The sequence below is a fragment of the Amblyomma americanum genome, chromosome 2 (genome assembly GCF_052857255.1).
Source record: "Amblyomma americanum isolate KBUSLIRL-KWMA chromosome 2, ASM5285725v1, whole genome shotgun sequence".
NCBI classification, from domain to species: Eukaryota; Metazoa; Arthropoda; class Arachnida; order Ixodida; family Ixodidae; genus Amblyomma; species Amblyomma americanum.
The window spans coordinates 143,367,331-143,489,226 of NC_135498.1; the positions used below are offsets into that span (position 1 = coordinate 143,367,331).

General features: G+C 46.8%; 1 protein-coding gene and 1 non-coding gene across 3 annotated transcripts; one reads left to right on the top strand and one right to left on the bottom strand.

The window, feature by feature from the left end:
* The first annotated feature begins 61,269 nt into the window (after positions 1-61,269).
* On the top strand, positions 61,270-121,625 carry LOC144119139 (uncharacterized). 2 transcript variants are annotated; one of them, XM_077651838.1, is made up of 18 exons: positions 61,270-61,453; positions 63,010-63,022; positions 64,935-65,071; positions 70,617-70,742; positions 72,739-72,852; positions 76,525-76,617; positions 77,250-77,348; positions 87,919-87,957; positions 93,413-93,511; positions 95,263-95,361; positions 97,472-97,528; positions 103,771-103,839; positions 107,561-107,593; positions 109,316-109,342; positions 110,437-110,487; positions 113,275-113,397; positions 119,647-120,447; positions 121,461-121,625. In XM_077651838.1, the coding sequence occupies exons 1-18, from the start codon at positions 61,423-61,425 to the stop codon at positions 121,604-121,606; spliced, it is 2,157 nt and encodes a 718-aa protein (XP_077507964.1). In that variant the 5' UTR covers positions 61,270-61,422; the 3' UTR covers positions 121,607-121,625. The 2 variants fall into 2 exon arrangements, with proteins under 2 accessions (XP_077507964.1, XP_077507965.1); XM_077651839.1 differs by having other exon boundaries at positions 107,561-107,578.
* LOC144122316 (U2 spliceosomal RNA) lies at positions 112,420-112,618 on the bottom strand. Its single transcript, XR_013312907.1, has one exon. It is a non-coding gene; the product is annotated as a U2 spliceosomal RNA (small nuclear RNA).
* Positions 121,626-121,896: the final 271 nt, after the last annotated feature.

Consider the following 121,896-nt stretch of genomic DNA (forward strand, 5'->3'; position numbering starts at 1 on the left):
CCATCACATTTTATGGCGCGTGGGGTGAGTAGATCAGTAATATTAACATCTCTCATCACCTTATAGCACCTTGCAATTTTCTTGCAATTAAAAATGAAAAAGTTTCCATCTAGTTTTGCGATATTTTCTGCTTGCGGCGAGCAGACGGCCCTGGCTGGTGAGATCCAGGAAGCGTGAGCATTACTAGAGAAACATTTTTTATTTTTTCTTTATTTGTAGCAATTGCGAAATTTACGTTCTGACGTTGTTAGACTATACTGTGCTAAGGCAGTGTGCTGCGTGTTCAAAGATTACTTCACGAAGGCAACTTTGCTGCAGTCGGAACTCGCCTCGCTCTAGGAGCCTTCATTTGTCCCGGAAGAGATATTCTCAGAGGGTGTATTTAAATCCACTCACATTCATAGGACCTTGAGGACAACCTAATTAAGTTTTGATTGCCAGTAATATTCTGACGGTGGACAAGTTGTGAATCTTTTGACGCCTATTCGGCAAGACACGCTCTCATTGTTGATAAATTTGAGCTAACGTCGAAACATTTTACCCACCTCTCCGATTCACAGCCGTCACGCAGGTGATGCCGTCATTTATCAGGAGCTCGCTTTGTTTAATATCTTTGCCGCACGGCACATGTTAAATTAGAAGCCCATGGCGCCGAAGGGTCCCCCCCCCCCCCCCCTCCGCCCCGCCCCTTTTTTTTCGGGAGCGGTCGTCTCCGTGGGAGGTAGAGGGGAGTTAACTGAGAGGCGCGAAGCCCGAGCTAATCCTTCCGGCTCTGGCGCCGAGTCGTCGCGGTGCACTGTCCGCCACCACGTGCAGATTGCTTGTCACTGCCGCCGCTCGCTGCTGGCGTCTCACCGTCTCGTCCCCTGCTGGGCTCTGCCCACTTGTATGTACGATGCCATTGCACTGCTGTTGATTCGAATTGGGCGAGAGCGAGTTTAGTAAAGCTCCGTCCAATTATCCATGGGTTTAAAACCCGCTGAAAACAAAGAGTTGGGAAGAGCGCGCCGAGTCTCTGCCTCGGCCGCTTTTAGACAGCTTTTTTTTTTCAACTGCCTTTGCCCACCTGTCTTGAACTTTGCTCCTGTCTTTAATAAATAAATTTTGTTGTTAAGTTGGAGTTGCTGCCCAACCGGCAACGTGTCGCCGGACGAGCGGACGATGACCCGAAGTGGTCTTCGTACCGCTAACCGCCGTGTATACGATCACCGGCCAACTCGCCATCGTCATTCATAGCTCAGGACGAGCAATCGACCAGCCCAATCCGGGCATCAGAGAAGGATTTCGGAAAGATTAACTGTTGTGTGACCAGGACTACGTAAATTTTAACTGCGCACTTTGAATGCCTTTTCATCGAAGGCACCTCGTTTCACTGAAGGAGCAAAACCTCAAAGGAGAAGCAACGCAGTCCAATAGCTAAACAGTCGTTGAAAGTTAATATCCGCCGGTGTGTAAGATGGATAAAGCGAAAGTTTTAAAATTAAAGTTGGGTGTTCAATTCTTTCCTTGACCTTAAACATTTATTTATTCTTATTCCCTTCTTAAAGTAAAAAAAGTGTCTCTCATAAGCAGCAGCAGTTTTTATTTCCTTAGCCGCCAGGTGCCTGCAACAATTTTACTGTTGTGAAATCTTAGCATCAAACAAAAACAATATTAACTGCTTAGATTTTTTTCTTTGCTTTTACTATTTCACTTTGGGAGGCGATGCGATCGCCGGTTCTAGAAGGCCGCAGCTTAGGGCTTTAAAGGTCTCATACCCGTGCTTTCCCTTGCATGGCCCTTATCGGCAAAGACGCAACACTTGTGCCGTGTAGCTGCACACCTAGAGCCTTTGGACATAACGACCTGATGCTCAAAGATCTACGCGATGCCTGCGCGACAGGTGTACAAGTTTCCGCGTTCCTTACGGGACAAAGGCGCACAATTTGTACCCATGGAAATGTTACCTTAGCATTGGGGAGCATAATCATTTTTGTTTTGTTCTATTCTAGAAAAATGTGATCTGACCCAAGTCCAGCATTTTTGGACGTCAACTTTAATTGTGAGGCGACTGTGGAATATTGTATGGTACTGTTAAAGAAATACTGAATGTGATGGTTCATTGTTCCCATGCATACCACTATCTTTCTTTTTAAGTTAGTCCATTCCTCCATTTCCGTAGTTAAGACTGCCTTCGAAAAGCAGTCGGGAAATTTTTTGCCGATAGCAAGAACGTTAATAGCAAAAAAAAAAGAAAATGCAAGCCTTCCGACAGAATATCTGCGCATATGCTGATTTTTACAGTTAAGTCTTACTATATATTAAAATACTGCGTTCATTAACAATTTCTCGTCGAAAAATGCGCTTGTACAAAATTTCTGAGTATGTCACCGGAGTGACGAAAATGAACAGTGGTGACCGCAAGAGCAACAAAATATGGCGTGTTATTTCTAGCTTTCATTACCTTACAAAAAATGTGTAGTCTATCAAAGCAACCTATTTGTCATCAGAAAGTGATAAGCCATAAATTCAGGGCAATTGGAATTTATCCTAATGTTATCTTTGAAATTTATTCTAGTAACTTAGTAGAGTAAGTTTATTGGTCTAGTTTATACTCCTTGATTAGGTTATCATGCATATTCTCTGCACTTTCATCCTTGAATTCATTGTCAGTGTGCTTATAATTGTTTTGCTTGCCACAATACATACCGACGCCTTTTTTCGGTATTTACGTGCGCCACTGAACAGTTTGCATGCAAGGTCATTCATGGCCCTCATGCAGCTACGTTTTACCCACGGCTGGTTAGTGTCGCGTATGTGAATTGTTTGTGCAAATGTAAAGAAATTCTAGCTTTCATTTAAGGGGCTAACATTTTTTTTTTGTTCAGGTCGATGCTTTGTAAATGAGTGGAACAAACTTGTCACGCGAACGCCATGTTATTGCTGCTCTTGCGGTGAAGCGTTTGCCCTTGAAAAATAAATCTATAACCATCACACGTCGTCTGGCCTTGGCATCAGGCAACTACATTCTTTGCGCATAAATTTTTCCATGACAAGACGTGCCAGAAAACAGTTTACGAGCAATCATTTTTTCTGTATTTGCTTCTTTTTTGCAAAGTATTATCAACTGCACTTTCCGGGCCGTTTCGCATATTTTAGGGGCCATCCACGCTCTTAGCGTTTTACTAAATGAGCGATGGACATTGATAATGAGCGCGACAGCCTTCACGGCGTTGCAACTCGAACCATTTCTGGGTCAAAAACTCGCATCGCATGACTTCGGGGCGCAGCGGAATCGCGTCGGATTGCATATCCGAACTCTCTCGCTTTTTAATGCTTCTGCCAACGCGGCTAGCTTCCTTGGGTTAATTTTCAGTTGAGCGCCCTCCTAAGTCTTCGGAAAGCAGCAACAAGGGAGTGTGCGCATAATATTGAAGGACTGAAAATGAATACCCCAGCGCTGCACGAGCTCATTGGCATGTATAGCGTGAAGCACAGGCGTTCATATTTGGAGCGCGTTGGTGTACGTGACCGTGCTGTCCAAGGCCTCAGCTTGGTTGTCGACTGGTGGTCTCAAGATATCGTATTGAAAGCCACTGCGGCAATTAGACATGCCGTGTTCCTAATCACTCACATTTGGGACTAGCTACGGCGTATTTTATAAGTCGCTGCTTACGCTGCGGTTAAAATCGAGATCTTTCCATTTATTCCTAATCCTTTATCCTTTCGTTGCGAGGGGCCGACGAGGGAGCAGATGTCAGGGAATAAGTAGCCTTACTGCGCATGCTAGGAGGGATTAAATCCTCGCCCGCTGCCTAGAACAAACTCGCCCTTGCGACTGCATGCGCTTTCTATGACTTGAAATCAGCGGGACTGTTGCCACCCGCTGTTCGCGATGTCTGTTGCCAAGCTGCGAAAGCTTTTGCAGCATTGTGCGCTATCAGGTACACCCTAGAAAGCAAAGTCGAGTTGAGCGGCCGAGGCAACGACACGGCGTTGAACTGCGTGCACTGGTTTCAGGGCTAGCATGTTAGTAAGCGAACAGAGAGTCAAGAGCAGAGGTCGAACTCTAGCTGCAGAGGAACACTCCCGCCCCCGCCCTCACTCTTTAGATCGAGACTTGTGCGCGCTTGGAAAAGCTGTCCCAAAATTATGCTTCGGAAGCACCGAAAATACCAACAAGGGACCGAGGCGACACAAGCTTTTAACGAAAGTGATGTTTAAATAAGGAAAAAGAGATCTATTTAAACCAATTTAAACAAGTTTTCATATGGAAATTTCATGAAAGTATGCTTCAAAGAAACAAAATAAACATACATGTTGCTGATTTGGTTTGGCTTATAAGGATTTAACCTCCCAAAGCGACTCAAGCTGTTATGTACGCCGTAGTGGCGGGCTTCGAAAATTTCGACTACCTGCGGTTCTGTAGCGGGCACTGACATCGCACAATACATGGGTCTCTAGAATTTCGCCTCCATCGAAATTCGGCCGCCGCGGCCGGGATCGAACCCGCGTCTTTCGGGTGAGCAGCCGAGAGCCATAACCAATGAGCCACCGCGGCGGCTCATAATGGTCGCGTTTTATCCGAGACAGCATCTTTGCATGATTAATTATAACTTAAACCAGGTTGTTCAAAAACCTACGCGCATTACAGCAAATACGAGTTCTCTTCTTGATCTGGTATTTATATCAGACCCTGTTAGTCAATTGGGCTTTTCGACAGATGTCTTTCCCGGAATATCAGACCATGAAGCGGTGCTCTTTAAAAGCGAATTGATGCGACCAGTAATTGTTCATCAGGAAGGAAAAGCGTTTCGCGACTTTAACAATGCTCAGGATGAAAGCGTTCTAGATCAGCTTGAACTGACGTATGAATCTTTTGCTAAAAAATACACTGATGGGCGTACAAGTGTGAACGACTTGTGGTTAGAATTCAAAAGTACGGTTCATCAATGTATCAACAAGTACGTGCCGCTTAAACATAAGAAGCTGAAAATGGCGTGTCCCTGGATAACACGCGAGATCATACAGTTAAAACGTCGCGTGAAGCGCTTATCAAGGTCAAGCAATAAAGTTGGTGGTGCTTTGCCGGCTCTTCGGGCTGAACTGCGTTCAAAAATAAAATCTTCACGGTACCACTTTTTTAATGTCAAGATGCACAATTTTCTAAAAACTGACCCCCAAAAGTTCTGGAGGCATCTGTCACAGAAAAAAGACCCGGTTAACAAACTTCTCCTTAACAGCACAGTTGTTACCGACTCCCTCTGCTTAGCGACTGCCTTCAATGAGCACTTTTCCTCTGTATTCCTGAGTAACAGCAACTCAGTCTCCGAATCTCGAACTAGCCATTTCAATCTGCCAGACCTAATTATTAACGAGGAGGGTATTGTTTCGGCTCTATTGCAGTTGAGCACAAAAAAATCCTCTGGACCAGACGATATTCCTAACGCTTTTCTGTACAGATATGCTGAGTGGTGCGCTAAATACCTTTTCATTATTTTTACTGAAAGTCTCAGGACAGGAGAAATTCCAAACGATTGGAAAACAGCAAAGGTGATACCCATTCACAAATCAGGAGACAAGCTTTGCGTGAAGAATTACAGGCCAATTTCTTTGTTATGTACGTCCAGTAAGGTGTTAGAACATTTTATTTTCAAGCACATAAGTTCATTCCTAGAGGGAAGCGGTTTTTTTATTGAAAGCCAGCACGGGTTTCGGCAAGGCTTGTCGACAGTGGCGCAGCTTATTCATATCACAAATGAAATTATGATGTCACTAGACAATAATGGACAGGTAGATTTAATTTTCATTGACTTCGAAAAAGCGTTTGACCGGGTATCGCATGGCAATCTTTTGTTAAAAATAAGGTGGTGTTTAAATAATCGGCAAGTAGTACAATGGTTAGATTCCTATCTTACACAGCGGCATCAGTTTGTTCAGATATCTGAATCTCACTCCACAAAAGCGCCGGTACTTTCAGGAGTTCCCCAGGGCTCAGTCCTTGGGCCGCTTCTCTTCCTTATTTATTTGAACGACCTGTCCTTCAACTCACACATACGCTGTCGGTTCTTCGCCGACGACTGTGTTATATACCATAGTATCACATCAGTCGAAGACCAGACACTCCTAGCCGAATACTTAACAGCAGTTTCCAGCTGGTGTTGTACTTGGCAAATGGGTATAAACAGTTCAAAATGCGGAAAAATGACAGTAACACGAAAGAAACAACCGCTCCAATGCACATACAAAATCAATGGCCTTCCGATCAACTCAGTGACTCAGGTGAAATATCTTGGGGTAACCATGACATCCAACCTGAACTGGAGCGTACACATTCAGTCCATTGTCTCAGCAGCGTCCAAAAAACTTCGATTATTAAAGCACCGCCTAAAGCATTGCACGAGCAAAACTAAACTGACAGCATACACATCACTTGTGCGTCCAGTGCTCGAATACGCCGACGCTGTATGGGATCCGCACACAAAAACGGATATAAAAAATCTTGAAGGCGTCCAGAGGAAAGCACTCCGGTTTATTTACCACGCTTATGGTCGGCAGGTCTCGGTGTCGGATTTGCTCAACAGATCTGGGCTTCCCACTCTTGAATCCCGTCGCAAGCAGCACCGACTAAAAATGTTGTTCAATATCATACACAATAAAACAAAACTGAATTTTCAGAGTTACATGCAATACAACACAACACGCCCCACCCGTAACAAACACGAAAGGACTATCTTGATGCCACGATGCCGAACAAAAGCATATTCTTGTTCCTTCTTTCCACGCACCATTTCCGAATGGAACCGACTGCCAAGCGATATCACCAACCTGGTATCTTCAGAATCCTTCTTGTCTGCTGTTTCGGCTCATGTATCGCAGTAGCGTGTCTAGTACACAGTGTATTTCGGTTTCCTTGTTTTTATTCTGTTCACTTAGACTGTTTGACGTCGGATGATTTGCCTGTACTGTTTTTTTTGCTTCCCGTTGGTCTTATTGAATTTTGTCCTCGTACTGTAATCGCCCTTTGTCGCTGTTATTTTGTTGTTACCACTTTGTAATTTTTTTTCCTTTGTGCACTCCTGCCCTGACCGCCAAAGGGCAGTCGGCAGTATTTATGAAATAAATAAATAAATAAAAAGGACGGATTGCTCACGCATGTCTGAGTAGCGTGACCGGCAAAGTAAACATCCTGTGATTTTGCTCGCCACTTTCCAGGATACTTGAACAGTGAAGGCATCTTTACAAAAAGCGGCGCACACCGTCACCTACGACAGGTATTTAGCAACGGAGAACTTTCCTATTCAGCAAAGTGGTCTTGTGCTGACGTTGTCATGCATTAGGAGTCTAGGCAATGTATGGTGCAGGCTTTCCCACGATACGCTGGAATTTGTATATGTTAGGCCAACATAGAATTAATGAAATTTGCCTTTATATTTTGCAATCATCAATGGACACAGCTTGCTTTTTGTCCAGCGTCTTTCGCACAGCATCACGCACGCTTGTCAATTCGATAGGAACCGTAAAAATGACATGAGCATCTCATCGCTTTGGGATATTCTTCAAGCGAAGGTACAATCTAGGTACACCCCCCTGTGAAAAGTGTACGGCCGGAGGGGTTTGCTCGTGAGGCCTGCTGCATGTTTCGTTATCCATCATCAGCGACCGTAAACTCTCGAAGGAAGAATGGCGTCGCGTCCTGAATCCTCCCACGCTTTGGACTGCTAGATGTGCTGGGGAGCCCCGCTAAAGAGCTTAGGAGCAAAGCCCTTGGGCTGTATACTTTTGAAGGGGGCTGCACATATAGGGTGAGAATCATTTCATGTCTTTCCTAGGTACACTCTTCTATGGCTTTCGTGAGCCAGCCACGATATTATTACAGTGTTTCCAGGTAAGTCATTAAGCGCTACTTTTCTTAGGCGAGCACCTAGACACATGGCAGGCGGCGGGGCCGCAACTAAGTTTTTAGAAATGCACACTCGTTACCTTGATTTAAAACGAAGGCAGTCTGCGCAGCACCACTTATGACCATATAACTCTCGGGTTCGCTGCACTTTCTCAATTGCCCCCTCCTCCTTCCTTCTCGCTTACTCACCACTCACGCCCAAGTTCCAACCATGTGCAATAAATGTTGTCACCATCGTACCTCTTTATGCTTAGTTTCAGATACTACATGCGGACTTCACTCAAAGGATTCGTATGTAGATCAGAAGGGGCGATATGCGAAATGCCTAAAAAAAGGAACAGCACTTGTAACAAATATCCATTTCCCAAGCTATGTTAAAGATCTACCAACACAAACTCTCAAGTTCTCAAGTAGGCCGCGGAGCCCCTAACAACAGGGATCCCCGTCTGCCACCGACTATCCAAGAGTCTAACACTCAAATTCACTACGCGTTTAACGCTGTGGAATCAGGCTGCAACCCTTTACAACGCGAAATGTCTGCCTACCGCTCTCAAACAGGCCGCAGTCCGCACCAAGCTGGGTCTCCGTCAGCCACCGAGTCGCGACCGAAGCGTACCGCCTCGTTCAGTCACCGCAACGCTATTCGTCTAGCTCTATCTTCTGTAGGGTGCATGAATTCCGTACATTTCGCGTCAATTTCTCACTTGAAACCAGTCACTGGCCGTCGACCCGTGAAGAGTCACCGCTTGCGGCCTTCCGCGCTGACGCTCAGAGGCCCAATCTGGCTCGCTGTAGCCGCTCCAAGCTGCATGATCTATGCAGTCGATAGCGTCGATCTGAGGCAGTGCCTTGAACTGCAGACTCCACTGGCTTGTGAGGGTAGTGGAACTTTTCATAAAGGCAACGTTCCACCTCAAATATATGTCCGTCATGATGAGGTACCTCACAGCTCATCAGAAAGTCCGTGAAAGTTCTCGAATTCCAAGTAACGGCTATTCTCTTCCGGCTTTTTCTAGCGTCCTCTTCAATTTTCTCTGCCACTGCCGGTATAAATGTGTAGCAACTTGCCAACTCCCTGCTTGTGCGGTGCAGTAGTTTGTAGCGCTTCTTATCTTGATTCATTTTTTGGCTCCCCATACGCTGGTCTTTGCCACTTTGGACGCCACAGCTGATAACTATCCAGACATGCAATTTGCTGGCCCTGGTACCAAAGTGCAAGGCCTGTATTTTATAGCAGAACAGCGAAGGAATGAACCAAGAAGAATATCGTTACAAATGGGGGCTCGTGGAATCAGTCTATTTCTTGCACGTTTTGTTTTTAGACTAAAGATATATGCCTTGGTTTATACAATGCTTATCGTAGAACAGTGGAGTTAACTGCATGTCTATTACTGTAAGGACGTCCTGTCGCCTCTACAGAGTTAAATAGTCCAAACGATAACTTTCTGCACCCGCCCATCTCTAGGCGCGCCTGTATCACATGAGCGCGAAAGCAACCAAGGGACGTTGTGTATGCTCAAGAAGTCATGTCTCCAAAATGCTGGAGGTACACGCTTTACTGCTTGGCCCGTTTCTTCTTTGAAAGTTTGTTATAGACGGCAAGTCCGTACGTGGAGAAAAGAGGAGATAATCAGTGATGGTACTGGCATTGTTGCTGGCCGTTAGACAAGAAAGAGGAGCTCTAGAGTAGTATGCAATGATTACTAGAATGGCCAAGTTAGCAGTTATGATACGTGGAAAGGAAGTAGAGTTAGGCAACAGTGTCGCAACGCGCAAGTCCGAGCGCAGAGAAAAATGTCAGCAAACAATTAAACACAAAAACAAGGTGAATGCGTGATTTGAAATGGCACCTAGGGAATGCCATGACTAATAAACGCGCCTCATTAGTGCTTGGTTTCACTTACAAGATGTCGGAGGAGAAGAAACAGTCTTTAATCGCCACGCAATGACACAACGAAATGTGCCTCCTCTTATCTTTCTATTAGCGGGAAACTGCGACCGAATGGTACAATCTGAAATTAGGATGGCCAAAAGCTCTATCTTGCCGTCGTAGCGTGACGAGCAAACACAAATTACGCTTCCTTTGCGCAGAAGGCCGCCATAGAATGCGCCTTTGTGCGCGCTCGCTGCATGCACCCCCTAATCCTCCGCCAGCGCGACCGCGCGAACTGTGGCGACACCGTGCCGGCGGGGGCCCTGTCGCCTTCCGCTATAGACAGCCGATGGCCCCGCACCCGTATCTGCCTCAGTTTTCTCTCTTTTCCTGGAACCTTTCTTGCCCGGCGCGATCCCGGCACAACAGAATCTAGCCGGAGGCAAGAGACACTCGAGGCAGCCTGCAGAACGATTAATTTCGTTCGAAACCGCTGAGGCGTGCAGCTGAAGGTATAGCCGCAGATTGCTTTACTGCCCGCAGCGGTTGGAGAATGCGTTAAAGTGGCGACGAGAAAGGATCACTACGCGCTGCACCGCGGGTACCGCATAGGCTAGAGGAGACTGGCTACGACTGCTCTTAGGGCGAAGCGCCTCTCCGCTTTCTTTGGTTTGGCTTAGCCTTTTGCTTCTCCCTGCGACTGGCGAGGAGGGTCTTGGAGTGGAGGCACGCAAGTCGGCGTGCCCCATGCGATAAGTCAACTCCGTTGGCTGCTCCCAGCTGCTATCGCAGACGCAAAGTACCCCCGCCCGGTCCGCTTCTGCCACGTAAAGAGCCTGGGATATTGAAAGCAGGAGCGCTGCGCTACGAAGATAAGAGAAGGCAGGGAAGCCGGTGGCCGAGGAGCTCTGCTGCTCCCGGTCAGTAACACCCACCTTTCACTGCCGACCGAGGCCCGTGACCGCCGCTGCGGCCGTCACGCCGCATGTTGTTGCAAGGTTGGTTCACTGGGAGCGCGCGGGATCTCCGGCATTTGCATATCCTGCTCCGGTCCATTCATCTCCTGTGCGTTCATGCGTAGTTCGCAAAACGACTACCGCACGAGGAAGCGCGAGTCAATGGCTGCAACGGCCGGAACTAATCCGTGTATTGGATCAGGCTGGCTAGGGTTCTGTCTCATCCCTTCGCCGTCTGCTCGGTAAGACGGCTGGCGTATACGCACGGCTATGCAGCTTAAAATGCATCGTGCTTCCGTGCTGGGAACTTCTTTATTTACGACTCCCGCATCTGACTGCAGATTAGGTCCTGGCAGGCACGCGTGTTCTCGAACAACCGTGCCCGGCCTTATGGAGAGAATCTAGAGTTCGAAAGCATCGTCTTCCAGTTCACTGCCGGCATTAATTACGAGCAGCAACTGTGGTTGCTACAATATCTACTTTTAAATGGGGCTTTTCGAAATATTTCACAGGCTGTATTACGCCTCGATTACAGGAGAGGTACTGAATGAGAACGCCCAGATTGAAAAGAGCTTCATTTTTATGATGATCAGGAGTGCGAAGGTGGTACTGCGCTGTCTTTTTCGCATGTGTTCCTCATCAGCTTTTTATTTGGTCTCTAAATTAGCGGAATCATTTAGCAAGTCCTACTGAAACTTCTGCACAAAAACTTCCAGGACGGTAACCACTGTGTAAAGCGACATTCAGCCGCAGCTGTTGACGCATTACTGTCTCTTCTTCTTCCACGGTAAGAACTTGGAAAGCGGTTTACTTGGGCAATTAGCCTCCGGGTCCTTATTTCTCCGCTCTCGGCACACCCCCTACTTCCTCGTTAACAACCGTCTGGATGGGTTCGGTCTCAACCACTCCTCGGTTACGCATTCCTCCGGTCTCCTCCTACTTATCGGTGGTTCCCATGGCAATAACTAACCGGTGATGCCCCTACTACTATTGCTACTACTACAACGACGCGAAATCCAGGGTCAGGAGCATACCAGCTGGCGCTGTAACAATTCGCACGAATTCGTGACTAAGAGCGATAGTGCTGATGGTGTACGGTTCGTATTGAACCGGCGCAACTCGTCCTCAGACCGCGCTTTCCGTTGAGGCATGGAAGACGTAGCGCTAGAAACGCGAGTGCCACCCCACTCGCCGCTGCTAAAAGTAGCCGCTGTCTACCCTTGTGGCGAGCCGTTGTCTGGCGTCTTACATGCACCACACCGCTCATGACACCTCTGGTAAGCAGCCTGTGGGGCTACTTCTCCGGGCAGTAGGCGCCTACAGAGTCCTTCAACGAACTAACCCGGGTGCTCCCGTGTGTTGTCATACCCAGCCATTCCGGACAAAAGGAGTTTTGAGCGGGAAAGCATTTATAAGCGCCATTTTTTCATATAATGTAGGATTTCACTACAACAATCTATATATGTGCAGATCACCTGACGGCAGCCTGGGATCTTTTATTACTAACGTTTTCGCTAACGTAAAACGCGTTCCCCATTGATTTTCTACGGTTTTCTCAACTGTTCGATGCGATCGATGGAAACACTTTAAAAGAAAGATTTGGCTACATATCAAAAGAACGAACCATTACCATAGAGAAACATACGTATGTTTCTCTATGCCATTAACTTCAATATTTTCGTGAACAAAAGCAGCGCAGCAATAGGGACAAGAAAGAAGAAGACGGGACAGGCGCTTATCCCGTCTACTTCTTTCTTGTCCCTGTTCCTGCGCTGTTTTTGTTCATATATGCACCAACTATCTCAACTCGCGGTGTTACGGAAGTTCAATATTTTCATAACAGTGTCCTACAGTTTTCCAATTTCAAAAATTTTGCCCGAGAATGCTGGACATGAGGCAGATTCATGGTACGGGATCGAAAAGAAGTAGATGGACTGAAGATTGGCTCTCAAGGTATGGCCTGTGGTTGCCTGGTTAGATTTATTTCTTAGACTTTTCTTAGCAGCAACCAGTTGATAGTTTATAACTTCACTAACAGAATATGACACTAAACGTAATTAGTGTAATATATTGCACCAGTTTCTTGATGCTCGGCAGGATTTTCTACCTAATTATTTTTTTCATTTATTTGCACGCAGGGACAATCGGCGTTGTAGAGAATAAACGGGGTTTCGTGGACTCTTAAATGGTGCCTTTTGACTACCAGTTTTGGCCTGTTGCGTTAAAGTATTCAACAAAGAGCACACATTGGAGTGAACATCTACAAAAAGGCATGGTACTATACGCCATCCAGTGCTCTCACACGGAATGAAAGACGAGCTCTGCTTTCCATCTTGCATCGGTTTTACCGTCCCCCTGATGCTGTCTTAACGCAACCGCCACGTGTGTCATGGCTCTGGTCCTTCAAGATAGTGACGACAGCTGTGTTACTATGGAGAACATCGGCTCACTGCTGCTTGGCAGGCTATAGGTGTCACAGCAGGAGGCAAAAATCGTGGGAAAGCAAAATTTCTTTCCAGTGTGCATAGCTCAACTTGCGCCCAAGATTGTCTCAAGCGTTTATCTTTGTTTTCAATTGGCTTCAATGATGTTTCATCAGCTACAAGGCGTGCGTGAGGCTCTTCAGAGGACTTCGTTGTTAATGTCTTCTTAGGCGATTCTTTTAAAAGCAACACCCATGTCCATTTGGTTCGGTGAACATTGCTTATATTGTTACGTGACGGCAAGTAGGTGAAAGCAGGACTACATAACATATGGCGATGGAACGATTTTAATGGCGGTGGGCCTAGCGCGAGCGCTCCGTGCCGTGCCACTGCCCACTTTGTGGTTTTCTAGTCCATGACAATATGCCCTGACAATTCATTCCGTTTTTTCCTGCCTGGGGTCGATCGAAGTTTTCGCAGTGTTGGGATGCCTTTGTTTTAGAGGGGACATCTAGGTTGGACTTCCGGAATGCTTGTAGTGCTTTCTCGATACAACAGAGCAAGTTTAGACATGCAAAGATGTGGTTCGAACCAAATCTAAGAAGAATTGAGTTGCTGTATGCTTCTGGTGGGACTAGCTTTGCTTATTCTGCCGGCAATTGCTCCACCGTAGGGTCACTGACCAATATTGTATTGGTCCGCTGTCACGATATACAATTCCACAATCAGGAAAAGTCTGGAAACTCTCAGTCACTGCTTGCAATTGCGAAGTGCCTGCAAGAAACACTTTTTAACAGGATCTGCCGCACAGAAAGCTCACAATGTGCGTGGTGGTCATGACGTCAATAAATTAAAATACCCAAAACATGACAGTTTTTGGACTCGATTGAAGAGGTAATTGACCTCCCTTGATAATGGGCTTTTCAGTCTGCAAAGGCTATTAGCTGAGACCTCCAAAAACGAAGAATCATTACGCTGAAATCTCGCTTTGAGAAAATCGGCATCCTTGGTTATTGCTAGATGTTTCTCAATTCCTAGAAGTTAGATCCACTGAGGTGTCCACTCCCGTCACGGGGCAGTCTACACAGTTTTTGCATTGCTTTGCTTTGGTGTGCTTGCATTGCTAGTTCATGACTGCATTGATTGCCTGGATCGATAACGCTTATAACTTTCATGCACTTGTGATTGTGACCTCATTGTTACCTCTTTTAATCCTTGCTCATTCTTTGTTGTTCATTTATGGTCTATATTTACTATTTACAGTGATGATGAGAGCTCATTGGATTTTGGCTTTTTTCCGTTTACTGCTAGCATTTCAGGCGTCTCCACTGTATTCTCTACGTTGTGTATTCTGCGTTGCAGCATTTTTATTAATCAGCGTGCACCAGCAGACATTTGATATCCGGCCACATGCGAAGAAGAGTGGCCGGCACCACTGTCACGCACCGACCTCTTCTTACACGTCCATAGAAATAAAAAAATAGCTCTTCGTGCATTTTACATGTATGTTCGGCAAAGCAGTGATTTGTGTCGTCCATGCACAGATTGGCCACATTTTAACGGTCGATATCCTCTTGACCGGTGCAGACACTGTCTAGATACTGCCACTTCTGTGCCCCCCCTTTATCGCTTCCCTTCAGAAGTGTTGACTTCTAAAACCTGTGATGGTCGTGAGATTCCTCCAGTCTATGACACCAGCTGTCTCCCGAGGTCTGCTCGTGCCTCGTCCAAAACTTCGCTGCAATGTCGAACCTGACAAACTGATGAGCTTGTGTTGCCGTTCGTTGCATGGCCCTTGAGTAGTGCGTTATTGTCAAATGCTCCCACGCACCTGCGAATAACACTTGGTTTCTGAGCGCGCACCTCTCACTCGTACCGAACCGTTCTTGCGCCAATTGAGTCCGCACCGAACAAGCACGACAGGGCAATTAATGCAGCTACGCTTTCCCAAATAGTCTCATTCCGATAAGATTCTCGCATTTGTCATGCGTGAAGTACTAAAAAAGCTCGCGGACTAATTTTGTCTGGAGCTACGCCAGCGCATCGACCATACCGCGCGCTCCTGCATTTTTCCCTGCGCGGAACTCTTGAGAGAATGAGAGGGGAAAGCGCCATTGCCAACTGCGCACCGCGCCACCTCCGCGCAGGTTGGACCGTTACACTCTCTTGGAACTTGTTCAAAGGCGCCGCTCAACACGGGAAGCAGCTCGTGCCACCTGGGCATTGATACGAAGTCCCCCCGAATGTTCTCAATTTATATTCGGCGCGTGCGGCGAGTTACGCAATTGCGTCTGACCGGCGGCCAACGGCAGCTGTACGACATACTCGTTCTCGACGGCCTTGGCGGTAAGACTTAGCTCCGACCACACTGACTGTATAGCCATTGTAAATCTGTACCTGAACGGTGCTTCGCTTCCTCTAAGTGGGCTTGGGTTCTGGAGGAGGTACTGCAAAGTATGGTCGCCCCATTAGAAGGAAATCAGAACACTTTTCCTGAATTTGTATGGTTGCTTCTGTACGTAGTGCGTGTACGGAAAGCCAACCTATTCACTGCAATGATCCTGCAAAAAGGCCTAAGGACTGGCACATGGTTGTCTGGTGTGTGATGAGAGCGCATCATTATTGTGAAGAAAAATAATCTATGTGAGCTCGGACGCATCTTAACACAGCGGCAGGAGTCAAAAGTTCTAGGCCTGCTGAGTATCTGGATCGCATTAATGCCGTTAGAACATAGCTGCACCAGTTTACCGCGCCGTAATATCTGGTTGCCGTCGTCACGTCGAGAACGCGTCGATTCTTTTTTCAGCTGCTGTCTCTCCATGCGTTTAGTGGCGAAAGGCAAGCAGTGCTCGTGAAATAGGTATATATTTAGTGTGAAGGCAAAAGCTTCGGTCTTCATAGACACACTTAGCCGAAACCTGCGGCACATGAGCCTTTCCTCTTCTGTAAACGAGATGCTTGGCAGCGACATACGTATGTGGTACTGCGTCAAACACCTTCAGGGGAGAGAGCTCACTGACGTCATTGTAATGTCACAATTGGTGTCCTGATCGGTGCTCACTCACCGAGAAAGAGAGGGTACAGATCATTTTCAGTCTCTATAACCTTGTCATCCGCAAGGGCCAGGTTTAAAAAAAAAAACGCCCTCTGCAAAGATCCATAAAGTGCTGCATTGTAGACGTACGTATTGGCCAGGCGACAAAATCTTTATTCAAGGTTTGACAAGGCCTTGTAATGCGAGCAATTTGGTAATTAGGATCATGATGATTAGAGAAGTAATCGTTAATTTTAGCTCAATTTTTTGAATATGGACACTGTGGAGCGTGGCGTAAAAGCACATTTCAATTTTCTTTCTCAAAGTAACTTCAGCGAGGTTAATTTTTTTAACCTAAAATTGAAGCCTCCGAAATTTAATAATTTTCACATGACTGCACACTCACACTTCATGATGTTAATAGCCTGAAACGAGCTCCTATTGAAAGAAACACGTTATTCACGACGCCACAATGAATAAACGGGCCATCGGGCACGGCAATGGTTCCGTGATGAGTGCGGACACTCCGTTTGCCAGAACAATGATGCTGCGGCAGATGTGCAACCAAACTGGCGCTGATTACTGCACAGCACATACAATTTCTTCCTTAAAGTCCAGCCCTCATAGCGTCTATTCCCGAAGCCAGTTGGAGCCGGCACATGATGCCAGCGCCGCGATAGCGGAGAGCAGCCGCTTCATCATCGGCGTGGAAGTGTGGAGGTTTTTACCAACCTTGTGCTTGGATACAATTACAAAACTAGTTCTCCGGAAGTGGGTACGGCCAGAATTCGGTAAAAAAGGAGACTAAGTAAAAGTAAGTGGACCACAACAACAGCATAAAAAATCATCACAAGCGCCTCCAGTACGTGGCTGGCGCATGCGCGATCAACTTCATCAGACCCCGCGTATTTATGATGCTCACCTGACATGTGCGGAATGCTAAAAAAACATTACTTCAGCAGCCCAAATTCTAAAGGATGACAGAGATTACCAACTATGCCCCCCCCCCCCCCCCCCCCGGTAGTTAGATCTTGAAGAACTATGCAACAACAGGGCCACAGTAAGCATCCTTCAACATTGATTTATTTGTCTAAGTCGGCTTTCTGCTCATAGAGACCTAGTAACTCCCATGTTTATCGGGCTTTAAGATTCGAAAATTTGTATTTTGATTGAAGTGCGCATTCTGTTGCGAATTAATTTAACCAAGTACACTTCATAACGCTGTGTTGCTGTTTCTGAAGGCACAGATGCCCTGATCAGATAGCATGGAGAAACCTCAACGAGGAAGAAAATTATTTGTGTACATGTACGGGAATACAGAGACTTGAGAAATGTTTTTCGATTAACGCGGACAACCTCAAGTTGTCTCATTATTATGAGTTCTCGCCTCCCTGAAAATGCCAGTAATAAGACATGTTGTACTTAAAGAACTTGTGCATACGAGATTCGTTTCACAAAAGAACTAGTGGATTTGTAGGTTGCAAAATTTGGCGATGTTATCCGCGAGGCAGCCTCTGTGAAAGTAAGACACCCAAAACTACATTGTAAACCCGTTTTAAGAGTCAATTTTGATGAAACAAGTTCCCAAGTCTTCGTGTAATGAGCTGTACTGTGCTTTTAACGCGATAGCGTTAAGGAGCTCGTGTAGCAGAAAAGCCGGTGTCGTCGGCGACGGCGGCGTTGGCCGTGATTGCAAAATGCTTCTCCTCTTCCTCCTCGCTATGTACCCCACTGCCCCAACAGATGGCGCGCGACGGCAGCGCCTCCCGCTCGTCTCGTTCGGTTGCAGTTGGGCCGTGCGGGCACGCAGGAATCACGCTGTTAGCGGCGAACAACGCAGCGCACATCCAAAGCGCTTTCACTACGAAGCTTGCGGCTTGCTTCCCGTTCGTTCGGCACGGAAGCTATGCTGGCGTTCGTGGCATCGGGTTTGTCGAGAACGATGTGCCGACGAACTACGACTGCAACTTGAGTTGTGCGCGTTCCGGCAAGGCGCCTGACAGCGCTTCTACGTGGTTTGCCGCTCCCTGCGTCCGTTTCACCGTACGTAGCAGAGCGACTTGTCTAACGGGCAAGGCGTCGTGCAGAACGGGCGATGGCGTTCCGTGGACTCCCTGGCAGTGCTGCAACACGCTGTCGCGTTCCACTCCTAAAGGCGAAGCTTAAGCGTCCTTCAATTTTTCTTTTCTTTTCACGGGAACATCCAATGGGGCTACACATTAGAAAACAAGGAGGACGACTGATAGTGCGCGAATCCGCCACTTTTTCCGCGCCTTCTTTACTCCTTGTGTGCATCTTCAATCATTGCACCCCTCAGCGATTCCCCTCTTTTATGGTCGGAAAGGTGGAAAAATTTCTCTCCATTCAGAAATGCTTGCCACTGATTAAATCTAGCCGCATGGAGGACCGGTTTTGTCGCTATCGTCTCCATCATGCGCCCTGCCTTGGAAACCTCCCAGGGCACCATAACAGAGAAGAAATTCTGTTAGTATCTGAAGCTGAACGTACTTCGGATCTCACAATCGGGTTATGTATTGTTGTTTAGCGAGAGTCGAATCCCTTGACTAGACACACATTGTCTTGCCTGCGTTTACAAGTATAGCTAAGCTAGCGTAGTTAGCAGTACCTCATGCGGTCATGAGGAAATCTGCGAGAGAAGATCTCCAAGTTCGCCAGCCGTGCTTTGGATTCATAATTGCGAATAAACAACTGTAAAGAGAATAGTTTTTACTAGAATTGTTTGCCATGCATTGTTGTTTTTCCACCACTGCCGCCATGCATCTTATTACATGAACCATCGGGCCTGAGAGTACGCTAAAGGACAGTTGGTTTGCCATTGGCTTTTGAATGTTTATTATATACACGCATGCCAGGACGACCTTGGAGAAGCATTCCTGCTCCATTTTCTGGTTTAGTCACAGTTTTTACGCGAACAGCAGGGAACACTTATGATTTACGTCATAAGAGAACATATGTTTTGGACCATGCTTTGTGAAGCTGTTAAAGCAAGCTAGAGATCGCACTACTCTGCTGGAAAGCTGGCTTCTTTGCTATTTCACTTTCTCGCGTCATATTACAGCATTTTTTCTTTGGTACACCTTGATATTACGAATAACCTTCATTATTTGTACAAGTTGCACTGAAACACCCCGCTTACAAAAGGTCGTTTCTCACACCCTCGAATGTATCTGCACTTCATTTCATGGCCTTTACTCCCATTGTTCTTACGTAGCACGCGGTTTCTCGTGCAACTAGAAAGCCACAGCTTGAACCCACTTCTTTTCAACACACATTCTTCAAACTGCAAGGGTCGTTACTACTGTAGCACTTGCATGCGGCGTGAAGTACAGCGCACACCCTTATAACGTCATCAGCACACTCTTTGACCTCTCGGCCCCATTTCCGAAGACTATCGGCAACCAATCAGCGAATAACGTTTTCCCACCCGGCGTCCGTGAGAGGCGCCTCCAGCCAGGAACGCTTCTTCACCCGAGGCGACTCTAAATCCTGAAGGGCGGTCGGTCAGAGATCACAATGGATAAATGACGTCGATTATCTCGCTGCAGGCTGCGAAACGGTACGCACTCGATTCGCTATGTAACTAACCTGCGCTCACGCTCGGTAAAGAGCGCTAGAAAGTTCCCCTTGTCTTGGAAGCATCACGGCCGCGTAAGGGACAGTGGGGCCAGCCAAGGCCACGGGCCGCGGCAACGACTCAATTCAAGCACCCTGTGTAACAAAGTTACTGGCCCCGGCAGGATCGGCCGGTGCGCTGTCTCCCTCAAGCAGCTTCCGCGGGGATGACGGTCATGCAGCAAGGCGGGCCTTGCGCGCTCCGGGTTGTGCGAGGCTGTGGGAACCGCACGTATTCATGCGAGCGCTCGCACAACGACGTCCGTATGCAGTCGCGGTGTCTTTATCGGCGACGCGTCTTCGCGCGGACTTGCTGCTCTTATTTCTTCACCTGCCCCGAAGGCGGACGCGTTTTGCCATGCTGGCAACACGCGCGAGATACGAGAGGTCTACGCACAGCCGCATTAACAATTCTATTTACATGGAAGAGCACGCCAGAGTGTTTCCGCCGGCTCAATGACCTTGGGTCTCCCGAGCTCAGGCACGATCCACGTCGGCGGTTCTTTCAAAACAAAGGACGTTCGATTGGTGCCAGAATCGATACCAGCGGTTGTCTTGCGGTACCCTTCTTAAGTGGATGCGCGGCCGCCCACTGCAAAAGGCAGATTGTGCCAACAGCCGAGCTGCTCGCCTGGCTTAAGGAATAAGCTTTGGTTTGCCGTCGTAAAGGTGTCCCTTAAGATTGCGGTGGCCACCCGTGAAACTTTTGAGAGCCTGAATTCACGACAATTTCACTGCCTTGGGATGCAAGCAAGGCTGTGCAGTTCATGGAGCCTTGAAGGTCATCGACTTCAACTTCCTCTCGGGAATACTTCATTCCAACAGCAGTGATGATTGGTGAAATGATGTCTATAAAGTGCGCTCGGATGCCTTGGTAGATAAATTAACGGCAAATTCTGCTAGCGCAACCATGTATCATACCAAGTATACTACAGGCCCTCCACGTAAGCGTTGTTTCGCCCGCAACAGTTGGTGCAAAACATAGGATGCCGCCTCACGCGCCTTCTTTTCCAACGATAACAAATGCAGAGGTGCCTACCACGAACGAGGGGATGAACATTTATTTTGAAACAAAATAGCAAAAAGGAGTACCACACAACCAGAAGCAAAAATAAAAAGGACAGTAGAATACGGGATGGCTATATAGGTTTGTGTCTGATTTATGCAAAAGATAAGAGACCACAGGTGTGGGAGATATACCAGGGCAGAAAGTAGCCTCGAAGCGCGGTCTCACTCAAGGCGTTTACTGTGCCCTCGGGCCGCGGCAGGGCGCCTTCGGCATCTCTAGCTGAACGTCCGTTCCAATATCTACGCACTTCTCGAATGCGGCTAGTATGACGCCGCAGTATATTCACGTTGGGCACGCATATCATCCTTGTAGAGGTTTCCGTTCGTCGAGCCGGGAATACCCCGTACCCCATTGCTCGCTTCGAACGTAAACATTCGTGCGTCTTTTAGCTCCCGATCATGGTGTTCTATTGGGGATGTTGCACACTTTGTTGTTGTTGGGTGTTCTATTGGTGATGTTGCACACTTTGTTGTTGTTGGGATACGTCCTGCTAGAGTATTATGTTCGTTTTCGAACGAAGCTGCCACCACCGAATCGGTCTGAGTACCGGATTTACGAAGACATATACAATGCTTGGGGAAAGCCATCAGTTTCCGTTTTTGCATCATCATCATTACAACGACCACAATCATTAGCCCAATACATCCACTGCAAAATAGCAGTATTAATAAACGATCTCGGGTTAATTCTGGCTTCCTAATTTCCTAATTTTATCAACCTATTTGACTCTCGTCCTGCGTCATTTACCTTCTTTTCTTGCTAATGTTACCGTAAAAGACACTCATTATTCTGCTCTCTGCATGACATGCACGCCTGTGCCATTTCTTCTAGTTGGTTGTCGGATGTCATCAGTAGCGTTGGTTTCCTAAGCCCACCTTTTCTCCCCTTATCTGTTGACATAACGCGTATCGATGCCCTTCCCATAGATCGCTGCGCCGTGCTCACTTTATTTTGAAGCCTTCTCGTTGGCCTTCTAGTATCTGCCAGTGGGGTAAGTAGTCACAAGGTACAGCTGGTATAACCATTCGTATTCAGAGATGCTGTGGTGCCGGCTAACCGTTCGGGGCCTTGAGTATCTGCGGAATGCATACCACCACATTTTCACTTTCCTCGCTATTCTCATCTCGTGGCCCTGATACCTTCCCTCTTACTGGTATCCGCTTAAAACTTGCAATCCTCTGCTCCCATGGCATTTTTTTTTCCTTACCAAGAGTGAAGGGTAATACTTTAGTTGCATTCATAGTGATTTTTAGACAGTGCTGTGCCTTAAGGGCAAAGTGCACAATAATGCGTAGCTAATAATCCCTTAAGCTACTTTCAGGGCCAATGTCATGAGCAAATAGGAGGTTACTAGTGTGCTTCATATTAATTTATCGCGAGATTGTTGGTATCACCATGTCGAAAAAAAGAATGTCTGTCGTCGGCAATCGTTTGAAGCCTCGCAGCCGATGCGGGCGGAACAACCGGCCGCTTCGGCAGCCTAGGTGGGCTACCTAGGTCACGTGACCTTGTGGCGCCATCACAGCGTGCCACTCGGATTGTGAGCAATCTGATCACCATGGCAGGTGGCAGTTAAGTTGGTTGGTTACTTGGGAAGAGCAACCTAGGTCTCACAAGCCCGACCGGTGGCAGCACCTACCATCGCAGGGTAGTGGCGCATAGCTTAACCGCCGCACCACAGCGCCAGGAGTGATATGAGTGCTCCTAGGGGTCTAAATAATAATATTAATAATAATAATATTGTCTATTTCTTGTACAGAAAAATAAATACAGGCCTGCCGTAGCCTCAAAAGGTTTGAGTGGCAGCTCCCAGTAGCAGGTGACACTACAGGCATATACTTTGAGAAAAACAGACACCGCAACAGAAACCATCAAGAGAAAGATAAAAAGTCACTTTGCAGAAAGCGAGAAACAAAAGAAAAATACACGCTATCAAAACTGAATACTAAATTTAAGAGCGTATCATAACAAGAAACGATTTCCTTTTATTGCTAGTGCGAACGAAAAATACCTGTCCAGGTGTTTGGTTAAGAATTAGTTGCACATAATACTTGCGAAGGCGCTTGCCATATTTAGCACGCCCTCTAGGAAACGTAAAGTGATCACGAGTGCGAAGATCACGAACGAGAGCATATGGTGTACAAAAATGTTTTGCCCAGGTATATTTAAAGAGAACAGTTTTGTTGAAGAGATGGGTAAAGTCTGCCTTAAGCAAAAATTGAAAAAACACAGGATTTTTGTTCTCGTGACAAAGCATGCATTGCCGATTTAAAGGCGGATTTCAGTATAGATGACCTTTTTCCAAAAGGCTGAGCAAAAGTGAAGGCCAGGTATACCAAATCGCAACGCACTGTAGGCAAAGGCGCACAGAATTTGTTTACGTACAATGGGCAAAGAATCTTAATAGAATGCAACAAACACGCTTTTTTACGTAGCTGAGAGCACACGAAAGAAAAATGGCTATTCAGAGACATGTCTGAGTGGAAGAATAGACACAACTATTTGACCGCTGAGACAGGCCTGACAGCAGAACATTTACAACGTACACAGTTTGGTCTGCGGATAAAAATTCGTAAATCATGAGAGATTGGCTTTGAATAATTCTGAAATTCTATCCAGGGAGTCTTTTCATTGTTAATTGTGATTAGGTTACTGTTGAACCATTCCATGAGTCCCTCGCAATCGTGTTGAACATATGATAATGCAGTCCCACAGAGTTTGTGTCTAGCATCCAGAAGCGTATAATCTGCGTACGAGAATACGCGGCAATGTTTGCAGGAATGACTCAAACCATGGACATAAAGATTAAACAATATAGGCGCAAGTATAGATTTTTGCGGAGCACCGGATCTTAGTTACAAATAACCTTTATATTTGCCCAGAACAACGCTTCGTGACCGGTTAAAAAGATAGCTAAAAAGAAAACGCAGAAAAGGTCCTCTAAAGTCATAATTATGAAATTTATCAGACAAAACGCCACGTTTTACGGAAGAGAATGCCTTGCAAACATCCACAAATAACGCAAAAGCAAATTAATTTTCTTTGGAGCTACTATTCAAAAGATAATAGTGGTCACCAAGCCCTTTCTGCGTTCCGCGATCCTTGATAAAAGCGGACTCATTACTGCAGAACAGGCCATGAGCCTAGAAAAAAAAAGGTCATTAGCAACGAAATCTGTTTTTCTAAAAAAGCGCAAGGGACGGTGAAATTGAGATGCGCGATAATTGTCGACTTTGTTTCTTACTCCATACTTATGCAGAGGGACAACCAGAGGCTTCTCCAAGTCGTTTGGTAGTTTTTGAGTGAAATAGTAATCGCGAGCAGAACATGGTTTATGCCCCAAAGTGTGTGCTTAATACTTCAAAGGAAATACCGTCACCGCCAGAAAACTTTCGCTTACTAAATACAGAAGGAACACAGCGATGGTCGTCTTCCGTTCAAGGCGGCAAAAATGCTGATTCAAGCACTTATTGCATGTTGTGAGCCAGTTGACTGCGCACTGGTGTAGCTACAGCCTGACCAGCGGCTGAAAAAAAAAAAAACATTGATCTCCTCTGCAATTGTAAGAATTAACGCGCCGAAGTTGCGGGAAATGGTTTCCGATGCGCTCCTAGGCACAAAGCCTCGTATGCGATTAACAAATTCCCACGACTTCTCTAGATACTTTTTCGATGCCACAAAACTTACTGGAAATATTGGCGCCTTTCTGATTTGAGCAATGCGTTTGCCCTATTGAGGGCTAGTGTCCTCAATTGAGCATTTTTAGGCAATTGCCTATACAGAGATGAAGCCAGTTCCCACTGCTAATTGTCGACAGAACTGCGTTAGTAATCCGTGCACAATCAACCTTTGTTTCATGATCACAATTTTTTTACAGGAAGTTGATAACTGCCTGATGATTTCAACAAACGAGTCGTAAAGAGAGTTTTTGGAAGTGTTAAGAATAGATCACAGTCGTACTTTTCCATGGCAGCGTCAAACCGTCGAGAACTTTGACTGTGCCAAAGTTAACTTCTTGTGCTGGCTTAAGGAAAAATATGGCAACCAACAAATATATGGTTTGACAATTCTTGTTCAACGATAAAAGAAATCGATTCATATTGTTCAAAGCGGATGTTGACGTTGTCAAGCCAAAAAAATAATACTGTATTTCCAAAAAGTTCAGCACGCGTATGAAGTCTGACTAGCTTTAATGCCGGCATCGGCAAAAAGTTTAAATATTCAACAATCAACTATTTTTCGTTTTTAAAACGTAGGTATTTGCGCCACCTACCATACAGATGCGACCATGCGGAAATTTAGCCTTGCTCAGGTTTTCGATGAAGAGGTTATGCTTCGTTTCGGTGGTCGATAAATTGCATAAAGGAGATGCAAAAAACGCCATAGTGAATGCAGGCAGCCAGTGATTCACCGGTAGTCAAAGCGACAGAAGTAGGTAACTGTGAATGCATAGTTAAGAATAAGAATTTCGAACATTAGCGCTATCGCCTCATACCACTAAGCAGGAGCTTATGTGCACCCTACAGTTTCTTAAAAATTTGGAGCTCTCCCTGTTCAAACCTACTTATTGCTTCTTGTAAACACGCTGTGAATAGCAGCATATATGCCGTGTCTCTCTGCCCAACACATACCCTGCGTGGCTGGCGTTTCATCTATTTTCCCGTGGAGAGCTATGGTTGCTGCTAGATATATTTTTTACCCTATTTACATACGCATACTTTACTCTCCGGTTATGCACTGCCTGCATGACTGCTCTTGTTTCGACATAATCGTATGCTAGCTCGTACTCTATGAAACCCATATACAGGGCGTCGAAGCTAAAAATGAAGATTAAAGGAAAACCGAAACTGTCCTCCGAATTTAAATTATGTGAATGTTGTTAATAGCTATGTAAAGTACTGGCTAGATTTTTGCCGTTACGCCTAGTGTATAATTAGCTGAGATAAATTAACTTTTTAAATATTTTCTTTGCTCAAGTCCGCATGGAAAATTTGTCAACTTCAAATAAAATGACCCGACCCAGGAGCTTCGGACGATGTAGCCTTAGCGTAGCCCTCTTTATTCGGCAGAAAGCAAAAGCCCGCGAGATTCAGAAAGATACCACGTGAAGGCGCGCTCCGTGTTCCCGAATGGTGCGATTAGAGCGTTCTCATCCGCTATTCATAGAAACGCCGCCTACGACAGTGCTTCGCGCTGCACTTGGTTCCGAGATGAGCAACTGGGTAGCTGTTCTTATCTCGGAAGGAACGCGCCGTCTTTAACCGCTATTTCCCCTCCGTGGGAAAGAGCCCCTTTATTCTCCCGCCGTTAAATGGAGGCCCGCGAAAAAATAAACGGGAATTCCGCGATCATTCGCCTGTCTCAAATATCGGCACTCTGATCCGCTTGCGCGAGACAGCATATCGTTTATACAATTCAGCCTTATTTTTACGCTGTGCCGCTGAGCTGGCGATTTTTAAATCGAGTAATTATTAGTGTTGAGGCGAATAAAATCGTAAAAAAATTTTCTCGTTTCCAATACATCAAGCATGCCCCACTCAAGCGAGCAGAAGGCTGCCAAGGTACACTATATGCGGCAGTGCAGAGGAAGACCTAGTGCAAGCAGAATAATGGGGAATTATTTGGCGCTGAAAGATACCGACAGACGTGGCGCTTAAAGAGGACTATTATTGATAGGGCCCAAACATACTTCGGTTTTCGTGGCAGCAAACCATCATGCTGCCGTGCTTGATTGGCTGCTGAGGGGGCGCTTCAGTGTTTTCAGTGGCGAGAAATGCGAAGAAAGCTGAAATGCACCCGTGTCACATCCCGCTGCTCCAAAAATTAGAGGGCAGAGACTTGCGTTGTCGGCTTGAGTTTGCGAACAGGATCTTGGCGAAGAAGGACGATATACCGGGCTTTGTGGGCAAGGTGTTGGGGACTCATTAGTCGTAGCATGCATATTACTGGGGCTATATGAATTCAAGCGGTGTGGCTCGATTCGGACAGAAGTCACTGTTATTACTGACTTAGTTCATTCTTTGTTTAGTAGTAAATGCTTCGACGACAGTATACACTGCTCTCGTTTTACCTACTTGGTTTATTACAAGAGACAAAAACAATCTAACTCTTCCTTAGCGAGAAAGCAAGACCTAAAAGACACGCGCTTTCGTTGGGGCCCCCCGCTTGTTCTGCCGTTTTCCCTTGCAACTACAAACGAAGGAGTTCTCTGCTCGTTTCGACCTTTCATCCCTTCTTCCAACCCCGGGTTGCCAGAGTCCCATCGGCCGAGGGAAAAGCCGCCGCCGGCCAGATGTGTGCGTTGGGTCTCACTAAGCATACAAACTATAACACACAAAAGAACACACAGGCCAAATATGAGAAGACTAAATTTCAAAAGACACGCCACTTTCGCCGATGCCACGACAGGTTTGCCGGTTACTGTGACGTAAGTCACCCCTAGTTCCTACTATGCTGTTCGGCCTACAAGGCGAGCACAAGGGTAGCGTCAGCTGCGCCTGTGACGGGACTGAAATTCCTGCATGGGTGAGCTCCCCAAACAACTTTCGCTGTAAAACAAAAAAGTACCCTTTCCTTGCTGACCGTTGCCTCTGCCATGAAGCTGAACAAAACAATGGGACCTTTCGCGATGCATCCTTTGCGGATGCCTTGCAGTTATCCAGTGCAGTGATTTTGATCCACATGGAGCGATCCAGACATGCCGGCCTCATGTAGGATTTGCAATGGCCGCTGTCAGAGGGGCACGGAAGAGGAGCCACTGCTGGAATTCTGAGGATGGGCAAGCCCGGTCGTTTCAGGTGTTCCCGAAGGTAGAGTCCTAGGACCTTTGCTTTTCCTCGTATACATTGACGATCGTCTTTCCAATATTTTCTCTACTATACGCTTTTTGCTGACGACTGTGTAATTCACCGCCCAATCACTAACTATACCGACGTTGGCATTCTTCAACAAGATCTTAACAGAATTGAAGCTTGGTGCAAACGTTGGTAAATGTCGACTAATATTTCAAAAACACGTTTGATTTCATTCCATCGTCGGCAGGTGAAAAACGCCTTCTAAATACGCTCTTTTTGGTTCGGAAGTGTCGTCCGTCTCTTCCTGTAAGTACCTGGGTATTACTGTAACGCAAAACCTAACCTGGTCATCTCATCATGAACATCGCTAAAAAGGCTAATCGCACCCTTGCAAAGCTTTCTTCTTTCCAATACCTCAAGCATGCCTCACTCAAGCGAGTGGGGCATGCTTTCAGCTTTGTTTGCATCGCTACCGAGGCTAATACGGCGCAATCTACGATTTGCCACCCCATCCATCAAATCATTAGCATACCTAACTTTTGTCCGTTCTAAACTAGAATACGCTTCAGCAATATTGGATCTCCACCAGTCTAACCTCTCTTTAACCTTAGAAAAAATACAAAATCGTGTTTTACGCTTTATTTATTCTGATCATTCATACTACACTAGTGTGTCTGCCTCAAAATCCAGAGCCTGCATCCCAGCCTTGAAACGCGGGGAAAAATTTCTCGATTGTGCCTCATTCATTTGTTTTATCATTCATCTTTAGGAGAATAAGTCATATCACCTGCTCATCGCCTCTCAAGCCGTATTAGTCACTATAAGGCCGTCTACGCCCCCACCGCAAGAAATACCGCTTATTCTCAAACTCTTTTCGTCACGTCGTCCCGGGTCTGGAATGATGTAGCACAGGACGCCGTACATCATATCAAAGCCATCCATTTTAAGAACACTATCAAGACCATTGTTGCTTAACCGCCATACCCTTTGAGGGATTAAATATTGAAATAAATAATAGATAGGAGAGTTCATTGAGTACATTCTCCTCTTTCCAGATGAAAAGAACAACCTTGCTGAGTTCCGTAATATGCTGCTGCAGGCATTCCTGCTTACTGCGACCAAAAGTTTTAGTAATTAGGATGAAGTACATGTTGGTCATGGTGGTCACCAACAGACGTCAACGACGTTTGGAGCAACGATGTACTTCCACCACTCCAAGAGCTGGAAGTGGCAGACTATCCTGCTTGGATTTCCTTCCTCTATAGATGATAATGGAAGGTTGTGAAGGTAGCTAAACGGAATTATGGTGTGATTTGTTAAATAAACAAAGTAGAGATACACCTACGCCATATGCTACTCGGCTCAACACTCAGGATAAGCAGTTCAGAGCCTGCCAGCTAGTCCGGCGGCAGCCAGGTGTCAGCGGAGAGGAATGCATCGAAAGCAGGCTCATTACAGAGATGTGGCACGTAGGCATCCCCGTGCGTAACACGCGTTCCTTTGCATTATAGCGAATTTCTCGCACGCGCGATTCTCCGTTTCAAAACGGAGAAATAAAAGCACAATCATATCCTGTTGAGTGCAGAGCCCCCGTCGCCTACGTGCTGCCGCGCAGGGCCGACGGGAGCTCGACGTGGCGCCAGGGCGATAACACTGCTTGGAAATATGCAAGAAGAGCGACGCGATCGCATAGCGAGAGAAGAAGACCAAAGGCGACCGACGTTCTCGTGTGGCACTCGGCATCCCTTCTCCTCCTGCGTGCGCGCACAGATCCATTTGTCTTCGTTCCTATCTCAACTCCTCACTCTCATATTTCTTCCCTCAGTGCGCCGGTGTATTTTTTTTCCGTTTGCAGAGACCCGTGCCCATGGTGTTTTGTGTCGCCAACGCACGGTGGCGCTTGCGTTAGGACCAAGGCCGGCCGGATTCAGACGGCGAGACTTGGGAAACGCCGAAGGCGCAACGCGGACGTTCCTGCGCGTCCTCTTCCGTCGAAGTCGAAGCCCCCCCGAGGCTCTTCTCTTGCATGGGCGGAATCTGGAACGGCAGCGCTGGCAGCGCTCGCCCCGGGGCGAGGATGGCAGCAGTCGGAGAGGAGAAGATTGCGATCAACAGTGGTGGGAGAACGGAACCCTGTCTGTTGTTTTCTTCATTTTCTGCTCGCTGCATCTACTGACAGTGCGCCGCTGCTGTGTGCGTCGCGAGGAGTGGATGGGGTAGGAGTATTCGCGGCGTCGCTGAAGGAGATAAGCGCCGCTACCACGTCGAAGGCCAATTTCTGCTTAAACGACGACGGCGAAACAATCCAAACAGAAACGGAGAAGCTCGCCGCCGCCGCTAGCGCAGGTTTATGCTCGTCGGACCAACCTGCGGCGGCAAGCTGCTGGACACACTTCCGGCACATGCATTCCTATGGGCGAGCGCTGTCAAAACCTGGTGCAGGCGAAGAAAATCCCCTTTCAATGTACAGGTAGAAGGAATACGAGAGGGAACACGGGAGAGCGTGGCCTCTGCGCTTCCAGAAGTGCCTGCATACGACGAGAACGGTCGGCACAGGGGCGTGCGCGGAAACAGCAGCCGGCCATGCTCTTTGGGTATACGTCGTCGCCGCCGATTCTCACCGCGTCTCGGCCACATCGGTGCGCGAAGTGCGGCAGGCGGCCACGCGATCTCAAGTTCCCTTTCATATTGCTTCTAGCTGTACGTCTCGGAACGAGTCCCATTACCTTTGAACGATTCCCTGAACGATACCCATTAATTCTGGACACCGCGGTTGCTCTACCTGGGGAAGGAAAAAAGCAGACGCTCACGCTAACATTTGACATCCTGATAGGCCAACGTAGAGCAGATTGGATTAGTGGCGGCGAAAGGTATTGCATCTACCATGGCTCGAGTAAGGCAGCTAATCGCTTGCCTTTCCGCGAGCAGTCTATCCACTGTGATACAATGTAGCCCAGGTTAAGTGAAGTTTCCAGCAGTTACTACATCAATCAACAAAGTTCTGGGCTCGGGAAAGTGATGAAGACCTGTGAAACAAGAATAATGAACTGGTCCTTCAACAAAAAAGCAATCCTAACTAATTCTTGGCAATGTGTTCCTAGTTTTGCTAGCCTCACAACAGCGAAAGGGTTTTCAAAGATGTGTTTTTGAGCACAAAATGTCTATCCCTGGAGAAAGCCTAGCGCCCCACAACCACTGGTTATTGAAAAATCGTAGCACGAACTCAGTTGTAAACAAAAAGATGTATTGTATGCAGACATCAATATTGAGTGCAACTATTAAGCTGAAGGAGAAACTGATAACAACTCCATCCAAATATTGATTTCAGCAAGACTGGTTCTCTAAATCTTTCTGGCTATGTCGGTGTTTGTTCAGCAGGAGAACCCGCACTCATCGCTTACAGAAACGGATTTCAAAAACATTCCCGCAATTTAATTCAATCTCGTGACGTTCTTACCGAAAAGGACGAATTGCCAACGTTTTGAAGTGAATGACGCGGTAGCCTAACCTCTGGTATCAACATTGTTGTCTATCTATTCAAGATACCATCAAATTATACTCACTGCTCCTTTAAATATTTAGAATGCTGTAAGGTGAGGTTTATTTGTAGAAGCTCCGGAACGGGAGCAGGTCCAACAGCAGTCCGAGAGCAGCCAGTCCAGCCAGGAGCGTGCGCCAGGCGATGTCTATGCGGCTTGCGCGTATGCCCGTCTTCTTCTTTATAATGGCCCCCGGTCAGAAGAGGAGCCATCCTGGCGACTAAGGGGCGGACAGGACAGCGGGGTTATAGTATGTCTTGAGGTGATGGACATGTGCAGTCTCGCTGCCGTGGCATCGGAGATGGGGAGACGGTGGGAGTGGCTCAGTTGACGGGTGAGTTGACAGCGTGACGGCGTGAGTTAACAGATGTTTTTTTTTTTTTCGAGATGCACTAGGGGCCTTGACAGTTAGCGACAAGTTTCCGGGAGAGGCCCGAGTCCGGGGAGGTGTCCAGAGCCAGACAAGAGAGCCGGGCGGGAAATGCGTGGCAGGTTATTCTTCTTGGCGGCGAGTTTTTTTTTAGGGATTTGGTAGCTGTGGTGAGCGACCGGGCGATCTGGCGGCAATCTTCGGCGTGCCTGGCTGCTTGGGCAACAGTGGGGCACTCAGATGTGTCAGGGTGGCAGGGGGAGTTCTGAACTGCATCGATGGGAACGGAGGGATGTCGACCATAAAAAAGGAAGAAAGGTGAAAACCGTGTTGGGTAGCGTAGCAGTATTGTACGCAAACATAACACCATAGGGGATAATCAGGTACCAGTTCGTTTGGTTCGAACCGATGTACTGTCGCCAGCAAATGTTTGCGGGACGTGGTTGTGCGGAAAAAAATTATTCCTGCGCACTCACGCAAGCCAGTTGCTTAAAACGTATGAAGATACTAGGCGCCTGTATGCTCCTTCTTCTGGTAACAGTATTAGGCTACTGGGTAGCGAGGTGGAGCTACAATGAATGTTTCTCCATGAAATCGCGCCCCGCCAACTTTTGCTTGTACATAGCCAGCATGTCAGCCAGAGTGCGGTTGAAGCGTTCAGTGAGGACGTTTGTCTGAGGGTGGTAAGCAGTGCAAGTCCGATGGATGATGTTGCAGTCTCGGAGCAGAGCTCTGATGAAGTCAGATAGGAAGACACGGCATCTGCCGCTGCCGGAATACGCGGCACCGTGTCTAAGGGTGAACCGCCGCAGAAGCAAGGATGCCAAATCCTGGGCTGTCGCAGCAGAGAGCAGATCGGTTTCAGCATTCCTCGCGAGGTGATCAACGGCAACAATAACCTATCTTTTGCCAGAAGCAGTATACGGGAGCGGCCATATAGATCAATGCCACGAGGTCGAAAGGGCGAGGCGGACCTGATAGCGGCTGAAACTCTCCAACAGTACTGTTAGTGGTGTCGTGCGGTGTTGGCAGTCGAGGCAATAGAGTACGTACTTCAAAACGCAGCTAAACATGCCACGACAGCCGTATCGAAGGCGGAGGCTCGTGCAAGTCTTGAAAAGGCCCGCGTGACCGCATTGTAAGTCGACGAGAAAACATCAGCGGATGTAGGACAGTAGGTGTTGAGGAATGACGAGGAGCCATTTTCGTCCATCAGAATGCTGATTACGGCAATAAAGCAGGTTGTCTCGGAATTTAAAACGTGAAGCTTGACGGCGCATTGCACGCGATGGTGTAACCACCGATGGGTCGGAGAGAAAGTCGAGAAGAACACGAATCCAGGGATCCTTGAGCTGTTCAGAAGGCAGGTCACTGATGCTGGAAGACGGCGCAGGGACTTGGATTTCGCAGAGGCTGGTAATTTCAGCTGGTAGCCGGGAACGAGACAAGGCACCGGCGTCCTGATGCTTGCTGTGCTATCGGTATAGGCGATGCGGATACCATGTTCTTGGAGGCGCAGCGCCCATCGTGCCAGACTGGAACGATCTTCAATGAAGAAAGCCAACAAAGGGCGTGATGATCCGTAACGAAGTCGAAAGGACGGCAGTACACGTAAGGGCGAAACTTGTCTAGGGCCCACACAACGGCGAGGCACTCCTTTTCAGTCACAGAGTAGTTGGACTCAGCCTTGCCAAGTGGGCGCCTGGCATAAGCAACGACAAATTCGTCGAATCCACATTTCCTCTGGGCGAGCATTCCACCGAGACCACTTCCACTGGCATCCGTGTGGACATCAGTCTGGGCCGCTAGGTCGAAATGGCGCAAGAAGGGTGGGGCCGTGAGGAAACGACGCAAGGTGTAGGCGTCGTCGCATGCGAATGTCCAAGCCGAAAAATCGACACTGTTGCTGAGCAGCTGTGTCAAACGGGCAGCAATTCAGGCAAGGCTGCGAAAGAAACGCATAAAATAAGAACAGAGCCCTTGGAAGCTCACAGGCCCGGGTTCGAACCCGACCGCGGCGGCCGCGTTTCGATGTTGGCGCAATGCAAAGTCGCGCATGTGCTGTGCGCTGTCAGTGCACATTAAAAATCCCCATGTGGTCGAAATTATTCCGAAGCCCTCCACTACAGCACCTTTTTCTTCCTTTCTTCTTTCACTCCTTCTTTTATCCCTTCCCTTATGGTGTGGTTCGGGTGTCTACCGAGGTATATCAGACAGGTTCTGCGTCATTTCCTTTCCTCAAAAACAAATTTTCATTTTTTTCCCTCAGAAGCTGCTGAGTTCCTTAGTGGTGGAACGTTTGGGAAATCCAGTCGCGGCACGATGTTTGGTGGGGTCAGGGCGAACGCCGTGTTTTGACACAAAGCGACCTAAAATTGTAAGTTCACGGGCAGCAAAGGTGCCTTTTTTTAAGTTCAGCAGCAGGCCGACGTTCGTGAGGCATGTCAAGACGTGCTTCAGGCGACATAGATGCGTCTCAATGTCGGGGAAAAGATTACTATATCGTCCAGGTAGCACAGGCACGTCTTCCACCACAGGCCATGCAAAACTGTATCATTCGCTCGCAAGTAGCAGGAGCGTTACATCAGCCGAAAGGCATGATGGTAAGCTCGTAGATGCGTCAAAGGTCACAAATGCTGTTTTGGCACGATATGCAGCTGCCACTGTGACTTACCAATAACCAGAGCGCAAATCAAGCGATGAAAAGCGCTCCGCGTCTTGTAGAAGGTCTAGTGCGTCATCAATACAAGGAAGAGGGTAGACGTCTTTGAGCGTGATCATAATGCGGCGGTAAGCGACGCAAAATTAAACGGAGCCACCCTTCTTCACGCGGACAACCGGAGAAGCCCATGGGCTGTTGGAAGGCTGAATAACTCCGGTTTTATGCGTGGTGTCCGCCTGTTCCTTAATAACTCGTAGTTCAGTGTCTGAAACACGATATGGGCGCTGTCGCAGAAGGGCATGGCCACCGCTGTCAGTGCGGCGCTCGGCAGTCGGCGTGCGGCGTGCGGCCCAAACGGATTGGTGGCGATCGAAGGAGGAGCGAAGCTCCTGAAGAAGAGCAATAAGCTGGGTTCGCTCAGTTCGAGAAAGAGTGGCGTCGATAGAGCGAAGGAATAGGTCGGTCGACAACGGGGCGGGCGCAGGAGTAAGCGAGCTGAGAGCATCCATGTCGGTCGGCGGCGATTCTGCGGCGGCGTCGTGGTGTAGAGCAGAGTCAAAGAGCTGCACGGTGCCGACGCATTCGCCACGGCGCAAAGCGAGGGGCTTCAAAATCGGCCCACAATTCGGCGAGACCGGAGGATATAGTGAGCAGGGCATAAGGCAGCGGCAGACAGTGGCGGCGCACAAAAGTATGATGCGGCGTGAAGAAGAGACTTGCATCGCGAACAGAGTCACAGGAGAGAGGCGCAATCACTGAAGAGCACGCAAGAATATCGGTACTGTCGGCGGCAAGAGGTTTGGCAGAAGCAGAGGCATCGCCAAGTTCAGACTCTGGCACGGGATTCGGCAGCGTTGAGAGCGCTACTTGAGCCCGAGCACAGTCGATGACAGCGTTGTGGAGCGATAGGAAGCCCGAGCCCGAGATGATGGAATGCAAACATGACAGCAGAACGATAAACTCGATCATGAATAAAATTTCGTGTATGTCTATTCGAGCAGTACGCGCTGCTAAGAGCTGCATGAGGTGCGCGCTTGCAGTTCGTAACGACAGGCCAGAAAGGGGCGTCTTCACTTTCCTCAAAGAGCGGGAAAGCGCTGCATCCATGAGAAAGGCCACAGCACCGGTGTCGACAAGCGCCATTACAGATACGCCTTCTACAAAAAATCTTTAAGTGAGCGGCAGACAAACGAGACCTTTCAAATTACGACGAGTGCCCATTTCTCGCCTCAGGAACTGTGGCACCTAGTTTTCCTATTGAGTTGTCGAAAGATGTCGTCGCAACGGATGGATGGAGCACCGACGTGGAGAAGGCGAACGGCGTCCGGAGAAGGCGGTGTGCTCAGGAGGCAGAGAACGGTTCAGGGACGGCTGAGCAGGAGGTGAGTACTGATGGTAGGACCAGTAACCGGAAACTTCAGGAGGCGGTCGTCAGATTTTCATGCATCGACGGCACAGCTACGCCAGGTGACTTGGCAAGCCGCAGAAGTAGCAGGTCGGGCTGTTTTCGGGAAAGGAGTTTCCCAGTTGAGAAGGTAGTCGAATATTATCATGCGTGCTCCAGAAGCTTCTCAGTTCAGTAGGCGGTGGAATGAAAGCTGCGAGCTTTCGAACGGGACCAGGAGGCGGAAAACAGGTAGGTGGTCGTGGTCTCGAAACAAAGTTCTGGGATTTGTTCAAGGATATCGTTGAACATCTCATTAACACTTTTGTACCATTAAGATCTTTGAAGTGCGATCGTGAATCACCTTGGTTTAATAATGTTTTAAAAAGACTCTCCAATAAAAAGAAGCGCTTGCTCCGCTCTGCGAAGTTGTTGAATTCTAAACAACGATGGGAGGCCTACTTTTCCGCAGCTGCAGAGTACAAAGGTGCGCTAAAAAACGCAAAGGACACATTTTTTAACCACACACTGCCTGCTATGCTGGTCAATAATCCAAAACAATTTTGGAATGTAGTTAACAAGAAAGACCCTTCCACAATACTACTTACTTCTTCTGATGGTGTTGCCTTTCCTCCATACGAATGTGCTTCAGTTCTAAACAATATATTTGCTGCGGCATTTTCTACCAACGTTTCTCTTGTTCATCGCGTGTGCCCTGTTTTTGATGCTCTTCCTATGGATCCAGTTATATTCGACACGTCAGGCATCCAGTGCATCATAGAAAATCTTAAGGTTTCCTCTTCCTGCGGTGTTGACAACATTAATTCGAAGTTTTTAATTAATACAAAGTACTATTGTTCCATAATTCTTACTAAATTGTTTGAGCAGTCTCTTGCAACAGGTTAATTTCCCAATGATTGGAAAGTTGGGAAGGTGATTCCACTGCATAAGTCCGGAAGTAAACATTCTCCTGACAACTTTAGACCTATATCACTCACTAGTATTCCGTGCAAGATCATGGAACACGTCATATATTCTCATCTCATCTCTTTTTTAGAATCTAACTCCTTTTTCAGCATTGCCCAGCATGGTTTTCGTAAGTCTTTTTCATGCGAAACTCAGCTAATATGTTTCACACATGACCTTCATTGCATCCTTGACCACGGGTCTCAGGCAGATTGCATATTTTTGGACTTCTCGAAAGCGTTTGACACTGTTTCACATGAGCTTCTCTTTCTTAAATTAAGCAATCTTAACATAGACCCTAATGTCCTTGCATGGCTACAATGCTTTCTTTCTAACCGTTCACAATTCGTAACAGCGAACAATATAAACTCTCATTCTTTGCCTGTCCGTTCCGGCGTGCCTCAGGGGTCAGTTCTTGGGCCCCTCCTTTTTCTCATCTATATAAATGACTTACCGGCTAACATTTCTTCTTCAATTAATCTTTTTGCCGATGATTGTGTTATTTACCGCGAAATTAAAGATGTTAATGATGTCTCTTGTCTTCAATCCGATATTAACAAGGTTCTTGACTGGTGTTTTACTTGGAACATGCAACTAAACATTAATAAGTGTAAACATGTACGCATTTCTCGTCTCTCTAATGCCCCTTCTTCTTATCACATTAACAACGTGTCTCTCGAAACCGTGTCATGTTATAAATATCTGGGTGTTTACGTTTCTTGTAACCTGTCTTGGAAAACTCACGTTGAATACATAATAAATAACGCTGATCGCATGCTTGGGTACCTTCGCAGAAATTTCTCACGTTCATCTACTTCAATAAAATTATTACTATATAAAACATTGGTTCGGTCCAAGTTAGAATATGCTGCATCTGTCTGGAGCGTGGCATCGATTCACTCGTTTCAGATTTGGAAGCTGTACAGAACCGCGCATGCCGTTTAATTCTTTCTAATTATCACCGAACAAGCAGTGTAACCGCCATGAAATCAAGTTTGTCCCTACCACTTCTTTCCCACCGCAGATCAATAGCCTCATTGTGTCTCTTTCATAAAATTTACCACAACAGCTTTCTCAATCCTAAGTTACTGTCTAGACCATGTTACATATCAGCACGCGTTGATCACCGTCATAAAGTTGGAATCCCATCTTGTCACACCAAATGTTTTCATGACTCATTCATACCCCGAACTTGTGTCAGCTGGAATCACCTTCCCCACGACATCGCAGGTATTTCCGATAACAATGCATTTCGTAAAGTCCTTAATGTTTCTTTCTGAGTATGTGTCGTTTATTACTGTATAAAAATTGCCTTTTTACTGTCTACGCACTGTTTTAATATATCCCCACTGCATTCTAATCTTATTGCCTTCCTGTGTTTTCACTTTTTATGTATTCCTGGATTATTTTTGTTTTCCCTCCTTGTTGTTGCTGTTTAGGCTGAATTTTTATGTATTCCCACTCCCCTCTGTAATGCCTTCGGGCCCTGAGGGTACAATAAATAAATAAATAAATAAATAAATAAATAAATAAATAAATAAATAAATAAATATGTCAGCAGGGCCGTGACAGGTGTGAGGGGCTTGCGGAAGAGCCTTAGCGACCTGTTCTTGAAAAATCTGCTGCGCATTCAGAGCCAGTTGTGGTGATGGCTCTGGACGGCGTGAAATAAGTTAGAGATGCTCAGCAACTTCTTCACGGATTACGCTCTTTATGTGCGACAGGAGCAATGACTGGTCTCCCGCATCGATCAAGCCAGCAAGCGATTCGACGGGCGTGGTGTGTCCGCGAGTCAGAGCCCTCTGCGTGCGTAGTTCGTCAAAGCTCTGATATAAGGTGACGACTTCTGCGGCAGTGCGCAGGCCTCGCACTATCAACATCTGAAATGCGTCGTTATCGATGCCCTCGAGAATATGCCCGATCTTATCGGCTTCGGACATCTGAGCGTTCACTCTCTTGCCAGGCCGACGACATCCTCGATGTTAACTCGTAAATTATCACCGACCTGCTGAGGCCGCGCACGCAAGCGTTTTTCGGCGCGGGGTTTTCTGACAGCCGGACGGCCGACGACTTCTGAAAAGCTTGCATTCAGATAAAAAATCACACTGTTCAGTTTGGTTTCCGCTTCTCATATGTTGTACGAGTATACGCTCACCCGCTCATAGAATGTGAGCGAATCCTCGACATCATGGTCGTCAGTTGCGCTGGAGATGGCGGGGTCTCCCTGGCGGAGTGAACCAGCACAGACGACGACCTCTTGTATGGCCTGGTGGTTGGCGTCTGAAGGCACAGCGGTAGGGAATAGCGTTCGGCTGCGGAGTTCCAGGGTGAGAAGATATTTTACCCGCCAGCTCCACCAAATGCGAGGTAAGGTTTATTTGGAGAAGCTTTGATACGGGAGCAAGTACAACAGCAGTCCGAGGGCAGCTAGTCCAGCCAGGAGCGTGCACCAGGCGATGGCCATGCGACTAGTGCGTATGCCCGTCTTCTTCTTTACAATGCGCAAGAGAGGATCACCGATGCAACTGGCAGTATGGTTGCAATGTGAAGTGACCAATGTTCACACTAAACAGTGTCATGCAGAGTTAGGCTAGAATAGATAACCAGATTTAACTAACAGAGAAAGTGTGTGTACTCGCAGGTGAGCAAAACTCTGAAACCGGGCCAACCAGATACTCTGACGTCACTAGAATGTTGCACACAAAAGTGAACGTCCAACCGACACTAGAAGATGGGATAACAGGCACGAAGTTCTCATCCCTCGAAATTCAGAAGTGAAAGCACATGGATGTAAGCACCACGGAAGTGCAAGAGCAACTCCGAGAGATTAGCAATGCACTGATGCGAATATGTCTGGGATGGTAGAATAAATTTACAGTAATGCTAGCTGCCTTCTACCTCCAGGTGTAATGCTTATGATGCGTCTTCCGGCTCAGTATCTGTAGCAATGAGGTATTTAAAACATTTAACCAGTTGAAGTGTTACATTGGTTAAAACTAACACACTTGTGACTACGGATTAAACGTGAATACGGGGGATGGAGGTACCCGTTCATGGCTATGAATACTCCCACTGACCTTCCAAAACTTTCTATAGCGGCGGATACAGCAGCACGACTTTGCGTGTCGACCGCGGTAATAAAAACGGAAAAGCTTCTCCGTGTTCGGAGATCGCTTGGATAACTCGGCTATGTGATTCCTGATCAGGAAGATAAAGTTACATGATAGACAATCTGGCCAAACATTTAAGCAGATGAATGTACCTAATCCTTCAGAGTTAGTCATGGCAGCACAAGCACTGGGAAAAACCAGATAAACAGTACAATAAAGGTTGCATGAAATTGGATAGCAGCCCTTCACCTGCAAAAAAACTAAAAATAACAGCAAATATACTGCTAATAATATAGCCTTTAGAGATGGCGGGAGAGCATTTGACTCTGCCGAAACCTCAGCAGTCATGTTGGCATTATGAAATATTGGTGTAGAATAGTCGGTCGCATGCAAAACTGCAAGAAAACAATTATAGTGGCTGCACAGGCAACGTGCTCTTCCATACCGAAAGTAATAACATCTGAGTTAAGAACGGTGTCAGGCAAGCAGACACAGTGTTTCCAGTGTCTTGTGCCGCGAGCTTACGGGAGCTTTTCAGAGAGCTGTATGGGAAATGATTGGGATAAAATCTAACGCAGAATACCTTAATAATCTCCGATTTACTGTTGACGTCGCTCTGCTAAGCAAATCAAGGAGTGAAGTGCAAAGCGTGATTAAGGGCCTTGACAGGGAAAACACAACGCTAGGTCTAAAACTTATATGCAGAAACCTAAAGTTATGTTCAACAGTCTCGGAAGGAGAGAGCAGTTAACCATAGCCAGCAAAGCGCTAGTTGTGCTAACGTAGCACATTTATATAGGGCAGGTAGTGACCGCGATCCTGACAACCAGAGTGAAATAAAAGGAGAATAAGAATGGAGGGCAGTGCTTTCGGCAGGTACTCTCATATCAAGAATAGCAGCTTCCCAGTTTCCTTCAAGAGGAAAGTATACCAGGTGTTGAAGGGAAGCTGATAAATAAACTTTAAAATACGGTTTTTCAGGTAAATAGCAGCTATTTGCGGCTCAGTAATACCAGCGTTGGCGGACGTCAAAAAAAAACGGTGATTCATGCGACCTGGTAAAGTGATTAACTAAAATTTACAAGATCTAATTTCGAAGTAATACCAACAGGCACCAGTTTTCAATTAGAGATCTGAAGCCGGGCGTTAGTTATGGCCATATCAATTTTTAGAATTCCGAAAAGCGATAACTTTCGGCGCTGTGGCTCGAGAAAATGTGGTGATGATCATGACGAATTTTTATGGCGCAAGGGCATCTGTGGCGAAAGAGCGACATGGCACAATGATTTTTCTTCTACTCGAGGTAGGGTCAAAGACTCATTTCCCAAGCATTTCACCTTGAAGAAGCCTAGCACCAGGCAGGGGAAAGCTTGTACCCATTGCATTACCGGTGGGGACCCGGCGGCGCTGGGGAGCGAACCCCGCAACTCCCGCATGCGAGGGGTATGCTCAAACGACTAGGTCACCACTGCGGTCAGAAAACTTTGGCTGTTTCAAATAGTTACGTGCACTGGAAGGGTACCTGTGCCGGCATGTTTTTCGAAAGCGTTTGTATATTGCCACGGTACAGCCACATTTTGTCGCGCCACAGAGCTGAGGGTAATCGCGTTTTCGAAATTCTAAAAAGTGATATGGCTATCATTAACGGCTGGCTACAAGTCTGTAATTCCAGTTAGGTGCCTTCGATAATAGTTTAAAAGTTGACTATTTGCATTTAGTTAAATGCTTTAGTTAACGTGATTCGCCCGTTTTTTGTTATGTCCGCCAACTGTGGTATTACAATGGCGAAAAAAGCCTCTCTTTACATAAAAAAGACTATTTTTAAGAATTAGTGATCGGCTTCCCTGAAATACTCGGTATAGGAATTGTATCTTACCGTTACTAATACGCCCAGCAGAAACCTAGAGGCTAAAGAAATGGTTTGCACATAAATGGAGGACAGAGTAGTGCACTACGGAAAGAAAAATAATAGGTGTAGCCTTAAAAGACGGAAAGAGAGCACAGTTGGCCAGAGAATAAACGCGAGTTAATAATATTATAGTCGAAATTAAGATGAAGAAATGGGCATGAGCACGGTATGTAATGTGAAGGCCGGATAACCGATTGTCGTTAACAGTAAAGAACTGGATTCTCAAGAAAAGCAAGCATAGCAAGGGGCGGCAGAAAATGAGGTGTGTGGAACGGTTAGGAAGTTTCCGGGGATACGTTGGGCGGAGCTGAAGAAGGAAATAATTAATTAGAGAGGTATGGGAGAGGATTAGTCCTGAGGTAGACATACTACACTGGTGGTGGGGATGATGATGATGGGACTGCGTTTACTGACACAGAATATACAGGACGTCACTCTTGGTATTTAGGCAAGAGTTAATGTCATCGCTATTAGTACTACTTTTGGGCTGACGACGGGGCCGAGTAAGGAAGGCATCCTAGTATTTCCTTTGGATCAACACCGATCTTTTAACGAGCAAGATGGGGAAGCGCAGCTGTCGCCAGGTGGCCCGAGTTTGGGTAAAAACTGAGGCTACGCCTCATAGAATTATGTGTGAAGAAAAATTTCACAGTGAACCTTTGCGACAGTCAGTTGGGAAACAAATGCAAAAAAAAGCATTCTATAACATAACGTGAAAGAATCAAACATCATTTCAAAGACGGTATATATTTTTAAAACATCGCGATATGTGCGTCTGGGAGACACCCGCCGCTGGGGGGTTACACGGCGGAAGCGCCACCCATAGAAACATGTGAGCAAAAGTTTTCAAAACGTCTTTATCGATGCACATGATACACATAGCGGCAGCTTTTTGCTATGTTAGCGAGTACGTTGAAGAAGAGTGCGGCAAAGTATGCAACGTCATTTTGAAGCTATACTTTTAAAACGCCACTATAAGTGTTAGATAAGGAGCCTGAGGGGGAAAGGCAATTATGTTAACCAGAAAGGCTTCCGGTTGGCTACCCTGCACTGGGGAAGGTGGGGCCAAAGATTCATTTCTGAAGCCCGACGTTGTCCCAAAAAAACGCTCCAACCGCTGAGTATTTTTCCCAATCGCAAGCTTCCCGTATAGTTCGACATGCTGCCGCGTGCGGTACATTTCCTTGCAAATACTGCCGTTCAGACTATAGACATCCTAGATTGGAATACATTGAAGACAATCTTCAAGCAACATGATAAACGAACCGCGCACAGTAGCAGACGTCGGTGCCACCAGATCAACACCCTGTTTATAGGTGCAGTTGGCGCTGTCGTGCGCCGGACCCGGAGACAAGCTGAAATATCCCCTACTTTTTTTTTATTGCCTGGCTTTGGCCCATAACATTTAACCAAAAAGCACTCAACAGAAACACACAAAACGCTATGTACATACGACGCTGTCGTGGTCAGCCAGCATGAGTCTGGCTTCGTCATACTAAAATTCGCGAAGCATACAGAGCGGCTCTAGCCTCGAGAGCCACTCGGGAGGATCCGCAGCGGCTTTCTGGATGGCCAGAAAGCCGTCCATTTTTTTCCGTAGTTCTTTTTCTTTGGCTTCACATGGCGCTTCAGAACTTGTTTTGATGTAATGCGAAGGCAAGATAACCGCTTGTTCTTAAGGCAAGCGAAGGCAAACGTAGCAGGGGGGGCAGAAAGTTAGGTTTGCGGATAAGATGAAGTTTGCGGGGATTCGATGGGCGCAGCTGGCACAGGTCAGGGTTAATTGGAGACGCATGAGAAAGGCCTGTGTCCTGCAGTGGGCGTGGTGAGGCTGGTGATGATAATGTTGTCATGGCTGTCAAGGTTGAACGACTGCATCATTATGAAAATGTCGGGCCCTACGAGAAGCTTTTGCGATCCGGAAAAACACCGAGGGTATGAAGCGCCGTTTTGTAGCTTTTTCGGCTTCAAAACACGCATTTATCGCTGCTTACGGTAGGTTCTAAATGGCACTGCATTATTTGTCGCACTGTTCTTCAACGTGTGCCTCAAGTGTTAACGAGCAGCCGCCTCCATGGATACTAGATGAAAGAAGAAAAGTATTTTGGCATGCTTTGTTTATATATGTTCCCGTGGGTAGCGCTCCCGAACTGCACCCCTAGGGAAGGGGGGGGGGGGGGGGGGGACAGTGGCTGAATTGCATGCGTACGTATCGCGTTATTTTAAAGATACACGCCAAGGTATTTTTTGTATTCTGCCAGCCTGGGTATCTCATGGCCTTATATTGTAAGCATCTGATCATAAAAACTGACTTAATCGCGCTAAAGCTAATACCTAGAGCACCTCTTTCGCGTCCTTAAAGATTAACCAGTGTGCAAGTTTTCAGCTGCCACTACGACACCATCAGCATACGTTAACCCCGGCAGCCATTCATTCCACCTAATTTGTTCGAGCGATATGTACTATATTACCGGCTTTCCTTATTTACCACAAAAATAATGAACAGCAGCGGCTATAAAGGACAATCCTGCCCTAATCATATTTGTATCGCGATTGTTGTCGCAGTTCTTAACCACAAACGAGGCCGTACAGGGAGACGTTGGTTGGGCATCACTTGAAGCGCGAGAAGTTCAGAGTAAAATATTTTACAGGCTCTGGCGTTTGCGGGCGACCCCTATGTTTGTAAACGTGGTGTTGGTGCAGAGGCTAGAATTGGGGATACGGTAGCAGCCACTGTAGTGTTGGTCTATCACGGTTTTTACGTTTGAAAAGAAACATGGGTGCTGACGATGATACTTGCCCCAGAGAGCTTCCGGTATCAATGGCGCGGTGTTTGGAAAGGTTTGCGCCGGTGCAGACGACGCGTGTCACGCAGCGATTTGACAATGCAACGCGGCAAGCGAAGCATTCAGCGCAGTGTTTGATAAGGCGCCGGTGTAGGTGACGCGCCAGCTTTCGTTCAAACAGGAAGTGCGCTGGGGCTAAAATGCAGTGCTGCCAGAACGAAAAACCTTCGACGAAACTGTGTATAGGGTTTACAACTGCCAACGCTGCACGACTAGTCTGGCGGATGCTTAAGAGATGGCTGAGCGTATGTCTCTTTCGCAAGACATGTTTACGAATGTTTCACTCTTGTATCTCTCTACGGGCTAAGTAACGATCAGGTGTTATTCCGGCTCGAATTTCCTGGCGCGATCACTTCTTACGGAGTTGTTCTTGGGGGCGATTGGCGCTACCCTCATTGGCTGTTTTGCATCAAGAGTTATGTGCGCCAGTTCAAACGACAGTCTTCATGACACAGACGCTTGCCAAAGGAATTATATTAAGGCTTCACGGCACGTGCACTCAAAGAAGGTCTGAGAGACGCCTCCGATGCGTCTAAGGGGTTTCTAGCCATTACTTTTGCCCTCTGAAGTGGCTCGTTTGGTAACGTCTGGCCAGAGCAGTCCGAGTGCGGCTGGGTCAAGCTTCACCAAACAGGGGGGTACAGCTGATACATTGCCGCATAGACATAAAATATCTTGCTCTTTGCTGAAAAGAAATATCATGTTCACAGGTCTGAAACAAACGAACCTACTCTGGGCACAAACCTCTGGCGTGGCAAGTATTCCTAACATTTTCTACGTCCTTGTTTCTCGCTGAGTCAGGCTGCACCATGCGAGGTCGCTTGTTTGTATTCCTGCCGCGGTGACCGCGTGTTGACGCGGGAGAAATGCAAAAAAAGGAAAGAAGAAATGCCCGTATACACTGCGTTCAATCACGTGAAAGGACTCTAGTTTGTCGCTATTGATCAGGGGTGCTCCTCAACGAATGCATCGTATCTAGGATTGTGCGTTGTCAGCCTTCATTTAGGAAAAAAGTTTGGTGATTTTCGAAGTTTTTTTACTTAGTGAGTATGAGAGTTGGCATACTTGGATACTCCATATTCGATAATGTTAGTTTTATATCTCCGGTTCGGAGCTGCAATGAAATCTCTTTGACGGATATGCACTCCCGCTGAAAATATTTACTGTACATCTAGTGGAAAAAGAATTTCATGGATGTTTACAGTTTACAAGTCGTTATACTGCGCACAAGCCTATTGCCAAAGGTGGCGCTCCAAACTGCAACACTCTTCTTACCGTTCACGGCAGAGAGGCTCTCAAACGCCCATTCGACGCTTCTACTAGTGAATAGCAGAGCCGACATATTCAGCGCTTAACATGAAAGGATTAAGCTGCATAAGAGCATCTGCTAGAGCAGTATAATCCATCTACTTCCCTGGCACCTTACGTACTGCTGACATTGCAAGAGCAGTGGTGCAAGATGGTGATCATGGTCATTTTCTCGCTCAACGAGAGCAGGTATCACAACTCGTTTGTCTACAGTTCCGTCTTTGTGTTTAGCTTTATGACTTGGAGCCAGTACTACAACGCCTCGTCGATACGCTCTACGTATCAGCCGCAATATGCCTAGCATTACTGTCGATACACACCTGTTTTCAACACTTTGGCGCATGGTCCTCCTCTCGCATTCTTATTACTAAAGACTGCGCATGCGCAGATGTCTGCTGCAAAGAGGTCGACTTTTGGAAAACTGCTGGAGAAGATATGCTAGGCCGTTTGGCTGACGGCCTCCAGTTGATGGCCATAAAGGTGTTCGACGCTTGACTGTGGTGGGATGCTCGAAGAACACGTTTTACTTTGAGCCCCGTTGTTGTGCTCTTTGCCGCGCAGTTGGTCACAGGATATCACGGACTTATGTGCGCCAACAGAATTTCTAACAGTGTTTCTAGGCAAAAAGCTTCACAAAATCTACGTTTTTCAAAATAATCTCAGTTCGCATGAAATTTACCGGTGAAATTAAACGCGAGCTTTTCCTATCTATTTGAAAATGCACATTTCTAGTCATCATTAAGCCAACAAAAATAAAATGCCATGAGTGGATTATATTTCCCTACCTTACGTCGGCGTTTGGGCCAAGGGGAGATAAGTGACCTACCTTGGCTAATGTATGTCTCAAGATGTCGAGTTGGGCGAGTTGTACATTATTTACCTTGAGAGGGAAGCGCGAATCAAGGTGACCACAAATGGAAATACGACGACGTGAGCGCTACTTAACTAGAGTATTTTGTTGAAAAACACTCACTTTTAAGTCATGCCAAGAAAAAACCAACAAAGAACAAATCATGAACCGTAAGACAAAACTCAATAAAAGCATGGAGTTAATCATGCAATAATTCATAAACACCCGCAAAAAGTTCAATGTGTACCTTGATGACTGCCTTTCATTAAAACTTCTGCAACTTCTTGTGGATGCCTCTGGTTTTTAGCTCTATTAGTCGATGCTTTTATTATGTTTTGTTTTCCGATTCTTGCTTTGTTTTTTGTTGGTTGTATCTTGGCATGGTTTAAAAGAGCGTGTTTTCAAATTCTCAATTTTCTCTTATTCTCAAATAGCGCATGGGTCGCCGTCTTTCCCTACGTGGTCGTCCTGGTTCGCGCTTCGTAATGCATGTAGATGGCAGAGTTCTTAAAGGAGACAATCTGAAGGACCTGCGTAATTTGGCGGCTATATGCTGAGTGAAAACGCATGCTTCAGGATTCGTTATTGATGTTGGTCTAGGATTGAGCTAAATTTAGCGCGTAGAGGTACCTTTACGCATACCGACTAATGGCGGGAATGAGAATGCGTGTGACCACAATGAAGAGGTAACAAAGAGTGCGAAAGTAATGTCGCTCTCATCAAGGAAGGGCCGTTGAGGGGCACAACAAATATGACGTGATTCTCAGAATCTCTAATGCAGTAACAGTGTCGGGCCTTGCTTTTGAAAGGCATTTTGGTGTACCTTGCGGTTGGCACCCCTTCTACACTTCAAATACTGCTGAGCAGTGTTGGCACGCTAGCCTTAGACAACATGATAGGATGACTTATGAATCAGTCAAGGGTGCATGCGGTGGGGCACGTTTGAAGCGAGAGAGGCAATAGCTTTTATTGAAGAAAAGAAAGTGACGAAGATGTCCTCAGCAGTAGGACCTCCTAGCCTAGCAGCCCTCTGGAGGCAGCCTCAGACATGGCCCGGAAAACCAGAGCGATCTGGCTCTCGGTGTCCGCGGCTCATAGGGTCTCTTTCCAAGACGATGGCGTAGAGAAGGAAATGGGGGGGGGGGGGGGGGGGGTTACTTCCATGGGTGCTGGGTTCGCCCATACGTAGTTATACAGATCCGCTTCCTGGCGGCGGCGGCACTGGCTATGTTCAGCTGGTGATCTGGGGTGTTAAACGCTTACGAATTTGGGCGAAATGTAGGAGTTGTCTCGCCTGTAGATTACGCTTTAAACTGAAGTATGGAATTCATTAATGTGTGCGTGCAAAATGATTGGGGCCGATGGAGCAGGTGTAATGAATTACAAACATTTTTATGCATTTTCGCTGTATTGTCTGCAGAGTGCGGAGACAAATTGTGCAGCTGGAGAGCAAGTACGAATCTTAGTAAGAACAACAGGATATTAGAATAATCTTGAAAGAGGAAGTCGCACTTTCGAAAAATATTGACGACAGAAATAAACGCGGGCACAAACAGATGTTAGCGCTTGATACGATAGGCTCTGTAGTACACACTACCCAACACAGACTCCACAAGGCGATATGGTAACGGCGAAAATTTGACACCTTAGAGGCTATTTCTTGTTGCTGTACGCAAGACAAGAAGCTGGAAGCTGTTCCGACACATGATCAGGCCATCCAGTCCCTCCTAAATGAGGCCACAACAAGGGTATCCGACATTCCGGGATTTTAAATCAGCCAATTAGTCGTTTTTCAGAGCCAGTATATCAGCTTAAGATTGCAGGACTGCAGTAGCGCAACGATGAAGTAGTTTAGCGACGAAGATATAAAAACAGGCAGTGAGTATTATATTTCAGGAATTCTCCGTAATAGCTAGGTGACCACTGCCATCACCCTATGTAGAAACTAAGCCGTTATTTATGTATCATTATTTTGTAGGTCTGCCTATCTGCTGTTCTCTTGTGGATTACTGACTGGCGATATTATTGACACAAAAAGCAAGTTGAAAGAGCAAACAAGAAAAATTGACAAGGATCTATACCACACAGAGGCAGTGACTGGGCGCTACCTGCGCCGAATGCGGGAAATTGTTGCCGACCGAGGTATAAGCCGCCTGAAGCAAAGATTATTACGGATACTGGGCCATATGACTTACATTAAAAGCTGCAACCGCGGGCGACTAATTCATCTTTTAACTCTTATCCACAGTGCCCAGAACTAACCGGGCAAGGCCGGCTGCTTTTCTTCCTCCGTGACTTCGAGTTATCCCTCATTGCGTTTTTTTTTATTTCTTGCAATGCGGGTAAGTACGAATGCATCACGCTTTTTACCAGAGTCCTTGTTTTTTTAGTGCAAAAACGTCTTTAAAGCTGAAACGTGATCAAGAAAAGAACGTGCAGGCCGTGCTCTCAGAGATGGCAGTTCCCGCGGGCCACATCGTGATACCGAGATATGAGCCCTGATTTAGCCCGACCTTATTAAGACAAGGTCTATAAGCTGGGCCGCTGTGTCTGCATCATACCGTCAGCTCGGCTGAAATGATGAAAACAGGAGTCGTTCAGATTTTAATACCGCTAAACAGAAAAAGCGCTTGTCGGTTTCAGAAAAAAAAGTACGCAGCATTACGGTCTGACTTCAGTAATAGTGGTGCCCGTCCTGCTTCAACGTACTTTAATTTGAAGGTAGTATTTTTTCGTTCAAGATCGAACTTCTTGCGCTGTGTGACGAACGCTCCCCTGTCCTGCTTTTGCTTATCTTAAAGCCGCGTAAAGTGCAGCGGAAGCCTGGCAAACGGTTTTCCACACGGATTTATACGAGCGTCATCGTGAGCAGGTTGTTAATCTCCGCAAGCCGGTTTCTTTATAACCATTACGTTACGTTTGAGGCAAAATGATGTGGGCTGAATGCTAATAGGCTGACATTTTCTATGGGCCCAGAAACGTCTGCAGCGCGAACTTCCAGACATCATTCAATGAAGAGTACTATTCGGCATAACGTTTTTTTTATTTCTTTCAAATTATGCGCTGCTCTGTATATTCTAACGCATTTAATTTCAGTACCTTTGGTGGTTGCGTCAGCATCGCGGAAATTGATTACAAGCAGATTAATGGCCAGTCAAGAAGATCTCTTTCAGCAGCTGTAACAACCACAACTGGCGATTCTGTAAGCATGCTGATAGTACACGAACTGTGACAGTTCTGCGCCACGCTAGGAACACTTTGATATTAGCCTTCCACGGCGTGCTGCCAATGTAGAAGGTTTGGTCTGGTTTTATGAGGTTTAACGCCCGAAAGCAGCACAGGCTATGAGGGATGCCGTAGTGGAGGGATATTATATATATATATATATATATATATATATATATATATATATATATATATATATATATATATATATATATATATATATATATATATATATATATATATATATATATATATAGAGAGAGAGAGAGAGAGAGAGAGAGAGAAAATCTCTTATCGGACGCAACATGCAATTAGGTTTGTTTCGACCTTCGAGAGTATCGATCTGTGGTTATTGGGCACACATTCTGCAGCTTTCGCTCATTTTTCCGCAAGTACTTTCGAGTTTATCAGGCTTTGCCAATTAGCACTCATTTGGAGCTCTCCAGTCGTGTTTAGAAACCAGGCTGCGATGTGGAATCTGATATATGCTTGACATAGTTGCCGGGAAAGTTATTCTTTGTTTTCTGTGTGTAGAGCTCAAGAAACAAGGCTTATCTGCTGGGCTGAAACTTCACTTCACAGAAGGCTTCCTTCTATCTTGTAAACTGCTCACTGTTTGAACCCTCTGACGCGCTCTCTGAAACACGTCTGATTGAGTGATGGCAACCTCACAGACTAAGTGGCTTACATGACATGTACAGAGAATGCACAGTTCTAGATTAGCCTCTGGCGATGCAATAGCATCCATAGCTGAGCCTCAGCGATTACTTTGAAATCACTGCACTTTCCTTTTTTTTAAGCGGGATGCATTCTTATGTTCATTCGACTCGAGCAAAGCTGAAAATGATTCCGGCTATGATCTGGGTACTAGTAAAAACTAACTCGCTCGGTAAATATATGTTACGCATCTACGAGTGTAGACACCACAATGTGGCTGCAGAAACCGAAAATAAATTCCCCGAATGCTTGCGCAATTAGCACATCTCGATAAATTTGAGAGTCGAAAAAAGATCCTAATCGCGCAAGAGCAATTTGCATCTATCCTTGGGAGAAATGGGGCCGCAGTAGTTGAGAACCAATTACAGTTAAGTGCTCGTGAGTAATTATTAACGTTTCTTCGCTATTTAGCTGTGAACCGATATGGGCAACGCTGACACCCGCCGATAATACTGAGCTTGCGTGTGTAAACTTCATTGCTGCGGTTATTTTGGTATTAACTGACCTCTCTGCGCCCGACCATCCAATGCTGGTAGTGTATCGTAGCAAGGCAGCAGAAAAGTGAATGACCTGTTCAGATGCAATCAGATCGGTAGGCAAGCGAAGCAACTGGAAACAACATAAAACAGCCAAGCAATTGCGCAATAAGACCTTGAGAACAGCAATGCTTGCGAGTCCTCGGCGCCTCCTCAAAATGTTGCTAAGCATATGCACCATTCCTGCACAAATTACGTGGCACAATTTCCTTTCACCTGCTGACACTCTCATAGCCAGCCGTACAAGGCATTATAAAGGTACCACTCCCACTTTTTGACGCATCCTCTTCACATCATTTGCAAGAGACGTCCAGGGGCACCTGCATGAGTTTTGCAGGCTTCTGTGGCTACTGCGCTCACCATTTGTCGAAGCGAAAGAGATCCATTTATTATACGAGGATGGTCAACTTTCTCATCTGAAAGCTGCTCTTGCGAATTTTTTTGTTGTTGTTGTTCCGCTTGTCGTTAAGTAAGACGAGTTGGTAGGGAAGGTGGCGATTGGGGGGTTACTATTGCTTGAGGCGGAGCAGGGGCTGGTTTGTAATTGCATCACATAATTGACCCTCCTTGGGCGTAATTACGCCAGGAATCCACCGCTTCGCTGCAGAACCATTCGGAAGAGCTCGATTATAGAGAGGGTTCTTTCAGATTGTCCCGAGCCCAATTTTATCTGCAATTTCTTTTTTCTCTCTCCTGTTGCCGAACACGACGAGCACGCGCCTAGTGGCCTAGTTTTCTGCCCCCAGATAGACCCTCCAGAAAAGGGAACATGTGCCAGCACATAGGGGCAAAGAATTTACAGCACCGTTTCAGAGGAACATTGCCTGGCGGAATCACCTGTACGCAATTTAATCAAATTTACTTACATTGCCGGCGTCCGTAACCTTCTTTACCAGAGTGACACCTTATCAAAAAATATGGTTCGAATTGTTCCCTCCTTTTTGCTTAAGCACCAAGCCAGCAAAACATAGGGCGAAATGAGCGGAGACACGTGAAGCGCAGTTAAAGAGAACGATGTTAAGGAAACCATCGTTTCACCTGCCGGTTCTTCTCTCCTTCGAGACAAGCACAAGGGGTTATGTCCTAGAGCCAGTGGGCGGTTATCTGCATAATTCCATCACTGCGTCTAGGAGACTCCTTTGTTAATTATAATTCACGATTTATTTATTTATTTTGTTTAAGCAGAAATTTCAAAGTCGATCACCTAAAATGAGTTATTGTTTCACAGTTGTTTGACTGTACAAGGCACCCTAGCCAATCCCCAAATGTGGGTATGTGCCACTCCAAAAGAGGCCAACAACAACAACAACCTCCCGCACAATTCAGATGCGGTTAACAATAAAACAGGAGCCTTGTTCAAGCGCATATTGGTTTTAACTTTTATCGGCGTCTTGTGCTTTCTTTTACTCAGTGAGTCTCACCAACTACTGTGATTTTAGTCTAAGTCCGGGTGTCGAATGCTCGGCATTTGATGACAAACAAAAGAAAGGCTGATTAGCAGAACTTGCAGAGTGAATGCAACTAGCCAAAGCCAACCTATCGTTTAACTTGAAACGAAGCTTCTCAAGCCAAAGTTTGGAATGTTTGGCCAACTGCAGTGAAATGGAAGCGACTGCCGAATGCCATGAAGAAGGGAATACATTTAAGCAGAGGTGCTACACCCGGCATTGTTTATTACGCAGTGGTGAAAAATGCATGCACATAGTACCTAGTCTAGGCTATAAAGTAAATAGTAAGTAATTTTTATTAATTATTTATTTAGAAAATACTGTCGATCCTTCTGAGCCCTTGCAGGAGGGACGACACAATCGAATACAAATACAAAGAGCACTAAAAGAAATATAAAAACCCGATAAGTTTGATGAGGTCGATCTTCTTTTTTTTTCGATGAAGTCCGTGTTACGTAGTGCTGCTAGTGTGAGGGAAGAATGAATAATTGAATGCGTTAGCTCTGGCGATGAATGGTTTTTGTGAACCAGAGTGGCGATGTCTCGTTGACCATTGCGCAGAAAATGGCTTAAAATGGGGATCTGGCCAAATTTACCTGTCATGTTTGTGGAGAGAAATAAATTTTACTCTAAGAATATTTTGCTTACTTGCAATGTTTGAATCACGTGTTCCAGCATCGTGGCAGTTGGTGGTTCTATTGAACGGTATTTCAGAAAGATGAATCGAGTGGTCTTACGCTGAATTATTTTAAGCACTTCAATGTTAGTTTTATTTAATGGGTCCCAGACAACGCAAGGGTATTCTAACCTGGCCCTGACTAGCGATGAATCTGCTAAAAATTTCGTATTCTGTTTAAGGCCACAAAGTTTACAGAAATCTGATGTGCATACGTTGCTTCTTTACATATTTCAGCTTAGATTGTTAGTTATAATCACGCGAAGGTATTTATATCGAGTAACCGCAAAAAACGGAAATGATGGAATATCGCAAGGGTACAATTGACTCCTTGTATTGGTTAATTTAGTAAATAAAGGTTTTTGAGCGTTATGTTTCATGTCCCACTGATTACACCAACCGAGAGTTTTCTTTCGGTTAGAATTGAGTTAGATTTGGTGTTCACAACAAGTTATTGCATTAAACAAAACAGTAATCTGCAAGCAGCCTGATTTGAACGTGCTGAGTGACTACTTTAACAATATTTTTCATTATATATAAATAATAATGGAACAAGGACGCTTTCTTGAGGAGCACCTGAAGAGACAGGAAGTTAATTTGAATAATGACCATAATTACTAAGAAACTGCATTCGTTAGACACGTAAGCTGAAGCCCAATTTGCTTTAATGTTAAGAAGACGAAGTTGTTGAAGCTTCTGAAGTTATTTAGAACGAGAGACAAAATAAGATGCTTTACTGAATTCCTTAAAGAAAGGATATCAACCTCGCCGCACTTATATAGGACAGAGAGTAAATCATGAACAACTTATATTAGCTTAGTTATTCTAGAACAACCCTTCCTAAGCTCACGTTAGACATTACAAAAGATTTTCCTGCCATCAAGGAAATCGACGATGTACTTGGCGTTGATGTGTTCCGAGAATTTGCAACAGCCAAATTGCGAGATATATGGGACGATAATTCGGTATCAGTGAAGCCTTCCCTTTCTTAAAAACAGAAGCAACACTTGCAATTTTCCATTCTGAAGGAATGACAGCCGATGAAAGAGATGCGCGGATAAGGATAGGAAGAAATTCGGAAAGTTTTCGACTTATAAGCACAAAAAACGTTCGGAATTTTGTCACGGCCTCGTGACGCTTCAGTTTTCTTTTTTAAGGGCAATTAAACAATGCCAAGTTTTGATATCATAACAAGATGAGTAGCACATACCCTTTCAATATGACAGCGTACAACACTTGCATTAGTGAAGGCACATTGAAAGCAGTGGTTCACCAGTGCGGAAATATCACTTTTATCTTCGAGGAGCATGCAGTCGTGCATTATTTTGTCGATAGGTTTTTTATTGTTACATAAACGGCTACAAATTTTTTGCCAAAGCTTGATTGAAAGGCGGCAGTGTGTATGCAAAAAAAAATGTGATTAGAGTTTAGCGGAGCACACCGCTGCTTTAAGGGTTCGTTTAAAAGACAATAATGGAACTAGCGCCTCCTTGCTTCAAGCGTGTTGCTTTTCTTTTCAACTGCAGGACTTCACGAGTGGCCCAGAGAGAGGCTTTGCGTGAATATTTGATTGTATTAGGGACAAAGTTATCAATTAGGTGTGTACACATTGTTTTAAACCTATTTCACAGCTCATCAGCCTTACTGCTTCGGAAGCTGATGAGGCAGGAATCTAAACGCTATACCACGCTCTGATCTTTTTCACGTGAGAACTCCTTCACGCGATAGGCTTTTCCAGAGCATTATAGTAAGCAGTATGAGTATGAAATAAACAATATACCATACCATGGTCAGAAATTGACTGCCCAAATTAAACATGGGACTCTCTAATAAATCGGCTTGCAAAGACAAGGTCGAGTAGAGAAGAGGCACTACCATGTACACGTGTCGGCTGCCTGAAAGCTTGCCTGCAAGTCATGCCTCAGCATAATATTAAGCACGTGCTCTTCGTGGGCACCAAGTCCAAAACTAGGAAAAGGATTGTCACATTTTTTGACGGAACGTTGAAGGCGCCAGTTAGTAAGATTCCGTCATGGCGAAAACCATTAACGAAACTGCGATGGAGGCGCAGGGGCTCTGCAAACTGCAGTTAGTAAAAACGACCGTCCTTGGAAAAAAAAATTACTGCAAGGCTTTCGTGGTTTCCGATTTGATGTAGCGAACAAACGTTGGTGTACCTTGTTTTATCAATACGGCAACACCACTTACACTGCAGGATCTGTCGCTACAAAAACACCCGGTAAAGTTGAGGAAAAACACTCTCATCGTCATTTCCCTCCCGCAGCCTTACATCTGTATCACATATGTTGCACAAGGTTTATGAATCATTTTCTCTCTTTAAGTGCTTTCGTTAGCAGTAACTCTATGCGTTCTCACTGCCACAAAAAAGTTGTATCGGCTCAACAGCGTAAAGCTGCTGGCCTTCGGCCTTGTGTTTGGAAGGGCACACTCTCGTTCTGGACGCTTACTTGACTGCGTGCTTTTTATCCGCGGTTTTTTTTTCGATCTCCTGATGGCGAATAGGCTACACTTACGACTCCGTAACCTTATTGTCCTATTTTTCGCACCACGTTACCTCCCTAGTCGTGCCGATCAATCCAAGCGCATGAACTTGTTTACGAAGGAGTTGCAAGAAAACCTCAGGAGTGAAGTACGCTGCAGCAGAGTAGCACGATCTTCTGGCAAAGAAAACTGCTTTGAATCATGTCCCCCTTCCTTGTTTTTCCCTTCATCCATCATTCTCATATAAGATACCTTAGGTTAGACGGCACACGTTGATACCCAGCCGCAGATAAAAGAATACGCGCTACGGCGACCTGATGTTATGGCCACGGTTAAGGCAAGAGAAGGCAAAATGCCACGGCAGCTCATCCATAATTGGAATGCAGTGTGGTCGGCTGTCGGAAGGGCCTCCTTCAGTGCACAGGAGGAAGACAGTCGTAATGTCAGGAGGTGATCAAACACAAAGCAACTGTAACCAAACAGGTTGTCCTGCCTTGGTGCTTCGTCTGGCTCTACTGCAAATGAGCGGAAATATGTTTATGTTGAACTACGTATTTTCAAAAAACAGAAAACTACAGTTCCTGCGCCATACTCGCTTTGGTACAAATGACTACTGCCCTGTAGTTTTGCTCATCCGGTAATTGGGAAAGGCGGCTTAGAAAAGCATACGTGATAGAAGTACTGTAGTGATATTCCGTTCATATCGCGAAAATAAGCTTTAGGTCCTATTTAAGGACACAAGAAGCGAGCACAGTAACCGACAATACTTTTATGTAGATTGGCTAAGAACCTCGTCACAAAATTCAGAACAAAAAAAAATCCCCATAGCCCGCAGCCTTATCAACAAGATTTTCAATCCAAAGATACAAGAAATACAGAAGCGAACTTTTCGTTCACGTGCTAAACCCAAGCTTACGGGTATTTTAAAATCTTTAACCATCTTTAAACAAGCTGCTTCCGGAATTCTGTTCAGCATTAATCGCAGATTTGTCAGTAAAACGAAATCTGATATTTAAGGTAAGCACCTTCAGTAAATTTTTTCGCGAACATCGCCCCGCTCCGCGTCCGATAGATTAACAATTTGCTTTATCTCGCCGCAGCATTTTACTCAATTCTGGTGCTCAGAAAAGGCATCCCATTTCTTCTGCGCAGCACTCAGTAATTTCTGACCCGAGCTTGCTTTTTTACTGTGTTCGTTTGCGTTCCATCGGGACGTATCCGTCAGAAAAACTACTACGCTTCGGTGGCATTGCGAAAACTCAGTTTGGAAAACATAAACAGAATACGAAATCACAATGTGCATCTGTCCTGCACTCGATTGGGGGCATAGTATTATATAGTATAGTATGGTGTGGTGTGGCACGGTATGGTATGGTACTGTATGATATGTTATGTTATAGTATGGCATGATACAGTATGATATGGTATCGTATGGTGAGGTACGGTACGGTACGGTATGGGATGTTGTGGTATGGAATGATATGGTAGGGTATGGTTAGATGTGGTATGGTGTGGTTTGGTATAGCATGGTGGGGTTAAGATTGAAGTTTTCGACTTATAACGCGACAGCGGGAAGGCTCCCTTTCTGTAGAGAATGCGGCGTCATCTTCGTCAGTGTTGTGAGTGACAATCCCGCAAAAGCAACCTAGGTAGGCCACCTAGGTCACGTGAACTTGTGGCATCATCTCAATCTGCCCAGCGGATTGTGAGCAAGCAGACCAACGTGGGATGTGGGAGTTAAGTTGATGACTGGTCGCGAGAGGTTGCCCGGGAAGAGCAACCTGGTTTGCACAAGACCCATCAGTTGCAGCACTTGCGATCGCAGGGCAGTGGCGCATCGCTTAACCGCTCCATCGCTGCACCGGGAATAGTACGGGGACTTCCAGGGATGTACTAAAGCTGAGAATGACCAATTCCGCATATATGAGCATTAACCCATTAGCGTTATCGCGTCATACCCTTAAGGCGGAGATAAAGTGTATGCTCCAAAGTTTATTACTCTAAAATCCCATGGGCTTACTTTGGTGTTCATTTCAGAGCGCAGATTTCAATCATTTTTTCGGCGAATATTAGTTTCATTTGAATGAATCGCTTGTGGCTTATGTGTTTTATTGTGCTCTTCCTTTGTTCAAAATCCGCTAAGAGTTTCTATTAGCGTTGTTTTGTTTACATTGGGCTCGTGCTCAGCATCAGTCGCCGATGTATAAGTTAATAACTCAATTAACAGACAAATGTAAGCACGAAAAGCGGTGCTTGTAGAAGAAACCTTATCGTCAGGAAGAAAAGTACACCAAGACAAACGGCAGACCCCCAGGCACACTCACCGGGCCTCTATAAACTGAGTGGTCATATTATCGATGAGTTGTTGTGATAGCTTATTAGGGTGGGCGCCTCCGTAGTCTCCGTGATAAAGGAAGGGATAGAACTGCCAATAAAGCGTCGCAATATAGTCGGAGCATTTTTCCGTGACGCTCACGCAAGCAACGTCAGTGTCCCTACATCGAGTGAAAAAACTAACTTCACCGTGCGACTACGTGATGGTGGCAGTGAACGAACAGCGCTATCCTCGGAAACGACATTTGGCGAGGATCTAGAGCCTCCTGTTCTGAATAGGCGATTGCTCCAAAAGCACAACTGCGCCGCAGAATCCAACGGTACCAATGGCACAACGCCCGGGGCTTTCGTATTTAGTTATTTTTCTCCTTTGGTTGAGTGTAACTTCCACTTAACAGACATCTAGCTGTAGCGTGCGCACCAAGAATACTGACACTTTTCGATCAAAAGAGAATATTGAATATTGATTTAAGCATGTTTTTTTATAATTTTTAAACCTGAGAGTCAACTAGTTACGGTTTGTGATATGGTTGTTGTGGTTTATGGAATTTAACGCCCTAAATCGACTCGGGCTGCGAGGGGCGCCATAGTGGAGGGCTCCGGGCAATTTCGACCCCCCGGAGATCTTAAACTTGCACTGACATCGCACAGCACACTGTCCTCTAGCATTTCGCCTCCATCACAATGCAACCGTCACGGCCGCGATTGAACCCGCGTCTTTCGGGTCAGCTGCCAAGCATTATGGTGTATGATGCGCGCAGTTTAACGTCCCGAAGCCATACATAGGTTACGGCATACGCTGCAGTAGAGGGCGTCAGATAATTTCCACCCCATGCAGAACTAGAACGTGCACTGCCATTGCAAAGTACATGCAAATTTTGCATTTCGCCTACACCGAAATGCGGGCACCGTCCGCCAGTCGCCGGCTGGATTGGATCCTGCGGCCATTGACTCAACACCCCAACGCTTCAGGCGCTAATTTACCGCGACAGGTGTATAGATTGTGCACAGCACCGATCAATCATGGGCATCCTCTGCTATGAATGTAGCACCACAACGACACTGCTGCCACAACATATTACGGAAAGTGTTGTTATTAACGGGGGCTGGATGGCCAACATTCAGAGAAAAAAAATTTTTAAACTGAAAAATTGTAAGATACTTTTATGGAAATATTGAAGGTAACGGTCCATTCTTCTGATAAGTAGGAAATCTTTCTTGCGAAGAGCTTCCATCGATCGCACCGAGAAGTTAAGACTGCCATAGAAAACCAATGTGGAATGCTTTTGACGATAGCAAAAACGTTAATATTAAAAAGTTCAGGACTATACCGTCGGGTTATCTGCGGATGTAATCTTTATTATAGTGACATCTTACATTTCATGAAAAATTGGGGTCATAAACAGTTAGAAATAAAAGCTCAAAAATGCCTTTGCCCAGAATTCTTTGGTATGGATTGCTGCGATGTCCAAAAGCAGATCGGAAAAAACTCAGTTTTGTTTCTCTACTCATTCTATTTTTTCTAACTACGAATGCACTGAAGAAGAAAAAGTCTCAACTGAAGAATTATGTGCGATATTTTGTGGGGCCTTTCGTTGCTAGAATTAACTTATCATGACGCTTTTAAATCCCATTGCTGATTACGAAGAATGCTCAAGATCTGCACGCCGTGAAGAAATCTCCCAAGAGCAATTGCCAGGAAAAATGCACTAACGGTGGTTATTCAAAACTCTCAGTGTTGCCAGAAGTTTAAAAAAGTGCTTTGAGCTTCCGATGGGCACAAAAGTCATGGAAGAAGCATGTTGCCTGCATGTGTGTAGCGTCCATGATGCGATAATATTGTCACGTGGTGATGACAGCAGTTGAGCAGTCACGAAAACAGTGAAAGGCTCTCAGAAGAAGCCATTTATTGAGCTTACTTGTGCACGCAAAGAACTGAACCATTCGGCAGCTGCGATAGCAACAAACGTACTCGGCGGTCGTCGAAAAGCCGAATCTCAGCTGCGCGGAATTTAAAGCTGAAGATAAAGCTGCGAGGTAAGGTGCGGAAAGCATCCAAGACAATCTCGGCCAATATAGAACCTCTTGCGCGCTGCAACAAATATTCTAAATAAATCTAATCGTGTATTTGCTCCCAAAGCCTCCAGTTTTTAGCTCATCTGTAAAATGAAGCAAAATACATTTTACATGCTTCGAAATGATTTTAACAGAAAATAAATACATTGCTTTATTCTTGAGAATTTACCTTTCATTGAAGGCTAATACGGTGCTTCTGTTCAGATTACTTGTACCTTCAAACGTTGAGTCGAAAAATGTAAAGCTATTGTTGCTGAGCAAGGAGTCCAGCTTCCCATTTCCTCTTCGAGTTATATTTCATCTGCTTCTTTTTGTGGGCATTGGCTTCAAGGCACACCACAGTAACTTTTGCGCACTACCTATCGAGTCATGACGTTATGGCGAGAAGCTGCAATGCTTCATAGTTACTCAGTGGCCCTGTGATCCAGAAGATATGTAATAATGCTTTCGTAGCTGTGACACCGACGAGAGATAACCAAAGAAATAGAGCACATAATATAGCACTTCTGTCGTGTATTGCAAGTTATGTGCTGTATTGACTATGAATCGGTACTTTGGAGCCGAGGTGGTTCTTAATCTAAAAGGGAGCATCGTTAGCGTCGCTGCTCCAGCTTAAGGAGATGGAAAACATAGAAAAGAAGAGAACTAAAGAACGGTTCAAAATGTCACTGGAAACACCAGGACTGACTTAAGTATGTATGATGGCGACAGGATTGAAGAGGGATAGGGCAAACGAATTAAATTTTCTAATTAGTGTCGCGCTCGACGGAAGAAAACAGTGTCCTCCTTACTATAGCAAACGAGGATTCGCTGGAGGTATAACACGCTGTTCTGCGCAGAAGCAATAACACAGAGTGCGACTGAAAAGCACGCACTGGCCACTAGTGAGTGTAAGGCTTCGAGCAATGTCCAGCGCGCCACACCGAATCCTTGCACGACGCCCCTGAATGGTGCGTCCTTCGTGACTTCAAAATAATTTCTCCTCTATTTCATGCTGCAGACACAGAGTACAGTTTATTCCCTTTGTTAAGTTATTTATGCAACTCTATGGCACCAGGCAACACAGCAGTCGCCGCTGGCCTATGCCGCATCATGCATTCCTTCAGCGAGGTCGGATAAGAGACGACGGCAAAGAAGAGGTCGAAAGAGTCGGGCCAGCTCGCCTCGCCGCAGCTGGTTGCGAGACACAGGGGCTGCCCCCAGCCCCCACGGCCGCGACTTCCCAAATTTCAGTTGACCGCCGAGAAGGAAGAAGAAGTTTAGCGAAACCTGGGCCCCAGGGGGCTCACCCACGAGCATCATGTCCTCCTCCGAAGGCGGCGGCAGCAGCGGTGAGCGGACAGCCCTGTTCCTCTGCGTGTCAGGGTCTACCTTCTACTCCACGTGGCATGCATACATTCAGTTCCGAAGTCCTGCCCACACTTGAAGTGGCCGAGGCTCCCTGTAAACACGCGACAACCTTGCTTCTGTAACAACAACAGCTGTGATTTTTCGGGGTTATGCTTTCTTGCCTGTCAGGACAACGATGCTCCTTTAAGTGTCGGTTATCCGCCTCCGCGTTCCACGCTTTGCCAAAGGTAAATGTCAGTTGCTTATGCGAAGGTTTCTTAATTTAGACAGTCCTGCTAGCCAGTAAGCATCCTGAAGCACTGATATGAATAAACTCTTACGCACTACGTGCACGCTTGGTGAGCAGGGCACACATCACTAAGTGCACTACTGGAACAAACTACAGATCGTTTATTGCAGCTGGTGTTCAGCATCTTGCGTTTCTACGGCGGCGGCGGTGCACATGAGAGTTCTTCTCGCATCGAAGTGAGACAGACTACCTGAACTAATGCGATAAGGGAAATAAAACCAATTGTAGACACAACCAACTCTCGGTGCATTATTCACAGGAACTCGGTCATTGTGTATCCTCAATAACGAATGCTGCAAACTTATAGACAGCCGCTTGCGCTGCAGAACAAGAGTATGTGGACCTGTAGGCGGCAGATTTGTTGAAAAGAGAAGGTTTTCAGAAAAATATAGTGCTTGGGCACACTATTTCAAGGCTTATTGCAGCCACGCTGTAATTATCTGTAGACTCGACTGCTGCACACAATCACGCCTGGTTATGCCGAAAGCCTGTGAAGCGAAATAATGTTCGTAACGAAGGCAACGTCGCGGCCTTTGGTATTTCTGCCATACAACCTCTCCTCCACACCACCGGCACTACCGGCTGGCAGAAAGGGTGCGGTAAGCCATTATGTGTGCCCGGGCTTCCGCGGTGGCTCAGTGGTTATGGCGGTCGGCTGCTGACCTAAAAGACGCGGGTTCGATGCCGGCCGCGGTGGTCGAATTATAAAGGAGGCGAAATTCTAGAGGCCTGTGTACTGTGCTACTTCCGTGCATGTTAAAAAACCCCAGATGGTCGAAATTTCCAGAGCTTTTCACTACGGCGTCCCTCACAGCCTGAGTCGCTTTGGGACATTACACCCCTATAAACCAAACTATTATTCGTGCCCAGCTGCACGCCTAGCGTGGCTGGTCAGTTAGGGAAACATTCTCGCCTATTCTGAGTGCGCTGTGACCCATATCAAAATCAAGACACGATAATTAGGGACTTTTGATGAATTTTGTTTCAACCACTTTAAAGTGGATTCGGTGCTGTGATTTTTGTTTCCGTTTTGAAGCAGCGATCAAATTGCTGCACCGAATATTTCTCTCTCTGTCTTGCCACCAGTATTGGTGAATGACATTCATTTCGCCGCGAACGTCGCTTAGCTTTTGGAGACGCTGCTTGATCAGCCTTGATTTAGCTGGTCTGAGAGCATCCCCAGTAATAAATATGCGCTGTGAACATCCTCAGGATTCGCGTTTTTAATTTCTTTCTTGCTTCTTCCAGGTGAACAACAGGGGTAAGCTGTTCTCTCTTTCTTTTTTGCTTCACATATCCGTTTACAGTTTTTCAGCTACAGTTATTAAGCGCCCGTTCCTGGCTTTCGCGTCATAGTAGTACTAGTCGCCGTAACCGATGGGTGCGTTGCCATGGGAACCATTCAGAAGGCAGTTACCGTTGATGAATAGATTGTGAAGTGATCGGCGGAATGAGTAGCCAGTGGGTGGTTACCATCGAAATCATCCGAAGAAGGAGGGTATCGCAAGAGCGGAGGAATTTCCAAGCGGAGGGTGGTTACTCTTGAAGGAGGAGGGTACGGCGAATGCGTAAAAAGGCGCAACCGATGGGTGGTTGTAACGCGAAACGCCCGGAGGGCAGCTACCATGGAAGGAGGAGGAGGAGGGTCGCCTCGGAAGGATGAGGATATGGCGAGAGCGTAGGAAGGCGCAGCCGTAGAGAGGGTACCACGGGAACCCTCGGCAAGGTGGTTACCGTGGGAGGAGGAGGGTATGGTGAGAGCGTCGGAAGACATAACCGTAGAATGGTTAAGCCACTACAGGACCTTCCGGTTGGTGGTTAACTTGGTAGGAGTAGGGTACGCTGGAAGCGTCGAAAGGCCAAATTGGAGGTTGGTTACCACGGGAACCGACCAGAAGGTAGTTACCGTGGAAGGAGCAGGGTATGGCGAGAGTGTAGGAAGGCGTAGCTGGAGAATGGTTACGAGGGGAACAGTGGGGAAGGTAGTTGCCGAGGAGGAAAACGGGAGAGTGTGGAGAGCGGAGGAATGTTACGCGGTTTATTTGCAGCAGCTGCTGTGAAGCAGTGCCGCGCTGAAGAGAAGAGCTAGTCGGAAAAAGGGCGTGCGGAAAACTAAAGAGTGCGTTCTATAAGTATACAGATGCGAAGTTGCAGTTGTATTGTCGGCCTCAACATATTGCAGACTTTAAATGCTTTAACAGCTCTCGCGTAACAGGGTGGCAAGCACTCTGTCACTTTTTTTTCGTTTCCTAAATTCCAAACTTCCCGTGCTGATTCTGTTCTCTAGCTGTGTAAGCAGACACATTTTTTGCCTTGCTGTTGACTTAGTGTTTCAGTCTCTTAGCTATGTTCAATAAGTGTTATTAAGCCGCAGCATAGCGCTTAGCGTCCGTTTGGATAACAGCACAATGATCCAGAGATTCTGCACTACACAATATTTCCTTTACTTCCTTAGTTCGAGTGCCTAGATATGAGAGGGTGCAAGTTACAATTGAAAAGTGAAAAACAAAAAGAGTTAAACATTCTTCTAATCCCAGTACCTCCTCACTGACTACAGCAAACATAAACAACAAGACAATTCTTCAAGCTTAAAGAGTTCATGGCTCTATAATGAGAATAATTTCGGTGCTCCGGCCGCTTTCTGGTGTTATCTGTTGAAGGAAAACATTTCTAGGGCTGGAATGCTTTCAACCTAGCGAAGTTTCAGAGCGGTTTCCTGCTTGCCAATCACCGATGCCTGGAAGACTTTGGCCCATGTTTCATTGTCATTACATGATGCCGACGGTTACTGTCGCTAATCCTGTCTCAAAAGAGCAGATGTGCGGCGATTGTACCATAAGGTGGTGAAGCATAGGCCTTGTGGCGAGGCCGGACTGGATGTGTTGTCTAATGGCCGTGCCACGACCATTATGTCCGTGCCTGCAATTAGTCATTGACTTCCTCACCTTTTGCTTCTGTCGTCATGACTGACGTCATAGTCATGACCAAATGAAATGGATATTGGCCCTTGGAATCTGGTATCGGTTAGCACACTCACGATCGGGACAGTGGGTGCGAGTAAAGGACGATTCCACACGGTTTCTGCCGTTGACAATAACTGAAAAATGGCGCTTTTAAGTCATGGCTTAGTTTTACAAAGCCCTGCACTCTCCCCTGCCACCCGCCCGCTGCAGGGAGAGTGTCGAGTACAGCGGGGAAAAAGGAGACGGCGTGGTGTACCTCATCTTCGGCGTGATCTCCATCGTCGTCATCGTGGTCATTGTCCTGCTGGTCGTGTTCCTCATGAACAGGCCCTCCGCGCATACTTCTGGTAGGTACGCCAGCTTACGCTCACCGTTGATGCCGAGAGCGTGTTTAGATATACTCTAACCACGAATTGTCCTATAAGGGAGTAAATACGGAGTAAATGGTCCTTTAGTGCACTCCTAATATGGGTAGGGTATGCTGCCCAAGCAGTGAGGTTGATTTTCGGGACTAAAAATACAAAATACTTACGGTTGGCAATAGACACATATTACCTCCTCAAAACACGAATTTCTTGCAGTTAGGGAGATTTTAACCGAGTATCTTTAGTATTTGCTAACCTCAAGACTACTGGTGCCAAGTTTATAAGCCTCCTTTCATTGCTAACTAAAACAAGTTTATATGCTTTGAGGGGGGAATATGGCCGTATATAGCAATTCGTGTTTCGAGTGTAGGGTACATACTTAAGATTTCAAAGACCAATGAAGGACTGTCAGTTCGATGCATTTAAAGGAAGTCACAAATGTAGAGTACATTTCACTTAGGAAGAAATTGCGGATCATCATCCACCTTAGCGCAGCTATGCATACAGAGGCTGCATTGAGTAATTACTCTCTAATTTAAACCTCTCCCAACTTGGGGCTTCTCTTAAATCATTAGCCTAACACCGCTCCCACTCGAGTTATCCACTTTGGCGACGCCCTGCCATCTGCCAGCCGTACTGTTGGTAGAGCGATTGCCCCCGACAGGCGGTGGTCCTGATTTCGATACACTGACCAGGTCTAATTTCTGTTGAAACTCCGAAGTTTTAGAGAAAATCAGCAGCACCAACTGTACGATCTCTTGCATACACAACCGCAATCCATCTAACGTTCCAAGATGCAGTCATATTATGCGATCCGTTCAGCGCATCGAATATCAATAAACTGGAACGCATCCAACGAAAAGCAGCAAGATTTATTTTACATAAGCACGGTCGTATTTTAATCACTGAATTTCTTCAACATGTAGCGTCGCGTCGATAAGTGAGAGGCATCGCATATGAAGGTTGAAGGTCTTTTTTCTGTTGATAACAGGACATTACAATATTGACACATCTGCTATTTTCACTTTCTCGACCGGTTATAAAACAACGCAGCGCGATGACAAAACAATAATGCCCCTAATTTCAAGAATTAATTCCTTTAACTACCCTTATTCCCACGAACTACATTTGACTGGAATAGCCTCACTAACGAAGCAGTCACGTAGAAGTCATTAAGATGATTTCCAAGACACCTAAAGTAATTTACTGATATTTTTTTGCCTTTATGCATGTGCATTTATGGATATGTACCCACCCTGCTAATCTCTTGAAAAAAGGCCTTAGTATGTCTAAGCAAATTAATAAATAAATAAAAAGTAAACAGAAAACATTGTAGCTTTCCTTTGTTGCCGTTCGGCTGCGCTTCGATTTATTTTACACATAGTTACTCACTAATTGCCATATATAGCTTTAACCGAGAATTGTGATGGCACCAGCATGTTTTAACTGAATTTCTTTTAAATAATTCTTAACGGCGAAATAATTGTAACAGACGAATACCGAAAGAAAAGACACAAACGACCGGTCGTCTTTTCACGCCCCTGCCCCGTCGTGGCTGTAATTTTTCTGTTCAGTCTTCGTCTATTAAGTGGACATTTATTTCAAACGTCCTGAACACACTTGCCGCCGACAAGTGGAAGGTAATTTATCAGGGTTCTCAGTAACCACCATCAGCACAGAAATCGACATAAAATTACGCCTATAGGAGCGGAAATAGAGTTAAAACGCCTCTCTGTCAAAAAATGTGACGGGACCCTTACAGGGTGCTTGCCGGTGCGGTGTGGAGAAGGGGGAGGAGGAAAAAATTCGGCAGAGACACTTATGACTGCTTACGTCAGGGAATATGAAAGCATTACTTTCCCTGGTTGCAGTGACGACTCCCCCCGACACACACACACATACACACTCATACACACACTCACGCGCGCGCGCGCGCGCGTATGACCACAACCGGAACGCTGTGAGACGAACGGTTGCAGCACAATTTGATATGAAAATCTGGAAAGGCGTACAATTGAAGGCGCATATGTCGTAGGTTCGAATCCCTGTTGCCCGCTACCCTCCAACTTGACTAGCACATATAAGCTAAATGCAAAGAGAAATGTTATGACACCCTAGAATGCTGTACGACAAACGGTGGCGTCATAATTTTGGTGCGAATGTTGGGGAAACTGGCGCCACAAGGAGGTCGGCCAGTGGTGAGTATACCTATATAGAGAAATTAGATGTACAGGATTGTCAGAAGTGGCGACGCTCGGCTTGCTGTGTGCGCCATCTGCCGCCTGATGACATCACCCTAACTTTCTCGGCATCGCTGGCATTTTGTGTTACATCGGCGAGTACACACATACACAAACACACACACACGCATACGCGCGAGCTCACACACCGCCAGCTTTTATCGTAATGGAACTAGTAATTCTTTCGCATTAAAACGTTTGTTGACCAAATAAAAGGCTTTGTCTAATCTGCTGGCTGCAGTCCTCAGTTTAGGAGCGCAGTGGCCTTGGTCGATGAGCGCACCAGTTGGATGAGCGCTCGCTGGCTCCCCGTGGTGACGCTGCTCAGTTGTACTGCATGTAACTCCCACTCCTCGGGTGACCTGTCCAGTGTCTGTGAGTTTGGCGGTCCAACTTGGCACCCCCCTGATATATTAAGGAGTGTCGCCCTAGCACTGCAGCAAGCGCAGGAGTTCTGGTGTTCGGTAGGGTGGATTTAGTGAATTGAAAGGCTCGGTAAGATATTCGTTTCCTCTGAGGTGAGACGCCTATGTGGTGATTGATTGATCTGGTGGTCGAGCTGCTGGGTCTCAAGCCACTCTAAATATCTGGAGGTAGAAACACAAGGTGGATGTAGGAAGCTCCGCTCGGTTGGTTGGTAAAGCCGCTAGCAAAAAAGCTTCTCCTCGTGTCAGAGATTTCCGACCTCGAGTGATCACGACAATGTAGCGGTAAAATGTAACAATGCGCAGACGCTTCGGGCTTGCGATTACCGTTAGCGAAATTAGCCTCAAAAAGTGGCACGTAGCCGATTAGTCAAGCCGACTCTAGCATTCTGAGATCATTTTTATGATTACTGCGCTTGGAGGAATCCTTAACTGCAAATGCACCGACACGTAAATGCTTTGGTTTGTACCCCTTTACCGAAGGCTACGTTTTCCTATTGCATGAAATACCTTGGATTGCAGTCGCGGAACTTTCAGCGTTGCATTAATTCGCAGAAAATCTGCGTCGAAGACATGCTTCCGGAAACGTTCCGAATGCGTCAGAGAGCAAGCAAGTCACTTGGCGAGGTTGATAAAGGCTAGACGACATATTACAGCTAACTGTCGCAAGTGACACCCGCCACAGAGAACGACAGAGAACGCTGCAGAAGTACCGGCTCCTTTGGCGCACTTTGCACTCACTTCTTTGGTCCTGGTTTGATCGCTAACTCTCTTCGTACAGGGCCGCTATAGATATACGACGTATTTACGGAAGGTTTAAGGGATCTACAATAAACGACGAACTAACCCTCCTCGATGGCTCAGCGGTTTTGGCGATCGGCTGCTGATTCCAAGGTGACAGATTCGATAGCGGCCAATTTAAATGCGCGTGAAATACGAAAACACCCGTCTCAATGTGCTTTGCCAACACGTTTTAATGAACCCTAGGTGGTCTAAATTAAAAGCGAGCGCTCCACCGCGACGTCTCTCATAACCCATGGGCCCCTTCGGGAGGTTCAACCCCACAAGTTGGCAAAATTTGGTTTGTTTTATCAGGTTTCACACCCCAAACCGACTAAAGCTATGAAGGACGCTGTAGTGGAGGGCTTTGGATCATTTCTGTCACCTGGGGTTCTTTAACGCGCACTGACATCGCACAGTACGCGGGCCTTTAGACTTTCGCCTCCATCGAGATGCGACCGCCGCAGCCAGGATCGAATTTGCGTCTTTCGGGCCAGCAGCCGAGCGTCACAACCACTGAGCCACCGTGGCGGCACCCCACAGCATTACAGTAAACACCGAACAAGGCTGGGAAGTTTTGCTGCGAGAGCAGCAAAGTAGCACTTGGCGAAAATGCCGGCGTCGTCTGTGTCAAGCCCTGGCGAGTGAGGCCTCCGCCGTCCTGAAGCGGCACCCTTCTTTCCACCCTAACACCACCCACTGGAAGCCCGTGCAGCAGCGGAACAAGAGGCGACGGCTCAGTCGAATTCGAAGTTGCAGTGGGAAAGCCAGCTCCCCCAAAGCACCAAGCACAAGTTACTCTCAAACTGCCCCCTTCTGTAGCTAGGGTACCATCCACCCATCCGTCGCCACCGTCTGCCGAACTCTCCGCCCTAAAACCACCCGCCATAACCGCCACCCACCTCCGCTCACCTTAACCCTCTAAACCATTCAATCGCATGTGTGAGGCCTCGGCTCAGAGTAAAAGCTCACTGTAGAGTAAAATTATCAAAGTTATCTTCGAAGGTAAATGTTTCTCCAATCGCGTATTTGTCGCATCAGTATTCTTGACCATCCTGTTAATTTTTCTTCTTGTTCCAAAAATCTAACAATCTTGTTTTTTCCCAAAAGCCTAAAATCCCGCTAACGGCTCTAGACGACCAGACGTGCTACTAGAATTTTTTGAAATAACATCTTACAGAGCACTAGCAAAATTGCCTTTTTCACTTTTCACTAGAGTCGCATTAAAAGCAGAATATATTGCTTTGCAGAGTTTTCATAATGCACGTGCTGTGTAAGAATGCTGTAGCAGAATGCTGCTGTCACATAATAGGCGGCGAAAATGCCTAAATTCGCGCAAAGTTGACAGACTCCTAGAGGTCACGGAGCCCTTTCGCTGTAAATCATTTTCTCGTTTACCGTTGTTGATGGCGTTTAAAGTGGCATTAACGCCGGTAGCCTTGCATGAACTCCTTTTCGGCGAATGGGAAGTTCAATGAGCGAGAAATGTACATAGGTCTATAGTGCATATCTCTCTCACCCGGCCCTGCATATTCTTCTCGCGCTTCAAATTTCTTTCAAAGTGTCGCCTCCAGCGCCGCTGCTGTTATATTGCGCTAATCAGATAGGAAGGCTAAGGGATGCACCCCCAGGAAAATTGCAAAACAAGTGCTATGATAGATTGAAAATGTGTTTGTTGCCCTCAGCTGCGTGTGCTTCGTGGCGGTAAGATATATAGAATCATCTACGGTCACTGGTTATCCGTCTTGAATAAAGAGATACAGAGGCCGAGATTAGTGAGCACCTGACAGCGACGACCGCGAGAGACCCATAGGATTGCTGAATGTGGACCAGATAACCGCTACCTTCTAGAATAGCACATTTGCTTCCATGAAAGGTAAACGCGGCTCTGCGGCGGCAGAGAGTTAAGTCGGGCGATGAAATCAGTACATAAGCGGTGATAATGCGGCTAATTAAGCTAACCAGTGAGGACGGCCTCTCACCGCAATAGACGTAACCTCCACTACAATTGGAGCAATTTACGTTGCATATTGTTTTGATACGTAGCGAGAAACCCGTGAGTGAATTATCTGCACCCTCTAGAACCGCAGACGGAGACATCGTTCACTGGAGGCAGGTGCACCAACCCTTGCGGCGGCAGTGGGCGAGTCTGCCAGCCCGACTCCAAGAGAGACGCCGATGGCTGCTTCGTCCAGGACTGTCACTGCTGTACGTATCGTCCCATACAAACGTCCGTACGCTCACATCGACGATTTGGTCCTGTATGAATTGCGACATTAACACAGACTCGATAAGCAGTGTCAGTCTCAAGAATATGAGACAATTCGTTCCGCTGTTTGCAGACTAATTTATGCCTCTGGAAGGTTCCCTATGCACCGATTTCGGTCCTCAACCTCGTGTACTGTGCGATGTCAGTGCACGTTAAGAACCCCATCGCGAATTGGTAGCGCCGCCGATGTGCGCATCGTCTCAATAAATGGTTTAAGCTAACTGGAAGTAAAAACAAAAGTTGCACTGCTGCAGGAACAGGAAACCGCGAAGTTCTATCGCTTGGAAGTTCAAAATGCACGAGGGCTCTCAGGTGTGAATTTTCAGATCCCTCCAATAAAAAATAGAACGAGAAATTTCCATAAAACAACACATTTCTTCGTTATTTCTCTACTGAAGTTGGAAATTTCTTTTGGATATTATAAACCTAGGGGAAAACACAAAATGAAGCAGAATTATGCAGTAATCATTAACTGAATGCTCAAAATTCGTTCCGTTTCATATTGTAGCAACCCGCACTTTAAGGAGCTCTCACCCGACGGCCCTTGCGGTATTTGAAATAAATTAATTAGTAACTAATAAATAAATACAGAGCCCTTTACTACGGCGTGCCTCGGAGCCCAAGTGCAGCATCGGATCTTAAATCCAACACAAAAACACACCACAGCCTAGTAATCCGCTGAAAATGTAAAAACGTTCCCGTTATTGTGAATCTGTGCTTTTAATTGTTGCCACCCCTTATGTAACACCGCTCTTTTGGGGCCTTTCAGGTAATAAATTGAAATGAAATGAAATTAGGCGTGCCGTGGGTAACCACAGACGTACAGCACAGCTTTTTTCGTAATGCCATTCAGCGATTTGCCGGTTTTTTTGTTGTGACGTGGGGTGGAAGCTTGGGGCTCAGAAGCGTATACACGGGGTAACAAGACGAGCTAGTTTACGTAAGTGATACACAATAGAGCGAGCCAAGAAATACCAGCTCAAGTAGCATAGCACCGGACAGCGTTCAAATGGCAAGTAAAGGTGTAGTGAAGATGGCACCAACCGGGCAGCAAGACAATGCATGTGCATCGGGCACGTTTAACTCATAACTAGACACGTCAGTTTCCTGGTTCTTGCCCTTTTCTGTAACGTCAGTCTTTAGGCCACCGCTTTCCTGTGCCGCGGTTATGAAGGTGTTTGTGTCAAATAGTCGGTCATCAAAAACTTCGTTACTGACTGCGTAGCGCATGTGCCCTGCGGCGGTTTCTACGGGATTGAAGCGCCGCAAACTTGCGGAACCTCATTCGGAGAACGCTTACCCTGCGAGGACAGTGCGCATGACGTCACGAAGACAATTTGTTTAGCAAGTTTGTTTAAGTTGTTATTTCTGACAATTAAAAAGTATGATGTTCAGAAGTCGCTCCAATATGGAACACTTTCGTCGTCCAATGACCATGAGAGGCACATGCGATGAGCAGTTAAAATTACCAGGGGCACTCAGGTTTTCACCTGTCTTGTTCACGTTTTGTGTGCGGGGCTACTCAAGGAAATTACGCGCGTGTACTGTGAAAAGCTGTCCAATTTATTTTCCAGTGATATTTAAATTCTATTGTGATTGTACAAATTATTTTAAATTCTATTTTATTCCTTTCTACTTGGTGCAGATGTAAGTACTAGTGTTATTACTAGTTAACATTTCGTAGTTCCCCGCCGTTTCATCCAATCGCGATTTTTGTATCGCCGCGAGCTTTTGGCCGTCGCTGGGTTTTCGTGTCGATCAAGCATCTAATGCTTTGGCATTGCTAAAGAAGTTCTCATTAACCGACTGTTTGCGGAAGTTCTCTACGGACGTGAACGAGCAAGGTTAAGACATGGGCGGAAAAATATTTCCACCATCTCTTGCACTGCTTTCGCTATAGTTCTTTAATCCCCTTTCCGGTTTCTTCCTTGGCAGACACTCCCGACACCCCGTATGGGTGCAGCAATCCCTGCAACGCTACCGGCCAGGTGTGCCACTTCAACTCGCCCCTGGACGAGCACGGCTGCTATCTGCCGTCCTGTCAATGCGGTCAGTGTGGAAGCAATGGCGCAGCCGGCACGACTTTTTTCTCGGCCGAGGTGCCTTGCTAATCGCTGTGCACAGGAAGTCCATGTCCTGAAGAAAACAAAATGGCGCTTTAGGACATGGTTACCGCGCCAGCGGCAAGCAGCAGGATGCTCATGTGCGGCACAGTGAGGCGTTATTTGAGGGTCATTTTTAGCCTAATGCGATGAAGGTGCTCGAAGGTATTTTTTTGTGCGAGAAGCCTATATGAAGAATGTGCGCTTAGCTATCCCCTTATTAACCCTGTCCTGCAATGTCATCCAAAATAAATGTCTATCGCGCCAGGTCGTGCGCATATTTATTATCGCGCAAATTGTTTTTGTGCATATTACCTCTCCCCCTATCCTCTCTTCCTCTCCCCTCAGCTCTTTCATTTCATTTCTCCATTCTGCCTGCTATCCTTTATTTCTTTTTCCTCAGCTCAGGTGCTTCACTATCGATGGCAGATGGCGGGGCTAGCAAAAATATTTGCCTTCCTTTTTTATTATTGTTTTGATAAACCACTTACTACTACTATTGCGCTAGGAAATATCATTGCTCCCGCTCAGCTGGAACGAATGTAATAACATTCAAATCGCGTTACAATGTACGCTTTAGCAGCTATAGTCCGTCTGGCTTAGCAACAGTAACGTCTACGGGAAAGGAATGCTCAGACACGGTTGAATGAACCCTTCGTTTTTTTTTTCTATCCAGAAAGGTGGATGCGGTACTAGGAAACTCGTGAAAAAAATGACTGGCATCTTTCTAGATTCACGGGCCCCCAACCGGAGGAAGGTTACTTCACTTTTACGGCGTGTTTAGCTGGAGGTGCCCGGCATTTCAGAGGCGTGATAAAGTTAATGCCGTTGAGAGCTTCCGGTTCGGTATTTTCGGCTTATAACTGCTACATGCTGACTGCGTGCGCAAAATTCGAAGGAAGAGGATGAGCGTTCCTGCTTCGTATCTCGTCTTTCTGTCCGTTTTCTGTTTTGCGCTGTTTTAGTTATAAGGTTCCTCGCATTCTTGGCATCGCTTACCGCGCTGCTTTCATCGTATTACAACGGTGCTTGGTTGCCCATTGCGAGCGAAAACGTTGCACAAGAAAGCGACGAACCAATCAGGGCCCGCGAAATATACTAATCACGACGCTCAATAGAAGGGATGCGCGACAGGTGTCGCCACGTGTATTTCGCTTTCGCGCAATATTCTCGCGAATGAAATGTCTGATTTCAGTACAGATGACTTATTTGCTATCGTGTCAGGGAAACCAATCAATTATTTAGGCCTACCCTATAGCTTCCCTTTAAGGGCCTCTTATAGGAGGCCGATAACCGTGAAGCAATACCACTGAAGGAAGTCTCGTATAACATGCTAATCAGAAAGTATCCAGCATTTTGTTATTTTAAGAGAGTTTCTTTCGGAAAAAGGAATAAACGGAAGCTCAAGGAGCACACGGCATTTTCATCAAACGTAAGGGCCCATGAGTACACTTCCAGTCACTTGGGAAGGCGAAATGCATGGGAAGAATAAAATTTCTCGGGGACCATACGTCTTTTTCGAACAAGCAGCAGCCATGATAGTGAATCTCTCGGAGTGCTTCTATTGTGCCTTTAAGTGGCGCCACCGTACGCCCAGTAAGATGAGCACGAGAGGAAATTTTAGCCGCGCACACATACAGAAGCTCGTCGGAATGCTACCAGGGAATTTTTGGGGGCTAATCGTGCTGCATGCTATTGAAAATGAGCCTGTCTAGGACAAGAACTGTGCCATAGATGCTCGTGATTTATAGTAGGGCACTGAAAATCAGGGAAAGGCGATCGCGTTTGATTTAAACGCGGTGGGAGACCCTAAGCTAACGTGATTACAGAAGGTGTCGGTAGCGTTTGCTGTTTTAGTGCGCTAGCACTAGATACCTCGCTAGCGAAAAAGCCGTCCTGTCTACGGATGAAGCCCCCACCTGTCAGCTGTCACCCGCCATGGTTGGCAGGTGACGAAGTGGAGAGGTTAAAGTTTCCTCCCCGCTTTTGTTGGAGAGGGAAATGCCAGTGGAAGAAGAAAGAAAGAGATAGTGACAGGCGACGGGTTGTTGGTGATAAAGTGGTAAGAGGAACATCCCCCTCTCCTTTTCGTGCGCTAGCATTTAGGAGCGTCACAAGCAAAAAATCCGATAATTCTCCTGGAGGAAGCTTGTAGTGTCCTCGTGAAGGAGGAAAACCGGTTTCGCGGCAGCTGCAGCCAAGTGGAAAGGCGGAAACCGCGTCCCATCAGCTGCCGCTTACATCGGCTCTAAAACCTGCGTATGTAACCAATGCGAATGACCAATACATACTGTCTCCAGCGTACCTACGTCGCATTTAGTTTAACGAAGAGAATCGGGAGTTCGTTTTTTTTTTTTTGGAGCAAGAGAACACGCCCAGATACAGCCGCGCATGTTTGGAACCACTTAATGGGAATTCCAAAATATGGACCTCTGTGTAAATGCCAAGCGTGTATTCAATTTCGCTTCGTTAATATAAAGTGAGATCGAGGTAAAAAAGATTGAGATTTCGGTGGAAGGTGTATTTGCGCCATTTTACAGCGCATGCAGCCAGTCAGGGAAGAGGAGGGGGGCGGCATTGATGCCCGAGAGGAATGTGCAGTCTAAGAAATTTTGCGGTATTCGGATTCGTGGAAAAGAATTTATTTCTCTGTGGTAAGGCAAAGTAGGTCAATGAAAAACATAGCCGCATAAGCGGACATATTGTTCATCGACTGAAACTTATACAAGCTAAATTTGGCAGTGAGGTAAAGCAGAAATAACTTTTTTTTCAGCAGATTTGTATTCCTCGAAAGTCTGTCCATAACTGTGTTGTGTAGAATGCGACAAGAACGGTTTAGTGCGCCACAGGAACTGTGCATTGATTGCCACTTTGATGAGAGCAAAAGTTCGTTAAAGGATACGGGGTTCATAACCACATGTCTCAGGATCGAGTGGCAGTAATGCGTTGCTGAACGCGGGGTCTTCGAATATTTGTTTACACGGCCGTGAGTGAGATCGTGTACCGCCGTTTAAGGATCGTTAATTAAAGCACGGGCAAAAAAAACAAACGAACATTTGCTGCGTTTATCCAAGCTGATCATAATTATGACCGCAACCGATAAACCTGGCATTGCATGTATAGGCTGGTTCTGTTTACTACGCTTAAATGTGAGGTGGGTTTTTTGTCGATCATCTGTGGTGCTTTGGTCAATGTGACGACTTTGTACATTAGCAGAGAAGTGTGTGCGTACATTGATTGCTTAACCCACTTCTTGAGATGACTCGCTTAGTGTTCACGAGCGCTGTAGTCATCAAGTCTCGCATATTCATTCCGGTTTCCGCCCGGAAAAAGTTTTCAGTTCGAGCTCATGCACGATTTCTCAGAAAATACTGAGTCCTTTGTCGGGCAATTGACGAGGTTTTCAAGTTGGGTTCCGGCACTCCGAGGTTTGCGACACGGAAGTCTTGAAAAATTCAGCGCTACAACATTTTCCGGCATATAAACAGAAGGGTATAGTTACTGGAGATTTGTTACTACGTCGTTTAGAAAAGCTAACACGAACAGCCATAAAGCAAAATCCGGTCTTTGCTTTATTCACCGTTTACGTAAGTGGCAGCTCGCTCTTTGCTACTTGCAGTGACGTGCCCCCAGGACTGCCCAGTGGACAAGAAATGCGACCCTAACAGCCCGGCTGGACCTGACGGCTGCCCCATGTTGGGATGCACATGCGGTAATTTGCCTAGCAAATGCATGCGTCTTCTCGGGGAGCTTCATAAACTCATCTCCAAACCAATCGTGAATTCGGTTGTCGTCAGGAATTAGGACTAGTTTGCTGTATTCCACTTTTCATTCCGCAGCGGCGGCAAGCGGCCAGTTGTTCCGCAATGCAGGGTTTAGCTTAGTTATTCCGCGTTCCTCCAGTCCGTTCTGCCGCGTCTGCTTTCAACGGGCTCTGAAGTCGTGTTCGAGTTATGAGAGTAAAAAAAGAAAAGAAATATGAAGAGCGTAAAAATGTGACACAACCCAAATAAAATGGTTCACTGGCAGTAAGAGCAATATAATCAGCATAACTTACGAAAATATGTGACGGGGAGAGCAACATGCTCAGTCCAAATGCATAGCATGTGCACGCGAACTTATGCAAACGCTTCGTTTCTTCCTCTACCTACCTCTAGTCGCAAAGGTAACTCATGCAAGAGAAGAAAAGCTCCCTTAATGGTAGCTTTTATGATTTTGTTGGAGGAGAATAAGTCAGGAGAAAACGCAATTCATAAGCATTCGCAATGTTACCTAAAAACGAAAGAATGGTGGCGGGTCCGAAGAAGCACGATGCGCTCGGTTGAATAGTTTTTATGCACGCAGTGCCGATGATATGCCCCGCCCGGTGCCCCGCGGGAAGACAATGCGCTCCGCACGCCCCGACCGACTCGAACGGCTGCTTCGAACACGACTGCATGTGCGGTGAGTGGGGCACGGAGGAGGCCGCTGGTCTCTGCGTCTCGCACCGGAATGGTAACTGCGCTCCGCTGAAGCAACTGTCGTTGCTTGAAAGCAAAAGTGCGCGTTTTCCTACTTGCGCCGGTATTGGAGAAAATTTCTGCATCTTAGGCATCGCCTTTAACGCGACAGCGTTAAGGAGCCCGTGTGGCAGAAACTGCGACGTCGTCGTCGGCGTCATAAAGCGTGACCGAAAAATCCACAAAAAATTCCCACAGAAGCGCCCTAGCGGGTAGGTGACCCACGTAGGGCACGTGGCCTTGCAACCTGCCCACCGTGCAACATGCCCACAACCTGCCCACCTAGGGAGGGGGCAGTTAAATTAATGATTGTCGTGGGAGGTTGCTCGGGAAGAGGAACCTGGGCCGTATTACGTACCTCTCTCATTACTAAAACACGACTAAAACGCTCACAATGCCGCCATATTCCCCGCTGCTATTGGTCGGCATTGGCCGGTGGACATATTAAATTTTTTCGTCACCGGCGGCTGCTATTTACGTAGTGAACATGGCTGAAGTGATGACGTTGCGCACCTAATTATGCGGGCTGAAACTTTCGAGCGAAAAAGGTGCATAAACCGCTTGCAATCGTTGTGAGCGAAAATGGCGGCTCTTAATATCGTCGTATACGCGGGTGGCCGCGCGAGCAACGGTGTAGGAGGGTGCATGTGGATTTTTACGCGCGGGACGAGTTATTTAGACGCTTCGACTTAGGAAGGAGACTGCCGGGTGGCTATGCGACGAACTCGCCGTTGAATTGGAAGGTGTGCGAGTGAGTGCTCTGTCAGTGGAGTGGCAGGTGCTGTGCGCGCTGCGCTTCTTCGCAACCGGTGGGTTTCAAGGCGCCGTAGGAAATGCAGCAAACGTCGGCGTAGCACAACCGACTTTGAGCAAGTGTTTGCAGCGGGTGGCGGGGACCATTGTGAATGTTGTGCCGCAGAAGGGGTGTGTTCACTTTCCGGCGAGACCCGAAGAGAAAGCGGGGGCGAAGGAGGGCTTCTTTCCCTTAAACTTTTGCCGCGGCAGCATCTCCGGCGTCGTCGGGTGCGCCGATGGCACACTCACCGCCATCAATGAGCCGCGAGGCAGTGCTGCGAACAAGTCGCAAGGGATTCCACGCTGTGAACATGATAGTGAGTAGACCTCGGCCACTGCTTTGACCGCATGAGTTCAGCTACAAGTGCGGGCCTCGGCAACGAGAGTAACCTCGTGCTCTGCGTGTTTTTCCTCAGATCTGTCGCGTGAACATCTGCATTCTGGCCGCGAACATGAGCTGACCCGGATCTTTCCACGACGCATTCGTCTGGTGGCACACCGAGTCGTAGGAAAGCCTACTAGACGACGGTGAGTTTTTTCTGGGTAAGCAGCAGGAAAAAAGCCGTGTCAACCGTCGGGTGACCTCAGTCGCAGATATTGAGCTCCAGCGCTATGCATTTACGCGGATCTGCTAAAGCTATGAGAATCAGACTGGCTAGTTACACCGATGCAATCACGTTACAGTATGATGCAGTGTATTGTCACCCTTTTGTTTATAATTGCCGGAGAAATACAGGACACATATAACATTGTTAAATATATGGTATTTCCTTTCTAAGAAACCAAGGCAAAATGCACCTGACTGCACCTGTGTTATGTAGACAATCGTAGCACATCATTTAAATCAGTAGGATTGTAAAAGTCTGACCTTAGAGCAGTGCTCACTTGTACACCTCAATAATGCGTTGTCCGGCTGCGGGCCACCTAGCATGAGTATCCATTTTATAGTAGAGCTTCCTGTAATGCTGTTGAGATTACCGAGAAAAGACATGCTTAACTGTGTCATTTTTGTTATGCAGGAGACAATGTCTACCCACTGCAGCCATGGCTGCTTGCGCCAGTGACGTGGCACCAGAGACCCAACTCAGCAGAAGGCCTTTACAACACGCCACATGCTTTCAAGCAATTTCTGGTTAAGCGCTGTGTCAGTGCACTGAAAAGTCGCGTCTGGTGCTTGCAAAGGCACCGGACGCACTACTGCCAGTGGGAGTGGTCAGTTTGCATCGTCGCAGCGCGTGCCACACTTCACAGCCTCTGTTTGCATGCACCCATGTCAGCAGAGGGTGCAGGCGACACTGCCACTGACCTAGATAACAACGAACCACCTCTACATGTTGGCTACCTCGTAGAGACAGGATCCCTACTCACCTACCTCTATGGAAGAGCAACGCGCTACTGTATTTTCAGCTTCTGTAGGACGACCCGTCTCCAGAGGCAGGCTTACCTAAGGATGCTGCAGCGTCAGTTGCGGTGGAAGCTCTACCGTCTAGAGACGACTCACCATGCTGGCGTGGAGAGTAATATCAGCCACTGTTCCGGTTGCCACTGTCATTACTTCGTGTCAGTGCACAACACACGACTTCAAGTGTGTGAGCAACTGAGGGATGTGGTTCCGCCCTTGGGCAACTTGTGTGCGGCCTGCAGTGAAAAACAAGTGTCCCCACCGGCTGCCATTTCATTGACAATGTGTTTGCCAGTATACCTCCCAGTTCCTCAGCAGCGTGTTGCAGTCTCTTCCTGAAGGCGGAAAAGGCGTTAAAGCAGCTCGCCCAATATGTGAAAAGCATCATTGTGCACATTTTTTGCCAATGCTTATGTCAGCCAACTTGCCTCTTCCCTGTTATCACCTTCAAGCTTGGTGGAGCGCCTGTGACCCGTGTGACGAACATGCATAAAACAAATGTGTAGTGCTGGAGCAGGGCACAAAATGTCTGTAATGCTTATTGGAATCAAAAAGCACCACCAAAGCTTTTTGTTAGTGCATCATACATTGAATAATGGCGTTTATTTTTTTTAGGCACAGCATTTCACACGAGTGTTTCTATCGCAGAAGAGGCAGCGTTTATAAAAGCATACTTTACCTTGATGTACAATCACCAATTGACATTTTCAAATGCAATTAAGAAAAAAAATGATATCGAAATGCCTGTTTTCTTTCATACAGAGGCTACCTGTACAATAAGAACTTCATAGAACATTGTACATAATGCATTTTCAGGACTAGAAATCATTTTGGCACATGTAAGATGTGTAAATACCAACGCTAAACTTCTTGCTTGATGGTATTTGGCTAGGGGTTTCACTAGGTGCTAAAAACTGTACCTACTGCAATGATAACGCTCTACAACAATGCATAAGAAATATTGTAAGGTGCAGTGGCTACAATGACTGCTGAATGACCAGAACACCTTCACTGATAGACAAATATGTGTAAACATCACAGACACGTCGTCAAGGAGATGGTGTGTGAGTAGAGGCTGTTTTACAATAACAAAACATGCAACAGCGTTACTGGGAATGTTCTACAGCTCTAAGAATATACAGGCAGCTCCATTTTGGGAATTTTGAGCACTCGGGAATTGCCCCATAACTGACACCTAGCTTTGTTTGCGATAACACAAGGCTATGAAGTCTTGTCCATGATGACGCGAGACAGTGACAATGCCAATCACCCGACAAGCTCCGTATGTTATCGCATAATATGTGACAAGTGTAAATGTTTTCAATCTAATTTTCCTGTGGGTATTTATTATCCTAATCATTTTCAACTTAAATGCTTTGTATTTTGTACAAACGGTTGTTCCCTTTCCTACTGGAAGGGCCTGCATATAGCGTGTGTCAGCTAAGATGGACCAAGATTTTTTAAAAAATCCAAGTGCTCTTCTGAGCTGAAAGGAAGTGCATGTTGTTAGAAGCTATCAGAAGTGTGTAAAGTCCTTCACACACTGCCCTCGCCAAACCCAGCGATACCAATGCGATTACTCGGCCTACTCTTCAAAATGCAATAACATATTGTACACCACTGCCCCGTCCTATCGCCTCCTCACCGCTTCACTCTCATGGATCATAAGCAAACTTGAACATTGCCTCTATACACATTCATTGTGGAAAATTCAGGCGGTGCATACCGGCGAACGCTCAACTTGCTCAACTTTCTGCCCTGTTGCACAAGCCTTTACACAAGCCATAGAAGCAACCTACTTCCCTGATTGACTCCTGGTAAGTTAGAAGATCAGCAAATGACCTTGGTGGAAAAAGGTCGTTCTATCTTCGGTGACAATAGTAAAGTTACCAAATAAAGTGCTGCCACTCTCCCTAAATAAACTAAATGGAGCATAAACATCACAATACGTGCATCTCGCACAGGCAAAAAAAAAATCTACCGCTGCAACTGAACATCAACCGAGCGTAACAGCAACACGAGTGGAACGTCCATGTCTATCCCGATGTGGGCGGAATCGGTTACGAGGCAGAAAAGGGATTGTTGCCTGGCGTGTCGGCTCTCATTTCTCGCAATATGAGAGCAAGCTATCAGCAGCTGCACCTACCTGCTCCCATCTGTCGGCAGTTGCTTCTGTGTGATGATTCATGGCTGCCTGCTATTGTGTAAAGAAAAACCAACAGAACAAGCCGTCACACGGTCATCGATAATAGGCGCCGACCGAGAGCACGGGCTAAAGTGGCCTGCGTGGATTTGAGAGCCGAGCGCTCCTTGCAAGTTAATCTCGACAGAACTATAGCAATCACTGCCTTCAAACAGATTTTTGCGCGCACTTAAGACATCCGCACAGTACCTTGATTATAAACGACGTGTAAAAAAGCAGGAGAGCCGCGGAATCAGCTGTTTATTTTTCTGGCTGCCATGTTCACGATGGATGGATATGTGGGTGTATGGTAGGGTGGCCTAGTGCATGGATAAGGTTGAATCCTTTAAATCGGGTGGTAGCTAACGCCACTTAGCAGTTGCTTTTCCGCCGTCAGCGTACCCTTGCGGCAGCAAAAGTGACTGAAGAGTAAACTTAATTATAAAAATGAAGAAAACTTGTTGTTTTGCTTCAAGTTGTTGAGTATAACACACCGTTTGTTAGCAAACTAAAAGATTGTTCATTTCATTCACTGCGTCTTTGCAGCAAAATGTTATAGAAAACGCTCCCTTGTCGTGCAAATAAATGCTTCCGAGGCGGAGCCCAATGCAACCTTGCTGATAATTGGTTGATTCCGGGGCTGGAGTCTTGCGGTGCCATCATTTTGACGTCACGCTCTCAAACCTGAGAGCGATATAGAGAGCGGTACGTGACACAGCCCCTGGCCAGCACTAGGTCCACCACTGGGAGCCCCTGCCATCGCAAGGCAGTGGCGCAACGCTGAACCACTGTGCCGCTGCGCCAGTAGTGGTTCGACAACTGCCACCGATCTGCGAATGCAGACTAGAGAATGACCAATTCCGTAGATATGAACATCAACCTAACGCTGTCACGTTATACCCTCAAGGCGGGGCTAAAAGTTCCAATTTTGTTCCGTGAGATATAAAAAAAAACCGGCAGAATAAATAAAGCATAAGGTATAAAAACAGGGGCGCGTTTTTGCTAAGTGCATGCAGTAAGCACTGCGAAGAGTGAGCCGTAAAAACCGGTGTTACCTCTTCGTGATATTCGCAGTCTGTTGCTGCACCACCGCTACGAAGCAGAGCTACTGCACGACTTTGGCAGGGTGGACCACATTTCAGCGCATGTAGATTATAGCAGTCACATGCAGCGTGAAGCCTACCTTGTCGCTGCAACTTCACTAAGAGAAAGTGTGGAAAGTTAATCACATTTTTTGGGGGTCTTTTTATTCCGACACGCCATGGATTCCTCCATCATGTTAATCCACGTGCGAAACGTTTTTAATAATTACACGTGTTCCCCATGTTTTAATAATTACGCGTGGACGTGCACCATCGATGTTCGTGGCGCATTTCGCTGTTGGCGAAGAAGTTTAAATCTTGTTTTTTTCCATCGGGTAACTAGATAGATAGATAGGTAAAGAGGAGGAGGGAAAGGCAGGGATGCTAACCAGAAAGGGGTTCCGGTTGTCTACCCTGCACTGGGGAAGAGGAATTATGGGGCTAAAAGGAGGAAGAGAGAAGAGAAAAAGGCATAACACACACACGCACAACGCTTCACAATTTGTCACTCAATCGAGTCGCTCTCAAGTAGGCAACGAGTGCCTTGTATGCCTGGAGGGCAGTCGACTGCTGTGGCCACGGACCGAGGATCTTTTGCTCTGTTAATGGGCGAGGATCGAGCAGGTCCAGGGCACAACACAGTGTATGTCTTGCACTCGCAAATGCAGGGCACTCACATAGTAGATGAGCGATGGTCTCCTCACAACCACAGCCTTGAGGCGGAGGTTGCAAAACTCTCCCGTATTCCACGCTGAAAGTGTGAGCTCCAGCGCCAAAGGGCGAAGCCCACACGCAGCGTCAGGTCCCGATATTGGGATCCTCACTGGAAGTCCGTCGTTATGAGCAGAACGCGCAGCCGCATTGGCCTGGTGATTACCGTTAATAGCACAGTGCCCTGGCAGCCATTGAAAAATGATGTCATGACCTTTGGAAACGGTGCCGTGGTACAGTAGACGGATCTCAGCAACAAGTTGCTCCTGCGACCCGCGGCGTAGCGCAGCTTGCAGGGCTTGAAGGGCTGCTTTAGAGTCGGTGAAAACCGTCCAGTCATGTGGAGGTTCTTGACTGATGAACTCTACCGCAGCCCGTAATGCTACGAGTTCCGCACCAGTTGAAGATGTTGGATGGGTCGTCTTCACTTTCATGAAGATGGATCTGGCCGGTATCACCACCGACCCCGCAGAACTGGTCGAGTGAACTGATCCATCTGTGTAAATATGTATGCCGTGACTGTGGTAAGAATGCAGGTGATTCAATGTCAGTTGTTTGAGAGCGGGCAGTGATACACCAGCTTTCTTTGTAATGCCAAGAATATAGAGGTGAACCCGAGGTTCATGAAGACTCCATAAGGGTGAGCTCGGTCTTGACGCACGGGTGAACTGCGATGGAAGATATGCGCGATGGGCCTCAATGACTTTGGCGAATGCAGTACGCGGCCTAATTATTGGGAGTGTTGCGAGGTGATGACAGGGAACCCGTGTGAGGTGCCGAATATGTGTTCTCATGGTGTCAACAGCAATGTATGTAGTAACAGGATGTTCCCTGGCAACAAGAAGAGTTGCTGCTGTTGATGCACATTTAGGCAGTCCAAGACAGATACGGAGAGCTTGCGCTTGCACACTTTGAAGAGTCTTGATATTTGTTTTTCTAATGCAACTTAATATCGGGTAACTAAATGCGTAAGAAACTCAACAGGATGTGTAAAAACCTGCTTAAGCATTTCTAATAGCCTAAATAGCCACTATAATGAAGCTTGATTTCCCTCCAGTACATTCTTTGTAGCAATGACTCGATGACGTTGTCTCCTGATGAACCAGAACAGATAAGCAATGCTGTTCTTTGGCCAAAGCTGATGTTGCGCCATGAAAGCCAAATGATTCGTCACCATAGTCAAACTAGACCCGAGCGCACGGGTCTCTTTTGTCTAGACGCGTGACTTCACTAAATCCTTTCTACAGAAAATTGGTGCCCCAAGTAGCCCTCTGTGCCCCACGTGTGATGTGCCGGACGATGTTCCGCACTTGATCTGCCACTGCCAACTCTTCAACAATCCTCGCAAGGCAATTTTAAGTGTTCTAGGACTCCGACAGGACGGTCCCGTGCACCTGGAACATGTCCTTAAACCCGGAGAGATGCGGCTTCGGGTGCGCGCGGGACAAAAGCATCTTTAGTGCTTCTTAGATACACGGTGGACATTATTTGACAATCATATGCGTGTGTCTGTGTGAATGTGTGCGTGCGTGTGTGTGTGTGTGTGTGTGTATGTGTGTGTGCGCGCGTATGTGTGTGTGCCTGCGTGCGTGTCTGCGTGTGTATGTGTGCGTGTCTGCGTGTGTGTGTTTGCATGTGTGTGTGCGTGTGTGCGCATGCGTGTGCGCGTGTGCGTGCGTGTATGTGCGCGTGTGTGTGCGCGTCTGCGTGTGTGCGCGTGTATGTGTGTGTGTCTGTGTGTGTGCCTGGGTGCGTGCGTGTGAGTGTGTGGGCGCGTGCGTGCGTAAGTGTGCGTGTGTGCGTGTCTGTGTGTGTGTGTGTGCGCGCGCGTGTGTGTGCGTGTGTGCATGTGTGCGTGCGTGCGTGTGTGTGTGCGTGCGCGCGTGTGTGTGTGTGTGCGTGTGTGTGCGTGTGTGCTGTGTGTGTGTGTGTCTGCGTGCGCGTGTGTGTGCGTGTTGTGATCGGAGGCCGCGACAGCGGGAACAGACGAGCCCGGCAGGCGCCATCGAACTATGTTTGACCAAAGGTGCTGTCGTCCTGAGAAGAGTATTAGGAACGGCTCCTGGCGACGGCGAGCTGTGACGAAAGGCCTCTAATCCCTTCTTCCGGAGTATGGAATGTATGTGGCGTTTCTCCCGAACTGCGCCCTCACGTGGACCGCCAGAAAGACCCGAACAAAGGCGCCGGAACCTCCACGCTGGCTTGCACCTGCGCGGCCAGACAAAGCTGGGGCGGACACGGCTGATTCATTCTACCCTCTCGAATTCACCGGGAAAGTCAGGACGCATCTTTCCACGGAGAGGATCACCGCCTACAAAGCCAACGACCTTATGCACCTGGTCAACCCGTCGGAAACCGCATTCCAGGACCTCAAGGCGCCAGGATTCCTTATCGCCTGTGCACGTGTTTGTGAGGGCGGAGGGGTCACGGGGTTAGGGCGGAGACTATGAAGAGTGGGTCTGCCCATTGGACGCTTGATCAGCCACCGGTTTCCCTAGCTAGGTGCCTAGGGAATATCCACTGTATTTAAGCCGCAATTTGGCTGGTTTCACAGCACTTCATCTCTGACTTTTGGTCTCCCTGCTTCTGTTGTAAATATGTAAATAAACCTTCAAGTTTACCAACCCTCCTGAAGGCTTCCCTCCGTTGTCTGCAGAGTTCATCGTCATGAGGTGAAGACCTCGGTCCCGATACCCAAGCATAACAGTGTGTGGTGTGTGTGTGTGTGTGTCTGTGTGTGTGTCTGCGTGCGTGCGTGCGTGCGTGGGTGTGTGTGTGTGTGCGTGTGCTTGTGTGTGTGCGTGGTGTGTGTGTGTGTGTGTGCGTGCGCGTGGTGGGTGTGTGCGTGCGCGTGCGTGCGTGCGTGGGTGTGTTTGTCTGCGTGCGTGTGTGGTGTGTGTGTGTGTCTGCGTGCGTGCGTGCGTGCGTGTGTGTGTGTGTGTGTGTGTGTGTGTGTGTCTGCGTGCGTGCGTGCGTGCGTGGGTGTGTGTGTGCGTGTGCTTGTGTCTGTGTGTGTGCGTGGTGTGTGTGTGTGTGTGCGTGTGTGCGCGTGCGTGTGTGTGTGCGTGTGTGTGTGTGTGTGTGTGTGTGTGTGTGTGTGTGTGTGTGTGTGTGTGTGTGTGTGTGTCTGCGTGCGTGCGTGCGTGCGTGCGTGCGTGTGTGTGTGTGTGTGTGTGTGTGTGTGTGTGTGTGTGTGTGTGTGTGTGTGTGTGTGTGTGTGTGTGTGTGTGTGTGTGTGTGTGTGTGTGTGTGTGTGTGTGTGTGTGTGTGCGCGCGCTCGCGCGCGTGTGTCAGTGCCCACCGCGTCCACACCATTCGCCCTTCCGTTTTCCCTTTTCCTCTCTTTTTACCATCCTCTTCTCTAATCTTCTCCTCTTTCACCCTCACCGGAGCACATGCCGGGTCAACAACCAGCCAGACCTCTCCTGTTTCAATAGAATCTCTCTTCTTCTCCTTCGAGCGCACGGTTCAACTGCACTGCCGCGCGGCCACTTACTGTAATATTTACTCTATTCAGCACAATTAAACCTGTTAAAAACGATTATGGATTGGCCCGCTACTGCAACCATTACTATGCACCCGCTGCCACAGCTGCCACAGAACGGCCGCACGACACCGCCCCCCCCCTCCTATCCGCCTCTTTTAAGAGTGGCAGAATGTTTTTCGCGCATAACAGACCGGACAAAATCCCAAACAAAGTATAGGGAATATAGATTATAAATTGGTTTCACAATAAGCATTGTGTACAGTCGTGCTCATCATTATACAGAGCGCGCTGTGACGATAAAACTTATCTTAACTCTTACCTAGGAAATATAATTCTTTCCTCCTGTATGTAACTCATTAGAATAGTTGGAATATTGAAGTATGCTCCAAAATATTTCGTCCGCGGCTGTATACAAGTCCTCCTCTCGGTGCAGGGCACAATTCGGAGCCTGCACTTACCTTATCGCCGAGTCTAGCGGATAACGGCGCGGCGCTGCGCATGCAGCGGGACATACATTCGTTCGAATAAAGGAACGACGCCATGGCTTACAGGGAGCAAGAATTCTTTTTTTTTCAGCAAGAAGTTTGCGCTAATAAGTGCTGCACACAATCAAATCTACTTTAGTAAAAAGACAGAAGAGAGCCACGCTCTGCGTAGATTGGGCGAAGCTTCGGAAACTTTTACGGTACCGTGTGCGCGCAGTGTGAACCGTGTCTTGACAGTGCCGTTATACCACGGTCTAGCATCGCGGTGCACTCTTGTGCGTGTTTCTTACTGCGTGCTTGACGCTATAAACACCCGAGAGAACGAATGTATTAGCTAATCAATTCTTGCGCTTCTTCCCTCCTCCCACAGTGCCGGTAACCGTGGCGCCCCCACCGTCGTGGACTACAGGTAACTAGCAAAGATGCAATGAGTTTTTTTTTTTTGCGTTAAGAAGCATAATACAAAATACCTTTTTTTTTTGCGTTTTCAATGCAGCAGACTTAAAATGTAAAGAGAGCCAAGGCAAAGTCGAGGAGATCGTGCCAGTCCCCAGTTTTTCAATTGTATTTCTTCAGGAGTATCCTACTGGAGAAAATACAGTAGAACCAGCCGCTGCCAACTTACAAATGAAAGACTGCGCGGTTCGCTTCGCTTCTAATGATTTTACCGTCAACAAAAAGGGCCAATTATTTCACGACGAACGATATGCTTCTGTATTGGGCGCAACCCTCTGGTGAGAATTTTAAAAATGGGCGATCAATTGGATTGGTGCGGAGGCAATAAACGAGCATTCTTTTCTGCCTTTCCTTCCATTGTGATATCGTTTTACGGTCTGAAGCAAGAACCCTTAACAGTATACAACCGCTACTGCTACTTGTAACTTTACTAAGCCACTCTCTTCGCTAGAATCCAATCACACTCACCTGTCACTGAAGTTTCCTTCCAGGTTGCTATCGCTGGTTTGTCATTATAGCCGATGTGTCATTACAGTCGGTGCTTCGTTCTAGCCGATATTAGGCAGGCAGACGCCGGGCAGTTTTCGCTGTCCTGGTCTTCCTAATGTCCTCGCAATAAAAAGAATGCCATGAGATATTCAACATGATGCCAGTTCATATGCCAAGTGCATGTCTGCTGAACGAAAAAAGTTATGCGCTGTCTGTGGCTTCGAAGACCTATTTGTATACCCTTAGTGAACGTAATGAACTTTGTTGGCCGCAATACCGCGGCGGAATTTCACGACTCATGCACCTACCGGTTCTGACATAGTCAGGTTCTTCAAGGTCTTCCTGCACTGCTTTCACTATTATTGAAAGCCCGTTCTAGATTCTCTTGAATAACCCAGCGGTCTTCATTGGCGTGCCTGCTTAGGGGGCGCAACTGCGCAACATGAAAGAGCTGATATTATCTCAAGCTGAACAGTCATTATTCATGAAACGTCGGCATTCCTAGCCGTCGTACCACACAATCAGATACACCACCCACTCCAACAAGAAAGGAAGAACGATCAAAGACACCACAATGCTTCCGTTAGAGCAGTGCTTTCTAAAACGCTTCGTGACCATGCACACAAATTTTAATGGGCAACAATAGAGTCATCTCATGCACACTAGCGTCAGCTTATGCTTCCAACATCTGACAAAACAATAACGAAAAGAGGACATCCCTTTGCTTACGACGCCACGTTTCTGATTTCTTCTGAATTGCTGAAATCTCCGGTAATACACGTTTGTACGTTGTTGTGACGCCACTCGCGTACTACAATGACTCCCGAAGAAGGCGCGGTGCCAGACAAGCAGCGGTGAACGGACACGTAATTGCTTAACCACAAATACTTATTGCAGCGTAGCCCGTGGGCTCAACATTATTTCGAACGGAAAGGCAGCAAGTTGCGGCGTCCGACTATTTTGTTCGATTGGCGCGCCATCTGTGCCGAAACTGCGCAGGCAGCCTACCGCATTAAATGTTTCTTCGATAGGCGGCGCCATCATCCGCTTGCGGACACTTGCGGATAGATCTGTCTTCGTTTCCGCTTTCAATGTTCTATTACAAAGTTCTTTTTCAGCCTATCCGGTACAAAATGGTCGCTCAAAGGGGACCTTCAACTCCCTAGCGTAGTCGGCTCGTTTCCATATTCCGACTCCGAGCGCGCTGGTATGGCGCGGAGCGAAGACAGAGTATGAGGAGGTGGAGTCGGAGTCGCAGGCAAGCTTAATATCGAAGCTTTTTCGTTCTTCATCACGGTATTTTTTTTAAAAAAAAGCAGCGAAATATACTGTTGCGGTTATTGTAGAAGTAGCGAGCTTCCATTTGGACATTAAGTCCGTAATAGAGCGCAGTTAAAGGCGAATCCTTAGAATACCTAACAAGAGGAAAGTACACAACAGCCGTATCTTACCTGTACTATCCAGACTCAGAAACGTGGACGCTAATGAAAGGATTTGACTTAAAGTGAGGAAAGCTCAGCAAGCGGCAAGCTAGGGAAATGAAAATGTTAGCCATAACATTTAGAGACCAGAACCGAACAGGATGGGTCAGGGAACAAACACGAGTTAATGATGTCCTAATCGAAACCGGGAAGAAATGGGCATGGGCAGGGTATGTAATCCGAATGAAAGATAACCGATGATCCCCCAAGGCAACGGAGTAGATCACAAGAGAGAGAAAGCGTAGCAGCGTACGTCAGAGGATAAGGGGGTGGATGAGATTAGGAAGTTTGCGGCGATAGTAAGGTGTGCGCGACTGGCACAACACAGAGTTAATTGGAAGAATGTGGGAGAGGCCTTTGTCCTTCAGTGGACTGATTTAGGCGGTTGGGATGATGATGATAAAAGGCGAATCATTAGAGAATATTCATAAAGTCTTAATTTTGGGTTTACGGGGTGAGTATACCGCTAAATGAAGGGCCGTAATAATCTAGGGGGCTGCTGGGTTTTAAAATTTCTAAATTGAGATCGTGCTTCGAGGTGCCGAGCGTTGAATCAAGCGCGCAAAACGAGGCGACAAAGAAACTAAACACGTGACGTGTACCGGATGCAGCATACCCCCTTCACGACTGGGGAATGCTTTTAAAGGCCGCAGCACAAGGCACCTTTCTTCGGGCGTCCGGCCAGAGTCTAGTCTCTGGGCACTGCAGGAGCCACTATATACGAACTTACAGTTAGGGGCCAGCCCGAGAAGCCCTCGCCGTGGTGGCTCAGTGGTTAGAGCGCTTGGCTACTGAGCCGGAGAACCTGGGTTCAATCCTGGCCACAGCGGCCGCGTTTCAATGGAGGCGAAACGCAAAAGGCGCCCTTGTGCTGTGCTATCTCAGCGCTTGTTAATCAACCCCGGAGGTCTAAATTAATCTAAAGCCCTCCACTACGGCGTTCCTCACAGCCCATATGTGTCCCTTTGGGACGTTAGGCGCCACAATTTAGAAGCCCGAGCAGCCTCCCTTAGGCACGCGTTTGGCTTTAGTACGGACCCGTTTTATGGCTATTGTTTCAATTTCAATATCTAGAATTTAAAAATTTTCAAGCCAGGGTTAATGAGTGGTGTTTTGTGTAGGAGGTGTAAGGCTGAGAGATAGGAACAGGTCAGAGTCGGTCAGGGAACAAACGCGGGTTGATGACATCTTAGTCTAAATCAAGAATATGGGCTTGGGCAGAGTGCGAAGCCAAGATAACTGCTGATCCTTAAGGATAACGGAGTGGATTCAAAGAGAAGGCAAGCGTAGCAGATGATGGCAGAAAGTTAGGTGGGCGGATGAAATTAAGAAGTTTCCGGGCATACGGTGGGCGCAGCTGGCAAAGGACAGGGTTAATTGAAGAGACATTGCAGAAGCATTTGTCCTGCAGTGGGCGTAGTCAGGCTGATGATGATGATGATGATGAGCGAAGGCGGTTGCGCCTGGACCCCCGCTCACGGGTTGAAGTCGGTGTGCATCCCAATGATTTGCTGCCCATGTCACGTCCGTGCTCGGAGCGAGACTTGGAACGGGCACTATTGTCCCGAATGCTGCTTGGGGAAAGTTTACGTTGTTGCAATGCCGAGCGGTGTTCCGATGTAGTAGCCTGTTCCTGAGTGGGCGGCTGCGGCTGAGTGAAACAGCTGAGTAGCAAACGCCACTTCCTCGTTGGCCGCCTTCAGTTGCGGACACGCTAAATCCATAGTGGAATGTTGTCCGTTGCAATTCCGGCACATAGGCGCTAGCGAGTGTCATACACCAGTCACAATAGACAACGCGAACCACTGCGGCGACGTCTCAGTAGGTATAGTAGGCTGTGGCACCAAGCTGCATTTTCAGCGCCGGCGCTGGTTGGAATCCCGCTCGGGACTATGGAACGGCAAAGGTTTTTCGTGCGGATATGGCTCGGCTGCATATCTCGGATTGTTCGACGTCATGTTTATCGCTGTTTCCGGACGATGCGTGCCTGACTGTTAGGACCATGGAAGCTAACATCATTTCATGCTTAAACACTAATTGATTCAGATTTAGTTAATTTATCTGTTTTTTATAATTGGAACGTATTACGCACGCCATATCTGGCCTGCCGTACACCGTGTCACTTATATTTGACGTCATTTAAAACAGAATTATATGAAGAAGAAAAATAATACCAGCACCGTATTATTGTGGTGTCCACTAAGTAACTGAGCCCAAGTGGATGTGGCTTGAAAGTTGCACTCTTTTACTCCAAAAAACTCCGAATGCGGTCCCTGCAGCCGTATCGGGTTGCGCTGGTTGCGCAAGGAGATCCCGTCTCCTTAAATCAGTCAGAACCGCCTTTTTCTGCTTTCGAACTTTCCACATGATATGTAAGTATTTATAGCATCACTCCTGTAATATTCACTTCCGCACCACAATCACTGATGCATTGGCAGGTCTAGCTTCAGCTGCGATAACGTGGTTGGAAAGGCGCATCAATTGTCGTCCCAATCCCGTCACCTCCGTTTCTAGGCTTCCAACTAAGATTCGCACAACGAAGTGAACAAGCCTACTTCGCTGACGCGGGTAAAATAAAGGTACCGTTTAAATGCGAGCTGCTATCAGATCTGTCATGTGACCAGAGATGAACAGCAGGAAAGCTTTAGGCCAATTATCTAGCCATAGCAACGTGCGGCGCCTATTAATGATTCCAGATTGCATCATACGAACAAAGCTCATCCAAATTTTACTTTCGGAGGACTGCACGCGAAATGCTGATTGAGCATCCGGCTGTTAAAGGGGCTGTGAAAGGGGGTCTCGGCGAAGATGCGATGTGCCTAGGACGCTAAAGGGCGCCGCTTCACAAATATCCTTCAGCAAGAATTTTTTAGACGCGTTTTGTCGAAGCTGAGTTATCTGTAGTCAAAATTTGAACTTCCGCGTCTTCGCGCCTTACCCTCTCCTCTCGTCCCTTTTTGCACGCTGAAAAGTCGACGCTCCTCGGCCGGCCCCTCGCACTCGCCCCCTCCGCTGGCTGCCGATGCGCGCGAACCAATGCTAAAGCAGTCCGCTGTGGACGTAACGAGCGCTACTTGACGTAACGAGCGCGGATTCGGGCGGAAGCCCAGCACCGCAGGTGGCCGCTAGACGCGGAATCAGGAGATTTAAAAAATGTATTGTAAATTATCGGCTCGCTTTTGAGGCCTTCTACCCGGCATAAACGCTCGTTGGCCTGTACTCTACACAATGCGAGCATTTTATAAACAACCTCGAGCACCCTTTTCAGGGGCCCTTTAACTTGTGCTTAACATGGCATCCTAGGTGTCATGACTACTATGAGCAGCAAACTTTTTTCTGAGTTTGTGTTTTGTTTTATTTACTTCTTGTGAGGCATCTCATTTTTGCGCAGTCGCCTCGTGCCATAGAACTGCGACCATGTGCCGTGTCCTGTTGCAGTTTCCAAGGCATGCCCGATGGTCTGTCCTGTAGGCAAAAAGTGCCACAAGCTGCAACCAGTCGATGCCTCAGGCTGCCCCGTGGCACCCTGCACCTGCAGTCAGTACCGATAAGTTTCTTTCTACTGACCTGAATGTTCTCATGGCACCGTCGCTGATGCTGCCCGCATATGTCGCTGTTTACCATTCGCTCACCTCAAATAATTGTTTAATTTCAAGAAAAGAAAAAAAATCCTTCAGACTTGTAGTGCACACAATGAAACTGTGGATGTCGAGTTTCGCGAACGGTGAACGAATGCGAAAGCTTCTCTTTCGGCTCCTTATAACAGCCCTCGGCATCGGAAATTCTCAACATTGTCGCCAGCAGTGCGCCGGCGTAACTACCTAGCTGTTGCACGTGCGCATCCGCAGCCCTTAACAACGCACTTCCTAGCAGCAGTAATCGTATCGCCTTTGTGGAGTGATTTGTTTGCAGCCGAGAGTCAAGCTGCTTATATGGAAATTCCGCTTCCTGGGTTGTTTTTTAATGGTCTACAGTTGTTAATTTAAACTTCTTTGGATTTTCGCGAAAGCAAAGGTCTAGGAAAAAAAGACTGGCAAGAAAATTTCTATAATTTAAGATATGCTTCTAGTTGTTCGCGGAGGCAACAAACAGGGCGGCGTCAGTTTTATTTCTGCAAAGTTTAACGAGCGGCCTCATTATGCAACTATTATCTTCTCGATTAATTATTTTGCGTGTACGTCCCATTGGTAGCTACTATCTCTGACGTCAGCAAGCATTGTCAGTCCGCGCCTCTAAGATCAAAGGCGTGGCTGTCTGAAGAAAAAAAATCTGTTAAAAGATCGCAATAAATATGAAAACAGCTTCCTTCAGGAAACTGTCGAACGTGATTACTTTCTGAAATAACGAAACACATGGCGGGCCTACGTATTTCTCACTGTCCACGTGAACAAGGCACAGCATATAAATACTTAGGTACGCAGCTACTGCACAGTTAAGATGTGCAGGCAGCAGTATGGCGGTACGCTGCTGCGAGTGTTTTTGTTATTCAACGTTTCAAAATTTTATAATAATTAAGCAATCTGGCGGTCAGACATCAAGTGAACTTTTTGAAGCTTGCTGCATTCACAAAGATAGTAACAGGTATGTCAGTATACGCCGTCTCTTCCGCTGTTTCACAGAGTTATCACACGTCTATCCGATACGACATAACTTAAGCGGCAATGTCCGTAAACAAAAGCGTGTGATAGTGTGACGTGAAATTTCTTTTCCTTTGTGCGCTGTTCTTTCCTTCCTTTCCTGTGCATTTATTTAGTCGTGAGCAATGAACTAAGGTTTCCATCAATCACCCTATATGTCTCTTCGCTCTGTGTCCTCCCAGCCCACGTAACTACTCTGCTGTTGCCTCCATTTAAGTCACGCGACAAGTTCTGCATTAAATACTCTTGTTACACATTGTTCTTTCGTTATAGCCCGAGCATGAACCTTTTGCGGCATTACGATGGCAGTAATACATAGCACGTCGGTGTGTTTATTCGGAAACTGGATAGAACATCTCGGCAGGCTGGCTGATGCAGAATTCTTCGAAGGGAAATCGCAAGAAAATACATGCGAAAACAGTCAAGTGGACTGCACTCAGTGCAAGCTAAGAGCTTCATTTTTTTTTTTTTTGAAAGAAGACTTGCATTTACACTGCAGCTACTCTTATGAATAAAAAATTTCGTGTCCAGCTTTTCAGGTCAATGCCCTCAACGATCATTGTTTCGAGTTTTACTGAGTCGCTACCATCGGTTGCCGGCGGTAATGATTAGTGGTCGCAGCCTGTTCATTGCCTTCATCTCTCTACGCAGTTTCCGAGTCGTGTCCTACTCAGTGCCCTGCTGGGGAAATCTGCGACCTGACCGCGCCGCTAGACGCCGCTGGGTGCTTCAAGAACGGTTGCAAATGCGGTGAGCGATGTCACCTTTTGCGCAGCGCTAAAACGCTTGTTTATGCCCTACGAAGTGAGATTGCCGTTAGAAGGATCCCAAAATCTACCGAAGCCCCTCACCACCTTTTCATCCGAGGGGTGCCCATAATGTCCGTGACTGACCTAAGTAATTCGGGTAATCGCCTAATGGTAAAAACTACAAGACGCACTGGAAAGTAAGCTGGTTCTTCAGATCATTTTTTTTATCCCTCGAGGTATACATAATTCTGCGCAGATACTGCAGATAGTGTGCATAGCTACAGCGGAGGGTCTAACAAACACAAAATATAAAGTATGCTAATAACATCAGTAAACAAGCTTCGAAATAAAAGGTAGTACATAAAAAGATAATCAAGTTTTTCATTTAACGTAATGTTCATGATGCAATGCTTCTTCAATGCCCTCGGTCCTTGAGGGTAAACTAAATGAAAATTTCGGCTATGAGAGTATTAATAAATGAAATATATGAAAGACTGAAGTTTACGCGGATCCGAGGGCCGTAAATCACGCAGGGCGGCGTCATTTAGAGAGATCAATGGAAGTAGTCTTGGGGCTGTAGTGGATGCAATTGAGCTGCTGCTGTGACTAATTATGATGGCGGTAAAAATAGTCATGACGCAAATAACACATAGGTGAAAATATAAGCACATGCAAATATAAGCTAGTGCAACTAAATGCTGAGTCAGGACCTTATATTTTCTATGAAGCCGCAAGTAGTACGGGTGTGGGGCCGTACCGCAAGAAGAAAGAGAAAGCAACGTATAGCGCCCGTTTATTTTTGATTATTCGCGTGGCAAGTATTCACCTTCAAAGTTAGGAAAAACATACAAGGACATATCACGTATCTCGGTGTCAATGCTTCGCATAGGTACGAGCCCTTTTCTCCGCACCGGTTACTGACGGCGCACTTGCAGAATTATTAGCCCTTGCGGATGGATAATGGATGATAGATATGCCATGCTGTTTATTCTCTGCAACTCGTTGTCCTGTGGCATTGTTCACATATTGTTGTTGCGCACTGTTGTATAGCACGTATAGCCCGCAGTGTGGCACAACTGCAAAATGAGAACAGTAAAGGACAATTTCCCTCCGGTGCTCTGCGTTACAGAAGTTTCAATACCCTCTAAAACTCTTGCATATTCATATGAATAAATCCAACAGCCAACTTAACTAATAAGGACAGGGGATTGTTTAGATATATTTTTATCTTGTGGTGTTGTCAATGAAATATTAAAAACTGGAGGGGTACTTATAAACTCCTTCTTAGGGGTATAACCCGATAGCCTAATTGTTTAATTCCCATATATGCAGATTGTCATTCTCTACTTTGCATTCATAGACCCCTGGGGGTCACCATGCCCCTCCTGGCGCAGTGGGTGCAGCGGTTGAGCGCTGCCCCACGGCCCTGCGATGGCAGGTGCTCCCAGCGGTGGCCCTTGTGCGGCCCAGGTGGCTCTTCCCAAGCGACAAATCATTAATTTAACTGCCACCTGCCAAGGTGGGCAGTTTGCTCACTATCCGGTGGGCAGGTTGTGATGACGCCACAAGGTCACGTGAGCAAGGTGGCCCACCTGCGCTCTCGGGACCACCTGCCTGAGCCATGTATGTAATTTTTCGCTCACAACGCCGACGCGCACAATGCCGACGCCGGATTTTCTGGTGAACGACGCCTTTAATGCTACCGCGTTAATAGTGGGATTATTTTGTCGCTTAAAGATAATTGACTAGAAACAGAAGAAATAGCAACCACATGCCGTCGGTGGTCATGGAGTACAGGACCCGAAATTCGGAGGTCGTGTCATGGGTTCTGATCCCACCGGCGGCATGTAGCTGCTATTTCTTCTCCTTTCTACTCAATTATCTTCAAGTGACAAAAAAATTGCAGTATTACACACCCATTGAACAACAACACAAATTAAAAAATGAATAGAAACATTCCCCTATGCTCCTTGGTTTCAGCGGCTGTTGACTTCCTTCATGTGTATGCACTAACGAGCCCCTCGTTTCTCTTCTCTTGTCTGCTCTCTTGTGTATTCTTGAGGTCCTGGTACTTTCTGCAAAGGGTAATAGACTTACCTGAATACATGCAGTGCCGGACGGAGCAACTTTGCCTCCCTCGAGGAACACGCCAGCTACGGTTTCAGCAGGTGAGAACCAGTTCCAGCTTCTTGTGACATATATATACAACCGAGAATGCGGCGCTGTTCCAGCTTCCTTGGGCAGCAGTGATATCTTACAGACAGGCTGAAGGAGCAGAAAGATGACGCAGGAAAAGAAAGGAGAACGATCAGATGCACATACAGGTACCCACCGCCACAGGACTTAGTGCTATATAATTTGACCTCATTCCACGGACTTTGAAAGCTGTTTCTTGCGCATGCGTACTCGCCATTCTTAGTTGCAGCAACCGACAAAAATAAGAACAGAAATTACGAATGGAACTTAGGACTACTTACGTGCTTTGAATGCGAAAGTATTGTCGCATCGTCAGCTCTCTTGCGAGGTTCATTAAAGATTCCTTCCTTTCTAATGACACACCCACTCATTAGAAGTACACTGCTCTTAATTCACCTTTGTTCGCAAAGAATCAGCACGGTTTAGTAGTCTATGGGTTGCGTGTTCGCCTCGGAACCTAACGGTACTGAGTACAATTCCCAGCACCGTGGGAAGAAATTTTATTAATTTTTTATTTCTCTAGACATCGCTGCCTTATGGTCTACTGCTGACGTCATGCAATACAATGTTGACGTCACCAGGGGTTTTTGGGTCACTGGGGCTGGCCAAGGCTAACGGGTTTCGTTGAAGATGAGCCATATAATGCTTTTGTATCAATAAAGCAGCATTACTAAAACGTGACTCTCAAGTTGAGGTTCAAGGCGGTGATAGAAAACTGCGCCTGTTCTCGCTGGTCACCACTGATGGGTCACGTATGCACGACTGCTTCTCCTCCTTGATTACGAACACACTCAAGCTGCTCGGGCTCGTGCCTAGACTCAAGCAGCGTCGCCTTGCTGAGAAGGCACTGAAAGCGTACTGCTTTCCTCCCACAGTTCTGTTGGCTGTCACTGATATTTCTCCTATAAAATAGAAAAAGTGAAAGGTAATTGTAGGATTTAAAGTCCTAAAGCGGCGCTTGGGCTACGAGGGACACCGTAGTGTGGAGAGCCCCGGATTAACTCAAAGTAGTTGCGCTGACATAGCACAGCGCATGGGCGTTTTCTACGCGACAGAGGTACGCTTCCTTTCACCGGAGAAACTGCCGTAGATTTCGGCGTTCACGTTGGGGTGTCGAGAAAGTCCCGATTGATCGAATAGGTTGTGGCGTCACTCGTAAAGCTGTGGCATTAAAATGGTTAGATTATTATATTGATTTTAATGGCGCAAAAGCAACTGAGGCTATGATGCGCCAAGCACATGGAATTAAAATGTTTGAAACTTGAGTTAAATTCTGATTACGTGTCAGTAGCATAGCTCCAGTGTTATCTCATGCAGAAAATGAATAGTTAATTAAAAACGATGAACAAATTGGCATAATTTGCTGGGAATTTAATTAGTCACACACGCTACCCGTAGGCCATTCAGGCGCGTTCGACTTGGTTAAAGGGGGACCTTTACATGGTATGTTATGCTAATTATGTATGATTATGTAATATTATGTAAGTACTAATTAAGAAAGAACGTAGCAAATGACTGCTGACGCTGTCGCGCATACCCTTAGGGTGGAGCTTAAGCATTAGAAATTGTGCCCAAACATCTACCGCAAGGACGGGTCAGACGACCACATTAAAGGGGTCTGCGTAGTGAAGGTCGAATTCTTCCATAAGTTTTATGAGGTCCATAAGTTCACGGACGTAGAAGGATACTGGTATGATCAAAGCACTCATCCGGTCGTGCAGCATAAACCGTTAGGACTGTTACAGCATAAAAGGTCAAAATTTAATGTTATCATGATCATGAAGTGGAACGCTGTGGACAGGATGTCCGGAGCTAGTCACATTTACAGTTGATACATAGTAAGCATTCATGTTAGAGACCCAGCAGTTCTACTCAAGCCGTGGTGCGTAATGAAAAATCTCTTAAGTTGGTTTGTATCGTGGGATCGATTGGCCGCTTGAAAATACTAAAGACGAGTCACTTCCGAAGCGGGTGCAGCGTTTCGGAGTGAATCTAAGGGTCGCAGTAAGAGCGACACCGCGACGATTCCACCGACATGCAGGCAGAAGCCACTTTCCTGTAGATCGTTTTACGATGGCTAGCGAAAGGCCTACTGCTATCAGGGCGAAATTGCGCGCAAAAACATGACAGTAACTGACCAGCACACGACATCAGTCATGCAATCGTCGCTTGCGGGTGTCACGAACAAAGGCGTAGTGAGTTTGTTAACCTCACCTTAGTTTCTGTCAAGACGTGTCGCATCTAGCACAAGAGCTGATTGGCCCCGACTGATCTTGGGTCTTGGCTAGTTGGCCGGAAGTGTTAGCATGACGCGTGCATGACGGGCTTGTGGGCAAGAGGGGCGCTGCTGAACTGAGGACACCGTCGCCAACGGCGATTTGCAGTGGTCGGACAGGGCCGCCAGGCCGTTCTCGGGGACCGGCCTCTGTACACTTTCTGCACGAATCGCGCGCTGTCTGTGCCCGCCTCTCTTCCGCGGGCGGACGCTGGGCTGTCGGAGGGACACGATGTGGACGCGCGCCTTGTTCGACCACTGCACATCAGCGACGCGCTTGGTATGTAGCTTCAGGCGTGTTCTCCTAACATACGAGCACATTTTTTTTATATTTTCAGAGAATTTCACGGAACATATAGGTTTTGTAAAGCGTGTGGCGAGAGCCCCGTACAAGAAAGGGAGAGGCTAGACAACTTCCAGGAGTTTTACCGGCTCCTATAAAGTTAGGAACTGGCAAAAACATCCCTAAATAATCCCCATTGCGACAGGTCCCCATTTATGACAAGACCACACGCGGCCCATCACACGAACGCCCACATCGGGCCAGCTCGGCCCGATGTGGACTCGAATTAATGTAGTCCAATCCTTAACCACGCAGCCGGGAAACGGGCTTTAAAGCATTTAACCCAAGACGCACACAGGCCAGATCGACCTGTACTACATAACCGAAGAAAGGCGCGCACTACCGCACCACCGATTTGGTCTTACGATATTCATAGGCTACCATATTCATCACCCCCTTGGCCTAAATGTCCGAAATCCTGCACTACTACTGAACACTGCCTACTTTGCTGCCCCGTAGCCAAGAAGACGACGTCTTCATTGCTGCCTCACTTATCTGCTGCACACAACGTTGTCCAATTTTCTCCATTTCAACATAGGATGGGACGCCGTTCACTCCTCGGAGCTTCCTTGTAAGGGAGATAAACTGGTGCACGTTTTATGAACCTTCACTGAGAATGAGTAGCATGGGTAAGACCATAGAAGCGATCGTTGTCAAAGCGATGAATTGAATTTTATAAAATTTATTTTATTGTAAACCTTAACGTAGACGTCTGCAGATTTCAGCGCCACCAGGACATTCTTCAGCGCTGTTGCGTAGGTGAAACTTCCTGTGCAATTTGTACAACTACTATAAACGCTTCCGCGTGGGAAACATGTGTTTGACGAAGCAGCAAAAAGAGTGAGGTACGGATGCGCATTGCCTCTACGGAGAAAAAAGGAAAAAAATTGAAACAAGAGCTGTTGGTGTCTTCCTGAAAAAAAGCTGTTCAGGACACCTGTCTTGGCTAAGCCTATGCGAGTGCAACAACAATACAAAAGTTAGAGCTTGGTACAGTATAGGCTCGAAAGCGAAAATAAGTGTAATCAGGCAAGGTGATCGGTACTGTCTGTTGGATACCGACGCGCAAGCACGACAGGTATAGAGACAGGTAACAAAGCAGAACTTCTCGCTTTCATCTTGTAGCTCATGTTATCCATTACATAGGCACTCCATCGTTTTCTCAGGTCACCTATTTATCTGCCTGCTGACTCCATTGGCCGACGCCAGTGGAGTCACTGCGTACTGTTGGATAAAAATCTACCCGATTCTCCTTGCGGAATACCCTGAACGTCAACTAAAGAAGTCTGACGAACTCAGTGTGTGTACTCAAGAGGCTACAATTCTAGTGCACCACCTTAACCGGCAGAATCGACGATTAGCTGTAGTCAGCCTGCTGTTATCTGCGAGGAAACAAGAGCGGCCATTTGATTGTCTCAAACGTGGACTACCCGCACGCTGGCTGCGAGCGTGATCAGATATATGAGTGGAAGCCAACAGCGCGCAGTGTGGGGGATTATAGAGCTCACCAGGGCGGCAGAAGTGTCGCTTGCGTGGACTAGAAATGAAAGCGCGACATTCAAGGCGAGAAGCAAGGTAGTCGACATGCAGCGCTCCTTAAGGAGACCGAACAATGACCACAACGTGTCATAACATTATGGCGGAAATAAAAAGGTCATGCTTCACGCTCTAAGAATTGAGCACTGCACTGTCAAAGAAACGAGGATTTATAATTTTAATTTGGCATTGAAAACCGCATAAAAAAACATTTTGGGGCGAAACGCGCTATTATGAGTCCACCACGTGGCCACATCTCGGTAAAATATGGCTTATTTGTTTTAAGTGCACTGTTTTTTTTTCAGGAGTTTTTGTCACGTTTTATTATAGTTAAAACTCTCTCCAGTGCGCTACTGGATGAAATGCAACGCTTCCTTACCATCGTCAACCATGCGCTTTTAGGTTTCCTAACTAGATGACGCCACAATGCTTTCTTAGATGCATCGGCAACCACTGTCTACTAATGCTTTCGTCGACGAGACGGAAATCATTGTGCCACAACAACTTTGGGTATGGAAACTGAAATGGACGCTACTCCATATACTAAATAAATCTTATTACGGTCCGGCGGATGAGATCTGTAATAGTTTTTGTCAATGCGCTTTTGCTGACGTGCAATCGCCATCGCGCTCGCTGATCATGGTTTCCGGAATCGGGATACATAAAAACGGGCGCATGAACTGATTTAAAAATTCTAGTTAAAAATTTCCTAGAGCGTTTTTAATAAAACCCTTGCGGAATACAGCAGACAGCAAGCTTTCCGTGTGAAGATTTACCTTGGGTTTTATAACTTTCAGCCTCATATCCTCATCAGACTGCACGTACGCTACCATGCACGTTTGCATTTTGCGAAATTATTAAAAGGCGCATCACTCGTACCGTCAGAAAGCACTCCCTGTGTTCCCACAGTCAGCTTTTCAAAAAGTGCGAAACGATAGGGGCGCTGTCAGTAGCCTCTCAAGTTGGTGGAAATGTCTACACCACATTTCATCCTGCAGAGACCAAGCAGCTCCCAAGTCGCTCGCGCGTTGTCATGAGATTTCTTGTAATTTTTATTTAATTACGCATTGTGTCGTGCATGTATTTAACTAGTAGATATGCGCCGTAAAACGTTGCTGCATGTTTATGTAGGCCCAGAGGCCCGTAGCAGATATCACGGAGAAAATTCATAAAGGGAGAACTATTGCACCTAAGGGTATCAGATTTTTCATGTATATTCTCAGGACCGCCACGAGGCTTGAGATACGTGTTTGGGTTAACGCTGACAAGCTGAACTTTTGCTCTGGTCTAACAAGGATGTGGAAACTCGTTACTCCTCTTACGTAGGTGCAACTCTGCATGTAATGTGTACATGTCCCATAAACACTGTTGTGTTGGGAGATTCTTTTTTGAGGAAGCAGCCGAAAAGTTTTAGTATGCGTGCAGCCAGTTTGGGCCAAAAAGAATGAGAAATTGAAACAAGAGCTCTTAGAGCCAACTTTAAAAACCTAGCTTCTTAGTATTTTTATTTATATTTTCGTATTAGTTTTCATGCGTACAATAAATATGCACCACTCGAAAGCTCTTCACATACAAGTATACATCAAGACACATAAATTGAGACATAGTGGTTCAGAACACATCTGTTCTGCCTCGGTGTTTACGACTGCTGACATAGTAGAAATCATTACAATTGGTCTATGCACAAAGAGAAAGGGAAGCAAAATTCGGCAAGGTGACGGGTGTTCTCAGTTATAGATTTTGAAACGCAGCAAGAACACAGATACAGAGGAAGACGACAAAGTGTGAATCCTTCCTGTCAACTTCTCGGTCACATTGTCAACTGCTTCTGTACTGTTTCGTCTTCTTTGGTCCCCTATTTCCGGCGCATTTCTGAGCCTGTGGTCGACACCAGAGAAGTTTCCTTGCGTTGCGTGGTAACTTCCAAGGTGATAGTGGGCGCGAGAGATATCGATACATGATATCCCCTCGTGTAGTCTTGCATAAGAGCGTAACTACCCTATTCTGCTTGCTCTGCAAGTAAACTACCGGAGTGTGAGAATATGAATATTTGTCCACAGGAGGCGACAGTTCCACTCCGGCGCCGCAGTCGTCAGTGACAACTGACAGCACGCAGCCAGCTGTTAGCGGTGAGTAAACAAGAGTGGCCATTGCATTCTGTCAGACGTTGGCTGCACACACGCCCACGGCAGGCCTTAGCAGATCTGAATGGAAGCCAACTGCGCGCAGTTTCGAGGAATTCAGTTTTCAATAAGCTAAAAAAGACGCTGTGTCCTAGATTTAGAAATAGCAGCGCAACCTACAAAGTGAAAAGTAAAGTATCTCTCTAGTCCTATACTGTATTTATAAGATTTATAAGCTTGTCAGTGTCAGTGCTATATATCGAATTCCCAGGGATTCTACTCTGAAACGCGATTTTAGTGCACGGTAACACTGATTCATTAGAGACCCTCAGGATAGCGGAGACGAGAGAGGGTGGACGTGTGCCGGTTTACCGGATATCCTGCGCAGCCATCGTACAGTAAACTGGTGCACGTCTTCGCTAGCGCGTATGCATTATGCTAAAAACCTCTACTACGATGTTTCTCAAAGCTGGACCGGGACCAGAAGAAACAACCTCTCGCCTGGCCACCATTTACCGGTCCCTGTCGAAGACAATAAGCAAGAAATGAGGTTGAGTAATGTGGTAACTTAGTGATTAGCTACTCTTCGGGCCATATTTGCCATCCACGCTCAGGGAGCAACACCGTCGATAAGTAATGTCGGCAGCATTCGGTACGAACGCCACGCCTGATGTATTTCACTCGGCTTATAACGCACTTCTGATATCGTTTAGTTGGAGCACTAGATTCTTGCAACGTTTGCGGAATGTCAAATCATCCAAGCTGCTGCATTTCTTGCGTGGCTTTCTTTCATGGCAGTAAAAATAACAGCTTGAAGGTAATGCAGCACTGTGTTATTTTAAATCCTTGTTTCAGAAATTAAAGATTTTACTGGTATGGCATGTTGGGAGCCCGCAATACATACCCAAGTATTGGCTTTAACTGAAAAGTCGCGTTCAGCTTAAGCGGGAAAAAGAAATCCGGAATCGGTGAAAACCAAGAATATCCGTTTCTGTAAGCTGTTTTCTTTTTTTAACTTCACTGATGCCAGGTCTGATCACAAAAAAATTCGGCAGGGCACTTGAGAGTGCCTACGTGCGAGAATGTGAAAGCATTAAAGTGTTGAGTCATGCTACATTGCAGAATGACCATGAGTCATGACTATGACTGCGAGGCATAACTCTGCATACTTTGTTCAATCTCTATACACTTTATATAACGTTACTTGTGAAGTGCTGAATCATGCCACGTTGCAGAAGTGAAGTGGTGCCTCATGTGCGATGTATGACATTACCCACACACACACGCGCGCGTATACGACACCACACGGAGCTCTGTATGACGAACGATTGCATCAAACGACAGTTTTAAAAGCCATGCAATTGAAAGTATAACACATGTAAGCTATATGCAACGAGAAATCATACGACACCGGCCGGAACGCTGTACGACAAGCGGTAGCGTCACAATTTTGGTACGAATGTCGGGAAAACTGGCGCCATATTGAGGTCGGCCTGTGGCGAGTATATATAGACTAACGATATGTGCAGGCTTGTCTGAAGTGGCGGTGCTCGGCTTGTTGTGTGCCCATGCGGCCTCTTGGCGATGTCAACCTATTACCGCGATAGCGTTACAGGCCCCGTTACCTAGATAATCCAGCGTCGGCGTTGTGAGCACAAAATCACGAGCACGACTCCGGCAGATGGATCCTAGAGAGCAGCCTAGAAGGAAATTAGGCTACCTAGGTCACGTCACCTTGCGGCGTCATTCCCAACCTGCCCACCGGATAGTGAGCAAACTGCCCATAATCGCAGGTGGCCGTTAAATTAATTAGTGGTCGCTCGGAAAGATCAACCTGGTTCACACAAGGCCCACCGCTGGGAACACCTGCCATTGCAGGGCAATGGCGCGTCGCTTAATCGCTGCGCAATTGCGTCATGAGGGGAAGTGAGGAGGTGGAATTGGAGGTGTCCCCTCCAATTTTTTTCCTCCCATAGGTGGGATTTTCTATGCCATCTGCGAGTACATACGCATGCGCACACGCCGGCCTTTCTCCTAATGGGACTAGTACAGCTTTCACATTAAAATAAACGCGGTATGTAGATGCTGCACGAAACCGATGAGTGCTTGCTTCAGATTAAAGAAATTGTAGACTACTGCTCACCATCTAGAATCTTTTCTTGCAATTTATAGACTGGGTTTCCAGCCTTTAACGCAGCGTGTTCTTGCGCGAGAAACTGCTTCTTTATGTCTTTTTTTAGGAAATAAACTCTCAAAGAACTAACTCGTACCTCAACCTCACTAAGGCACAGCTTCGGCAGCTTTCTGGCAAGACATAAATATACCGACTGGGCTTAAGATGAGAAAGGAGACAAAATAAAGGACAGCACGGAGTTTCTTCTTGGCGCACTTATTTTTTTTTGTCTTCTCTTCTTCGCGGCGCCGTTTTTATCATGTTATTTATATTTCGCGCAAAGCAGTTCGGTTAGTGCCGTCATGCGTGCCGTGATTAAACAGTGCGCCATAGAGCACAGCCTGGGAAACATCCTGGTGGCGTTCACTACGTTGGCGCCGCGCATTACTGCGGCTGAGTGTACGCGCGAAGGGAAAGGAAACTATAAATGGGATGAACTTTTTAGCGCGCCGAAAGCTTGCGTTATAGCCATGTCTCGCCCAAACTTTCTATGCGTAAAGCTGACAAGCGTAGGCTTCGTTTTTACTCGTCTCACGCTATGAATGCTTTAATTACCAAAGTGTTAATGCTGGCTAGTTCTCGAAAGCACTAAAAATGTACGGGTACACGCTCATCTATATGGCAACAAAGTACTAAAGGGGCAGAATACAAAGAATATACAAAGGCTTCTCCCATTCTTGCCTTCTCCTTGGGTGCATATTAGCGCTTCCGGCCGATAGACGGCTCTTGTACTAGGTTATATTGAGCAACCTTCCTGAATATGCCTGCTTGTGAAGCTTAAGTTCAGAATTTTTAATCAAAAGTAACTACTGCTTGTCGCAAAGAAGTTCTGATGTTATAAAGATGTGCATGGTCACATTTATTCTTCAGGAATTCCATTTTCCTTCCACTGTATAAAGTTCCGTACTTTTTGCTTCAGTGTCGATAGGTTCCAGGTGTTTTTTTTTTGTTCTTTAAGTTTTCGCTTGCCAATTTCTTGATTAAAGCCCATTTTTTCATAAAATTCGGTATTCCTGAAACTGAAAATTATGAATTTTACACCGATGAGGCTTTCCGATGTGGCTCTCACCAACATAGATATAGACACTCGAGTCACAGCTAGACTGTCGTTTCCAGCACTTCTTAATTGTACTTTAGTATTTGATGGCATCTTTGAAAGGTTTTCCGCAAACGCTTTCCTACTCCCACTTCCTTGCTTGGCTAGCCGTAGGCTTAGTCGCTCAAGAATCGAGGACAAATACTGCAAGACGGGTACTCGCCGAAGGTCCAAAGGACAACTTTCAGGGACAAGCGCAATGTGGGCAGGTAGAGAGAAATTTTCGCTAAATATTACGAACTCGACTGTTTAAAACAGTGATTAAAGAAACAGAAGCGCGCACTCGGTTGCATAGAAGATGTTGTGTGTGGCCATCGAATTATTCACTGCACATGCTAGCAGGATTCGCAGCTTGCCACAGGGCGAGTGTAGCCACTCCTTTGGGCTGAATCGGTTAATTCCATGAGCTATCTATAAACGCGTTTTTGATTCTATTTCGTCTTTTTTTCTGTTTTCAGGGCGCCGAGCTCTTGCAGGTGACGGCATCAATGGTAAATACTTTGTTCAGCTTCGCTGAGGCCCGACGTAATGCACCTAATCACTGTTATGCACTTGTATCATTCAATTAAACACAGCCCTCAAAAAGCAAACAACAATTAAAATGTTCTGTTCCCTGTCATGAAACAAAATACTGTAAACTTGTGAGCATGGTATCAGTTATAAGGTTTTAAAGTTGTGCGGAAAATATTCCTAATTCTGAAAGTCATGGTACTGAGGATTTCTACGCTCTGCAGTGACCCTCACAAGTACAGGTCCGTTGTACACCGTCATTGATTATGTAATTTGTAGTGCTTTGTGCCCTCACTCGGGACCCTGTAAAATCGAATTTGTTGTTTTCTTCTATTGCTCTAGGCGCCAAATATAATTACGAGTTGCGCTAGCGAGTAAGCGGACATCCAACGTACCGTGCGCTGCAGCTCACCTCAGATGACACTCACTTTCGCATCGCTGCAATATGGATTGTTCAAAGCCTTTGACTGACAAACTTTGAAATCAGTTGTACTCTATAATAAACCGAGCCTTTATATAGATTTGTGACGGTTGTATTTCTAAAGCTTTAAAGTGGCTAATATAAAAGAAGTGGGCGCAAAACTTGGACAAGGACCGAGAAGAAACACAAATGACGACTGACGAAGTCTTGCGCCCACTTCTTTTATATCATGCAAAGCCAACTTGCCCGACAACACGCTCTTCTAAAGTGGCTACTTGGCAGTACATCTTATAATAGGGGTGCGCTAACTATATTGCAGAAAAGGCAACACAAGACAAGCGCCTTGTCGTCTTGTGTTGTCTCTTCTGTAATATAGGGTTTAGGGTATTGGGGGGTTTAACGTCCCAAAGCGACTCAGGCTATGAGAGACGCCGTAGTGAAGGGCTCTGGAAATTTCGACCACCTGGGGTTCTTTCACGTGCACTGACATCGCACAGCACACGGGCCACTAGAATTTCGCCTCCATCGAAATTCGACCGCCGCGATAGGGATCGAACCCGCGTCTTTCGGGCCAGCAGCCGAGTGCCATAACCACTCAGCCACCGCGGCGGCTCTTCTGTAATAGAGTTAGCGCACCGCTATGCTAATTTGTATTTCCACTGCCGTAACATTCTTTTGGCGTATGGACGCAGTGAGCGAGGATTGTGTATGAATTTTTCGTCGGTCCCACAGTAAAGGATAATATAAACTTTGGTTCCATGCATGAGGAAAACTGGTCGCAAATCGGTGCACATTGAGTACCACTAGGTAAAGTTGCGGTTGCAGAGTCAAAGGTGCAGTCAGTGGTAGAGTTCATTGTGCGCTACGAATGTTGCTGTGAATCAACTTTTTACTTAACTTTCCGCATTCTGGTTCCTCTCTCCCAACCAATGACAACAGCCACGACCCCGTGACCTGAAGACTAATTTCTCCACTATACTGCACTCAGCGCCTCTAACACTGAGACTAGGAGCTTGGAAATATTTGCCGTCATACCCTCATTGCGGGAACGATAAGATTCGAGCGAGGTGTTCGTCTCTCCAACTTATGTGCCGCAGTTGCGACAACCGCAAGTCGTCTGACACTTAAGCGATCGCGGCTGGTGGTTCACCGGCTTTCACAATGGTCACCATGCATGGTCCTGCGCTCGTTCTCCAGGCTGAGTAGCCTCATTGCAACAACTTGGACGCTGCGTTGTGGTGTCAGAGGTGTGAAAAGTTGCGCGTCTTTTTTCTCTGTGCAGGGGACACCAACGGCACGCACAGCGAAGGCAAGTAATGCTTGTTCTGTGCAGCACGCCGCATATCAGGCATATAAAACGCTTATATGGGGTAGAGTCCATGTCTTCCCAGCGGTATCACGTGGCTTACCATCTTTTGGATTTCCAAGCAGCAAGAAAGGTACTACACGCTTGCTAACACATCCTAGAGATGCAGGCTTACTAGTAATGCTTGCGAGTTTGCAAAAATAACAGCAGTGTTTATGTTAGCGATTAACATGGCCGGAGTTCAAGCCTTTCGGTATTGGGGTATTAAACGTAAGAAAATAATCTCTGCTTCCCAGAAGATCCTCTATGCGAAGCTGCACTTTCATGAGGAGCATTAACCGGCAATTCATAACCCTACGAGCATGCGCGATGCCTAAAGAAGCTGAAAGCACAGATATCGACAGCGAACTAACCAAAAGATAGCTTACGATGCCGTAATGTAGCTAGCTTAGGAGGTATTTTTCGTTAGCAGTATTGTTTTTAGATGAGGATGATACTAGACAGCTAGCATTAATTGCAATAGAAGCTAGTTTGCATTTCACATGCTCACCTTTCCCAGTCGATGCTGCATAGCTCGCCGTTCACTTAGAAGACAACAGAGTAAACTCACTAAATTAAAGAATTTACCCACCAAGGGTACGTATGTCAGATCAGGAAGACAGCTAGTTACCACTCGTATTGAAAAGCATGTATGAACGCGCGGTACAGGGATAGTTGGTGCAGGTTGAAGGCAGGAGAAAGTCTACTAAAGTTGCAGTTTGGGCGTGTTGGTAGCAGATTGCGTACAAAATAGCGCAGAAGCAGACAACGGCGAGAAAGAAAAAAAAAACATATACGAGCACTAGTGTGTGTTATTTATTTCTAGCCCGTGTGGGCTGTTGCGCGATTTTGTAAGTTTGGAGAAAGTGTGTGGGTGGTCTTTAATGAAAGGAGGATATGAGTGCCGCATTGAGCATGAACGCAGGGTGCGTTCAGGGAAGCTGCTTACCTTACACCAAATAATCAATGGACGGGGAAACATGCCAGGTAAAGACGCATGAAACCCATTTTTCTTTCTTTTACCATAATCGCTAACCTGAAGTGGCCGTCCTACCCAGATGGAGTTCCCGTCCTGAAGCGGAGCCCTCAGCTGCCGAACGACGCAAATGGTAAGCGAAGAAGCACGACTGGTATGAGGCAGAAGTGCAACTTTTATCACGTGAAGAGAAGATCGTACCTGCCCGAGAGAAGCAAAAAGTAAAGAAAACCTGCAAATTAACACTGTAATGCGCGCATGAGGCAGGTGTGTGATGCAGTCTTATATTTAACCTTCAAGCCTCCTGCAGTACTTTCTTCTCGGCCGTGTGCCGTCATCTACTCCACTTCCGTATTCAGCCGACGTGGCGGCTAGGTGGTTATGGTGCTCGGCTGCTGAGCCGAAAGGCGCGGGTTCGATCCCTGCCCCTACGGTCGCATTTCAGTGGAGGTGAAATGCTAGAGGCCCATCTACTGTGCGATGTCAATGCACAATAAAGAATCCCACCTGGTCGAAGTTTTCCGGAGCCCTCAACTACGGCAACCTCTATAACCTGAGTCGCTTCGGGGCGTTATGCCTATAAACCATCCATCCCAATGGCTTCGCCGGCAGCAATTTTTGGCGTGGATCTTAGAGGCAACACCACACATCTGTAGGGGTGGTAACTCGTCCTTTTAGATAACGATGTCATGAGTTCGAATCGACTAGAGGGAAGACATTTCAATCCAATTTTCTCGGGGATAAATGCGTCTCTTTCTGTCGACCGAGTGTCAACATTTTTCGCAGGGAACCAGTTTTGACAGGTAAAAATAACTGTACAGTGTTCTCCTCAGTGTCCCTTTACCCTCCTTCTTTTATATGCCCATGTCCGTCACTATTGTTGTCTTGTAGTTCAACGAAGTGTCCCATCTAGGATCTGCAACTATTTCGGTTTGCGCAAGTACCAAGAGAAGAACCGGAAACTTGTAATGATCGTTCAGTGCCGCGGCCTAGCTCTCCGATATAGCTTACGTTCGCACAGCTGTGCTGTTCTAGTACATCTTTGGAATGATAGGACTCTGGTCCCCTCCGCCTGGAAGAAAGGTATTTTACTTGGAAGTCAGCAATTACAGCGACCAACAAGGTCTTCACTCAGGGCAAACAAAAGGATTGGAACGAGGTTAAGCCAGGTTGTTTCATGTAGCCTGCGCACTTCTAACGCAAGAGTGTTAGTATCCCCATTTCGGGAAAAAATTGCCAGTGCCGGCGGCGCCGACCATTTGCAGCCTCGCATCCAGAGCGGCCGGAGCAACCGGCAGCTCCGTCAAGCTAGATGGGCCACCTGGGTCATGTGACCTTGGGGCGTCGTCACAACCTGCTCACCGGATTGTGAGCAAACTGACCACCTTGGCAGATGGCAGTTAAATTAATGATTGGTCGTGAGATGTTGTTGTTGGTGGTGGTGGTGTGAGATGTTGTTGGTCATGAGATGCTGCTGCAGTGACATATCGCTTAACCACTACACCACCGTGACAGGAGCGGTATGAGGACTCCCAGCGATCTATGAATGTAAAGTCCAGAATTACCAATTCTACATATTTTGGTAATAAACCATTAACGCGCTGTCACGTCATACTCTTAAGGCGGAGCCCTAAGTGTCCCCTCCATTTTTATTTTTCCAGCATCACTCCTCGGACCGCTGTCGTGCGTCAAGAGCCGTCTCTTCTAAGTAGTCAGCGCGCTAGCATCGTTCGATGAAAACAACGTTTGCGGTGCTACGAAAATTCAGAGGGGCACTTTGTTGACCTAAATTGCGCTGAGGCGAAAGCCTTTAGCACGGTGTTGCTGCTTGGGTCACTGATGTGTGATTAAGATGTTAATTAAGAGTACAATTGTTTGTGAATATTAAGCGCTACAGACCCTGGAGGGCGTATGGGAGGCTTGCTGTTGTTGACAGGAAGAATTAAAAAGGAAGTGTACGGGCTGCCCACTGGCTCAAGCCGATCCACAATCGCTGCCACATGTTGAAAGTAGGCGAGTTGAAAGACAGGAGTTCAAAGATAGGATAGAAAAGACGCGCGCTATTATATCCCGGGCCGATCCCGGAGGCAGTGCAATACCGGGCCAACCCGTGGCGGAGGTCAAGCAAGCTTCAAGCACTCCGCCGCGTTCCAAAAATAAGTTTAATATCTTGGGTCCAAAAAGAACCCGTACCAGATATTAAATCAGATATTCAGATATCAATCTCCATGGCGCTTAATCTTGAGCAATTGTTTGGAAGGCATCCGTCTGATTCGACGCCTTTCCGCAAACTATCTCCAGCGTCCTAGACAAGGAGAACTGCATATGCGTTGGCGTATGTAGTTGTTACCACGCCCGGCTGCGGAACGGAAGAATGGTGGTTCGAATCCCATCGTGCGCAGAGGTTTTTTTTCTCATCGAGTTGCTGGATGTAACGGACGCCGGAGGGACGGGAGAATGAGCCATTAAAGGCTTTCGCCTTAATACGCGTTGGTGCAAGAGCGCATTCCGGAGGTCCCTTCGTATTTCGCGGTATATTTTTAAATGCAGCAGAAAAGGAGTTTGCGGGAGTCATAAGAAACTTAACCAGCTGTTTCAGGGCTCCTCTTTATCTTTGATTGAAGCGCGCGGACAAATGAAGAAGAGAATCTTTGTATGAATATTCCCGGCTTATCAAGTAATTAAGCATAACTTTAAAATGCTCAGTATTGTGCGACACAAAGCGAAGTAATTAAGATCATTTCCCCTAACTGGAGTGCGCCGCTTTTCATTTTAATGCCTTCAAATCCAGCTGCGCGAAACACATTTTAGACATGGAGTGAACCGCTGCTCGAGAGAGCAACTTAGACTTTGATGTGTTCTCTTCAGTTTTTAGCTTGATGCGCGTATTGGTCACACACATTTTCCTCTTCCGCCACAGGATCATCGCCGCACTCCAGCGCCGGTGAGGCCGAAGGCGTTCGAGAAGAGGATGACACTAATGGATCAGGAACAAAGGGGCCTGAGGAAACGCCCGGCGGAGAGCCGAGGGCAAGTGATGAAGGTGCTTCACTCGGTCAATTTACAACGCAGCCCTTGTTTACAGTTGTTCGTATACAGTTGTTCGCGTGGCAAAGGCTGCGGCTGTATACAGCTGAAAGGGCCTTCAGCGCAGGGTTATGTTTTAGCAGATTAGGTAGCGACAGTCATGCGTCCCGCACCTTGTGTGATAGGGCGTTTGCACGTATGACGGATGGACGGACGGACGGACTGAGGGGCGTTGCCACAATGCTCGCATTTTCCTTTATATTCCTTAACAGTGTTTTTAACTGGTCCATAAATTTGCCATTTTCTTTAGGTACATTTCTATTTCTGCACTTCTCGCCTTAGGTCACGTCTCTTCTTTTGAGCCACCAATCACTTTTTGCTAACTTCCACCGCGCATTCATTCGCATTATCATCTCTAAACCGTAGGGCCTCGGGGAGAGTGACTGTGCCTGTATAGACATCCGGATGGGTATACCGGCAGATTTGAATAAAAAATTCTCAATTTTTTCTACAGATATACCACACACTGCACATGTGTCATCTTCGTTAAACTTCTAGCTTTGCGTTCTCAGACACCGCGATCTAGATTCAAAAGTTAGGGCAATTCCTCGTGAGTTATCATAGCACGATTACTTCCTGATTTGCCTTTTTCAATTTCGATATACGTCTACACTCTGCTTCTTTTCCTTTGAACTAATGCAGTTTTTACCTTCTGCATTTTGCACCTGCCGTTTAAACCTCTTTATTTCTCTGTTCTCGTGTCCCGCATACTTACTGGTTAGTTTCCTAGTTCTGTTGCGCCATTGTGAGTCAACGCTATTTCCGTATAGGTTTTTAAGAACCTTATCTGCCCACCTCTTATCGTCCAATTTCCTCAGGCGTTCTTCGTATAGTACTTTACTCTGAGCCTCCCGTGCTTCGAACGTTGCCCAGCCCATATCCCCCTGTACTGTCTTGTTCGTGGTTTTCCCGTGGGCACCTAGTGCTAATATTCCAACAGCTCTCTCATTTGTTTCTAATCCGACTGAACGTCTTTCCTTAAGTACAGAACCGTATTCCCGAAAGTAAGCCCCACCACCGTTGTTCCTTTCCAAATACCTCTCGTTAGTTCCTACTTTTAAAGCGCACCTCTTAAGTACCCGTCCGTGGGTTGAGCCGCATCGCCGTCGCCGCCGTCTGTGTAATGTAGTTACAAGAGTACCGCCGCCCGCTCATAGATGGCACCAGAGTGGTGCGCGCAGTGCCATCACCACTGCATGAGCGGAGGTAGTGTGGCTAGGGGAGGAAGTTCTGTCTGCGGCGGCACGTGCACCCTGAGGAGCGATGCTGCGACACTGGATATCTTGGTTCTGCACTACCTCCGCGGACGACCTCTGCGCGCTTCGCTTGTGAAATCCCCTTCTCCTACCCATTTCTCACACCCCCGCTCCAAGCAGTCCAACGACAAGCAAGAACTCTGTGCCTCTTATGCGCAAGAATATCCCGTTCCTCTCCCTCGTAACTCCTCCTACTACTGTGACGACCTCGCGAAACACTTGTATCGACCTCGTCTTCGAGAACCAGGCATTGGTGCAGCAGGTTGAGCATATGTCCGTCCATTTCTCCTACTACAAAAAAAAAATACGTTGTTGACAATGAAAGACTGGCAGATGAGTCTCACTTGAAGAAAGTGTGTGCGGAAAATAAACAGTGCATACATACACGTACCTCAAATTCATTAACTCAGTATATCGTAAAATCAAAGCACATACCAAGCTGCGCTCAAATTTCGCATTATGGAGTATCGTAGTCGTACTTAGAATATTTTGTGCTCCCATAATGCCCTATGTTGTTTCAATATCGCGCCATCTCTTTGCCCTTTCGGCCCAACAGTCCGTTCGTTCTTTTCTATGTATAATGGCCTTTGTTTAATCAGACTCTGGGATATTCGTATTCTGCCACTCTGGGTATTTCATGGAATTGTATTGTCAGCACCTGAACAGTTGAAACGTTGAAAATCATCTGACCTGACTTAATTGCGGTAAAAGTGAAGTCTAGAGCGTCTCCTTCGTCTCCACAGCAATTAACCACAGTTTGCACATCTTCCTGGCTATCCGCTAATAGTATAATATCGTTCGCATACATTAAACCAGGGAGCTGCTGCTCTACGACGTTTCCGCATAATCTGTTCAACCGATTATAGCCTACATTACTTACTTGTACCCTTCTTTCCATATTTCGCATATAAAGCATGAAGAGCAACGGTGATAGACGACGACCTAGCCTTAATCTTTTGCGTACCTCGACAGCTGTCACACTTCTTACCCCTTCCCACGTAATTTCAACTCCGTTACCTCAGTACATTTCATGTAGAAAATACGAGGCTACGCTGCCGCATCCCCCCTCTAAATTTCTATTTACACAAGTCGGGTTTGGCGCTCTCTCCCCTTTGTGCATTTTGCCGTGAGCCAGAATCTATTGAACATTTTTGGCTGTATTGTCGCCGATTCAACTCACTGAGAAAAAGGTTGCTGGAGGAGCCCTTGCAGCATCTTGGCCTTAGTTTGAGCAGCCCGCTCTTGCTATCATTTGGCGCCACCACATTTGGGTTCAGCCACAGATCTGTTTGCACCGCTGTTCAAAATTTCCTGATAGAATCTCACCGACTGCCTTGCTAAGTGTTCCAACCTTTTCTTTTCTATCAATTATTACATTTTGACTAAATCATTAATATTTAATCACTCTCTTTATTATTATTCTTAAAATTTTAAAATCAAAACACTCATCCTTTTTCTGTTCATGACGAAAAATTCACCGGTGTTGCGCTCCCACGTGCTTTTCCTTTTTGTTAACTGCGTTCAGGTGAATAGCCACCCGATTCTTGGCCGATCCCCCAGTGTGGGTATGTGCCATCCTTTGATAGGCTAACAACAACAACAACAACAACAACAACAACAACAACAACAACAACAACAACAACAACAACAACAACAACAACAACAACAACAACAACAACAACAACAACAACAACAACAACAACAACAACAACAACAACAACAACAACAACAACAACAACAACAACAACAACAACAACAACAACAACAACAACAACTTATCTCATCATCGGTACGTAAATCATTCAGTATGCTCCAGTGGAGCTCCCTGTTCACGTTGCCGTATGCACCGGTTATATCTCAGAAAGCAAAATGTAGAGGTATGTTTTCGCTCACGCTATTTCTATGCACTGGGTAAGCACGAACAGGCTATCATCTACACAAGCGCTTACCCCTTCTGAACCCGTTCTGAAATTCTCCGAGTATTCTATTACTTTTTATCCCTGATGGAAGTTTTAGTATCACTGCCTGCATTGCCAGCCTGTATATAACAGATGTTATGGTTATCGGTCTGAAGGATTTGATGTGGAACCCATCTTCTTTCTCTTTATAAATCAGTCTTTACTCTGCCTCCAGCTGTCGGGAATTTGCTTATTTGTTAAGACTGTTTCCTATGCATTAAAAACATTTCCTTGCTTCCTGGGGCATGCTAATTATTCAGCTTGATTGGAATTTCGTCTATTCCTGGAGATGTGCGCTTAGGAAATTTTGCTTTGTAATGGGACCGACCGGCAGAAGTTCAAGCAGCGCAGAGAAGAGGTAGACAAAGTGCAGCTGTGATTTTAGAGTGACGCCTGTGAGTGTGTCCGCCGTGTCGCCGTTGGACCAACGCCAACCAACCTGCGGTTCGAATAAACACCTTTATACTTGGTGGAGGTGTCTGGGCGTCCCTTTCACCGCGTCGGCATTGATCTTTATGGCCCGCTTCCAACTACATCGGCTAACAATCGCTGGGTCATCGTGGCCGTTAACCACCTAACACGTTACGTCGAAACGTCGGCTCTCAAATCTGCTACCGCAAACGATGTCGCTCTCTTCATTCTACACAGTCTTGTTCTTCGTCACGGCGCCCCTAAAGAACTGCTAAGTGACCGCGGCCGTGTTTTTCTCTCGGACGCCGTCGAGGCCCTGCTAAAGCAATGCCAAATCGTTCATCGCTGCATCAGCGCCTATCACCCCCCGACCAACGGCATGACTGAGCGGTTCAACTACACACTCAGTGACATGCTAGCCATGTACGTTCACACCGCCCACTACAACTGGGACCAAGTGCTACCTTTCGTCACGTACGCGTATAATACGGCTACGCAGAGAACTACAGGGTTTTCTCCTCTCTTTCTCTTATATGGCCGGGAGCCTACGTCTACCATGGACATCATCCTTCCCTATAATCCTGAGCCTTCCGAGACCACATCACTTTCCGAAGCTCACCTGTATGCCAAAGAGCGCCGGCAACTTGCCTGCTCTTTCACTACACAGCTCCAATGGCATCAGAAGCACTGCCGGGATTCCTCGGACCCTCCCGGGTCATACCCATCTGGCGCCCTTGTTTGGCTCTGGGTGCCTTCCTCCACTCCCGGCCTCGCCACAAAACTGCTTTCTCGCTATCACGGACCTTACCGCGTGGTGCAACAAACTTCTCCAGTGAATTACATCGTTGAGCCGCTCGCCCCCTATGCTTTCCTGTATTGCTCCCTGATTTGGGGAGATTACCCTATCGCCGTTCACAGCGTCGTTCACAATGTCGTTCACAGCGTTATCTGCCTCTAAACACTTTAACACCGCATATAGAATCCGTTTCGGATTTCTCTGGTTCTTTTTATCCAGCCAACTTATGCGGTTCGGAAATTTTCCTGGCGCACCTTTAGTTATATCCAGCGATCAGTGGACTGCTTTATTTTACCATGGACGAGGACCTGTACTTCCAGTTTCTTTTGTCGATAAGATTGGCAGTTTTGGTCTATTTCCTCTTTAGATACCTGCGCCTTCTTTGCCCGTAGTCGCTCGACAGCCTCCTTAACTTCCTTATTCCACCAGCTTCGGGGCTTCCTCTTTCCTTTCCAAAGGTTTGCCGGTTTAGCGTGAAAGTACTCATGAGTGCTTTCACCATGAGTGTAGTCAACGTACGTACGTGCGTTATTTCGATTTTGTGCCGTTGCTTAGAAACCAGAGTTACTACCCGAGCTTATCCGTGTTACTCGGGTAAGCTAGGGTAAGTTCGGAGGAGTGTCGTGCCAGCTGCACGAGAGGTTGCTCGGTAAGGGCAACGTGGATCTCACCATCCCTACAGGTGGCTGTGATAGAGATCGCCACCTGCCAGTGCAGTGGCGCATCCCTTAACCGCAGCTCCACTGCGCTGGTGCTGGTATGAGGACTCACCGCCATCTATGAACCTTAAGTAGAGATTGACCAATTTTGCATACATGAGCGTTAACCTATTATAGAATACCGCTCCATACCCTTAAAGGGGAGCTTATGTGCCCCCTCCAAGTGGAGAATGAACTCCTTCGCATGTCTACTCGGTTTAAATATGTGAAACCCCTACCAATTTTTGCTTGTTTCATTTTCGTGCTGGCGAGTAGTTCTGTTTATACTCTCATTTATCCATTAGCCGTTTCTCTGCTGCTTCCTCAACGCCTGCTGCTATTAACGCTATTTGCTTGTCGCATAATCTTGCGTTCCTATTTTCTTTTTTCTAAATTTCTCTTTTTGATCAGGGCTCTCGTCTGCAAGCTAATACGCCCTGTTCACATAATTCCGTTTTGTGAGCTTGCTATAAATTCCTTGCGACAATTCCGGTTAAGCAGCGTCAGCCGGTGACGAATGCAAGAAGTTTCACGAGAACGGACAAGAGCAGAATTAAAAGCACTTATTTTCATGAGTTCCGTGGCGCAGTAAATTTATCGCTACGTTTTAAAACGCGTAAGGCCGCAGTTACAACCCCCGTAACAGAAATATATTTTCTTGTCTTCTTTTGTTATTTCTAGAATTAACAGCACAAAATCATTTTGTCTATAAGTGTTACGTTTTAAGCGGTATTTTCAGACGCATCCGAGTTGAAGTTCAATCTTTACATTGTCCTGTTTTTATTTTTCTGGCTTCATCGCACGCGTTCAGATGATTGAGGCGTTGTTGCTTTCTTGCTTCAATACAGACCTCCCCGCACTGCCTAGTGCGCTCAAACGAGGCACCGGGGGGAATGCAGGTTTGGATGGATCTTGGTTTACTTTTCATACCTGAAGAAGGTCCATCGAGCCCAATCAGCAGCTATTAATTTCACATAAACACAACGAGCGCCGTTCGAGAGCTCACAATAAGTGTGCAGACCTCTGTGCATGCTAAAGGAAAGGTTTGAGCACAATACAGATCAATTTTCTATTTGTGGTCTCTAGGTACGGCTACGCAAGACAGTTCGACAGGGTCTAAAGACACAGGCGGAACCACTGAAATGGAGCCAGTCCAAACCAGCACGAGATTAGAAGAAGGAATAGCGCCACAGGCGTCATCGGTGGCGCCTCAGGGCCTCCCATCAGACAGTGATGCGACAAAAAGTCCAGGGCCGGATGAATCCGGGGGTCCTTCGGAGGAGCCATCAAACAGCGATGTCACAAAGAGTCCAAGGCCGGATGAATCCGGGGGTCCTTCGGAACAGCCATCAGACAGTGATGTCACAAAGAGTTCAGGGCCGGCTGAATCCGAGGGCCCGTCGGAGGAGCCATCAGGCAGCGATGTCACGAAGAGTCCAGGGCCAGATGAATCCGGGGGTTCTTCGCAGCAGCCATCAGACAGCGATGTCACAAAGAGTCCAGGGCCAGATGAGCCTGGGGGTACTTCGGAGGAATCCGCGAAAGTAGAGGCAATCGGAGTGGCCAGCTCCGAACAGGTTCCCCCCGAAGACGGCGACACGGCGGCTTCTGGCGAAAGTGCGTCCGCCGTTGGCGCGGCTGAAGGGGAAGTCGAAGCGGAGAGTGCTGCAGCAGGCGAAGAGCCGGCAGGTGCGGAGGCCGCAGCGGGTGCATCTTCAGCAGAGGGAGCCGTGGATGACCATGGGGAACCGCGGGTGCGGCGCAGCTTCCGAGCAGCTGGTGCAGTTCTCGGGGAACCTAAGGTGATCACCGTTGGGAAAGCGGAGGCGAATGGAGCCTTTGACGCCTTCAACATGGCCCGGAAGATGGCTGAGGCGCTTTTCAAGAGTGAGTATCCTGAATGATTCCGTCCGTTTCTTTTTCTTTTTGAAGCACGATACATATTGACAGGTGTGCCGGCTCCTCCCACAACGTGCGTGTTGTATACAGGTAAGCGAAGATAAGAGGCTTAGCGTAAGCAATGCAGAAGTGAAAGCAGCGGATGAGCACTAAAAGAAACGCTACTACCGCGCACACTGTAAAAAGAGTGAGCTTCGCGGTACCTGTAGCCATCCATCTTCACAGCAAATATTCAAATCTGTTATTGCTATCAAAGAGAAGCTTTTCTAATGATAGAAGCCTCACGTGATACAAGAACTAAATGGAAAAAAGTCGAACATCACAAAAATGGCGTTTACATAAAAGGGGGGACCATGGCCTGGACACAAAGAGGCCCCCGTGAAGTGCCTTACTCTGGGACCTCTTTCTGCATTATGTTAAGTATGCATATGTAATTTCATGTTGCTCAAACTGTTCTACTATCAAGCAATCAAATGGTCGTGTGTTGTGAATGCGAAGTACCTTCTGTTTACCCCGCTGTTTAGAATCAGGTATACATCTCAGTGTGCTTGTAGCGCAGTTAGTCTAAGCAGAGGTAAGCACTTGGATGTTTGGTGAGGTCTACGAAAAAAGAATCCCCCACTGTTCACCTTGCCCCTTTGTAGAAAAGTGGCCGCTACATCTGAGCTGCAAAAGATGAACCAACTTCATTGGCTCCGTCAATGGATTAAACAGCAGTGAATACGTAATGATATCAAGGAGTTTGCGCATAACTCAGTGAAGCGGCTGTCATGTACGCCATAGAGGAAAGCTCCGAATTGATAGTGAGCAAACATGCGGTGAACTTGATCATAACACAATATGTGTCACAGTACGTATCTCAATACGTATGTGCCTGTATCACTGTGTATCAGAATAATCGGCCGGTGCAGTGCATGTAGTCGAAATGCGCTTCTTTGCGCGCTCCGAGTTGCGCGCTCCGAGTTATATCGGCGACTTCATTCATTTTTCCCATCTTTCAGATAAGAGCCGTGACCACAGCGCCGCAACCAAGGAGGTTCCTCTCTTGATTGTGCCCAGCGGAGACCCAAGTTCGCCTACCTTCGTTGCGCTGGTGACGAGAAAAAGCACACCTCGCACAAACCAGACAGGGGATCGCACCATTTAGAGCAATAAACAATTTTCCTCGGGGCGAGTGAATCTATAGGTACAGAACTACTTACTACTGCCGGCAGCCTAGCGTATTCTATCAGCCTTGAAACGCACCACGTTTCTGCGTTCACGTTTAGCGCAATGAAGGTAGTCTAGTCCAACGCACCATGCAAACGTCACTCGTGTCCGTGTCATGTGGTGAGAAACACGTGCGACTTCATTCCAGTCATCACCTGTTGAGGCACTCGCGTAAGAAGTGCCTCGCGCACTCTGTAAGCAGTATTATCGCACCGAACGTCCTCACGA

Excerpts from the sequence above, each read along its gene's own strand:
- LOC144119139 (XM_077651838.1), top strand. The coding sequence starts at position 61,423 with ATGTCCTCCTCCGAAGGCGGCGGCAGCAGCG. Across the intron at positions 70,743-72,738 it reads CGTCCAGGACTGTCACTGCT|ACACTCCCGACACCCCGTAT; the intron begins GTACGTATCGTC and ends CTTCCTTGGCAG. Across the intron at positions 113,398-119,646 it reads GCCGAGGGCAAGTGATGAAG|GTACGGCTACGCAAGACAGT; the intron begins GTGCTTCACTCG and ends TGTGGTCTCTAG.